Source organism: Triticum urartu, chromosome 2A (genome assembly GCF_056163025.1).
Source record: "Triticum urartu cultivar PI428250 chromosome 2A, HENAU_Tu73, whole genome shotgun sequence".
Classification (NCBI taxonomy): domain Eukaryota; kingdom Viridiplantae; phylum Streptophyta; class Magnoliopsida; order Poales; family Poaceae; genus Triticum; species Triticum urartu.
The window spans coordinates 767,332,600-767,475,067 of record NC_141874.1 but is presented as its reverse complement, the minus strand read 5'-3'; the positions used below and the strand labels follow the sequence as shown (position 1 = coordinate 767,475,067).

General features: G+C 43.6%; 9 protein-coding genes, 1 long non-coding RNA gene and 2 pseudogenes across 13 annotated transcripts in view; 7 read left to right on the top strand and 5 right to left on the bottom strand.

Moving 5' to 3' along the window:
* Window positions 1-8,388: 8,388 nt before the first annotated feature.
* On the top strand, window positions 8,389-15,883 carry LOC125540521 (SNF2 domain-containing protein ENL1). Its single transcript, XM_048704140.2, has 19 exons — window positions 8,389-9,973; window positions 10,514-10,644; window positions 10,737-10,791; window positions 10,971-11,258; window positions 11,358-11,413; window positions 11,493-11,583; window positions 12,104-12,241; window positions 12,327-12,404; window positions 12,667-12,876; window positions 13,002-13,073; window positions 13,607-13,687; window positions 13,783-13,901; window positions 14,004-14,115; window positions 14,224-14,292; window positions 14,404-14,498; window positions 14,896-15,021; window positions 15,146-15,217; window positions 15,297-15,423; window positions 15,510-15,883. The coding sequence occupies exons 1-19, from the start codon at window positions 8,516-8,518 to the stop codon at window positions 15,669-15,671; spliced, it is 3,540 nt and encodes a 1,179-aa protein (XP_048560097.2). The 5' UTR covers window positions 8,389-8,515; the 3' UTR covers window positions 15,672-15,883.
* A 13,600-nt stretch (window positions 15,884-29,483) lies between these two features.
* On the top strand, window positions 29,484-34,532 carry LOC147988115 (uncharacterized). Its single transcript, XM_087542612.1, has 5 exons — window positions 29,484-31,952; window positions 32,052-32,205; window positions 32,330-32,349; window positions 32,460-32,543; window positions 34,272-34,532. Exons 1-5 carry the CDS (start codon window positions 29,484-29,486, stop codon window positions 34,530-34,532), a joined length of 2,988 nt encoding a protein of 995 aa, XP_087398738.1.
* Window positions 34,533-47,519: 12,987 nt separating this feature from the next.
* Window positions 47,520-49,973, bottom strand: LOC125526941 (GATA transcription factor 26-like). The gene is made up of 5 exons (XM_087540523.1): window positions 49,627-49,973; window positions 49,101-49,358; window positions 48,244-48,664; window positions 47,984-48,117; window positions 47,520-47,873 (listed from the first exon to the last, which is right to left on the bottom strand). Exons 1-5 carry the CDS (start codon window positions 49,667-49,669, stop codon window positions 47,698-47,700), a joined length of 1,032 nt encoding a protein of 343 aa, XP_087396649.1. The 5' UTR covers window positions 49,670-49,973; the 3' UTR covers window positions 47,520-47,697.
* A 2,933-nt stretch (window positions 49,974-52,906) lies between these two features.
* Window positions 52,907-56,480, bottom strand: LOC125540522 (GATA transcription factor 26). 2 transcript variants are annotated; one of them, XM_048704142.2, is made up of 6 exons: window positions 56,138-56,480; window positions 54,684-55,025; window positions 54,069-54,498; window positions 53,852-53,924; window positions 53,652-53,742; window positions 52,907-53,493 (listed from the first exon to the last, which is right to left on the bottom strand). In XM_048704142.2, the coding sequence occupies exons 1-6, from the start codon at window positions 56,178-56,180 to the stop codon at window positions 53,132-53,134; spliced, it is 1,341 nt and encodes a 446-aa protein (XP_048560099.2). In that variant the 5' UTR covers window positions 56,181-56,480; the 3' UTR covers window positions 52,907-53,131. The 2 variants fall into 2 exon arrangements, with proteins under 2 accessions (XP_048560099.2, XP_048560098.2); XM_048704141.2 differs by having other exon boundaries at window positions 52,907-53,499; window positions 56,138-56,479.
* Window positions 56,481-67,507: 11,027 nt separating this feature from the next.
* Window positions 67,508-68,900, top strand: LOC147988114 (GATA transcription factor 27-like). Its single transcript, XM_087540521.1, has 3 exons — window positions 67,508-67,728; window positions 67,960-68,202; window positions 68,405-68,900. Exons 1-3 carry the CDS (start codon window positions 67,686-67,688, stop codon window positions 68,683-68,685), a joined length of 567 nt encoding a protein of 188 aa, XP_087396647.1. The 5' UTR covers window positions 67,508-67,685; the 3' UTR covers window positions 68,686-68,900.
* Window positions 68,901-69,587: 687 nt separating this feature from the next.
* LOC125538595 (putative disease resistance protein RGA1) lies at window positions 69,588-74,525 on the bottom strand. Its single transcript, XM_087542611.1, has 5 exons — window positions 72,983-74,525; window positions 72,616-72,681; window positions 72,518-72,565; window positions 71,111-72,484; window positions 69,588-69,688 (listed from the first exon to the last, which is right to left on the bottom strand). The coding sequence occupies exons 1-5, from the start codon at window positions 74,523-74,525 to the stop codon at window positions 69,588-69,590; spliced, it is 3,132 nt and encodes a 1,043-aa protein (XP_087398737.1).
* Window positions 74,526-79,249: 4,724 nt separating this feature from the next.
* On the top strand, window positions 79,250-82,230 carry LOC147988113 (uncharacterized; annotated as a pseudogene).
* LOC125540484 (putative disease resistance protein RGA1) lies at window positions 82,217-87,618 on the bottom strand. The gene is made up of 3 exons (XM_087545633.1): window positions 87,392-87,618; window positions 82,953-86,546; window positions 82,217-82,654 (listed from the first exon to the last, which is right to left on the bottom strand). Exons 2-3 carry the CDS (start codon window positions 86,326-86,328, stop codon window positions 82,650-82,652), a joined length of 3,381 nt encoding a protein of 1,126 aa, XP_087401759.1. The 5' UTR covers window positions 86,329-86,546; window positions 87,392-87,618; the 3' UTR covers window positions 82,217-82,649.
* A 2,219-nt stretch (window positions 87,619-89,837) lies between these two features.
* LOC125534659 (PI-PLC X domain-containing protein At5g67130-like) lies at window positions 89,838-103,532 on the top strand. Its single transcript, XM_087542609.1, has 6 exons — window positions 89,838-89,876; window positions 101,602-101,724; window positions 101,813-101,911; window positions 102,001-102,304; window positions 102,403-102,626; window positions 102,719-103,532. Exons 1-6 carry the CDS (start codon window positions 89,838-89,840, stop codon window positions 102,896-102,898), a joined length of 969 nt encoding a protein of 322 aa, XP_087398735.1. The 3' UTR covers window positions 102,899-103,532.
* A 1,205-nt stretch (window positions 103,533-104,737) lies between these two features.
* On the top strand, window positions 104,738-125,999 carry LOC147988112 (uncharacterized). Its single transcript, XM_087542608.1, has 6 exons — window positions 104,738-104,859; window positions 107,397-108,774; window positions 109,073-109,135; window positions 109,436-109,600; window positions 110,470-111,079; window positions 125,701-125,999. Exons 1-6 carry the CDS (start codon window positions 104,738-104,740, stop codon window positions 125,997-125,999), a joined length of 2,637 nt encoding a protein of 878 aa, XP_087398734.1.
* A 2,929-nt stretch (window positions 126,000-128,928) lies between these two features.
* On the top strand, window positions 128,929-133,088 carry LOC125534660 (putative disease resistance protein RGA4; annotated as a pseudogene). The gene is made up of 2 exons (XR_015617804.1): window positions 128,929-129,053; window positions 129,526-133,088. The product of XR_015617804.1 is annotated as a putative disease resistance protein RGA4 (transcript).
* Window positions 133,089-139,909: 6,821 nt separating this feature from the next.
* LOC147988111 (uncharacterized) overlaps window positions 139,910-142,468 on the bottom strand; it is a 3,508-nt gene continuing 949 nt past the window's right edge. Inside the window, exons 3-4 of one of the 2 annotated variants that reach the window (XR_015615355.1) lie at window positions 141,201-141,258; window positions 139,910-140,239 (exon numbers count right to left, since the gene is read on the bottom strand). This is a non-coding gene — a long non-coding RNA (uncharacterized LOC147988111). The remainder of the gene's footprint in view (window positions 140,240-141,200; window positions 141,259-142,468) is intronic. The other variant, XR_015615354.1, reaches the window with a different exon arrangement.

Sequence of the window (142,468 nt, the reverse complement as noted above, 5' to 3'; positions counted from 1 at the left end):
TTTTTGCTTTGGCGGGATTTAGAGCGGCGCCGCTGACGCCGGCGCTTGGGCTGTTTCTTAGAGGTATCGTCCCCTGCTGTTCCATCGCCATCTCCATCCTTTGGAGTGTCCACCATATATATGTCATATGACGAGGTGGCCTTCCAGCGCCCTACAGGTGCTGGTTCTTGCTCGTCTCCTGCATCGTCGTCCATGCCGTTGATGTATTCGGAGTCGAAGTCAAGCATGTCGGTTAAGTCGTCGACAGTGGCTACGAAGTGGGTGGTGGGTGGGTTTTGAATTTCCTCATCATCCGTATCCCAACCTTGCTGACCATAGTCCGGTCAGGGCTCTCCTGATAAAGAGAGAGACTTTAGAGAATTCAGGATGTCGCCGAAGGGCGAGTGCTGAAAGTTGTCCACGGCAGTGAACTCCATTATTGGCGCCCAATCGGATTCGATCGGCGGGGGCGCGGGGGGCTCGGAGTTCGGAGAGGAATCCGGCTCCTCAGAGTCACGGGCCATGCGGAGTGCGGGGCTGGAGTTCGGCTCGATCGCCTCTGGGATCGCAGCCCCTGAGGCAGCGTCCAACCGCTGATCCTCGATCAGCGCAGTAGGCTCCGAATCAATGGTCGGAACCGATGCGTGTGCGGCCTCCAAGGCGCTGTTCGGCGGCAGAGCTATATCATGCCCATCGAGACAGTGCGGCGCGCTTGGCTGTGGCTCGAATCCGTCAAAGATCAAGTCCCCGGGGATGTCAGCCGTGTAGTTTAGGCTTCCAAACCTGACCTGATGGCCAGGGGCGTAGCTTTCGATCTGCTCAAGGTGGCGAAGTGAATTGGCCCGCAGTGCGAAGCCGCCGAAGACGAAGATCTGTCCAGGGGGAAAAGTCTCACCCTAGACTGCATCGTTGTTGATGATCGAAGGAGCCATCGGGCCTAAAAGCGACGACACAGAGGAACTCTCAATGAAAGCACCAATGTCGGTGTCAAAACCGACGGATCTCGGGTAGGGGTCCCGAACTGTGCGTCTAGGCCGGATGGTAACAGGAGGCAAGGAACACGATGTTTTACCCAGGTTCGGGCCCTCTTGATGGAGGTAAAACCCTACGTCCTGCTTGATTAATATTGATGATATGGGTAGTACAAGAGTAGATCTACCATGAGATCAAGGAGGCTAAACCCTAGAAGTTAGCCTACGGTATGATTGTTGTATGATGAAGTTGTCCTACGGACTAAAAACCCTCCGGTTTATATAGACACCGGAGAGGGTTAGGGTTACACAAAGTCGGTTACAATGGTAGGAGATCTTGAATATCTGCATCGCCAAGCTTGCCTTCCACGCCAAGGAAAGTCCCATCGGGACACGGGATGAAGTCTTCAATCTTGTATCTTCATAGTCCTGGAGTCCGGCTGAAGGTATAGTCCGGCTACCCGAACACCCCCTAATCCAGGACTCCCTCAGTAGGGGCATGGTTAGGGCATGTGGAGCCCATGAGACTCTTCTATGTGTCCTATTTCATATTAGAGTTTGTATTAGTACCTAATTCATTACCTAATACTTGATGATACCCCGTGCCTTACGGTGAGAATTTCTTCCTTTCATGATCAGACCAGATGAAAAACATACATTGGATGAATGGGAAGGAAATATGGCTTGAAGTGTTGAACAGATACGTACATTGACATTTGAAATGTTGATGTTAGGGATCGATGGAATATTGATATTTACATTTGAAATGTTGGAACAAATACATTATTGAACAAACATACAGAGATTTAGCTCTAACGTGCATTTATTCCTCTACTTGGTAGTTAGGTTTGCTTGTAAGAGCACTGAAATAACCTTAGTACACTTGTTAGCCAATAGTGTATTGACATGACCATATGTTCACCTCCACACAAATGTTCAAATTCGTGTAGCCAAGTATTAATCACTGGAAACAATAATACATACATAAGAATTAACCGTGGCCATAAGATAGTAATGGTAAAGCACATTGAAACCTAGTCGTTGTGTCATCAAGCATGACATAAGCATCCTACTGTGATACATGTTCACACATCCAAAGGCATCATGAATAGCATACAACCATATAGCTCTTGAAAATTGGTTAGAAATATGTACTGTACACAGATAGAACTAAAAGAGATAAAATATTATTATAGCACGATTACCATTTATGAAAGGATTGTAACTTTAATTAGGTTGTACTTTGTCTAGAAGACCTCCTACTCAAATACTCCTGTATTTATATTCCTAGAAAATATATCTTGTTCGATTGGAACATGAATATTTGGCTTTATCATATGGAACATGTGAGTTGAACATCGTGATTACCATTTATGAAAGGATTGTAACTTTAATTAGGTTGTACTTTGTCTAGAAGACCTCCTACTTAAATACTCTTGTATTTATATTCCTAGAAAATATATCTTGTTCGATTGGAACATGAATATTTGGCTTTATCATATGGAACATGTGAGTTGAACATCGTACATAGCTCATAAACATATTCTTCAAGGCTCTACAGCTAGGCAATCCATCGTACCTAGCTCATACACTTGTCGAGTGAACATCGATGATGGCTTGTTTGGCATTTTTGGGCAGGGATATAAACCTGACTCTCTTGAGCTTTACCATCAGATTTTGAGTAGGCTTGTATGATAACCTTCAATCTTGCATGTGATTCTGCGGAAACAACATTCCTTGATAGACGAAGGTATCCAATAGATCCTTTATGCATTTATTTACCACCACAATCAAGCAACACAACTTCCCTGGAAGTGGAACCTATAGCATCTACAACACCAAAGCAAGCAGCTCGGCATCCATGTCTAAAAGGCCATCTCCCTTCAACAACACGAACACCAACGATGGTGGCGTAGACCGTTGTTGAAAGTTGATGAAGTCTTAACACCGTTGTGCACCGATAGTTGTCAAACCTGAGAGAGGTATCATCTATACCGTCATAACACTTGGTAAGACTAATCAAATCACTATCTTGGGACTTGCTCCCTCTTTTATTGTGAGCTCAACTTCAAAGTCAAAAGGGTCGAGAGTTACGATCGCACGGGACGGACCAGTCAAGCGTAAGAAAGGCTCCTGCAGCAAGCATCATCGTATGGTTAGACTTGATCGCAATGGTTTTCCTCCTAAATAAAAGTACCTTATCGCAAGGGACTAAGAAAAATGATGAGAAATCTGAAAACACGCACACAATGCCTACCCTTTTAGTGAGTTCTTGGTAGTAAGGCCTTGACCTATAGAAGAGAATGTTGTGGTTGCGTTCCGCGGTATCTCAAACAACGACCACTCCATACACTTTGAGTGGCTAGCTCAGATTTCCATTTAGTGCAAGGATTGCGATGGAGTAGATCTGTAAGGCGCTCCCGGCGACAACAGAAGCGGGTGAGATGGTATCAGGTGTGTAGTGTGCGAAGTGCGAAGTGCGTAGCTGCTCCTTTCGGATAGAGATGCATGTGGTGAGGGAGGCAAGCAGGTCTATGCGGTCCTTCTGCAGGGACATGATCTGCTCCATCACCGTAGGACGGAGCACTCGGCCCGCCGTTTCTCCATGACATGTGTGTGTGTTTCGGACTGCCACCGGTGGCCATGGCTCTCTCTAGCTTTATTCTGGTCGAGAGCTTGCCATCACCTTGCCGCCTCCTTGTGTATACTAACCCGCCTCAGATGGCCCAGTAGATTCCACCTTGGGCCGGTCCAGAGTTTGAATCCACAACTCCAGATTTATGCACCGGGCCCTCTATTTTAGGATTGTTTTTTTTTCGATGTTGAAACCTCGTCATTTTTTAGGAATTTTAGTAATATTTAGCTAGAAATTTTCAAAGAAGACAAATGTTGTGTAGATTTTTTTTTAGTCTACACACCATTTTTCTTCTTTGAAACTGTTAGATGTTAAAGTGAGCTGTCCGCCGGCAATTTTTTCATCAAAACCTTCATTTATTTGTGGTATGTGTGAAAAATAAAAAGGAAATGGGAAGTCAGGGTACCAAATTAATATACTTTTGAAAAAAAGGTGTTTCAGTTTTTTTGCACACCCTACAAATGAATGGTGATTTTCATGACATCAGGGATCTGGCATTTAATTTCACTTTTCAACATGTGATATGTTTTTGGTTTTTGGGATGATCACCATCATTTTTATACTACTTTTTAAAAAATGGAGCATGTGCTCCAAGCACCCTTGATGGTTTTCGGACAAGAGCCTAGCTATTTTTCTCTGTGACCCATTAAAAAGGAGTTTTTTTTCTCTCTCAGCTAAAAAGAACTGGTTTCTCTCACTTTTTTCAAAATGGAAGTAGAAAAGATTTGACTCGTCCATTAATTAGGAAGAAGAGAGTTGCCCACTCAATCAATCAAAAACCGGGAGAAAACCCGCTGAGTGACAAACACAAGATACGCCCCCCACCACACACACACACCACTACAAAGAAAGCCTCATCAAGGTTGCACATTGGCGTCATTGTCATCACTTTTCTCGTGCAAGTGACGTCGCCACAGACAACCATCGACCCAGCCCAACTCGCAGAGAGCCATGTAAAGCCACATTATGAAGCATGTCAACCACCCAGTCGCCCACCACAGGGGCAACACAGCTTCGGTTCTAACGGTGATCTATGAAGGAGAATCACACAAACTGATATCGCAAAAGATCACCGAATAGATCACATGTCGCTCATCATCGTTGCCACCTAGCCCCGCATATCCTGCACCACATAATTATCTCCCGAGTTGTTCCTTTGTCTAGTCGCTCCTAGAATGCTGAAAGGTGGGTTCTGTCTTCTTCTCTTAGACTTGCGCCTGGACCTGGACGGACGACGCGGCCTTGACGGCCATGTAATCCTTCCCAGCGACCCTTCAAAGTTCTCTTTCCTCTTCTTGTCGTCACTTCCAGACGAAAACCCTGGGGGTGAGGGAGACGATCGGGTCCCTGTGCTGCCTCTCTAAGAACATGGTCTCCTCCATCAAGGCGGAGTATTTGGGCCGCCGCTTCTCCATGACTCGTGTTTCTAAATGGCCTTGCCCCATGTGGACGTGTGGTATACTCGCCGCCCTAGTGGCCAGGGACGAAGCTAGAGAAAAAAATTTGATGGGGTCATGTCTATAACAGTGGGGTCATCTTCTTTAAATGAACAGCGATTACTACTAAATTAGAGAAGGCTTTTCTAATTTCATTGGGGTCAGTTGACCCCAATGCATACAAGGCAGCTTCATCCATGCCGGTGGCTGTGTCTCTCAGGTGTAGCCATGTCTCGCTTCGTGCGAGATAGTAGACCACGCTGCCCTGCAGGGAGCTGGTAGGTGGCCGACCTAGTAACCACGTGGTCACATCATCCTAATGCCGGGCGCGTTTCTTTCTTTTGTTTATATTTTGAAAAATACTAAATACATATATTATGAAAAAAATAGTTTACTTAAATTTTAAAACTGTCCATCGCACATCTGAAAAATGTAAATGCAGTTAAAATAAATTTGCTCGACTTTTAGAAAATGTTTGTACCATTAAAAAATGTAGGTGATATTTCGATACTTTTCAACAATTCAAAAAAACGCAAGTGGCATTCTTTTAAAAAACACTATACAATATCAAGCAAATGTCTGTGTACCTAAAAAAATCACACCATTCAAAAAGAAATGTATGTTACATTTAGAAAAATGTTCACCTGTCTCAAACAAAATGTTTGTGACATTTTAAAAAATAATTTAATTTGAATAAAATGTTAACTTAGTTTAAAAAATTTGTATCATTCAAAAAGTATTTGTATGTTTATTTGAATTTTTTAATATATATTCGAAGAAATGTTCAAAACAAGTATTTGAAAAAATGTTAATAATGTATTTTAGAAATGTAAAACTTATATAAAAATGTTTTATCTGTAAATGAAAATGTACAATGTGTATGAAAAAAATATAAAAGTATACATCAAATTATTATTTTAAATATGTTAATGATGTATTTGAAAAATGTGAAACGTGTATAAAAAATGTTCCTGGTGTATACAAAAAATGTGCAATGTGTGTAAAAATTAGATATGTGTTAGAGAACTAACTAACAATAGAAATGAACCAAAAAAACCTAGTGAAAATCAAAGAAAGATACAAAGAAAACTATAAAAAGGAAAATCAAAAACCGAAGAAAACCAGAGAAAAATAAAAAATATATATCCCAATTTTGAAATGAGAACATTTTTAAATTCCTGAACATTTTTTAAAATTGGGAGCAAATTTTGAAAACAGAAACGTGTTATAAAATTCTGAATAAATATTTGAAAATTTCAAAATAAGAAACATGAAAAAGGAAAATAAAAGAGCAAAGAAAAGAAAAGAAAACAGAAAAACAAAAGAAAAATTTAAAACGAAAAATAAAAAGAAACAGAAAAAGAAACAAAAAGGATAAAAAGTAAATTAAAAAAAACCTGTTCAGGAACCTCCTAGAAGGTTCCCAGAACCAGAAAAACCGACCGGGAACCACCTAGAAGATTCCCAAAACTGGAATCGCTCAAACATTTGAACGGGCCGGCCCATCTAAACCCTGGTTGATCTGGCTACTTGCTGCAGCAAGCGGCAAATAGGAATTTCCGGCATATGACTCGCTCCCTGTTAGTTCGCGCATTGTAGGTTTTCTTCGTCTTTTTTCTGTTTTTTCGTTTTCTTTTGTTTTTTATTTTTCACCGGTTTTCTTCGGGATTTTTTTTGTTTTCTTTGAACTAACTTTAGCTTTCTTTTGTTTGTACAGATTTTTTGTTTTCTTCCTTTTCTCTTCGTTTTTCTCGGGTTTTCTTGTTTCCTTTTTGTCTCTGGTTTCTTACATTTCTTTATTTGGTTTTCTTTTGTTTTTTTCCTTTACTTTTTTAACACATGTGTACAGTTTTGTTAGACATTGTATATTTTTTGTACATGTCAAAAACAGTTTTTTAATATGTGTTTAACATTTTTCAAAAACATGATTATAATTCTTTTCAAATAAATGTTTTGATGTCATTGTATATTTTTTGTTTTCATATTTTTTACATATTTTGTATACATCTAAAACTGTTTTTAATATGAGTTTAACAATTTTCATATATATGAGTAAGATTTTTTTTTCTAAATATATGTTTTGATGTCTATTTTTTGTACACAACATATATTTTTCTTATACATCTGGTACATAAGTTTAATAGTTTTCTAAGGCATAATTAACATTTTTTCTAAACATATATTTTTGGATGTCTACTTTTTCCATACACATTATAACTTTTTTTTTGCATAGAGCAGGAACAGTTTTTATATGCACGTTTAACATATTGCCAATACATGATTAGCATTTTCTAAAAACTTGTATTTTTTTATGCCTACTTTTTCATTCACATTGTAAATTTTTCATTTTTCAAATTCATGATTAATATTTTGTATATATTTTTCATATACATCAGAAACACTGGATTAGTTTGACATAAGATAGAGAAACTTGTTTACACGGTGGTTCTCACGCCCCTAAACTTGGAGGAATGGGGTATGCATACCGAACTTGTAATGGTAAGTTGGAAACACCTCTACAGGGTTAAAAAATCCTGAAAGCCATGTCTGCGGTTACATGCGACTCTGAAATTTATAATGCCAGACGTAGACAAGTCCAACTAATAAACAAGACTTGCTCGACCGTGTGCGTCCATTACTACCTCCTATTGTGAGTATGCAAGCAAGAAGAGGACACAGTTGGGTTATGAATGAGTGTAGGCAAGTGTTCAGAATCATTTATTGACCAACTAGTTTGCGCCCCCGTTTACATTGCTTAGTTGCTTCTGCAACCTTTCAACTTAACCATATACTACCCATAATTGTTGTTAGTCTTAGTACCTTTGGTAATGTACTTGCCGAGTTCATGTAACGCCCAGACACACTCGCCATTGGCCGTTACTCCTGGCGAGATCTAGACTGGCCTCACAGATCAATACTAGTTTCATCCTAACGCAGTGCTTTTCATTGTTATGACATGTCCCATGGCTTTTGATTCATATACGATTGATCATGACACAATATTCCATCCTAACGCAGTGATTTTTCATGTCTACAGTTTCGATTGGATGTTGTGACAGACTGAATGAGATCACATAACAAATAATACATATGAAAATGCGAGGGAAAAGTCTTTGAATGGTCCTTTTGAATCATAGTTATTCCGGAAGGAGTGTGGTCCTTTATCGAATTTCGGTTGGGCGCACCACAACACATATAATCCCATCGAAATGATCTGAGTGGATGCGATTTTGCAGGAGGAAACTGCACCGCGAAGGGAGAAAACCATAAGCATTACTACTTTTTATTTATTGTTCCGTAAAATAAAATTTATAACAATAAATAAAAAGTAGTAATGCTTATGGTTTTCTCCCTCCCCTCGGGTGAGCGTGTTCCCCATCCCCTCTCCTCTCCTCTCCCCACATCTACTTCTACTCCCGTTGAAATTTGAATCCCGCCTCCTCTTCTTCTTCTTCCCATTCCAATCCAATCCACACTCCAATCAAGTCGAATCCATGGCGTCTCCCCCGTCCTTCGACTTCTTCTCCGACGCCCTCTCAGACGACGCCGACGACTCCTCCGCCCACCGCCAAAACCCTAACCCCGACCCCCACCGCGCCCCGCCGCCCACCCCCAACGGCCTCAACGACCGCCTGCTCCGCTTCACCCAGACCCGACCCCAAAACCCTAACCCCTCCCCGCCGCCGCAATCCGACGCGCCCCTGCCCCACGACCGCAAGGTCAAGCTCGCCGGCCGCCGCCGCCTCTGCAAGCTCTCCTCCTCCCCCGACCCCGACGCCGACCACAAGGACGAGGACAGCATCCGCGACATCCTCGACGACCTCACCACCCGCCTCGACTCCCTCTCCGTCGACAGGCCCAAGGCCCGCCCCCGCCCCGCGCAGGCCCGGGCCCCGCTCCCCTGCGCCGTCACCGCCGAGGACGACGCCGGCTTCTACGACGCCGCCTCTTCCTCCTCCTCCTCCCCGCCGCCTCCCAAATCTGGTGAGGACGACGACGGCTTCTACGACGCCGCCGACAGCTCCTCCTCCTCCTCTCCGCTGCCTCCCAAGGGGCCGGAATCGGGTGAGGGCCATGTCTCCACCTCCGACGAGTCTGAGGATGAGGCGCCGCTGGTGCTCCGCAGGCAAGTCAAGGTGGACAAACCGCCGCAACTCCCAGATCCATCCTTCGCCTCCTCTGCCTTTACCGATCTGGCTATTCAGGAGGAGGAGGAGGAGGAGTCCGTCGACAAGGGGAACAGCAAACCCACGCCAGTGGTCAGCAAGGAAATCCAGTTGGAGAAACCACAAGTCCCGCATTCATCATTCACCTCCTCTGCCTTCGCCCATCTTACTGCTCAGGAGGAGTCTGTGGAGAAGGGGAACAGCAAAGCCACGGCGGCGGCGGTCAGGAAGGAAATCAAGCAGGAGAAACCACAAGTCCCAGATTCACCATTCGACTTCTCTGATCTTGGTGCTGAGGAGGAGACCAGTGCCAAGTGGAACAGCAAACCCACAGTGGTGGTCAAGAGGGAAGTCAAGGTGGAGAAACCCGACCCAGATTTATCATTCGCCTCTGCTTTCACCGACCGTCGTGTTCTGGATGATGCCAATGACAAGGGGAAGAAAACCGCGTCAAGTGCTTATGGCGGCGCCAAGTCAGGCAAGAGGGCAGCATCAAAGCCCTCATCCTTTGCAGATTTTGATGAAGACGAAGACGGTGTCAGTGAGGAGAAGGAGAACCGTGCCGCTGATGATGCGGGGAAGGATGTTGGCTGGGAGAAAACAGAGGACTTCAAGATGGAGCCCACCGGGTGCGGCAAAATGGTCAAGCCGTACAAGCTCCCAGGAAGCATTTTCAAGATGCTGTACCCCCACCAGCGCGAGGGCCTCAAGTGGCTCTGGGTTCTGCATTGCCGGGGAACTGGAGGGATCCTTGGGGATGACATGGGTCTCGGCAAGACCATGCAGGTCTGTCTGTTTAACACCTTACTTCATTCTGTTTCCAGTTTCAGTGATTCATATCCTGTTAGTTATTGTTTGGTTAGAGCAAGGATCAAATGAGTATCTAGTGCTACAATTGATGGATTTTAGGTATTGTGATGACCTTAAGTATCTCAGTTCTCAGAATTATAACTATTGATTGGAGCTGTGTGTACCTTATGTATTATGGCGTTATAATGCTGCGAGGATTTGCTGTCTATACCTTCATGTTTTTCTTTTCTTGCAGCAAACGCATTCATGTTTATTCTTGGTAGTAGTGGTACATAATTTGTTTGAGCACCTGCATCCTTTGTGCCCTTTAGTTTCTGCATTTGTGGAACTGGAAGAAATCATCATCAGACAGAAGAGTAGATTGTATGTTCATATATAGTTCTTTCCTAGCTAGCTCTCTGCCACAAAGTTCATCTGCACTTGTTTCCTTCAGCCACAGTATAGTATGAATATGAAGTGGTCTAATGTGACTGCAATTTGCTGACGAATACTTGCATCCTTACTTCTATCTTGCAGGTTTCTGCCTTCCTGGCTGGATTATTCCATTGCCGCTTAATCAAGAGAGTGTTGGTGGTTGCGCCTAAGACACTTCTCACTCATTGGACGAAGGAACTTTCAGTTGTCGGCCTTAAACATAAGATTAGGGAGTAAGATCTGCTCTTACATATTATTGTTCCTGAACTTGCTTGATGTCAAATCCTGTCAATTAGCACTAATTTGTTCCTTCTTGTTTCAACAGTTACTCTGGTGCCAGTGTAAATGTTCGCAACTCTGAGCTTCAATATGCATTCAAGGTCTGCTTTCCTACTCTTAACATAACCATTCTTACCTTGGCTTCTTCTGTTTTGAAATTTGCAATATCTGGGAATTGGCAGATATTCATTTTCGCATTAGCTATTTTGAAGAATATCTTATCACTAAACATATTTTAATGAATCATGGCAGCTATTTTAACTCCTTATCTCTTCTACAGGAGGGTGGTATCCTACTGACAACATACGACATCGTCCGTAACAATTACAAGTTGATCAGAGGTGACTTCTACAATGGCAATGTGGAAGGGAAGTATGACAAGCTGATCAGAGGTGACTCATATAATGATGCTGATGAAGACGAGGATGGCAAGTTATGGAACTATGTTATTCTTGATGAGGGACATATTATCAAGAACCCGAGTACTCAAAGGGCCAAAAGCTTACTCGAAATACCTTGTGTCCACCGCATCGTCATAAGTGGAACTCCTATTCAAAACAATTTAAAGGTACCGCCTATCTGAAGTTCTTAATACTTCTTGCCCTAGATGCTCCCATATGCTCTGCACTCTTATTACCAATGCAAATAAACACGTGTTTTCTTACAGGAAATGTGGGCTCTCTTCTATTTCTGTTGCCCGGAGGTCTTGGGTGATAAGGACGAGTAAGTACTCTCCTCCTACATAACATTGTCCCATTGTTTTGCACCATCTACTGTTATTTATATGTCGAGAACATGGCAGGTTCAAATCAAGATATGAATCGGCTATCATTCGAGGAAATGACAAGAATGCCACCAATCGAGAGAAGCACACAGGCTCAACTGTTGCAAAGGTAATACTTTTTTTGTATCCAAAAGATGGGTGACACCAAGCCCTGTTCCTCTTATTGTGGTCAGACAACATGTTAGTGTTTCTGCATGGTTTTTGACTTTTTTGGTGTTTATATTAATTTGGATATGAGATGTTCCTCTATGTTATGGTGTTTGATATATACCTGAATTGGAAGCATTAGTTTTTGTTCTTGCAATTTTGCTGATAAATTACAAGTTGGGCATCAACTGTGTTTTATGTTACACGAACTGTATCCAATATATTAGCAAAGTGGTAAATTCATCTCTGATTTAACCTGTGGAAGCAATGTGTATAAGCTGCATTCAAATTCCAGACCAATTAGTGTCCACTTTTAGTTTAAGCCATGAGATGATGACAAGCCATTTAGATCAATCCATCTCAGTTTGCTGCATTTTGTTGTTGAAATGTCACTCATCCTTCCAGATTATCACTCTAAGTCTGTCGTACTAAACTTGTTATAATATGTGTTTTCTTGTTTGGTACTTGAATACTCTTTGTAGGCATTAAGGGAGCGTATAAAGCCATACTTCTTGCGTCGTATGAAAAGTGAAGTGTTCCTTGATACTGGTTCGGCAGATGATAAAAAACTTTCCAAGAAGAACGAGCTAATTGTTTGGCTGAGGTTAACAGCTTGCCAGGTACAAATTCTGGTGTAAATTGAATGTAAAAATGGTTGAATAATTGGCCAATGATAATCTTGACCTGTCTTTCTTTTGGGTGCAGAGGCAACTATATGAAGCTTTTCTGAACAGCGATCTTGTTCATTCATCAATGCAAGGATCACCATTGGCTGCAATCACGGTAAGCATCAGTGTCAAGGCCTTTTCTTTGCACCGATCTTGTCCACCTTTATCTGTCCTCTTATTGCTTTCATGTACTCCTTCAGTTCTTGTTCATGTTATGCTCATCATATACCCACTCAAATTCAAAATATGGCTTTTGTTTTTGCGATCCTCTGTCAAAGTATAAGGCATGTATATAGAATTGAGGACATTTTTATTCTTTTGCCCTTATTTATCTTGTCAGTCTCTTCATCATTCATTGTTTTCTTGTTCTTCAACAGGTATTGAAGAAAATATGCGACCATCCATTGATATTGACCAAGAGAGCTGCTGAGGGCATCTTGGAAGGCATGGAAGGCATGTTGGATAACAAGGATATGGGTATGGTAGAGAAAATGGCCATGAACCTTGCAGACATGGCTCATGATGACCAAGCGCTGCAAGTCGGCGAGGAGGTCTCATGCAAATTAATTTTCATCATGTCCTTGTTGGTAAGTGTTTTTTTATGAATGCATGTAGTAGCTGGTAGAAATGTACTCTCTTCAGTTCCCTAAAAGTTGTAAACCAGATGGAGTATTTGTTACGTAAACTAAGTGGTTCGTATCTTATGTTGCAGCGGAAACTTCTTGAAGAGGGACACCATGTCCTTATCTTTTCCCAGACACGCAAAATGCTAAACCTTATTCAGGTCTGTTCTTGTTTGCTTTTCAGTGCATGTCGTTTTCTTTTGATATTGTATTCAAAGCATAGTTATTGACTTCCATCCTTTATTGCTTTTGTATTTCCACATACGGACATACATGATGAACTCTGTAAGTAGAGTAAAAGACCGTGTTTTTCGTAGACATAATGAATTAAAATGTATGCACATTCAGCTTAGAGTCACTTTCTGATAACACGATAATTCAAGTCCTCCTGTCCAAGTCCTGTTCAATAAGAGCCAGATCATTCAAGTAATAATAGTACAACTGCTTGAGTTCAAATGTTCTGATAAAATGATCTTTAGCATGACTACTTGCTTTTGACATTTTTATCTACTGCTGGGATCAAATTGTGTCTAACAGCATCTATTCTTTGCCCTATCTGCACCCAAATTCTGTTGATTTTGTCCATCATCATCATGTTTGAAATGTGGAAGTTACATTATTGGAAGGCTACAAGTTTGGCCTATCTTACCTACTTTGACCTGTTTACTTTTGACATATTTGACTATTGCAACAGGAAGCTATATTACTGGAGAGCTACAAGTTTTTACGCATTGATGGTACTACCAAGATTGCTGAGAGGGAACGGATAGTGAAGGTTAATATTCACGCATCTCTTTTCTTGTGCTGTGTTCTACCATGGACTTAACTTCATCTTTTATGTTGCTTACTTATTATGATTTGTATCTCCAGGATTTCCAAGAGGGTCCTGGAGCACAAATATTTTTGCTGACCACACAAGTTGGTGGGCTGGGACTTACACTCACCAAGGCAGCTCGTGTCATCGTAGTTGATCCTGCTTGGAATCCAAGGTACCTGGACAGTGCACTTCTTGATCAATTGATTGTCCTTTGGTTTTATGTAATGCTTCATACATCAACTATTTTTTTCCTTAACCAATCTTCCTTTTACAGTACGGACAATCAGAGTGTGGATCGTGCTTATCGAATTGGTCAGACCAAAGATGTGATAGTATACCGCTTGATGACGTCTGGAACCATTGAAGAAAAGATATATAAATTGCAGGTTCAAATATGATCTAGAATCTTTTACTCCAATGTTTTTCAGACAACACCTCTAGCTTTAAGTTTTATACCTCCCCTTCCTTGAATCGCATGGTCCCTTTTTTCCCAGGTTTTCAAGGGAGCCTTGTTTAGAACAGCCACAGAGCAGAAAGAACAAACACGCTACTTCAGCAAGAGGGTGATGATCCTGAGACCCTTACTTTCCATTTCCTTGACGAAATCTGTTAATTGTCGATGCTTTCTGGATGTCCTACTGGATAATATGGCTAATTTCTTCGCATATCTTCAGGACATTCAAGAGCTCTTTAGTCTGCCAGAACAAGGCTTTGATGTTTCCCTTACACAAAAGCAATTGCAAGAAGAGCATGGACAGCAACTTGTCATGTAAGATATATTTTTTGTTCTATTAGTTATGGCAGAGTTACTTTGACCTTGATAAGTTGACCAAGTGATACTTTGAAAAGTTTGTTTGCCGTGTGGCCTTTAAATGCTCTGTATGGATAGTTGATGCCGGCACTTCATTTACACAATGTGGGTTTTGTACATTTTATCATAGACTTGAAATACAAGTAACTGCTTTTGATTATTATGTGGTATTAATATGTCAGAACATGTACAAAATGTCGAGGTTCCTCTATGAGTTATGTAGAAATGTTGATATACTGAAGGCTTTAGTTAAAGTTATGATAACAGTGAATTTAGTTCCCTGATAGCAAATGTTAGTGATCATTCTTGCTCTCTTTTGAGATGTTTGTTCACCTACCTGTACTGAAATTTTCAGGGATGAGTCACTGAGGGAGCACATAGAGTTTCTGGAGCGACAAGGGATAGCGGGTGTAAGCCATCACAGCCTCCTATTTTCCAAAACAGCAGTCTTGCCTTCGTTGGAGCCTGAAGCTATGGAGAGGTTAGTGTTGCAGCCTTTCAACACATGGCAATGTTGCTGCTTCTGGTTGCTCATTTTTATTTAGCTAGCACTAGCAGTCATGTTCCAAGCCTTGTCTAACCTTAATTGATGTTCTTGTGTGCAGCAAGCACCCAACCATGCCGATGATGGCCAGGCAGTACAACAAGGCATCCTCGATGGACTATGTCGCCAACGGGTAAGCCTTGTCAATCTTTCTAGTATTCACTATCGAGTGAGTGGAACCGGCACTTCAACCTGACTCTATTTTCTCGCAGCGCTGCCCATGCTTTCAAGCCAAAGGACTTCACTCCAAGAGCATACTCTGCAAGCACTACAAGTTCAGAAAGCCCCGAGGAAATCAAGGCAAAAATTAACCGTCTGTCGCAAACCCTTTCGAACACGGTATGTTGTCTTGCAAATATGGGAGGGAGCAGTGTGTTTGTTTGTCTATCACATAGTTTGCTGAGAAGAATCAACAACTTGTGCAGACGCTGGTTTCTAGGCTGCCTGACCGTGGGGAGAAGCTGAAGAAGCAGATACACGATCTGGACGAGAAGCTGACGGTGATCGAGTCCTCTCCAGAGTCGTCGTCGATGATGTCCAGAGGGAGGGCGCCTGAAGTGATCTGCTTGGATGATCAGAGCCTATAACTCTGAGATTGAAGCAACTGCTGCTGCACTGGACTAGTCATTTGTTAGTAGTCGGTCACTGAGGTGTGACTGAACTGCCACCCTCGTATTGTTATAGGCTCGTAATGTTTTGGCCGTGGAATGGTCCGGCGTTGTAAATAGTAACCTGATGGATGATTCGTGGCTACGACTAGGAGGCAGGGAGGAAGGGAAGTTATCTTGGGTGTGACTCACTTTTCTTTTCTCTGCTTCACCTAGTTTCAGTATTCTTTTGGCCGTCTGGCCGCCAGGAACTACTTGTTGCAGAAATGTATAAAAAATGGACGTATCTACAACTAAAATGCATCTACATACATCCATTTTAGCAAAACTCGACACCAATGGTAGCACGGCAAAATGCAGGTTGTAGCAAAATTGGACGCCGGTTGCAGCTCATGGTCGTAGGTTGCAGCTATCTGCTGTCGCCGGCCACAAGTTTGTCGTCGTTGGTTGCAACACGTCAGTCCAATAGTTGTATCTTTTTTTGTTGCCGGTCGTACCTTTTCGCGGCGTGGGTTGCAACTTTTCTGATCTCCCAGTTGCAGTTGTTTGTCGTCATCGGCCAAACTACACCGCCGAAAGATTGTAGCAAATAGAGACGCCGGATGTAGCAAAAAAATGATATAGTCGTAGCAAAAACCAGCTGTGTTTCCAACTCGCTTATCGGTTGCAGCAAAAAACAGCTGTGGTTCCAGCTCTGGATTTCGCCGGTTGAAGCAAAACAAAATGATGGCTCCAGCATCGTTGTCCGCTCGTTGGCGACGCAACCTTCACCGTGGTCATCCATGGAGGCTCATCGACATGGCTCGGCATGGTGCCCCCGGCCAGCAAAATAAAATGTCGCTCGTAGCTCATGTATGCACCGGTTGTAGCATTTTTCCCCAGTTCCAGCATTCCCCACACCGGATGCAGCATTTTCGACCACCATGTCCCAGCCATAGCGCAACCAACAGTGGCCGCTGAAGGAAATATGCCCTAAAGGCAATAATAATGTTATTATTTTATTTCCTTATATCATGATAAATGTTTATTATTCATGCTAGAATTGTATTATCCGGAAACATAATACTTGTGTGAATACATAGACAAACTAAACGTCACTAGTATGCCTCTACTTGACTAGCTCGTTAATCAAAGATGGTTATGTTTCCTAACAATAGACATGTGTTGTCATTTGATTAACGGGATCACATTATTAGGAGAATTATGTGATTGACATGACCCATTCCATTAGCTTAGCACCCGATCGTTTAGTGTGTTGCTATTGCTTTCTTCATGACTTATACATGTTCCTATGACTATGAGATTATGCAACTCCCGTTTGCCGGAGGAACACTTTGTGTGCTACCAAATGTCACAACGTAACTGGGTGATTATAAAGGAGCTCTACAGGTGTCTCCAAAGATAAATGTTGGGTTGGCGTATTTCGAGATTAGGATTTGTCACTCCGATTGTCGGAGAGGTATCTCTGGGCCCTCTCGGTAATGCACATCACATAAGCCTTGCAGGCATTGCAACTAATGAGTTAGTTGCGAGATGATGTATTACGGAACGAGTAAAGAGACTTGCCGGCAACGAGATTGAACTAGGTATTGAGATACCGACGATCGAATCTCGGGCAAGTAACATACCGATGACAAAGGGAACAACGTGTGTTGTTATTGCGGTCTGACCGATAAAGATCTTTGTAGAATATGTAGGAGCCAATATGAGCATCCAGGTTCCGCTATTGGTTATTGACCGGAGACGTGTCTCGGTCATGTCTACATTGTTCTCGAACCCATAGGGTCCACACGCTTAAGGTTTTGATGACAGTTATATTATGAGTTTATGAGTTTTGATGTACCGAAGGAGTTCGGAGTCCCGGATGAGATTGGGGACATGACGAGGAGTCTCGAAATGGTCGAGACGTAAAGATCGATATATTGGACGACTATATTCGGACATCAGAAAGGTTCCGAGTGGTTCGGGTATTTTTCGGAGTACCGGGGAGTTACGGGAATACGGGAGAAGAAGTATATGGGCCTTATTGGGCTTTAGGGAAGAGGGAGAGGCAGGCCGCGCGCCCCCCCAAGGCCTAGTCCGAATTGGACTAGGGGGAGGGGCTGCGCCCCCTCCTTCCTTCTCTTCCCTCCCCCCCTTCCTTGTCTCCTACTCCTACTACATGGAAGGACTCCTAGTTGGACTAGGAAAGGGGGAATCCTACTCCTGGTGGGAGTAGGACTCCCCTAGGGCGCGCCATAGAGAGGGCCGGCCCTCCCCTCCTCCACTCCTTTATATACGGGGGCAGGGGGCACCCCATAGACACACAAGTTGATCCACGTGATCATATTCTTAGCCGTGTGCGGTGCCCCCTTCCACTATAATCCTCGATAATATTGTAGTGGTGCTTAGGCAAAGCCCTGCGACGGTAGTACATCAAGATCGTCACCACGCCGTCGTGCTGACGGAACTCTTCCCCGACACTTTGCTGGATCGGAGTCCAGGGATCGTCATCGAGTTGAACGTGTGCTAGAACTCAGAGGTGCCATAGTTTCGGTGCTTGGTCGGTCGGGCCGTGAAGACGTACGACTACATCAACCGCGTTGTCATAACGCTTCCGCTGTCGGTCTACAAGGGTACGTAGATCACACTCTTCCCTCGTTGCTATGCATCACCATGATCTTGCGTGTGCGTAGGAAATTTTTGAAATTACTACGTTCCCCAACAGCCGCCGGCTGGCAGCAGTCAGGCAGTCCCCCTGGCTTGGCGAAGCACACAGGCGACAGCGGCTGCCAGCCGGCAGCAGCGGGGGAAAATGAAGAAGAAATACGGTCGGGGAAGGGATGTGTCTAGAGGTAGGAGATGAAGGCAGTTGTTGGGGAAAAGATAAGGGAGGAGGGGTGGTCCACGTGGGGCCCAACAGAAACAGGCATCTCACGCGGGGCGCGGTTTGGGCGGGCGCGGGGCGCCAGCGTGGCTCGTGACCGGCCGAAGGTTCGGCCGGCGCCCCAGTGCGAAACGTTTTCCTTTTTATATTAGTTATAATCAGCGATTTGTTTAGACTAGCAAACCTACCCGTGCGTTGAAACAGGAGATTTTTTTACACGCTAGCCAAATAAGTATGGCTCAATACCGTGACATATGAGCGCCATCTGTTTTAACACGATGACTCACCATATTGTCAATTATCTTTCTTCTCACTCTCGTTGATGATGGACGTGATATCCACGTGATCGCAATGCATTCGACGTGGTAAACAATCAGCTTGTCAGTGCACGACACACTTGTCATGGTCTCGCGCAAGGAAATATTTAAAACTTTAAAAACAAATCTCATCGACCACGAACTACTCCCACGTCTAGACATATAAAGACTTCCCAAAAACTAATCAAATCCTAGACATAAAATACTTCTGAATCGGAATAATTTTTTGAATCGACATTTTTAAAAAAAAATCAGACATTTTAAAAAATTCACGAACATTTGTTTTTCAGACGAATATTTCTTGAAATGCATGAGCAATTTTGTATTCATGAACATTTTTTGACTCAGAAAACGTTTTTTCATCAATGAACTTTTAAAAATTGGGTAACAAATTTTGAATTTCACAAAAAAATATTTAATTTTTTGAATATTTTCTAAAATTTCATCATTTTTTTCAGATTTACAAATATGTTTTGAATACACGATCATTTTATCAAAATCATGAAAATGATTTTATTTCACGACATTTCTTTCCAAATTGTGATTTTTTATAATTTGCAAGCATTTTTGTAAAATCAATAGCATTTTTTGAAACTGCGAAAATTTTATAATTTCCTGAACATTTTTTGAATTTACACACATTTTATAATTTCTCAAACATCTTTTTCAAACTGGCAACTTTTTAAAATTTGAGAATCTCAAATTAATTTAAAGAAGGAAAAAACAAAAACAGAAATGAGAAAAGAGAAGGCCCCCAAGAAAGCAGGTGTTAAGCCCGCTGCCGGCCCACGCAGGCCTAAGTGCGGGGGGTGGGAGGGGGGGGGGGGCTGAGTGCGTGAGAAAAAGGTGGAGAAAAATTGATAGAAGCTGGGGTTTGAACCCTGGCCTCAAAAGTGGAAGAAAGAGGATATGAGCACTTGGGATGACGACGATTTTGGAAAGAAAAACTGAATTTTTTTTTTCACTTACGGATGGCATATCGGATAATTTATATCAACTTCGGGGGCAATTTTAATGACGTACGGGCAGAAACAATAGGTGCTTATTAGGTAGAGATTGGAGAGAGAAAGAGTCCGTGTCTAATTTTCTTGTTATTTTGCTTTTGAAACCAACTTAGTAATCGAGTCAGACTTGGTCACGTACGTTGCTGCGAGCACTATTTTAAAGGCCGTGTACGAGGGTTGGTTTTTTTAGGCTATTTTTCATCGATGGATAGATCGGCAACTCGGGGTATCTCCAAGCCGCCGCAGAATATTTGTTGATAGCTTTTGAGGCTTTGTGATTTTGGTTTGACATTGATTCTAGTTTCAATCTTTACCTAATAATAATAATAAAGCAAATAGAGATTCTGGTCGTCCGTAAAAAAATACCCTCAAAGTTGCTATAAATTACCCGCCATGCCACTCATAAGTCAAGAAAACGATTCTTTTTTTCAAAGTCATCGTCGCGGACGGTCGTTTATAAATCAAATACCCCAAATAAGAAACGGATGCACCAGCAGTTCAGTGGTTGAAGCCTCTCTGCTGCGCAGCGCAGAACCGTGTTCGATCCGCAGGTCGTCCCATTTTCCTCTACCTTTTTCACACGCACCTTCTCCCTCCCACATACGCGTACATGGGCCGGCCCGTGGGGCGTGACGCCCCTATTTTTTTTCCATTTCGTTTTTCCTTTTCTTTTCATATTTCTGTTTTTCTTTTTCCTTCTTTAAATTAATTTGAGATTTTCAATTACAAAAGGTTGCGAGTTTTGAGAAAAATATTCAAGAAATCATAGAATGTTTATGAATTCAGAAAATGTGCGAGAAATCATAAATTTTCCGCAGTTTTATTTTTTTTGGTGATTTACAAAACTGTTCGCAAATTATAAAAAAATCACAATTTTTCAAAATTTGTTCCCCAATTATAAAAAAAATTCTTGATACAAAAAAGGTTTGCTAACTCAAAAACTCTTCATGAATTTAAAAACTATGCATGCATTTCAAAAAATGTTCGTCTGAACAAAACAAATGTTCGTGAAATCGAAAACTATTCATGCATTTAAAAAATGTTCGTCTGGAGAAAACAAATGTTCATGCATTTAAAAAATGCCCAAAAATTTAAAACAAATGTTTGTGGATTAGAAAAAATGTTCATCGATTCAAAAGTTTTTCATGTCTAGGATTTGGGTAGTTTTTGGAAAGTCTTTTTATGTCTAGGCGCTAGGAGTAGTTTGTGGTCCATGAAATTTGTTTTTAAAGTTTTAAACATTCTCTTGCGCGGCACAATGACAAGTATGCCATGCAGTGGCAAGAGCTCATTGGCTTGGGATTTACCACGTTGAATGCATTGCGATTACATGGACATCGCGTACATCATCAACGAGGGTGGGAAGAAAGATAAGTGGAAACATGGTGAGCCACCGTGTGAAAATAGGGAACGCTCATAATTTGAGGTATTGAGTCATACTTATTTGGCTGGCGTGTAACTTTTTTTGTCTCCCGTTGCAACGCACGGGCATGTTTGCTAGTTTCTACTGATGTGCTGAAGATCGTCCACGTACTTCCTCTCTCCGGTGTGCGTGTTGTTTACGTGGTGGTTACATCTACAAGATCGCAAGCGCCACGCCGTTTCAGGTGACACCGTACCGTGAAAGATTGGACAAATTATTCGCGCCATTGTTTTTCTGTCGACTGTCGCATCAGAGAGGGGGCAACGGAGAAGGTGTAGGGGTGACTGCGTTGGGGGAGAAGGGTCAGAAAGATCCGTTAGGTGGAGGAGGCGTCGGAGTGGCCCATGACTACGATCCATTTTGTCACCACTTAATGGGCTGTCAACCAAAACATGGAGTCTGGCAGGACCCGTCGGTCTCTCATCTCAATACTATTGACTACCCATCCCTTGGTTAAAATCACCTCCCCAATGTCATTCTATTTTATATGTTCAGATGAACTTACTCCTACTCCCCTCTCGAGCAAAGCCTAGAGCAGCCCAAAATTTGAGCGATCTAATGCAAATGAACAAGCAAATCCTCCAACCCGATTTTGCGCATCGGGCATTGGCCATTAATTGGAGTATGGCAACAAGCTAGCACGCCGTAACATGGAAGTACTCCACGTAGTACCTTCCATATAAAATGTTTGACTTTACTAGGGACTTACGCCACGTATCCTTCTAAATTTCATTTACTTGAATACTTCCGCCACCATCAGTAAGTAGTTCGTTGACCATATTGGTGATCAAACTCCATATGATATGAAGATCTCACTGAGAAATATCCTAACCTTGTGTGGTTCCATGCAACAAAGTCCTCTACAATATCAACCCAGGGAGGGATTCACAGAATCATATTAACAGTTAAAAATAGAACATATGAGTTCCTCGTCCCATTGACCCGTATGTGGGTTGATCGATTCCTCCATCTTTGTTAGTAATTCTTTTCGCCTTGGTGTGATCATCTTCCTTGAAACACTAGATGGAATCCAAGGATCTTGCCAGATATTTATCTTTGAGCCGTTACCAACTCCCCACAAACATCCCCTCTTAAAAGTTTGGATCCCCAAGACTATACTTTTCCAAGTATATATATGAAGAGCCTTTTTTGGGGCCAGCCAACAACATATTTCAATCAGGATAATATTTTGCACTTAATACCGGTGCACACAATAAATTAGGGTTCTGGATTAGCCAACACTGCTTTGTGAACATGGCAAGATTAAAGTTGTGCAAGTCGCTAAATCCCATGCCCCCTTTATTCTTTGGGATGCACATCTTCCACCATGCATACTAATGCATCTTTTTCTTATCTTCACTATCTCCCCACCAAAATCTTGACATCTGATCAGTTATCGATTAGCAAATTCCTTTGGGAAATTTAAATACTAACATGGCATATGAGGGAATAGCTTGTGCAACTGACATCAACAAAATTTCTTTGCCTTGCATGGATTCCATTTTTTTCTTCCATCCTTTCAACCTCTGGCACACTCTATCAATGAGGTCATAGAAACATGCACTACAGTTCACCGCAACCATGGTGGGTAGACCTAGGTATTTGCATGGATACCACTTTTTTCTTCCATCCTTTCAACCTCTGGCATACTCTATCAATGAGGTGTTCGAAACAGTCACTACGGTTAACCCCAACCATGGTGGGTAGACCCAGGTATTTGTCTGATAAAGCTTCTGTAAAGAAGTTCAATTCTCTACAAACATCCTCTCTAACTATAACACTGATACTAGGGGTGAAAATATCATACCTTAATATACGTTTTTGTTAGTGCCAGTTTGTGTTACTAAAAAATTAATTAACTTTTTAATAACTGGGTTTTCGGGAAGGGATTAAACACGCACAGTCCGGACAATAGTAAAAAAATAGTCTTGCATAGGTTTGTTAGATTAATGTGTTACTGTGCATTCTGTAATGTAATTTCTGTATCACCAAAATTTGTTCTTTGGTGGACGGGTGCATTGGCGGACTCTTGAAAAATACATATTTCCACAACGCAAAAAATCGACAAAATTGCACATATAACACGTTCAAGAAAAATTTCATAACAATATACTTCCATACGTGATGTTGAAAAAAAACATGCACAGTCCGGACTGTCGGGGATATACCCCGCGATATGACCTGGCCTAAAGTATGACCCGACAGGAATTTGGCGCTTCGTTGGTAACCCGGCCGGACGTGGCGGCTCATTAGTGACCCGGCAGGCAGGTCAGACAAATGACAAGACCCAAAGGCCCAGAAGGCGGCTCATGGGAAGGTCGGCTCATATTATTGTATCTGGGGGGCCGGCTTGGGAGGAAAGACATAATGAATATATTTTTCCTTATAAGAGAAGCAAGATCTAGACTAGGATTCCACTTGTAATAGAAAATAGACTAGTCCTAATCCTACTAGAACTCTACATGTAAGTCGCCCCTTCAACTTATATAAGGAGGGACAGGGCACCCCAAGAGGGACAAGTTTTAGATAGACAAAAAGTCTTAGACAAGATCAAAGTAGATGCTCTCAATTAGAGGTAGCGAAACACCGCCCTTGTAATCGAGATCGTCATCATCATCAATATCAAGCAAGCAAGATATAGGCTTTACCTCCACCGCGAGGGGCCGAACCTGGGTAAAACTCGCGTCACTCGATTCCGACCAACCCGGTTCAAGTTACTACCTAGTTGCGATGATGTCACGACTAAGTCCTCACACTAGGACATCTACCGTCACAAAACCACGACACGGACTATAGTAAAAAATTAGTCTTGCACATGCTTGTTAGATTAATGTATTACTGTGCCTTCTGTAATATAATTTTTGTATCACCAAAATTTGTTCTTTGGTGGACAGGTGCGTTAGTGGACTCTTGAAAAACACATATTTCCACAACGCAAAAAAAAATCGACAAAATTGCACATATAACATGTTCAAGAATTTTTTTTTCATAACAATATATGTCCATACGTGATGTTGAGAAAAAATAAATACATAAATGAAAATGGGTCAATTTTATTAATCGTTGGGCCAGAGTTTTGTTTCATTGTACAACTTGCAAATCATAATATTTTTGACCAAATTTCATAGATCCGTCCTCAGTATGAATAAGTTTTCATAGTTTTCTTTTCTTGAATTTTATAAAACTTGAAATTATGTTTTTGAATATTTATCAACTATTTTTACGGTCATAAATCATCTTAAACTTTATAACCGGCACTAATATTTTTTGTTACTTAGATTACATGTGTTTCTACCCCCTAATTATATTATTAATTAGGTTCGATCAGTTTTTCAGACTAATGATTCCTTAAATGCAGCAATTAAAAGATTCATAATTTGGCAGATGATAGTCCCTTTTTGGTCACGTCTCGACATGCTAAAAGTTGCCGTTGTCTAGCCCATCACCCATCAAAGCAATTTATCATGTCAAGTCGCTGCACCGCATGTAAGTGTTCTAAATTCATTGCCAACCAACTGCTCCTTCCACCAAGTCACATTCACTAGCTCGTTATGTTCGCACGTACAAGTCCACACAATGAAACATTTGTTCCATTCCTGTACTCCTACTGCATCTAATGGCTACTGCTATAAATAACAGGGGGGGACAAGCGACACACAAGCTAAAATAAAAAAAATGATTGGATGACTCGGATAAGGTCCACCAAATTCGCCGTCCACCATATGTCCGCTCCCTTGTTCCACCCTCTTAATATAACACATGACTCAATCTCTTATTTTAATTTTGCAGCGTTATAATCCAGACAACTTATCGATTTGAATAATTCGAAGATTTTTGTCATTCTGAAACATCGTTAAATTTAAACTGCAGACATAATTTTTCTCTACTCTAGTAATTTATTGAACACACCAACCTACCGAAACACACATTTTTATACCAAACATTTTTAGCTGTATATGATTTATTGGATCAACATGAGATATTATATTTTTTACTATATTTAAGACAATCAACAATAATGCAACATTGATGTTAAAAATTTAAGATGCAATGTTCTTTGTTATAACTCAAATATCTATATTTGCAAATGCACATGTGCTCAACTGAAATAGATTTTTGGAACAAAATGTATGTTTGTTGTTTTTCTTAGAATTTTGTTTGAGATAGTAACAAGAGAAACCTTGGTTGAATTTAAAATTCTCTTTGATCTAAAAACATAATAATGACGAAATAACAGATATCCTTGTAGAAAGCTCAAGAAGGCATGTCTCTAACAGATATCTTCACATAGATTTCTAGTGTGCATTATTGTTTACCTTAACAACAAATAAACAAAATTGTAGGGTGTACTCTTTATTATTAGGACATTGAACCGGGTGTCTTGTGCCTTTTTGGTCATCAAATCATGTAACCTGCTCATCCTTGTCCATCCGACCGCTAACTGGCCCGATGTCCTGGAGGGAAGCTATCAGAGCGCTATGTCTTGCATTAAGCGAGACGGTAGTGGCTCTCGCATCGAGGGCTACACTATTGGGCCGGCCCACTAGAGCATTTTTTCCAGAAAAAGCAGAGTGAAAAATGTGTGCGTGCGAGCCACTACGCCACCATAGAATTCGTTTCTACTCCCTCCGTTCCTAAATATTTGTCTTTCTAGAGATTTCAACAAGTGACTACATTCGAAGCAAAATTAGTGAATCTACACTCTAAAGTATGTCTATATATATCCGTATGTGGTAGTCCATTTGAAATCTCTAAAAAGACAAATATTGAGGAATGGAGGGAGTACTACATAGGGTGCGATCTACTAGAAGTAGACAACGCTGACTTTTATACTGGTTGGTTTTCTTTTCCTGTTTTTACTTTTATTTCATTTTTATTGGGTTTTCTCTGGATTTTTTCTTTTCTCCCTTTTCTTTTGTTTTTGTTTCATTTTCTTATTTTTCTTCTTTCTTTTTCTTCTTTGTTTCTTTCATTGTTTTTATTGGTTTTCCTTTTCTTACTTATTATTATTATTTTATACTTTTTTGTTTTCTTTTTTCTTCCCTGGTTTTTTGTTTTGTTTTCATTCTCTCTGCATTTCTTTCCTGGGTTTTATTTTTCATTTATTTTTTCTTTTGTATATTTCATTTTCTCTTTGGTTTTCTTTGTTTCTTTTGGTTTTCATTCTAAGTTTTTTTTGCATTTATTTCAAAAACATTTTTCTAATACACGTTAGCATTTTTTCAATACAAATTTAACGTTTTTAATACAAGGCCAACATATTCTCTGTACACATTTTAAAATCTTTTCACATGCTTGATTAACATTTTTCAAATACAAGATTAACATTTTTGGATTACATGGTCAACATTTTTCTTATATACACTTCTAAATTTTTCATATGTTTGAGTAACCTTTTCAAATACGTTATCATTTTTTTAACATGGTCAACGTTTCTTGTATGCACATTTAAAATGTTTTCAAATGGTTGATTAATATTTTCTAAATGCAATATTAATATTTTTTTAACACATGGTCAACATTTTTTCTATACATATTCAACCTTTACCAAATGCTTGATTACATTTTTCAATACTTGTTAAACATTTTTTTTCAAATGCTTGATTAACATTTTTTTATATACATGATAAAAAAATCATCTTTTTTTAATACATGGTCAACATTTTTTCTATACACATTTAATTTTTTTCAAATGATTGATCAATATTTTTCAAATACTTGTTCCACATTTTTCAAATGCTTGATTAACATTTTTATGTACAAGATCAAGAAGTTTCATCATTTTTTATTACATGGTCAACATTTTTTCTATACACATTTAACACTTTTCAAATGCTTTGTCTAACATTTTTAAATATTTGTTCAATATTTTTTTAATGCTTTGATTATTATTTTTAAAGATTTCACCATTTTTAATACATGGTCAACTTTTTTGTATACATATTCAACATTCTTCAAATGCATGATTAACAATTTTCAAAATATTATGTAAATTATATCTTTGTAATATATATGTTTAGAATATTTGAAAGGGTAAACAAAAGTAAAAAGTGGAATCTAAAAACGAAATAAAAACATGAAAAAACAGAAAAGAAACAAAGTAGTGTACTACCGCGAACTGGGTCTGCCCATATGCTTGTGTGCGCGAGACATAGGCGCTCCCGAAGAGCAACTAATGGAGTTGCGCTTGTTCGGGAGCCCCTGCAAGGGTCACCCGGGGTGGGCATAGAGTGCGCCACTTGGCGCTCTCTCAGCCGGTGCCACGTGCCGCACTCTAGACGCTCCTTTCGATTTTTTATTTTTCCGACGTGTTTTTAGCTTTTTAGATGTTTTTTCGGCATTTTGGTTTTGCACAAGTCTTTCTTAGCTTTTGGAGAATTGTTTTCAAAAAAGATTTTTTTTTTGCGCGAAAAAACACGTTTTTTCCTCTTCCGCGAGAGGTATGGATTTGCTTCCGCGAGGGGCACGAGTTTACTTCTCGTGGAGGCACAGATTTGCTTCCGGAAGAGGCACGAGTTTACTTCTCGTGAAAGCACAGATTTTCTTCCAGGAGAGGCATAGTCGTGCCTCTTTCGGAAAGGAAAAAAGACATGCTCCCGGTTTGATTTTTTTATTGAAAAAAGTTCTTGAAAACCTATCAACATGGGATGTAATTTTGAAGATCTCGACGCGAGGAATCCAATGATGAAAACGATTTGAGATTTGGACACACAGTTTAAGAGATAAAACATTTCGAATAAACGGATCTACAAAAAAGAGAAAACTCCCAGGTTGCGACAAGTGACGCACATGCAATGTGACATTTGTCGTAACCTGGGATGGTGGGAGTGATCTTTGCAATGAGTGCTCCTTAACTAGTGATTTCAAAACTATTCCCATTGAAAAATCACATATTCTGGTTTATCAGGCCTGGCCCCCAAATGAAGTCCATGTGGCGTTCTTTTGAGTGATTCCGTGGGTGGGAAGTGTGCAACAAGGACGGAAGTTTTTTCCGATAAAGAACATTTCATTCAGTTGATATATCAAGATGATACAACCGCATTGAAGGATGACCAACCTCTTTAAATTGAGTATCCGTTTCCCTCTTTTTCCCGCTAGGATCGAAAATCCTGTAGTTCTGCTTCCCCTCTTTTTTTAAGAATACCGAGTCGGGTCCCAGTTCAAATCTGGGTGTCGCCTGATCAATAAAATACTTAGGCATGGCACAATGCATACATCCAACAAGTCCAACAAGCCTAAAAATAAATATTGTTTTGCAGTCAAAGTAAATCAGTCTAGCCTAGGGTGGGGAAATCCTATCCAGAGATTACATCGCGATCCATATTGGGAGAAAACCAAGTGGACTAACTTGCATGCAAATATTTCGGTTGTTGCACCCGTAGAGAAGATTAGTCTTGTTTACATGGAATGCTGAATGCAGCCATAGAGCCGTCCGAGGCAGCGAATGCCTCATCTGCGCCAAGATACGGATCGTCGTGATTGCATTTTCCCTTGCAGCTGCTAGCGGTCCTATCCAGTGATTAATCCCTAATCAAACTCGCCGCCAGCTCGGCTTCTAGTGCACTTGCACATCTCGGTAGGGAACGGTAGGCCGAAAAAATGACCACCCCCTCCATGGCGATCTTGCAAGAGATCATCCTCCAGCACCATCAGCTTCACGCCATGCTCCATAACAAGCTGTCCTCGATGGACAATGGGTAAGCCTTGTCGATCTTTCTAGTATTCACTACTGAGTGAGTGCAACCGGCAACTTTACCCTGATTCGCCTAGAGGAAATCAAGGCGAAAATCAACCGTCTGTCACAAACCCTTTCGAACACGGTAATTAATGCTCTTGCAAATATGGGAGGGAGCAGTGCGATTCTTTGTCTGTCTATGATATGGTTTGCTGATAAGAAGAATGAAAAACTGGTGCAAACGCTGGTTTCTAGGCTGCCTGACCGTGGGGAGAAGCTGAAGAAGCAGATACACGATCTGGACGAGAAGCTGACGGTGATCGAGTCCTCTCCAGAGTCGTCGTCGATGATGTCCAGAGGGAGGGCGCCTGAAGTGATCTGCTTGGATGATCAGAGCCTATAACTCTGAACCTGAAGTAGAGGGAGGGCGCCTCAAGGCTCCAGGACCCGATGGCTTCCTGGCACGTTTCTTCCAAAGAAATTGGACTGAGATCAAAGATGATATAATGCGAGGTGTCCTTGACTTCTTTGAAAAGGGTATCCTCCCGGAGGGGATCAACGATACGGTGACCGTGCTTATTCCTAAAGGGAAAGATCCTCAGACACTAAAGGACTACAGGCCCATCAGTTTGTGTAACGTCATATATAAGGTGGTGCCGAAGTGTTTGGTCAACCGCCTACGCCCGATATTGGATGAAATCATTTCCGAGACACAGAGCGCCTTTATATCCGGAAGAATGATCACAAATAACGCTATCATCGCGTTCGAATGCTTCCACAAGATTCAACATAGTAGAAGTGAGAGAGATAATTATTGTGCTTACAAGTTGGATTTGGCCAAAGCATATGACAGGGTGGATTGGAACTTCTTGGAGGGCGTGCTTCTGAAAGTTGGTTTCTGTAGAAAGTGGACCGGTTGGGTAATGCAGTGCGTACGGTCGGTGAAATATTCGGTGAGGTGCAATGGATCTTTGCTGGAGCCGTTTAGTCCATCTCGAGGCCTTCGACAAGGGGACCCCCTCAGCCCATACCTTTTCCTTTTTGTTGCGGATGGTTTGGTGCATCTACTAAAGAAGGAGATGGCAGAGAATAACTTGACTCCTATCAAGATTGCGAGAAATAGTCCGGGTATTTCAAACCTTCTATTTGCTGATGATAGTTTGCTTTTCTTTAAGGCCACTTTGGAGCAAGCCAAATGCATCAAGAGAGTCTTGGATACTTTCCAAAAGTGCACGGGGGAGCTCCTAAGCACAAGCAAATGCTCTCTCCTGTTTAGTGAAAAGTGTCCGGCTGGAATAAGAGAAGGAATTAAAAGTGTCCTGGGTGTACAGTCTGACACGTTTGAGAGTAAGTACCTAGGACTGCCAACCCCTGAAAGGAGAATGAAAGATGGCCAGTTCCAACCAATCATGGATAGATTTGGAAAGAGGTGTAATGACTGGTCGGAGAAATTCATGTCTTATGCGGCAAAAGAGGTCCATGTAAAATCCGTGGTACAAGCACTACCAACCTTCACCATGAGTGTTTTCATGCTGTTTAAAGGGTTCTGTGACAAATATGAGAGATTTATTAGAGAGTTCTGGTGGGGAGAGGAGGAGGGACATAGGAAGGTACATTGGATGTCTTGGGAAAGGTTGACGAAGCCAAAGAGGGCAGGAGGCATTGGATTTAGGGACATGCACCTCTTTAATCAGGCCCTCCTAGCTAAACAAGGATGGAGACTCATCCAAAATCCAGATAGCTTGTGTGCGAGAGTGCTCAAATCAAAGTATTATCCCCATGGCAATATCTTGGACACCGTGTTTGCATCGGATGCCTCACCGGTCTGGAGGGCGATTGAGTTCGGGTTGCAGCTTCTAAAGAAGGGCCTAATCTGGCGAGTGGGCGATGGAAAAAACATTCAAATCCAACGTGACCAATGGCTTCCAAGAAAGGAGGGTCTCATGACTGCAACATTCATTAAGAGGTCTCGCCTACGATGGGTTAACCAACTTATGCTTCCGGACAGGAAGGAGTGGAATGAAGAGCTAATTAGACAAAAAATTTACCCATTTGACGCTGACGAGATTTGTAAGATCACTATTCCAGCTTCGGATGCAGAGGATCAAATTGCTTGGCACTATGAAAATAATGGAATATTCTATGTAAGAAGCGCTTACAAGTTAGCCGCTGCTGGTGCAGGGCAGGCAAACAACAACCCTTCCAGCTCCTCCAGGGACGCAAATGACCGTAGTATTTGGGACCTCATCTGGAAAGCTAAGGTCCCAGGTAAGGTCAGAATTTTTGGATGGAGGGTGGCAACTAATACGTTAGCGACAAAAGAAAATAAACGGAGAAGAACACTTGAGACAGACGCCACATGCAGTATTTGTGGAAATGGCAAGGAGGATGAGTATCATGCGGTTATCTCTTGTACCAAAAGTAAAGGTCTCAGATTCGCCATGAGGGAAATCTGGGAATTACCTGCAGAAAATAAGTTTTGGTACACGGGTGAGGACTGGCTTCAAGTGCTACTGGACTCTGAAAATGAGGATATGCGCGCCAAAATTCTGTTACTCCTTTGGCGCTGTTGGCACTTGAGAGAGGATTGCATTCGCAAGGAGGGAAAGGAGACAATCAGAGGATCGGCTAAGTTTCTGAAGAAATACGCTGAGGATTTAAACAACACTGTGTCTTCTGTAGAACTGACAGAGGGGAAAGGGACAACAGTTTTGCCTGAATCAATATCCAGGAGACCTGCTGCGCTTGACGTGCAGTGGTCGCCTCCGGTGCCAGGTACTGTCAAGCTAAACACTGATGCTGCGTTCGAGATAGGTACAGGAGCGGGTGCTGCCGGTGTGGTTGCTCGGGATCATCGTGGCCTAGTGCTCCTGTCGGCATGCAAAAAACTGCGAGACAGTAACAGTGTGGAGGAAGCCGAGGCCAGAGCGGCATTGTTTGGTCTGAAGGAACTAGCCGGGCTGGTTAATGGGCAGGTAGTCCTTGAAATGGACAGCCAAATCATTGTGAGTGAGGTGTGTGCTCAGATGCCCTCACGGTCTGCATGTTATGGGCTAATCATGGATATTAAACAGGCCATGACTGCTTTCTCTGCATGTGAGGTCCGACATGTGAAGAGAGGGGAAAATACTTTGGCACATGGACTTGCGGCGCTGAACAGAAGCACTGGAGACCAATTGCTGATCGCTGAAGTGCCTCCTAGTTTACGATCTTTGATGATCTCTGAATGTACTAGTTCCCCTTGAGTAGGCCAGCCTACTCTAGTTCTCAAAAAAAAGTAGAACTGCTGCTGCACTCTTTTGTTGGTCGGTCACTGAGGTGTGACTGAACTGCCACCCTCGCATTGTTTTAGCCGCGCAGTTCTCCGGCATTGTAAATAGTAACTTGATGGATGATTTGTGGGTACGACTAGGAGGGAGAGATGTTGGGTGAGTTTAGTATGTATTCACACCAGCATTTATCAATTGGCAAAAATTACTCAGATCTTGTTAAGCATGCGAAGCAGCACGAGCAAATCCTCCTATTCTGGTTCTGTTTGGTTTCAGTCACCTGAAGAAGAAAACATGGTCAGTAAAGCAAATTTGACAAAAGAGAAAAAAAAACCCTGAGTTTCGACTAAAAGCACGCAATGAGGTGTAGTACTTGTGAGTACAAAGTTTTTCCAAAATGCCATCTATATGAAATTACTGTAAACATCACAAACTTCTTACAGAAATATTAACACGCCAACATTCTGCACAGACTAAGCACTTGAATTACACCCCCTAAATACAAGGACGGCTCAGATTAGCTCATACTTATTCATAAGAAAGGGCATGATGGTCATATTTAAGAAACTATTGGCCTCCCGTATCCGTATACGCAGTAAGCCCGCGAGCTGGGCCGGCCCATCTATCTTTTTTTTCTGATTTTAAATCACCAAAAAAATTGTGAGAGTGACAGATTTCGAACCAGCAACTTCTTGGTTCACAGGTTGACGTGATTACATACCTCTTTATCATTACTAGCACATATGCCCGTGCGTTGCAACGAAAAAAATTAATCTCTTGTGCAAGCAGAATGTCCCACAACACTGGATTCACTATGAAGAACATACCGCAACGCAACATCGTTCTACAAAATGAACATAAAAAAATATGATGCAATTTATCTCTGTTCATATTTTCTTTGTCGGGCATAATCTCCCATTGATTTCATTTAAGTATAATCCTTCCTTTAATTACCATGACATCCTCACCCGTTTTAGTCGGGAATCAAATCCTCCCTTTTCTAATTTAGCAGCCCCAACACATTGAAGCCTACAAATCCTTCCTTTTAATTATCTGAGCTTTTACCTCAAGTCCTTCCTTTAATTAGCCTCATCTATTTGAATATTCTATTTATTAAGACCACAATCTTTCTTTTAATTATTCCATCGATTTACCCGTAATCCTTTCTTTAATTAGCCACACCTGTTTAAATATTTTATTTAAGCCCACAATCCTTCCTTTAATTAGCTCATTCACTTAATTAGCTTGCTCTAAATATGAGGACTGCCACTCGTATATTTAGAGTGAGTTGGGATTAGTAATGTGAATGCTGCATAGGTTGTTGGTTGTTACATGGAAGATACAGACAGGAGGTTCGGTGTTCAATTCCCACAAAGTTTATTTATTTTGACCCAATTATTTTTCGTGATCTCTATGAAAGCCCATAAAAGGCCCATCAACATACAAGTACCTGGCCCAGATCGCTTAGCCCGTGTACGAGCCAACAACACGGAATTTTAACATGCACTTAAACCAAACGAAAAGAACTAAACCAAACCAAGAATACCTATTCCCTTTAATAGTAGGTATAGATATAGATTTTCTTCTTTCCTCCTTTCCTTTTTTGTTTTTTGTTTTTCCCTTTCTCCCTTTTTACTTTTTTCTGGTTCCTTTTTTTCTCTAGTTTATTTTCCTTTTCCTTTTCTTTTTTCTCTTCCTATTTTGCTTCCTTTTTCTTTTGCAATTTCTCTTTATTTAAAAATCAAAGATTTTTTTAAAAAATTGTGAACATTTTTCAAATGGGTTATTTATCCTTTTGCCCTTAGTGGTGTCCATGTGCTTAGTTTTGCCCTCAGATGCGAATTGTGCTCGGTTTTGCCCCCAGTCCATGCACAACAACTATGACGAGGCCAAACGGCCATATTTGAGTCCATTCCGTCTGCCGGCGTTAGTGGTTGTGGGTCCGGAGCTTACACGTGGGACCGCGTGGACGTGGGTCCGGAGCTGACATGTAGGCCCGTGCAACTAAATCCCCAAATCATTCAGCTCACTCCGCCCATCCGCCGGCCGGCTGTCCTGCGCTGCCGCCGCCGCCTGCGCCGCGGCCAGCACCTGCCCTGCCACCAGCTGCACGGCCTGCTCCGCCGCTACCGTCCTGCGCCTACACTCCACGGCTACATGCGACGCCCACCACCTTCCTGCGACGCCACAGGTGGGGCGCCCGCCACCTGCTCGACCCGCGGCGCGGCCTCCTTCCGTGCACCCGGACAGAGCGCTCAAAGGTGGGGGGCTGCTGGAGCTATTTGAACTAGGAGGAAGAACGCTAGGGAGAAATGGCGAGCAGCGGCGACCCCAGAGTATTTGGCGAGGCAGGCATCGGGCCGGAGATCCGCCGCGTCCACGACTGGGTTCCCGAGGGGTAAGTCTCGCCTCTTGTTTAGAATGAGCTTAGTTGTGCATTTGAACACTCGATTCGAGTAGGTTTGCCCAATTAGTGTGCTGATTGTGTCTCTGTTTTTCGCCGGTTAGGATGGAGTTGCGGTTTGCTTTCATGGTGCACATTAGAAGGGACCGGTACATGTTCGATGCAAAGGATAAGAAGAAATACCAAGGAGGTTTTGATTATCGGTTGCCAATGGCTAGTAATTGGAGTTTCAGACAATTTGGGGAGGTAATTTGTAGCCAGTATCCTTGGGGTTTGCTTGATGAAGTGGTATACAAATACTATGATGGGGAAAAGAATTGGGTGACAGTTAGTAATGATGAAGAGCTAGCTACCATGTTTGTTAGGCATAAAGAGAAAGATAATTTTCATGTGAGGCTGCAAGTTGATGTGCTTGAGCAGGCATTTGGACCTAGGATGACGGGTGCAACATCTTAGGGAGAACCAAGTCATCGTAATGGCATCTCTAGCCAGAACAATTCAGTTGGTGCACGGCGACGTGGTGGCTCGACAAGTGTGGGCAACAGCAGTAGGGTCCCCCTTGAAGTGGAGCCTGAGGACTACAATTCTGGGGTTGATGAAGAGAAGCTATATTCTGATGTTATTCGGAATTTACGACGGGCACCTTGGACTGAAAACCAAGATGAGGCTCACAATGCAGTCCGTGTGGATGATGACGCGGTGGGTGAGGACGAAGACCTTGCAGCTGTTGAATGGGACCCTTTGAACCCTCATATGGAAGAAGGTACTGTTTTTGCATCCATGAATGAGTGTAGAAATGCACTTGTGACATACTGCATCAAGGTAGAACGTACTTTCAAAGTTGACAAGAGCGATCAAGTACGTTACAGAGTGCACTGTCCGACAGAGGGTTGTCCATGGAGGCTACTCGCATCTAAAATGCGGAATATCACTAATGTTCAGGTCAAAGTGAACTAAGCACACATGTCAGGAATCAACCCTTAGGAAGGATACAATCAGTAGAGCCAAGTCAAGATGGGTGGCAGAAGAAGTAAAGAAGTGGATGAAAGAAAACCAGCAAGTGGGTCCAAAGGAATTGCAGAAGAACATCAAAGATAAGTTCAAGATAGATTTACCATACACGAGGTTGTTCAATGGTAAACAACATGCTATGGATTCTATTTATGATAACTAGCAGGAAAGTTTTCAATTGTTGTATTCATTCAAAGGTGAAGTGGAGAGGACAAGCCCAGGTAGTATTTAGATATTGATCACCACACCGTGGAGTACACATTCAGGGGAGTGACAAAGACCAAGGAATGCTTTAGGAGGGTTTTTGTCTGCTTTGAGGCTTGTCGCCGGGGTTTTTTGGCAGGCTGCAGGCCTTATTTGGCTATTGATGCCACTTTTCTCACAGGGAGGTTTAAAGGACAGTTAGTAGCAGCTTGTGCAGTTGATGCACACAGTTTTTTGGCAGGCTGCAGGCCTTATTTGGCTATTGATGCCACTTTTCTCACAGGGAGGTTTAAAGGACAGTTAGTAGCAGCTTGTGCAGTCGATGCACACAGTTTTGTATTTCCAGTTGCCTACGGTGTGCTGGAGACAGAGTCTGAGGAGAGCTGGACTTGGTTTTTGCATAATCTGCGCCAGGCTATTGCACATCCCAATGGGTTGGTCATTCATACAGATGCCTGCAAAGGTTTAGAAGTGGCCGTGGACAATGTGTTCCCTGGAGTAGAGCATAGGGAATGCATGTGTCACCTTGCTGCAAATTTCATGAAGAAATTCAAAGGAAAGGTGTATGCCGACAATTTATGGCCAGCATCTTTGACTTGCAGTGTGAAGAAGCACAACTACCACTTGAGGCAGTTATACATGAATACCAAAGTGAAAGAATACTTGGAAACACACCACTCCAAGTTATGAGCCAGAAGCCAATTCAGTGAAGTGAGCAAAGTTGACTATGTGCACAATAATCTAGCAGAGTCTTTCAACTCAACGATCCGGAAACTAAAATGTCATTATGTTGTGGATTTGCTTGACAGGATAAGGATAGAATACATGCAGAAATTTCATTATCGTGCAGGAATAGCCAAGGCAAAATTCATGGGCCACATTATCATCCCTGCCATGATGAATGAACTGAAGCAGAAGACAACAGGCTTGGAAATGAACATGACTCTTTGCTCGGGTACCACAGCAGAGATATCATATTTGGATAAAGAGAAGAGGGAATGGAGATATCCAGTGGATTTAGAAGCTAGAACTTGCAGTTGTAGGCAATGGCAGATAACTGGGTTGCCATGCATTCATGCCTTGTTTTTCATCACTTCTCTCCCAGGTCCAGCAGGGAACATACAGCAGTATGTGCATGATTACTACTCTGTTGCAAGGTTCAAAGCCACATATGCTTATGCCTTGCCTACTATGGAGGGAAAACAACAATGGGACATGGTGGACCCTGGATTCAAGCTTTGCGCTCCAGTTCTGAAGAGAGCAGCAGGTAGACCAAGGAAGAGTCGAATCAGACCTCGCAGCGAAGGAGCTGGACTTGGAGCGAGGAAGCGTAAGTGCACAAGGTGTGGTGGGTCTGGTCATTTTGGTAACTATTGTGATAACACAGTAGATCCAGCGTTCGGAGAGAGTTTCGATGAAGGCTTCGATGAAAATGTTGGTCAGCAGCCGGTTGCCTCAACAGATGATGAAAATGATGGTCAATAGCCGGTTGCATCAGATGAGGATTTTGACGAGGTTCCAAATGATGATGGTCCAAAATATCCTCCAAATAATGATTCAAGTGAGGCTCCAAATAGTGATCATGGTGATCCAAGTGAGGCTCCAAATAGTGATCATGGTGATCCAAGTGAGGCTCCAAATGGTGATCATGGTGATCCAAGTGAGGCTTCAAATGATGATCCAAGTGAGGCTCCAAATGATGACCAACCTTCTGTTGTTGTGAGTTCTGCTAGGTATGTAAATCTTGCAAGAGTCAAATACTACTGTACATTTATCACTTGACATGATCTCATTACCGTTTATGTTTTGCACAGCTCTATGATAGGTTTGAAGAAGACGTGCAAGGTACCGACAACCAAGAGGAGAAGAGAAGAAGCAATGAGCACAAGGTGCACGAGGAGCAAAGTGATGGCAAGAAGCTCAAGGAATAGACAGAAGCCCCAACGCTATATGTGAATAATTATGAAACATTATGAATAAGGGATGATGTTGTATTATGAAACATTTATCACTTGACATGTTGTATTTCTGTTGGATGATGTTGGACCTATGTTAGAAGTATGTTTGACATGATGTTTAAATATCTGTTGGATGATGTTTGAATGAGCACATGGTTTTTCCTTTTTTTGATTTTTTTGAATTTTGTTTTGCTCATTTAAATTCTGGTCAAACCTAACTTTGACCAAGATTTAAACAAGTCTAAAACATGAAAATGAAAAACTAAGCCTGGATCCTTCTTAGTCAATCCAAAATGTAGCTGTGGTGAGGTTTTTGAAATTTTCATGAAAAATGTGCTAAAAAGAGACCTCATTTGTAAGCAAGGTTTTTTTCGACCTTGTCTAAATCAGCCAAATAACTTTCCTACACATATATTCTATATATACAGACTATGTGCACTGGTTTTTCCATTTTTTGATTTTTTTAATTTGTTTTGCTCATTTGAATTCTGGTCAAACTTAACTTTGAACAAGATTTAAACAAAGTGTAAAACATCAAATAAAAAACTAAGCCTGGATCCTTCTTAGTCACTCCAAAATGAAGCTGTGGTGAGTTTTTTGAAATTTTCATGTTCATTTCCCCAAAACACTTCTCTTCACTTCATACAAGAGAGTTTGAGATACTCGAGATATCACACAATACACATGAACTTATCGTTTAAATGTATGTAAACCTTGTTTATCAACTTAAATCGTTAGTATATGACATAAGAAGACTATGTGCGCAGGTTTTTTATTTTCTCTTTTTTATTTAATTTATTATGCTCATTTGAAATCTGGTCAAACATAGCTTTGACTGCTCCAAACCCCTCCCAAACCCCGCTAACCCTAGCGCTGAACAAGGGCCGTTCATCTAACCCTAGCGGCGATCAAGGGCCGTCGATCTAACCCTTCTAGAAGGAATCTGCGGGGAGGAGGGGGTGATCCGCGAGATGCAATCTGATTGGCTGGGAGATTGTTTTTTTAAACAAATACCGGGCGCGCTGGATGGACCGTTGGGCCGTCTCATTGTCTGGGCCTGAGACCGCAGTAAATAGCCCGTCTCAGCCTTTCCAGGCCTTGCATGCATGGGAGGCGGCGACGTGGATTTGCATGCGTGGGAGGCGGCGACGTGCATGCATGCGAGCGAGGCGAGCGAGGCGCGCTGGGCGAGCTAGGCTAGCGAGGCGAGCTAGGTGGTTCAGGGTAGTGGTTCAGGGTAGCGATTCAGATGCACCGCCCGGTCAAAGAGCTATGCAGTGATTCAGATGCACGCACGCGCCCCATGCATCGTTTTCGTGCAAAAATTTAAGAGTGCAAAACGTAACGGATACACACACACGTCCGGATACACACACGCGTCCGGATTCACACAAGCACCGTTCTCATCCTTTCTCTCTTCCTCTCCCACCCACAGGCCTATAAATGGGGTGCCTCTCTTCCTCTCCCACCCACAAGCCAGATCTGATCCATTCTCTCCAACTTCAAACACCCAAGCGACCGAGCCCTCCCCAAGCGAGACCAAGTGAAGATGTAGTTCAACAGGCCGACCTTCAACCGTCCGCCTGTCGTGCCGGAGCTGTGCTACCCACCGGGCGTGCTCGTGGAGAGGGAGCTCCGTGTTTGGGCTATTTCAAGGTGGAGGGGTTCCGTCGAACTCACCTGCGCCTTCCTCGGAGCCGGCTATGCCCACCTCCCACGGGGCTCGCCGAGGATGTTCACCCTCAACGAGGTTCGTGACCGCAGCGGCATCCTCCTACTGCTCACGGTCACCTTCACCAACCCATTTGACGCGCGCGTGCTCCTCGGCCAAGTCTTTTGGTGCAGCTGCGAGGCCATCTTCTTCACCGTCTACAACATCTACACCAACTACGAGCGCATCTTCCCCGCTCCAGGCCAGATGCACTCCCTTCCCTATGACGAGGAGGAGGAGGTGTGAAGATGAAGACGGTGTTGAAGGGGCGCGCGCGGCCAAGGTGGAAGAAGGAGGTCAAGATGAAGATGTTCAAGCCCGGAGTCAAGCTCGTCATGTTTCGTTTTTTATTTTGTTGCTTTTCTATGTCGTGTCGTGTCGTGTCATGTTTCGTCATGTGTCCGTGAACTGTCCGTGAACTTACTATTGTAATGGTACGGTGTGTTCCATCTTATCTAAGTTATTAGGGTTTATTATGTGTGTTAAAAAATGTCCGTGCCCAAACATATCATTTCTTCCCTAAACAAGTCATGAAGTTCGAGAACTTGTGGTTTTCATTAATGAAAATCGGAGGGGGTGAGAAGCCCTCTGTTTCATTCAAAAAAAATCATGAACTAACATGCAAATTTATTCCCTTTAAATCCTAAACCAAGTGCCACTCTAACCCTAAACCAAGTGCCACTCTGACCAAAATCATGTGGTAGTGCAACATACATTTTCAACCTTCCAACCCTCCAAAATTTAAGTGCAAAACAAAGGAAAACCACTCTCACGCGTGTGCAAACATTCACGGTCTCACTATTTTTTTAAACAAAATCACAGTCTCACTATGTATACTTTCCTTCCCTACCAATGCCAAAGTCGTGCCATCTGTCCTAGCGGTTACCAGCGCAGCCCTAAACACCACAAACCCACGCAGTCCTGGGTTCGAGTCCCCGGCCGCACCAAATTTTTGTGCATTTTCCACCCTTCATTTTTTAGACAAATTATGTTTTTCTCAATGTAATGCCCTTAAAAAATGTTCATTTATTTTGGCACCAGGTGTAAACCTCTACCAGAGCTGAGGCACATTTTCCATGACATTTTGGTCTTTGATTTAAATCACGGTGTATTTGAATTGGATTAATTAACAGCTCCAAAAAATTTCTAACCTTAATTATTTGGCTCCGGAATAATTCAATTAGCTTCCACAAAAAGTTTCAGCATTATTTCTATGATTTACTGCCTAAATTAAATCAGAATAGAAAACAGAAAAATACGCAAGAGAACCCCCGAATGGGCCTAATTGGATGCGGTTGGCCCATTAGTCTAGCCTGCACTTGGCTCTACGCTCTGAATTTGGCCCAAGAGCAACTTTTTTTTGGACATAAAGGCAGAGCAGAGAGCTGCATTTCATTGATCAAAAGTTTCTGAATTCCTCATTTCTTCTCTTTTTTTCAACATATTTAAATGTTTGTCACTTCTTCTCTTTTTGTTTCAACATTTAAACAACTTCAACCAACATTTAAACTAGGTGAATTTCTCATATAATTTCAAGATTACAACCAGTGCGATTACCATACCTACAAATGCCCAAAAGTATTTGCAAATGGGTATTGGTAGTGCTTGATCTTCAAGCTTCCTAACCTTCTTCTTCAACATCCTAAGCTCAACAGCTAGCTCGTGACAGGGCTGCACTCCGATTGCTCTAACTTTTGCATACGAACTCGGATTTGGACAATTTTCATATCAAAATCGATCGTTTCGACGAGACGAAGACAACCCGTGTAGATCATTTTTCCATTTAAGGTCGTCTTGGGGGAATAATCAGCCAAACTGTACTCTGAATATAAGATCTTAGTGTTGGAAGTATGCCCTAGAGGCAATAATAAAATGATTATTATATTTCCTTGTTCATGATAATTGTCTATTATTCATGCTATAATTGTATTATCTGGAAATTGTAATACATGTGTGAATACATAGACCACAATGTGTCCCTAGTGAGCCTCTAGTTGACTAGCTCGTTGATCAACAGATAGTCATGGTTTCCTGGCTATGGACATGGGGATGTCATTGATAACGGGATCACATCATTAGGAGAATGATGTGATGGACAGGACCCAATGCTAAGCTTAGCTCAAAGATCGTGTAGTTCGTTTGCTGTAGCTTTTCTGAATGTCAAGTATCATTTCCTTAGACCATGAGATTGTGCAACTCTCGGATACCGTAGGAGTGCTTTGGGTGTACCAAACGTCACAACATAACTGGGTGACTATAAAGGTACATTACAGGTGTTTCCAAAAGTGTCTGTTGGGTTGGCACGAATCGAGACTGGGATTTGTCACTCCGTATGACGGAGAGGTATCTCTGGGCCCACTCGGTAATGCATCATCATAATGAGCTCAATGTGATCAAGTGGTTGATCACGGGATCATGCATTACGGTACGAGTAAAGTGACTTGCTGGTAACAAGACTGAACAAGGTATTGGGATACCGATGATCGAGTCTCGGTTAAGTAACGCACCGATTGACAAAGGGAATTGTATACGGGGTTGCTTGAATCCTCGACGTCGTGGTTCATCCGATGAGATCATCGAGGAGCATGTGGGAGCCAACATGGGTATCCAGATCCCGCTGTTGGTTATTGGCCGGAGAGCCGTCTCGGTCATGTCTACGTGTCTCCCGAACCCGTAGGGTCTACACACTTAAGGTTCGGTGACGCTAGGGTTGTAGAGATATGAGTATGCAGTAATCCGAAAGTTGTTCGGAGTCCCGGATGAGATCCTGGACATCACGAGGAGTTCCGGAATGGTCCGGAGGTGAAGAATTATATATAGGAAGTGTAGTTTCGGCCATCGGGAAAGATTCGGGGTCACCGGTATTGTACCGGGACCACCGGATGGGTCCCGGGGGTCCACCGGGTGGGGCCACCCATCCCGGAGGGCCCCATGGGCTGAAGTGGGGAGGGGAACCATCCCATAGTGGGCTGGTGCGCCCCCCCCCCTTGGGCCCCCCTGCGCCTAGGGTTGGAAACCCTAGGGTGGGGGGCGCCTCCACTTGCCTTGGGGGATACTCCACCCCCCTTGGCCGCCGCCCCCTTGGGAGATCCCATCTCCAGGGCCGGCGCCCCCCCAGGGGACCTATATAAAGGGGGGGGGGAGGGAGGGCAGCCGCACCTCAAGTCTTGGCGCCTCCCTCTCCCCTGCTACACCTCTCCCTCTCGCAGAAGCTCGGCGAAGCCCTGCTGCGATCATTGCTGCATCCACCACCACGCCGTCGTGCTGCTAGATCTTCATCAGCCTCTCCTTCCCCCTTGCTGGATCAAGAAGGAGGAGACGTCATCCGCTCCGTACGTGTGTTGAACGCGGAGGTGCCGTCCGTTCGGCACTTGGTCATCGGTGATTTGGATCACGGCGAGTACGACTCCATCATCTCCGTTCTCTTGAAGGCTTCCGCTCGCGATCTACAAGGGTATGTAGATGCACTCTCCTCTCGTTGCTAGTTGACTCCATAGATTGATCTTGGTGAAACGTAGGAATTTTTTTTGTTTTCTGCAATGTTCCCCAACAGTGGCATCATGAGCTAGGTCTATGCGTAGTTACTATGCACGAGTAGAACACAAAGTAGTTGTGGGCGTCGATATTGTCAATTTGCTTGCCGTTACTAGTCTTATCTTGATTCGGCAGCATCGTGGGATGAAGCGGCCCGGACCAACCTTACACGTACGCTTACGTGAGACCAGTTCCACCGACTGACATGCACTAGTTGCATAAGGTGGCTGGTGGGTGTCTGTCTCTCCCACTTTAGTCGGATCGGATTCGATGAACAGGGTCCTTATGAAGGGTAAATAGAAATTGGCAATTCACGTTGTGGTTTTGGCGTAGGTAAGAAACGTTCTTGCTAGAAACCTATAGCAGCCACGTAAAAACTTGCAACAACAATTACATGACTTCTAACTTGTTTTTGCAGCAAGTGTCATGTGATGTGATATGGCCAAAGTTGTGATGAATGATGAATGATATATATGTGATATATGAGATCATGTTCTTGTAATAGGAATCACGACTTGCATGTCGATGAGTATGACAACCGGCAGGAGCCATAGGAGTTGTCTTTATTTTTGTATGACCTGCGTGTCATTGAGAAATGCCATGTGAATTACTTTACTTTATTGCTAAACGTGTTAGCCATAGTAGTAGAAGTAATAGTTGGCGAGCAACTTCATGGAGACACGATGATGGAGATCATGATGATGGAGATCATGGTGTCATGCCGGTGACAAGATGATCATGGAGCCCCAAGATGGAGATCAAAGGAGCTATATGATATTGGCCATATCATGTCACTATTATTTGATTGCATGTGATGTTTATCATGTTTTTGCATCTTGTTTACTTAGAACGACGGTAGTAAATAAGATGATCCCTCATAATAATTTCAAGAAAGTGTTCCCCCTAACTGTGCACCGTTGCGACAGTTCGTTGTTTCGAAGCACCACATGATGATCGGGTGTGATAGATTCCAACGTTCACATACAACGGGTGTAAGACAGATTTACACATGCAAACACTTAGGTTGACTTGACGAGCCTAGCATGTACAGACATGGCCTCGGAACACAGAAGACCGAAAGGTCGAGCATGAGTCGTATAGAAGATACGATCAACATGAAGATGTTCACCGATGTTGACTAGTCCGTCTCACGTGATGATCGGACACGGCCTAGTTAACTCAGATCATGTTATACTTAGATGACTGGAGGGATGTCTATCTGAGTGGGAGTTCATTGAATAATTTGATTAGATGAACTTAATTATCATGAACTTAGTCTAAAATCTTTACAATATGTCTTGTAGATCAAATGGCCAACGTTGTCCTCAACTTCAACGCGTTCCTAGAGAAAACCAAGCTGAAAGACGATGGCAGCAATTATATGGACTGGGTCCGGAACCTGAGGATCATCCTCATAGCTGCCAAGAAAGATTATGTCCTAGAAGCACCGCTAGGTGACGCACCCGTCCCACAGAACCAAGACGTTATGAACGCTTGGCAGACACGTGCTGATGATTACTCCCTCGTTTAGTGTGGCATGCTTTACAGCTTAGAACCGGGGCTCCAAAAGCGTTTTGAGAGACACGGAGCATATGAGATGTTCGAAGAGCTGAAAATGGTTTTTCAAGCTCATGCCCGGGTCGAGAGATATGAAGTCTCCGACAAGTTCTTCAGCTGTAAGATGGAGGAAAATAGTTCTGTCAGCGAGCACATACTCAAAATGTCTGGGTTGCATAACCGCTTGACTCATCTGGGAGTTAATCTCCCAGATGACGCGGTCATTGACAGAATCCTTCAGTCGCTTCCACCGAGCTACAAGAGCTTTGTGATGAACTTCAATATGTAGGGGATGGAAAAGACCATTCCTGAAGTATTTGCAATGATGAAATCAGCAGAGGTAGAAGTCAAAAAGGAACATCAAGTGTTGATGGTGAATAAAACCACTAAGTTCAAGAAAGGCAAGGGTAAGAAGAACTTCAAGAAGGACGGCAAGGGAGTTGCCGCGCCCGGTAAGCAAGCTGCCGGGAAGAAGCCAAAGAATGGACCCAAGCCCGAGACTGAGTGTTTTTATTGCAAGGGAAGTGGTCACTGGAAGCGGAACTGCCCCAAATACTTAGCGGACAAGAAGGCCGGCATCACGAAAGGTATATGTGATATACATGTAATTGATGTGTACCTTACCAGTACTCGTAGTAGCTCCTGGGTATTTGATACCGGTGCGGTTGCTCACATTTGTAACTCAAAGCAGGAGCTGCGGAATAAGCGGAGACTGGCGAAGGACGAGGTGACGATGCGCGTCAGGAATGGTTCCAAGGTCGATGTGATCGCCGTCGGCACGCTACCTCTACATTTACCTACGGGATTAGTTTTAAACCTCAATAATTGTTATTTAGTGCCAGCTTTGAGCATGAACATTGTATCAGGATCTCGTTTAATTCGAGATGGCTACTCATTTAAATCCGAGAATAATTGTTGTTCTATTTATATGAGAGATATGTTTTATGGTCATGCTCCGATGGTGAATGGTTTATTCTTAATGAATCTCGAGCGTAATGCTACACATATTCATAGTGTGAATACCAAAAGATGTAAGGTTGATAATGATAGTCCCACATACTTGTGGCACTGCCGCCTTGGTCACATAGGTGTCAAACGCATGAAGAAGCTCCATGCAGATGGACTTTTAGAGTCTCTTGATTACGAATCATTTGACACGTGCGAACCATGCCTCATGGGTAAAATGACCAAGACTCCGTTATCAGGAACAACGGAGCGAGCAACCAACTTATTGGAAATCATACATACTGATTTGTGCGGTCCAATGAGTGTTGAGGCTCGCGGTGGCTATCGTTATGTTCTCATCCTCACTGATGACTTGAGTAGATATGGGTATGTCTACTTAATGAAACACAAGTCTGAGACCTTTGAAAAGTTCAAGGAATTTTAGAGTGAGGTTGAGAATCAACGTGACAGGAAAATCAAGTTCTTGAGATCAGATCGTGGGGGAGAATACTTGAGTCATGAATTTGGCACACTTAAGAAAATGTGGAATAGTTTCACAACTAACGCCGCCTGGAACACCTCAGCGTAATGGTGTGTCCGAACGTCGTAATCGCACTCTATTAGATATGGTGCGATCTATGATGTCTCTTACCGATTTACCGCTATCATTTTGGGGCTATGCTTTAGAGACTGCCGCATTCACTTTAAATAGGGCTCCGTCGAAATCCGTTGAGACGACACCATATGAATTATGGTTTGGAAAGAAACCTAAGCTGTCGTTTCTAAAAGTTAGGGGATGCGATGCTTATGTCAAGAAACTTCAACCTGAAAAGCTTGAACCCAAGTCGGAAAAATGCTTCTTCATAGGATACCCTAAGGAAACCATTGGGTATACCTTCTACCTCAGATCCGAAGGCAAGATCTTCGTTGCCAAGAATGGATCCTTTCTAGATAAGGAGTTTCTCTCGAAAGAAGTAAGTGGGAGGAAAGTAGAGCTTGATGAAGTACTGCCTCTTGAAGCAGAGAGTAGCGCAGCTCAGGAAAATGTTCCTGTGGTGCCTGCACCGATTAGAGAGGAAGTTAATGATGATTATTAAGATACTTCGGATCAAGATCCTACTAAACTTCGTAGGTCCACAAGGACATGTTCCGCACCAGAGTGGTACGGCAACCCTGTCTTGGAAATCATGTTGTTAGACAACGGTGACCCTTCGAACTATGAAGAAGCGATGGCGGGCCCAGATTCCGACAAATGGCTGGAAGCCATGAAATCCGAGATAGGATCCATGTATGAAAACGAAGTATGGACTTTGACTGACTTGCCCGTTGATCGGCAAGCCATAGAAAATAAATGGATCTTTAAGAAGAAGACAGACGCGGATGGTAATGTGACCATATATAAAGCTTGGCTTGTCGCTAAGGGTTATCGACAAGTTCAAGGGGTTGAGTACGATGAGACTTTCTCACCAGTAGCGAAGCTGAAGTCCGTCCGAATCATGTTAGCAATTGCCGCATTCTATGATTATGAGATGTGGAAAATGGACATCAAAACGGCATTCCTTAATGGTTTCCTTAAGGAAGAATTGTATATGATGCAGCCGGAAGGTTTTGTCGATCCTAAGAATTCTGACAAGGTGTGCAAGCTCCAACGCTCGATTTATGGGCTGGTGCAAGCATCTCGGAGTTGGAACATTCGCTTTGATGAGATGATCAAAGCGTTTGGGTTTATGCAGACTTATGGAGAAGCCTGCGTTTACAAGAAAGTGAGTGGGAGCTCTGTAGCATTTCTCATATTATATGTGGATGACATACTGTTGATGGGAAATGATATAGAATTCTTGGAAAGCATAAAGGCCTATTTGAACAAATGTTTTTCAATGAAGGACCTTGGAGAAGCTGCTTATATATTAGGCATCAAGATCTATAGAGATAGATCGAGACGCCTCATCGGTCTTTCACAAAGTACGTACCTTGACAAGATATTGAAGAAGTTCAATATGGATCAGTCCAAGAAGGGGTTCTTGCCTGTATTGCAAGGTGTGTGATTGATCACGGCTCAATGCCCGACCACGGCAGAAGATATAGAAGAGATAAGTGTCATCCCCTATGCCTCAGCCATAGGATCTATTATGTATGCCATGTTGTGTACCAGACCTGATGTAAACCTTGCCATAAGTTTGGTAGGTAGGTACCAAAGTAATCCCGACAAGGAACACTGGACATTCTCAATCTCAATCTCAACGGAGAAGAAGCTATGGCCCCAGATTTGGAAGAAGCCTTGTCCATGGTTCCTCCTCTCACTTCTGCATATTCACAAACAGAACAAAATCATAAGACATCAGAGACTGAAACAAAAGTGATATCTAGAAAATAAAAATGCAGGTGCAGAAGCACAGGAACCAAGATTGCTGACCTGTGAAGTTTTGAGGCTGGCTTTCATAAAGTCTTTTGAGAGACTTCATAGTGGACTTGGTAAGGCCTCTCAAAGCGCCACCGGCGTTTCCCCTTCCTCCTACTTTCTTGCTCTCCGAATAATGAAGTTCATGCCTGCAAAAAGACCAAAAAACTAAAGCTAATGAAATTCTCCGGGACATTACCAACCAAAACAAAACATCTTTTCTGTGATTAGTATTTAATGTAGGACTGCAACCAATGCTAAAGGGTGTAAAATACCTCCTAGCACTCTCATGTGACCACATTAGCTTCTCAGATGCGGCATTTGAGTTGCTCGCTCCATTGCTTCCCCAATGCGGAGTAAGTGAGGCAGGCCCCGAATTGGACTGACTTGTCACATATGACTTGCTATGTGCAGGAACAGAATTTGCTTCTGATACTGAGTTTGGATGTGTAAGAAGCATGCTTCCATACCCAATCTCAAAGCAGCTAGCGGGAGTCTCTCTATGATAAATCAGTAGGTCTTCGTCCGAGGATCCTGGAATGGTACGAACCGCTGAACCAGAACATAACTGCTCTTGATGCATTATGGAGTTGAGATCCTCTGCAAGCGCTTCCACCGTTGACGGCTTACGACGACCGATGCAACTCTTTTTTCTTGATGGTACCAGTGGCTCCCGGGCATGTGATTGCGCTGAACCTGAATTTTAATGATACAAAAAAAACCACCTACTTAACAGCAGTGAAGGAATGTGTATATGTCGAGTGATGTTTGTGATGTGGTAAAGTGATAACAGTATCACTTCAGTGAAGGAATGTGTATATATCAAGTGATGATAATAACACTGTAATGAAGAAATGGGTTACTTAAAAGTGGCTCCTGACAACTACAAAACTACCTAAACATGTTTTATACAGAAGAAAAAAACAGAATGTTTAGACAAAAGTACCTGAATACGATCAACATACCTAACAACAGTTGCCAATACAAATTGATGTTTATGATATCACTTGAGCGATATATGTCAAGTGATAATAGTAACACTGTAATGAAGGGTAGTGCTACAAAACTACCTGAAGAAAACATGTTTATACAGAAGAAGAAGAAGAAAAGTAGAATGTTTACAGAAAACTACCTGAATAGGATAGTGCTGATCCAAAACCAGATGGATTATTGCTAAAAGTGTCAGCAGCATCCCCTGTCTTCCCCAAGTTGTGATGAGAAGATGGTTGTTTCTTCACTATTCTGCAGCCGGGCTCTTTCTTGGGTTGTTTCCTCTGCACTTGTGGTGCTGGTGTGTAGTTGTCCAGTGTAGCCTTTTTCCTCCATCTCGTCCCACACGCATTGCAGAGCACGGGCTTCTCCGGTGGCCCGTGTCGCCAGAGAGGACTGCCTGTATCAGCAGCAGCATTAGTTGGCATGAGCAACAACAAGTAGAGGCATAGAGGTGACAGATATGACAGGGAGACTCTGTGTTATTCAGAGTTTGTGTTTGTTTGTTCAGAGATATGTTCCCGAGGGGTTTCATCCGCTTCCTTGGAAAGCAGATGCAGAGAAAAACAAAAGGGGAAAGAAAGTCGAAACTCGAAGAAGAGATTTGTTTGTTCAAGAAGAAGAAGAAGAAGAAGAAGAAGAAGAAGAAGAAACGGACAGATGCTTACTCATGACTCGGCAATGGCAGCAGGGTCCCTGTTTCTTCACCATGCCGTCCCCTCTCTTCTCCCACCGCTCACAACCACCAACAAAACACACAGCGGAAGCGAGAAATTTCTTCTTTTCGAGCAAACAAAGAGGGGACGCGAGATTCAGCAACCAATCTAGTACTACTAGTAGTATGTTTCAGATCCACAAGTGAAAAATTCTCTTCTCGGTCCGTGTTCTTCTACTCGCTCTGCTCTTCCGTTTCTCTCCGGTCGGTGTTTAGAGAGAGAGAGAGAGAGAGGGGTGAGGGCAGAGGGCAGAGGAGAGAGAGAGGAGGAGGAGGAGGAAAGTAATGGAGGAAGGAGGAGAAGATGGTAGATTTAGAAAACACAAGTTGCCGTTTTTCTCTCACTAATAAGACAGATAATAGAAGCAATGAGAGAAATTGGGCAACATTGCATAAAGTAGGAAAAGAGGAGGAGATGCTCTTTTCAATTTCACCCTCGGGGCCCTTTCCTTTTGTAATTATCTGCAACCATCATTAAATTCAATTTCTTTTTCACCATTATACATGCTATTCTTTGACTCCATAGCATGTTTCGATTTCGATTTTGGGGACAACCATGGAGCCTCGGAGGCCGCTGGCGGAGAGAGAGGTCGCCGATGAGCTACAACGGATCAGAGCGACAAGGAATAAAGCGACAGGAATTGAAAAGAGGCCACACGCGGGAATGTTTAAACCTATACATTTTAAATGCGTCATCAATACAAAAGCGACTTGAAACATCACAAAGAACTAAAGAGCGCGGGAAATTTAAAAGGGGTATGATGATGTTGTCACAATCAAGTCTATGTGACATGGCATGATTTACCCTAAAAAGGAGTCGGCAAAGCGGAGTTACTCACATGAGCGCTCCTGCAACTGCCTCTCCCCCTCCTCCACCTACCACCCTCCATGTTGTGATCTCATCGGAGACCACACCACTCCCTTCCCCGACATTCCACCCCGCGCTCGTAGCGTTTCCCCTTCCCCGTTATCAGCCCCTATCTCGGGCCCGCGAAAGGCCCGCGAAAATTGGAGTTCGGCTAGTCCTCGATTTCGGTCTGGGGAACAACCATGGAATCTCGGAGTCCGCTGACGGAGAGGGAGGTTGCCGACGAGCTACTACAGATGAGAGTGCCAAGGGATAACGCGACCGCTGGGGCCGCCCAAGGAGAGGCGCAAGCTCGCGGTGCCGACCTGTGTGAAGACAAACGTGGAGGAGAGGATTCGGATGATTCTGAACGGAATGCAATGATAGAAGAGGTGATATTGTGATATTGCTTGGGCAATAACAAGGGCATCCTCAACAGATCTGGTGCAATGAGCTTGCTGGGGAGGAGGGAAGGAGGTAGAGATAAGCGTCTTTTCAATTTCAGCCTGCTTGTAGTTTCTTTTTGTTATGTGTTACTACTGCAGTATTTTATTAATTTCACCATTACATATATACACATACATATACAAGTTAATTTGCTTAACTTCAAAGCCTTGCAATTCTAAATCCATTGAAAGGATATTTTCCGTCTATTCTGCCCCCTTGAGAGGGGGGGGGGGGGTCAAGAAAGATCATGTTAGTGGTACATGCGTAAAACATTTTTTATTGATGATGCAAGGGATGCACTCCGTTGATTTCATTAACAAAGAGAAGAAACATACAATTTTTCTAATGATGCAAGGAAGACTATATGTTTAGAATATAGTAATTTCACATAATTTTTAGAGCCACTTGCCAATGAATTAGGTTTTCCCCCCATTGTTTCAATATAAGACTTTGCATGTATCATAACTAGCTACCGGTTTAAAACTAGCCATTTATTGAATTAAAGTTGTGATACGCGCGAAAAATGCAAGAGAAATGTGTGGCCTTTAAGAAGCGCGAAAGTTTAAACATTTACATTTGAAAGGCATCATCAATTAATACGAAGCGACTTGAAATGCCACACAGAACTAAGAGCGCAAGGAAAATTTACATAAGTATGTTATAAACACAACATAAGTAAATGCGAGTTGACTTCAAGCGCCACACGGAGCAATAGCAGGAGGCCGCTAAGAATAGGATGGCTCAGTGTGGGAGAGTTCAAACATGTACAGAGAGACTTGATGCGTCGCACCGGATAATAAAAGCGATCAGCATCCGCAACATATCAATTAGTTACAAACCGCTTGCCAGACTAGTTATATGTCTTCTTTAATTGGTGTCTATGCTTGTGTTTCAACATGGTTTAATAACCATTTTAAAAAAACACGCCTTTGCATAAAATTCTTATACCGATGTAGAAGTGGGTAACATATATACAGAATTCAGTTTTTTAGGAATGCAATTATAATATATATAATAATTAAGGGTGTTCTAGAGAAAGGAAGATACTGGAAACAGGGATCCAACAACTGCTTACGTATTTAGTTATCCAGGTGCAAAGGTCAGCACAAGCGGTTAGCTATCTTACAAACAAGAAACTAAGAAACAAAAATAGTTATTATGCATGGACAAAATAGTAGTAAAAGAAGAGTTCCTTGCTGGTCGTAATACTGTTTTGTCTTTAACAATAAATGTTTGTTTCCTTCAACGGCTTAGCATATCGCTTTTAAACCCATCCTACACATCTCACAACAAATTTAATTGTTTGTATATGCAAATTTAATTGTTTGTACAAGATGGTAAATACTCCATATAGATGTTGACATATGTTTGTTTGCCAAGACATCCAGCGGTGTTGCTTTTGAATTGTTTCTACGGTTTAGGAATGTCTTCAAACTCTTACAATTGATAGTCATTAAATAAGTATATTTTTATATACAAAAGAATTTTACTTCCATACACCCCTTTAAAATATCAGAATAGACTACAAATCGTTTTTTCTAGGGTTTGAGAGCAGGAGGTGGTTGCACTTCCCGTTGAACCGCTGGCACTGCCGCTGGTTTCCCTGCCGGTACAGCTGTGGGAGGGTGAGGGAACCCCGGATCTATGTGTCGGGTTTGTGTCCCGTAGGTGTTTCGAGTTCTTTGTCGCCGGTGAAGTTGGGGCAGCGAAGGGGATGAGAATAATGGTTCCTCGACTTCTCCATGAGTCGGAGGATGGCGAACACACCACCTACAACACGCGAGGGTGCTGCTCCGATAATCGCGGGCCTCTCGCAGCCAGATCTCCTTGGGGCCAAGCGCCACCACGAGAGGCCCCGCCGCCGCCCTCACCGCACGGGCTGCCGCCCTCACCGCACGGGCTTTGTCTGATAGTGCTGACCTGTAGTGCCTTCAAGCAATGCACTGTAAACTTTTGTTTTTTCGATTTCCATCTTTCCCAGTAAGATTCTATCCATTCCCCATACATACAGCAGATATACAAGTTACAATTTCTCCAGCCATATATATATGCTACATGAAACAAAAGAAAACAAGCCCAGACAAATTCAGCATGTGCACATCAGGACAATCATCGGTGAGCGGTATCGTATGATGATGATCCAGGAACCAAAATGTAAAGAAAACTACCACTGATGCCTGTTCCTGAGCTGATCGCTAACGGAACCGGGACTATGGTTGCTCGGGGGAGAGGCTGCGGTTACGGTCACAGAGCTGAGCTGAGATGGTGGGGGGCAGCAGAGAAGAAGCTCTGCTTCAGGGTGCCGCGCGTTGCGAGGGACCTCCAGCAGCAGCGAGTCTTGGTCAGAATCCTTGTCCGAGGGGTTCAGCATAGATGATAATTTATCTGGGGCTAACATGAACAGGTTGAGTGATGCTCCGGTGGCATTGCCAGATTTTGGCAAAAATGCGCGTCTTGTCAACTGACAAGAAGCAGCCATAGCCCTGGATCTCGAAGAAGCTATTCTCATGGCTCCTCCTCTCACTTCTGCATCTTCACAAACAGAACAAAACCACAAAACATCTCCATGTTACTTGCAAATAAGCCAAGCGCAGAAATTGCAAAAACTATACGAAATCCAGTAGATGTGCAGAATCTACAAAATGTATGTGCAGTGCAGAAGCAGAGGAACCAAGGCTGCTGACCTGTGAAGCTTTGCGACTGGCTTTCATAAGGTCTTTCGAGAGACCTCATGCTGGACTTGGTAAGGCCTCCAACTTCCTTGCTGCAATTGTCCTAAACAAAGAGATAGACCTTATGTAAGGGAAGAGAAAACCACCCAAAGGCAGATGTAAACCATGTAGCGAGGTGAACTCAAAAGGCATTCGTAGGCCGGATAGGATACCTCTAAAGCTACTGAAACTAAAGCTGAATCTGCGCTCTCCAGGATATGCTGGTTCGAACAATGAAGCTCATCCCTGCAAAAATATAAAAAAATCAATTACATTGATTCACACCATAATAGCTTCTCTGAATTAGTATCAAAAAATGTGGGACCGTGCACACAGGGCAGCAACCAATGCTCAGTACAAACATTTTAGGCTAACAAGAGCGTAAAATACCTTCTAGCACTGTCATGTGTCTGCATTGGTGACCACTTTAACTTCTCAGATGCAGCATTTGAGTTGCTCGCTCCCTTGATTTCACTATGTACAATGAATGATGCAGAACCTGAATAGGATTCACTCGTAATGTATGACTTGCTATCTGCAGGAACAGAGTTTGCTTCTGACTCTTCCTCTGCTGATTTCGAGTTCGGATGCCTAAGAAGCACACTTCCATAACCGATCTCAAAGGAGCCAACGGGAGTTTCAGTATGATAAAGCAGGTCTTCCTCTGTGGATCCTGCTGAAAGGCAATATAACTGCTCTTCATGCATTATGGAGTTGAGATCGTCAACAAGCGCTTCCAGCGCTGAAGGCTTAGGACGACTGACACAACTCCTTTTTCTTGATGGTACCAGTGACTCCCAAGCATGTGACTGCGCTGAACCTGAAGTTTAATGATACCAGAAAACCGACCATTAATATACCAAACAATGGTTGTGAAAAGAACTCATCCAAAAGGATTATGCTATGCATAGGGACTTAGAGGGTCAACTAATGATTATGATTGGTACCAAGGACATAAAAGTTTTGACTTAACAGCAACACGGCAAGAAATTAGAGAGAACTCACCGGCTATTTCACTTGCATCAATAGAACCATACGGGGCACAGCTCTCTGAATATGATACCGCTGATCCAGAACCAGATCGATTGCTTGTGTCCGCATTCCCCATCTTCCAGAAGTTCTGATCAGACCATGGTTCATCCTTCACTATGTTGCGGTTTGGTCGTTTCTTGGGCTGTTTCTGTCCCTTGAGCTTCAGCTTGTCAGGTCTAGCTTCACTAGCGCCAGTATCTTCCCGGCGATGCGCCGGTGTGTAATTCACCAACGTACCCCTTATCCTCCATCTCGACCCACATGCATTGCAGAGAACTGGCTTGTCCGGTGGCCCATTTCGCCAGAGAGGAGTACCTGTATCAGCAGCATTTGCCATGAGCAATAAGAAATAGAGTACAAAACTGGTACCCGAGAATCTGTGTAAAATGCAGGTACAGAGTTCATCGGTAGCGGGTCCATCAATCATGGGCTTCCTTGCATAATAGATTTATTACCAGAATTATGCGTGGCAGTGATACTACAAGAGATGCTGGCCGGGTCACAAAGAAAAAGAGAGATGGTGGCGCTAATCGAGGAAGCGAACATAAAACAACAGTCAGGAACAATACATTTTCAAGGCAATAAAAAAATAGTCTCTCATAGATACATAGTCTGTCATACTTCATATTCCAGGTACTGTTTTCAATGGTTAGTTCATACAAGCCTGTAATGCTCCATGTGCTGTCCAACAGAATAAAGCCTAGCAAATGCAGATAGTCTGAAAATGAAACCAATCTGTGCAGATGACACATAGCAGCAGAAAATCAACTCTACCCCTGACATGAAGCATTTTCTGTAACTGCAGCAAGTATATATTGAACTCTGAATCTGAATATAATGAGATGAGCATATACATAGTCAAACTGCATATTTCTTTCAGGTGTTGCTTGTTTTCAATGGTTAGTACAGACAAGCCAGATGTAAATTTCCATGTGCTGCCCTACAAGCATGTAACTAATCTGTGCAGATGACACAGAGCAGCGAGCAGAGAATCAACTCTGACATTAAGCATTTTTCTGAAACTGCAGCAAGTATGCAGGGAACTCTGAATATCTGAAAAACTGCAGCAAGTAGTATTAAGTATGAGCAGACAGTTCTTTTCTTGTAAACCAAGAGTGTGAGCTGCATCTAATTGCTGACTGTCAGCAGCACAGACCTCTCATCTAACAAGCAGCAAGCAGAGTCAAAACACAAGTCTGAATGAGATACAGATTTTGTTCAGAGTTTCACATCCAGAGAAAGAAAGGCATCTCAGACTAGATCTCAACCATATCCACGGAGGGGATTCGGCCGGCGAATTTCAGCATCCAAAGGAAGAAGCGAGATTGGGAATCCACCTCCCAGATGCGGAACCACCACAGCTCGCGGTCGCGGAGGAACAAAGGGGAGGGGAAAATTTTAGCTTTATGGAGAAAGGAGGAGCTCACTTGTGACTCCGCAATGGCCGCAAGGTCCCTCCTTCTTCGCCATGGCGCCCTCCCTCCTTCTTCTCCCCAGGCCCACGCCCACGAACGAACAGGGGAAAAGAGAAAGATTGGAAATTTTTGAGCAAAAAAAGAGGGGAGTGGAGATTCAACAAGCAACTATTTCCTCCTTTCTTGGTATGAATGAATCTACGGGACCAAAAAAGGGATTAATTCCTTGGAATAATTCCACTGCCCATCTTCATTCACCAAGTCAAAAGCCAAGGCTTGCTTCTTCTTCTTTTTATTCCTTTTTTCTTGCCTTGTTTTGTAGAGGGAGAGGGTAGAGATGGGAGGGGAGGGGAGGGGAAAGGGGGACAAATAATGCAGCCAGCCAGCCAGCCGCAAGCAAGGGCAGATTTGCAAAGCAAGAGTCTTTAAAAGTTGCAAATTTTTTTTACTTACTGATATAAAACAGAGATGAGATTGGGCAAAATTAATTGTTAAAGTATAAAAAGAAGATGGAGAGGCCCAAAGCTTCTTTTCCACTGTAGTAGTAGTAGTAGTAGTATGGATTATCTTTCAGCCTCTCGGTGGTTTTTGTTAAACAAGTACACTGATAGTGAAATGTCTTTTTTTTTACAGAAAGAGTAATTTCACCATTCAATAGGGAGAGTAATTTCACCATTCAATAGGGGATGTTGCTTGATGCAATTTAGTGGTCAATTTTGTCAGGCCCTTTGCATCTTCATTCCCCCTTAGCAATGTAGTCATTTTACATTCAAAGTCAACACAAAACAACTAGTACTGTTCTTTAGATAATAATTAATATGATCCTGTGAGTAGAAGACAAAATATAACTCCCTCTTGAAGAAAAAGAAACACTATAAGTTTTCCTATTTTGTGCTTTAGTACTTCACATGTTAGAACATATTGACTCCACATAAATTTTACAAGAACTGGCTAAAGAATAGTATAAGGCATTGCATGTATTCATTGAATTAAAAGTGCAATGCACGCGCCATGTGCGGGGAAATACGTGGGCGCTAAAAAGCGCGGGAAAGTTTAAACATGTATATTTTGTATTTATCTCCAATAAATACCAAGTAATGTCAAATGTCATAGAGAACAAACGCAATAGGCATCCGACAGATACAAGGACGCTTAAAAAGCGAAGAATTTTTTTAAGCAAGTGTATTGTAAACGCCACATCAATAAATGCAATGTGACTTCAAACACCATAGACCGCAATAGCCAATAGGCATCCGACGGATACAAGGCCTTTAAAAAGTGTGGGGAAGTTTAATGGGCATATGTAGGTCAATAAAATTAAAGTGACTTTGAACGACATAGAAAACAAGTGCAATGGCATCCCACGGATATAAGGCCTCTTAAAAAGCATGAAAAAGTTTAAACGGGTATACGTAAATGCAAAGTCAATAAAATCAAAGTGACTTCAAACGACATAGAAAACAAGGGCAATAGGCCTCCCACGGATACAAGGCCTCTTATGTGAAGTGTCCGCTCTCGCTCCCCCTTCCCCCCCTCTCTCATTCATAAATGGTGTCGCCTAGCTCGTCACTTTCTCACCTCCACTCATCTTTTCTCGGACGCCGCCACCCAAAGGAGCTTGCTGAGAGGACCCTCCATGCCGCCCTGTCCGGTACTGTTCTCACTGCAATTGCTCGACGTCGCCTAAGGTGGCACGTCATTCCTCCAACCATGAAGGAGGACAGGAATGATGTCAATTCCCCATGTCGGTGCAGTTGGGAAAAGCGACACAACTACTCCCTTCCGCTACATGCCAGCTGCTTGGCACCGGCAAGCAAGCAGCAACAATGGTTCTGGCTCGACGGCGCCAAGAAGATACTCCTCTAACCCATCTTCCTCTATGTTCCTCCCTCCTGGGAAGGAAGGCGGCCGGTGTAGCCAAGATCGACACTCACGACATGCATGAAGTGAACCGGAAAAGTAAAATAGAGGGGGAAAGTAGGAGGAGGGCTTGTTTGTGGTAGTTTGTTGGAGCAGGTGAAAAAAGTGCACATCATTATGAGCCCTAGAAAGAGCTTTTAGGGGCTATATTTTTGGTGTCTTCGGTGATGTTCTAATATTGTATCTTCTGGGTATGCCTTAGTTGTGGTGCAAGATGTATCTACAATATTACAATTAAATTTGTACTATCTCTTGCCCAAAGAAAAATGTACTGTCTCACTTGGCCATATGTCATCATAAATTGACATAAATGATAAAATATATGTTTACGCCGTAATAGTTTGCATTGAGTCCAACTTACCAATATCAGGATTGCATTCAGGGGGTAGTAGAGAGTATATTTCTCAACATTGAACGATATCAAATCATACGGGTTGCGTCCACACCATTTTCTGTACTTTCCACATTTAACTCATTCACATATCACAAACAACAATAGTACCCACATCATCGTTGAATGTCTTGTAACAAAGTTCTGAGAACCATTGATGATGTACTCGCACTTACTCCCTCCGCCCCGATATACAGGCCGTATAAACCGAGTCAAAAAGTTTGTGCTTTCTAAGTTTGACCAAATGTATATACAAAGATATTAAGAGAAACAGTACCAAACCAATATCAATATATCCATCGTTAGATATATATGTTCATAATATATGCATTCAATATTATATTTGTTGATATTGTCTTCTATATATGTGGTCAAACTTAGACAACATTGACTTTTTGACTAAATATGCACCATGTACTCCCTCCGTTTTTATTTACTCCGCGTATTAGGTTTGGTCAAAGTCAAGCTTTATAAATTTTGACTAAGTTTATAAACAAAAATATTAACATATACAATAACAAATCAATACCAGTAGATTTATTATTGAATGTACTTCCACTTCATATAGATATGTTTTGGTAAATATTTATATTCTTTTCTATAAACTTGGTCAAATTTTAGTAAGTTTGACTTCAGTCAACTCTAATATGCAGAGTAAATAAAAACGGAGGGAGTATTTGGGGATAGAGGGAGTAATTAAATCCGTCAATGATACTGTCGAGACAAATATTGCATAAAAAAGAATAGATAATTATACTCAAAAAATAAGAAGAAAAAGGAAAGGAGGAAAATTGTACAAGATTACGTCTCAAGAAAAATAAATAGGAAATGAAGTTTACCAAACAAAATTTGATGTGAACCAAATGCTGCATTTATAGTAGATCATATACTACTGGATCATTTCAAACAATAGTGTGTGTGTGTGTGTGTGTGTGTGTGTGTGTGTGTGTGTTGACCTATTTTCTTTTCCCTAGAGATGAAGATAGATATGAAGATAGATAGGCTTTGCATAATAGCTTTGTGTTTTGTCGCTGGTGTGGAGGGATAAGAAAGGAGCGGAGAGAGGGGTAGTGGTGCCAACGCACCCACCGTCATCCCACCAAAATTTTCAACTTTGCTTTCCTCGCCTGCGCAGCGCCTTGGCATGACTAATAAACTCCATCCAACCACATTACTTGTCATTCTCTGTCCTCTTTTATTTCATCGAGGCCACTCCAGGAATTATCTTCTGTATCTCTTACTAAATTGGCCAGAGGCACACATTCATTAACCGCCCCGTAATACTTTGATTTTTAAATCTGTTCCAAGTCAAACTATCTCATGCTTTGATTTTTAGTTTGTTCTAAGTCAAACTATCTCATGCTTTGATTTTTAGTTTGCTCTAAGTCAAACTATCTCATGCTTTGAATTTTAGTTCTAAGTCAAACTATCTCATGTTTGGCAAAAAAAAAAGGTGTATTAGGTTCATCATACAATAAATATTTGGAGACATAAATGTCGCTATTTTTCTCTATAAACTAGCATAGTGGCCCGCCACATGTGCGTGACATCTTATGAAATAATTAATAATAGGAATTAATTTAGAATAATAACTTACATATATATACAGTCCATGATATGTTGTTGGTAGCGCCTCAGACTGATATAGTGTTGAAGTTGAACTCTTGAGCTGACCGATCATTTGTACATGGTATTAATTTGATACATATATTTGGTACGTGATATATCATATGCAAGTACACTCAAATGTATTCAGCACAACTGGCGGTTTATAATTTAGTTAGATCGACCCTAAATAAGTCGTATAGATTACTGTGTGAAACAAAAGTTGGATATGTGAGTTAATTTTCTGTTTGAAAGTGACGATATTACACAAAATTACAATTTAAGGGAAATCGATGAAATATGACATGGGTACCACTATGTTCACCTTCTTCTTGGCGTGAGATGTAAGGGCAGCTCCAATGCGGACACTTATTTTTTCCCCATTTTAGACATCCAACACGGGTAGACGTCCGAAATTTCCTAGTCCGGTCCGAAATCGAGAGGTGACGAAGGGAGTCTGGATGTCCACCATGTCAATCCCGACGGCCCACCTCCCACCACATTTTAATCTAACCCCACACCTCACTCTCACTCACCCCACTCCTCTCCCTCCAAAAACCCTAGTCGCCACCCACATCGTTGGGCAAGAAAGAGGGCGTCGGAGGAGGCCATACGGAGACGGATGATGTGGTACCTCGGTAGGTACCACTCTGACATGTCGCTGCTTCGCCGCAATGATGGATATGGCGGCAGCGAGAGCACGAGCTTGATGTGCCGCGGCGCAGAGACACTTCACAGCTGCGTGTCGCCCTGGGGCAATGCGCCTCACCGGGCCCGTCCTCATCCACCACGCCTTTCGTTGTGAAGCGTGAGCCTGCCTGCGCCAACGATGGTGTCGACAGTAGTCACCATCGCCAGAGGCTGCCATGCAGCCCTGATAGCCTCATACCGCCAGAGGAGGTAAAAGAGTAGCTCCTTGCTGGGCTCCGTGCATCCCTCCTTGATGTGTCGACACAACTATTGTCGCCCCCGCCGCAAAATCGCGGCGTCCAGATCAGATGCCTTGTTGGCTGCCAGCTCTCTCCGCCGCCATCAAATAGGACCGGGTTTCATCCATGTCGCCTCCAGGCACCAGCCTCGAGTACCACCATCACTCTGTCCTTGTCAGCGTGTCAGGCGCTAGAAAAATTAGATCTAGCGCTGGTGTTCATGCTAGCTAGTCCACGGCTCAGTAGATCTACAATTAGTCACTCGATTTAACTAGCACTTCCCTCCTCGTCTGGTTGGGGTAGCCAGTGAATAGTCAAGACTACCCGTTTTACTAAAAGAAGAATTTTAATGTTTTAATAGATTTCTAAAATTCTTATATTAAAAAGAACTCATCAAATAGGAAAGTTCATAAATATGTTTGTGAATTAAAAAAAGATTGGTAATATAAAAAATGTTATGAATTGGAAACGATGTTCAAGAAATCGAGAAATGCTCGCACATTCGAAATATATTCATGAATTTTTATCACAAATTTTAAAAACAGTAGATGGATTTATTTCAAAAATCAAGGTTTGAAAAATGTTCATAAATTTTTTAAAAAATCTAAATATATTAAGAAAGGACAGAGAAATCTGAAATAAAAAAGGATACGAAATAAATAAATCAAAAACAAAAAAATGAATAGATATTTTGGATCATTTTAATATATCATGAAGTTTTTTAGCAATAAGTACAATCATAATATTTTTCCCAAAAAATGTGAGAACATTTTGAAATAAACCAAATGAGAGAAGAAATTAGAAGGAAAAAAACACCAAGTGAAGCGTACCTACTACGTTGCTTGTGGGCGATAAAAACAGTATAGTCGTGCTAGCGAGTGACGGTATGCGGCGTGCTTTGTGGGTCGGGCTAAGTATTTGTCACTGTACACTGTACATGACGGCATATGTGAGCTCGGACTAGCTTGGTTGTGGCCCAGTAAGGTCTAGCAGTTCCCTCGCTCACCTCGCTCGGCAGCCAGTAAAAAGCCAACAATTACCGGTATAATAGAAAAGTCAATTTTGCTTTTTGGTAGTTTTAGAAAATTCTTATATTTAAAAAATCACAAAAAATGTTCATGAAATTTTAAGATGTTCCTGAACTATAATATTGTTGGAAAGATGGAAAACTGTTCACAAATTTAATAAAATTTAGGCATTCGAATTAAATGTTCATGGATTCGAAAAATATACTCATGAGATTTAAAAACATACTCATTAGTTTGGAAAAGTGTTCATATATTTGCAAAACTGTACATAGCTAAAACGGAGAACAAGATGGGCCGGCCCAGGACCACAGGAGGCCTAGCCTCCTTTTCTCTGTATTTTTTATGTTTTCTGTTTCTATGTTTTGCTTTTTCAAAAAAGTTAAATGTGTATAGAAAAAATATTGCCCATGTGTTATGTGTTAACAAAATGTTAATCATACATTCAAAAAGTATTGAACTTTCATTAATATATATTGTATATGGAAAAACAATGAAACCCGAGAGAAAACAAAGAAACCCGATGAGAAAACAAGAAATAAAACTGAAGAAAAACAAAGAAAACATAAAGAAAAGAAAATAACTGTGAAACCAAGAACTAAATAAATAAAACCTAAAAACAACAAAAAAGGAAAGAAAAGAAAGAAACAATGAAAATAGAGAGAAACGGAGAATGCCCGATGGAAAATGGAGGAAAAATAAAAACAAAAAATACCCGGAAAACCTAGTGAAAAACAAGCTCGTTTTGACTAAAGTAGGCCGCGCCCAGCTAGCTTAGCACGTTTTGACTAAAGTAAGCTCGTTTTTAAGTCTACACACGCTAAATGTACCGACTCAATACAGTTGTCGCTCCACGCGAGACATCCTACCATCTCGCTTAATGTGAGATAAAGTCGCCACATGCTTCGTGGGGCTGGCACAATATGGGGCGCGTCTGGTTGCTCGCATACATCCTAATTGAGCCCGCGCGAAAAGAAAATGGTATGCTTAGTTTTTTCCATTTAATGTTTGGGTTGCATAGCACATAACTTAATGCACCTCCCAGCCAGGCCAGCCAGGAACGGCCACATCGGTAGTTTCTAGCAATCCAGGCTCGGGTGATGCGGGAGAGCACGCGTGGATGGGTCTAGAAATGCAACCTGATTTGGTTGATGCCTGAGGTTGCACGTGGTCTATTCGTTTAACTCATAATCTCGTCCACTTATTAGTTTATTATTATCTACACAACGGTGTTTCGTTGTGAGGTAAGGTCTACGCGAAAAAGAATTGCATCGATATTACGGTTCAGGCTATCAGTTCGTAGTTTCGCCCATTTTAAATATTCACTTTTTGTATTCATGTTTGGCTCTATTTTGGACGAATCAAATTCGTCGTGCATGTTTGATGATTTGAAATTTACTTTGTGACCAGTAGCTTTATCTCACAGTTCCATCGCCAGATGACATTCATAGAAAATTTGGCAAAAATATAACTCGTGGCTTCAAAATGTTATTTTTATACGCATGTTGGAGCATCAATTTTGTGTTTTTTGCAATGTCTTCCACGAACGTCGTTTCTGGATGAAAATTTGCAACCTATTAAAACATTTTCCAATGTTTCACACAAAAAAGGATTTTTGAACTTTTTTTATATTTTACAGTTCACCCGAGCTCACATGAGCTCGGGATTGGAACATCACTCTCGGTAAAAATCCAACAACTACCGGTCTAATAAAAATCTTTTATTTATTTATTTTATAGATTTACGTAATTATTTTATTTTAAAATGTTTTTGAAAATAACAATTCGTGAAATTTTAAAATATTTGTGAACTCCGAAAAATGTTGACAATTTATGAGAAAACGTCCACAATTTTTTTACGAAAATCACACATTGTAAAAAATATTCATGACTATGAAACATATGCACACATTTGAAATAAGTTCACGTATGTTTAAAAAAATAAAAAAGTAAAAGTTGTTAATGGATTTGATATAATATTCATGAATTTAAAAAATGTTGATGAATTTGAGAAAATGTAAATTTATTTAAAATAGATAGTGAATTAAAATATGGTCATTTAAAAAAATGAATTTAAAAAATAACAGGAAAACCTCAAAAATAGGATATTTAACAATATTTTTATTGTATGGTGAATTATTTTGACAAAAGTATATAATAATATTTCCTAAATAAATATATGTTGTAACATTTAGAATAAATAAAAGGGACAAAAAAGAACAAAGTTAATCGCACTTACTACCCATGGCCCAGTAGGGCTTCGCTCAGCCGCTCGGACGATCTGGTGCTTCCATCTGGCTCAGCAGCCAGGTAAAAGCTGATAACTACCGGTTTAATAAAAAGAATTAGAGGCTTTTAATCCGGTGCTACGCATCAACTCTCTTTGTACATGTTTCAAATCTCCGCACTAAGTCATCCTATTCTCAGCGGCTTCCTGCTATTGCTCCATGTGGCGTTTGAAGTCAACTTTTTTTTTACTTATGTTGTGTTTATAGCGTACCTATTTAAATTTCCTTCCGCTCTTAGTTCTATGTGGCGTTTCAAGTAGCTTCGTATTAATTGACGATGCGTTCGAAATGTACATGTTTAAACTTCCCCGCGTCTCTTAGACGCCACACATTTCTCTTGCATTTTCCGCGAGCATCACAACATTATATTCAATGAATGTCTAGATTAAAATGGTAGCTAGTTGTGATACATGCAAAGTTTTATATTGGAAGGGGAGGGGGGGGGGGGGGGGGGGGGGGAGACCTAATTCATTGGCGAGTTGCTCTACAAACTATGTGAAATTACTATATTCTAAACATATAGTATGCCTTGTATCATTTAAAAGATGTATGTTCTTTTCTCGAGTGCATGCCTTTCATCATCAACAAAAAATATGCTTTAGACATGTGCCGCTAACATGATGGGCAGAATGACAGGAAAATAACCTTTCAATGGATTTAGAATTGGAAGGCTTTGAATTTAAGCAAATTAACTTGAATATGTATATGTATAATGGCGAGATTAATTAAATACTCCACTAGTAACACATAACAAAAAGAAATCACCCGTATGCTGAAATTGAAAAGATGCTTATGTCCGCCTCCTCCCTAGCGAGCTCGTTGCACGGATCTATGGACGATGCATGTCATTACCCAGCAATGCACCAATATCACCTCTTCTATAATTGCACTCAAATTTAGAATCATCTGAATCCTCTCATCGACGTTTGTCTTCACACAGTCTGCACGCCTCTCCTTGGGCGGTCACATCTGGCGCTTTGTCCCTTGGCACTCTCATTGGTCGTAGCTTGTTGGCGACCTCCGTCTTCGTTAGCGGACTCCAAGGTTCCATGGTTGTCCCCCATATAAAAAATGAGGATTAGCCGAACTCTGAGCTTCCCGCTCCTCCTGCCATGCCCGAGATAGGGGCTGATACCGGAGAAGGGGAACCACTAAGAGTGCGTGGTAGAATGCTGGTAAAGGGAGCGGTGTGGTCTTAGATAATGCCACGTCGCGGAGGGTGGTAGGTGGAGGCGGGGGAGAGGTGAGTCACGAGAGTACTCAATGAGTAACTCGGCTCCACTAGCTCCTTTTTTCAGGTAAATTGTGCCACACCACATAGGTTCGACTGTGATAACGTCATCATAACTATTTAAATTTTACAGCGCTCTTAGTTCTCTGTGGTGTTTCAAGTCACTTTGTATTAATTGATGACGTGTTTTTAACTTTCGCGCGCCTCTTAGAGGCCATACGTCTACAGTCGCCGCTTTATACCTTGGCGCTCTCATCTGTAGTAGCTTGTCGGTGACCTCCCTCACCGTCAATGACCTCAGAGGCTCCATAGTTGACCAAGATTGAAATTGAGGATTGGCCAAACTCTGAGCTCCACCCCCCCCCCCTCGCGCCGCCCGAGATAGGGGCCGATGATAGGGAAGGAGAACCACTAAGAGCGGGGTAGAATGCCGGGAAAGGGAGCGGTGTGGGTCACGACGTGGAGGGTGGTAGGTGGACGCGGGGGATAGGCGAGTCACATGAGTGCTCGTGTGAGTACTCCGCTCCTCTATCTCCTTTTTAGGTAAATCTTGATACACCAGATACGCTCGATTATGGTAACGTCATAATACTTGTTTAAATTTTCGCGCACCCTTAGTTCTCTATGATGTTTCAAGTCCCTTTGTATTAATTCATGATGTGTTTTGAAATGTACATGTTTAAACTTACCCGCACTTCTTAGAGGCCACACGACTACAGCCTCCGCCTTATACCTTGTCGCTCTCGTCCATTGTAGCTCGTCGGCGATCTCCCTCACCGTCAGCAGCCTTGGAGGCTCCATGGCTGCCACCTCCCCCCCCTCCCAGATCAAAATTGATGATTAGCCGAACTCCAAGCTTCCCGTCCCTCCTCCCGCCGTGCCTGAGATAGGGGGCGATAACGGGGAAGGAGAACCGCTAAGAGCACGGGGTAGAATGTCGGGAAAGGGAGCGATGTGGTCTTCTGTGAGGTTACATCTTGGAGGGTCATAGGTGGAGGCGGGGGAGGGGTGGGTCGCCGGATGCTCATGTGAGTAACTCCACTCCGCGAGCTCCTTTTTATTGTAAAGCGTCTCACGTCATATAAGCTCGCTTGCGATAACGTCATCATACCTATTAAAATTTTCCCGCGCTATTAGTTCTCTACTATGTTTCACGTCGTATTGTATTAATTGATGACGTGTTTAAATTGTACATGTTTAAACTTTCCCGCGCTTTTTAGTGGCCACACATCCACAACCGCCGCTTTATACCTTGACGCTCTCATCTGTTGTAGCTTGTCGGAGACCTGCCTCTCCATTAGTGGCCTCCGAGGCTTCATAGGTGTCCCCCATATTTGAAATCGAGGATTAGCCAAGCCCGGAGCTCCCCGTCCTGCCCGTCGCTCCTGAGATAGGGGCCGATAACGAGAAAGGGGAACCAATATAATGGTAAGAGCGGTGTGGTCTCCCGTGAGATTACGTCGTGGAGGGTGGCAGGTGGAGGCGGGGGAGAGCTCATGTGAGTAACTCCGGTTCGCCGTGCCACGCCACATAGGCTCGATTGTGATCACGTCATCATACGCGTTTTAAATTTCCCGCGCTCTTAGTTCTCTTTGACGTTTCAAGTCGCTTTTGTATTAATTGATGATGCGTTTAAAATGTATAGGTCTAAACTTTCCCGCGCTTCTTAGAGGCCACATGCTTGTAGCTGCCGCTTTATCCCTTGTCACCCTGATCTGTCGTAGCCCATCGGCGACCTCCCTCTCCGGCGGCGGCCTCCGAGGCTCCATGGCTGTCCCCCAAATTGAAATCGAAATCGAAACATGCTTTGAAGTCAAAGAATACCATGTATAATGGTGACAAAAAATTGAATTTAATGATAGTGGCAGATAATTAGTCTATCCTTATCCTCTTGTCCTACTTTATTAATGTTGCCCAATTTCTCATTGCTTCTATTATCTGTCTTATTATTAGTGAGAAAAACGGCAACTTGTGTTTTGTAAATCTCACATCTTCTCCTTCCTCCTCTCTCTCTCTCCCCCCTCTTCTCTCTCTCTCTCTCTTCTCTCTCTCTCTCTCTTCTCTCTCTCTCTCTCTAAACACCGACCGGAGAGAAACAGAAGAGCAGAGCGAGTAGAAAGACAGGCAGACCAACACCGGCCGAGTAGAAAGACAAGAGAGGGGACAAGAGGCATGGTGAAAAAGGAGGGTCCCTGCTGCCATTGCCGAGTCATAAGTAAGCATCTGCATCTGCATCTTCTTCTTCTTCTTCTTCTTGAACAAACAAATCTCTTGTTCGAGTTTCGAATTTGTTTCCCCTTTTGTTTGTCTCTGCATCTGCATGATGAAACCCCTCGCCCTCGCCCTGCATCTGGGTTCCAAATCAAATCCGCGTCACTGAAACTCATCATCAGTTAACAGATTCAATCTTGCTTCTTGTTGCTCATGCCGACTGCTGCTGATACAGGCAGCCCTATCTGGCGAAACGGGCCACCGGAGAAGCCAGTGCTCTGCAATGCGTGTGGGACAAGATGGAGGAAAAAGGGTACATTGGACAACTACACACCAACGCGTCGTCCCCAAGATGCTGAAGCCGAGAGGAAACAACCCAAGAAACAACCATGTTCTGATCACAACTTGGGGAAGACAGGGGATGCTGCCGACACTTTTAGCAATCCATCTGGTTTTGGATCAGCGGTGTCATATTCAGGTTCTTTTCTGTAAACATTCTATTTCTTCTGTATAAACATGTTTAGGTAGATTTGTAGTAAGTAACCCATTCCTTTGTTACAGTGTTATTATCACTTGATATATATACCCATTCCTTCACTGAACTGATATTACTGTTATCAGTTTACCACATCATATACATCAAATGTTGATGGTGGGTTTTCTTGTATCATTAAATTCAGGTTCAGCCTCGCAATCACATGCTCAGGAGTCACTGGTACCATCAAGAAAAAAGACCTGTGTCACTCGTCGTCGTAAGCCATCATCGCTGGAAACGTTTGTAGAGGATCTCAACTCCATAATGCACCAAGACAAGTTATGTTCTGGTTCAGGGGTTCCTACCATTCCAGGATCCTCAGAGGAAGACCTACTGATTTATCATAGCCAGACTGCAGCTGGATCCTTTGAGACCGGTTACGGAAACATGCTGCTTACACATCCATTCAAGCATGCTTCTTACTGATTTATCAGAGTTTTGTTTTTGGAACTGAACAAGTTGAGAGTTTTGGCTGGTTCAGCTTCTCCCTTTTTATATTGTGGCTGGGTGAATGTTGTTTCTGAGTTTTATTTACCTGGCAGCAATCAATCAAGTAGTAGTTGTTTTGCATTAAGAAAATCTTTCTTTGTGGTGTTGGTTGTTTGCATCTTGTACAGAGCCCATGTCGACCATGCGTTGTTTTTCTGAGTCAGATCAGTTAATTTATGAGTCAAATCATATCGAGATACTTGTTTTTTTTCTTGAAATGTTATAGAGATACCTGTTGGGGATGAATTATTTTTGTCCAGGTTGAATACAAGAATTCCTGACAGGGAGAGAAACTGCACCAAGTTTATGTAGTATAGTTGCCAAACAAAAAAATATTACCTTCTTCCCATATTAACTGTCGTTCAAACGGGTGTATGTGTAGCACTAAAATACGTCTAGATACATCGGTTTCGGTGACAGTAAATATTGGACGGAGGGAGTATGTAGTAGTTGCCGTACATGACAAACTCTACACACATGCATGCAGCCCACGACAAAACAAACCTGTTACTTACTGCTAGTGCACCAAATTGATGGCAAAATTATTAGTATATATGAAAAGACACACATTGGATACAAGAGGACAATCACAAGCTGGTGCACGGCTGCACGGTGAGCGGGGTAGCATACTTGGTGGCAGTCCTTGGAGTCAATCACAGGGCAAATGTTTGAATTAGACAACGGCCAAGTGCAGCAGCTTTCTTTCTACTTAGCAGCCATGCATCCATCCACCCTGAAATTTTTGCAGCAGCAGTTTGAAACAATCTTGCTGCTCTTTCCTCACTTATCAACCCCAAGCACTGTCTTGAAAAATATTCAGCAAGCTCTAGTTCAGACTCTCATGCACTGTCACACCAAGCACCAGCATCAGCACCAACATCAGCAGGCCATGCAATTAGATACGTCTGAAATGCAGCTTTCTGCCAGCCATGTAGCTTACCTGAACAGGGCATTTGGTCTAACAGTTTGCTAGTCAGAACTCAAAAATAAATCATCCAGGGGAGGGCGTCAAAATCTGACCCATGCATGAATTGAAAGGTGCTGCGGCAAACTATATATCTACAGTAATATATTTCTTTACTTCTCAAAACCTGAAACCATCTGCCTGCTTGCTCATTGTTCTGACTAGCTAAGATCGTTTATTTATTTTTCACTCGGGTACGTGTGCCAACGTGTGTGCACCAATTTGTATATTAGGAGAAAGCGTCGAGACAGCAGCGCAGGTATTTTTACAAGCCAAGAACCAGAGAGAAAGGAGAAACCAGCAAATGAAGAGAGAACAAGCAGAGGTAAGTACAGAAAATGCAGAAGTAGGTGGAAAATCATGCATGGCACGTAAACATATTCCAGAGTTAAGATGCAATAAAACACCCAAAATGGACATAGGTGCAACATGTCTTAGAGATTCAAAGTGACTCTGGTAGCTAGACTCCTAACATACTTGGATATGGTAGGGAAAGTTAATTTCTTGTGCCCCAGACCTGGCACGCCAGTGGTACTGTTGACCCACATAATGAACCCTCTGTCGTTTCATAAGTTACAACAAGTTTACTCCGATTGTGCAAACTGCAAACTGATACTGTAGTTAGCAGCAGAAATATGGATTCCAGGTGAAATTATTGATGAATCTTCTTAAAAACATAGAGAGAAGCCATTCCAGATAAATAGACAGAGACAGCGAGACAAACGCATGATGCCTTGCTGTCCTGAGGTCTTCCAACTTCCAAGTAATGCAGATACCGGATATAGTCCTTGAAGAACAAAACATGGTCAGTAAAGCAGATTTGCCAACAAAAGGAGAGTTTCAACTTAACACACACAACATGACAGCATCCATACATGATACATCTACACGTTAGCAAGATGATGCCCCGTGTGTTGCCATCAGAACCGTGTTAAAAGAAATGCATAAAAAGGTGCTTAAAATAACTAAAACTAATGGAAAACCAAATGTAAGAATGAGCGTTTAAATTTTAAAAAAATAAAACCTAGGAAGTACGTGAAAATGATGTATAAAAAGAGGAAAAACTTCTGAATTGAACATAACGCAGCGACAAGCATGAACTATATATTTTTCTGCATGTGTCCACCACATATATGCCATCCATGAGCACAACAAATTTAATGCAAAGAAATAACTTGTGACTAACATCATGCATGACTTGATTAGGTGGCATGATTTTGCATTGAAAAATTAATGCAACAAAGCAACTTAGGATGAAATGCATGACTTCTATCCCACAAAATTTCGATCAGTTGGTTATCGATTATTGAGGTGATGTGTAGATAAATCTAGTAGTGGGAGCTAGATATTCAGATATAGAAGATACCTTAGGCAGCCTCTTCACTATATATTACGCACTTTTTCTCAATTTTGGACAATTGTGTATCACCACCTTCTTTATTTTTGCAATTGCCTTAGCTCCACCAAGTGAAACTAGGTATGGGCAATCCTCAATAACCAATTCATTAACCTTTGCAAGATTACCGTGCCAAATGTCACCGGGAATGGATCTTATACTCAGGCCACCAATGTTCAATGAGACGAGGGACGTGAGGTTCTGTAGGCAGTCAGGAACATGCGGAGATATATCCCCACTTCTTGTAAAGGTGAGCCTCTGGAGAGATGATGGAAACAACAACCCCCTTTGCCAATTGAGATTTGGGCACTCACTAACGATCAGATGTTTCAAATAAGGAAAACTACCAAAATTTTCACCTGGTAGGGACCGTAACTCCTTACAACACAATATTTCAATTTTCACAATAGCAGGTAGATATTCTTGTGTTAGAAAGTCATCAAGGGTTGACAACTTCTGACAACTACAAATTGATAGGACAATAAGAGACGAGAATGCTCTAATGCTGCCAGTGCTGGCAGAAATGGAAAGGTTTGCGGAACCTCGAATAGAAGCAAGAAATTTGCACTCAATATTCAACATCTGTAGAGCTGGAAGAATCCACATTTGTAGTTGGATGGATGTGACAAATTCACATTTTAAATAAAAGTAGGTGAGGGAGCAGCAGTCAATATTGCAAAATAGACCAGAACCACACAAACTGAGCTTCTTAAGGGAAGGCGAAACCAATCTTTGGAGGCGTATGTTTGGACAATGGAGCATGTCCAGTTCCTCAAGGAAATGAAAACCCCCAAACTTTTCAGTTGGTACTGATGCTAAGATGTTGCAGTGTTCAATTCTTATTGTCTTGATGGCTGGTACATAATCTGGACGCAGAAAATGTTCGAGGCTTGATATACTTTCGCACCCATAAAGGGTTACGTCAGTCAAAGACATGAAAATACCAACCACAGATATCTCATGTAAGTTAACACATGCCGCAAAATGAAGTGATTTTATGTTTGGCATGTTTTGTGGTTGAAACCAGCTTGGGAGCGATACACCGGCATAATTCTCGAGGGACAGAGACTTGAGTTTGATAGGAGGCTGCAAAACTTCAAGCACCTCTTTTATCTCAGTGTCGCGGACATTAAAATTATGGAAGCCTAAAGCATCATGTGTATCATGCATATCCCACATATTCAGCTTCAACTTGTCAAGATGTTTCTTATTCTTCAGTTCAGCTTCAGCTGCGTGATGCTTACTTAGAATGCCAATATTATATATCACCAAATGTCCACGGAATTGGTTCAGATTCTTTAGTAACCCAAATCCATGTCTCTGCCCATCTTCTGAATTCAAATGCATGCGTCCCCCGGCACAATATGCTAGTCCATCTGATTCAAATTTCAGCAATCTGATCAACTTACCAAAGTCACAGGGCAAGCTTTCTAGTTTGCATCTCTTGGCATATAAAAATTGTAGATTATATAGCCAACAAAAAGTTGAAGGAATCATCTTCAAAGGACAATCTTCAGAGATTTCAAGGTACCGAAGATGCTTCCAGTTGCCAATACTATCCGGTAACTCAATTGCGAAGGCAAAAGAAATCACACGCATACACAGAAGTTTAGTACACCATTGGTCCATTACAAACCCGTTATTCTTCCTTAAATTCGTCTTGCAAATTAGGGTACGCAGCTTCGTATACTTGCATAGACTCAATAGGCTGGAATTGTCAAAGTCACTATTAGGGAGTATGTAGAGATGACGAACATTCTGAGGAACTTTATCAAGGTCACTCTTATTTCTTAAGATGGTGCAGTCGTGCTCTGAAACTTTCTGTGCCATGTCATGCAACAAGTCATGGATTACATATCCATCATTGCCAACCTTTTGAAAGAAGGACCGTGCTACAAGGTCATCAAAATACTGACAACCAATATCTTGAATTGGAATACCACCATGAGGTTCCACAAAGCCTTCTGCTACCCAAATTTCAGCTAAGTATTCCTTCTGAAAGATGTAATCTTTGGGGTACACAGCACAGAATGCGAAGCATTGCTTCAAATAAAATGGCAAATAAATATAACTCAACCGAAGGGCAGGCAAAATGTCAGTCTCCTTTTGTTTCAACTCCCACAATTCGCTCTCAAGTATAAAATTCCAATGTGATTCTTGCAGGTCCATGCTTAACATGCGTCCTAGTGTTTTGGCGCCCAAAGGAGAACCCTTCAATTTAGGAAGTATTCTTCTACCAATGCGCTCTAACTCAGGGTCATTGTTACAACCCATAGATCCAAACGCACATGACTTGAAGAAATTCCAGAAGACATCGTCCTTTAGACCTTCTAATATGATGGGCTCCATTGTCTGCACCCCCCCAGCGACATTTGGACATCTAGTAGTGACCAGCATTGCACTTCCCTCCTGGGCACTTGTAAAAGCTGCACAAAACATCTCCCACTGCCCATTAACCTTCAAGGCATCATCCCACATGTCATCAAGGACTATCAATAACCTCTTATTATTCAAGTGGTTAGAAAGAGCGCGCTGCAGAGAATCCAAATTATCATTCTTTGCCTCATTTACGGACCATGATTGTATGACCTCTTTAGTTAACCTCTTCACATCAAAGTTATCCGAGACACAAATCCAAATTATCAATTCAAAGTGAGACTTGACTCGTTGATGGCTACAGATATGTTGGGCCAAAGTTGTCTTTCCAACACCACCAATTCCAGTTATCACCAAAACAGGAAGACTCAATATTATCGATTCGCCATTAACATGGTTGCTTGATGATGTGCTTGCTGATGCATTCATCGGACTTGTTGCTCTCTTTCGTTTTGGACATATAGGTACATTAAGAAATCCCAATACCTGATTCAGCTCCTTCTCACGACCATATATCTTTGTTTCCTTAGACAATAAAGAGGTGGTCTCTGGCCTGACTACTTTGTCAAAGCGTTGTGTAACTCCACGAAGCCCCATATTCTCCATCTGACCCGAAAGGTGATTCAAACTTAATTGGATATCATTCAGTTTGTTGAAGTTGCCATGAATGACATCATCAAGGAAGTCAATGAAAGGAGATCGGCTTGCATTGCCCTCCACTTGCACCTTCATCTCGTACCATCTGAACTCATCAATAAGGTCCTCAGCCTCAGACACAGCATCCTTGAGACTCGGAAGGAGCTTGGCCACACGCTCTTCATAACTTCTCCACTCTGCACCATTAATGAGGTCGTACATTGCAGGAAGAGTGTTACAGAGACGTTGTAGGTCACTCTGTAATTGCAACACATGATCCTGGAGACTTTGCTCATGTGAGCTACTCCATCGGGAGCGCAGAGATGAAATGGCAGATTTTGCTGACTGGAACAAATTGACACATTCATTGATGGCACTAATGATCCCAAAGGCAGATAAGCTCATGGTTGCTGGGGTTCGAGTCTGAACATATATTTTCGTCCTGGGAACAAACAGTGAAAACAATTAGCATTATGGAAGTAATTTTTGCAGTCCAAATATCCAACAAGCCAGCTACTGTAGTAAGTATTTTCTCCGGATGAACGTTCCCACCAAAATTCCCATGAAATTAGTCTTAACAAATACTCCTACATCAACAAGGCAACAAACTAGAGAAACATCACAAATGATCTTATGGTGATAACAAAATCATTAAGTTTCATGTGTTTGCAATTATTTACTAACATACTGTACATTGACTATATCTCACTTCAATATGCAGCATATATTTCCATCTTGACGAAATATACGTTGCATATCGAAATATAGCAGTGGAACGCAAAAGAAGAAATTGAGCCGTACTTAGAAGAAAGCAAGGTTGAAGCTGACCTGGATCGGCGCGGCTTGCCGTCGACGAGCGGATCCTTCAAATGCGCAGCAGCAGCAGTATCAGCAGGAGAGAAATGTTGGATGGGTCTGAATGTGAGGAGCCTAATGACAACGTACAGCTTGTGGGCGGAACCACCAACCATGATCGCCTTGTTCGCTTCTCCTTGGCGACAATGGCCAGGTGTGGTGCTACGTCATCATCGTATCCTAGAATTTTGATGTTAGCTGCTCCTTGTTGCATATCTTAATATTTTACCCTAAGTTGGATGTAGTCAATGAATCATATGCGGAAGGAGCCGAATATCGACATCCTCGACCACCAGTATTTTTATTTTCCAAAAGAAGGATGATGCCTCAGGACCATGCATGCAATCATTTATTAATTATTTCATCAAAATCTTACAAAGTAATATATCAATAAGTTTGAAGCCACCACCTTAACAATAATTGTCGCTGCTCTTATCCACTGGATGAATGGGTGCAGATTGTCGGGCCGTATACTCGGACCTCACACCAAAGTCCAACATCAAAAGGCGGAGGCCCCAACCAAGCCGAATTGTAGAGTCTGGTGCACTCTTAGCGGACACCGCATACGCACGCTGCAAAGGCCGTCGCCATCATCTTCCACCAATCCATGTTCAGAGCACGAACCGACGCATCGACCTTGATAGGCCTGCCGTTGACTCCACCACAGCGCCAGATGACGCCACCTCCCTACACACGTCCATCATCACACATCTGTCGCCGAGACCCTGCTGCGCCACGCTGTCGAGACTCCATGTCGATGCGTCATATGAAATGCCGCTCCACTGCTGAAAACATCCGCTGGTCCCTCAAGCCAATGCACATCTCCAAGAGTGACACCCCCAAGGGGGAATGATACAAGAGCGCCACCATCATCCGATCAACTGATTTAGAGTTTCCCTCGGAGGAAGCGATAGAGTTGTAGAGCTTCTCCACGACGATGCCTTCAAAAAGGGGCCGACACAGAAGAGCGGCGCCAGCGCTGGCCTTGACAACTAACAGAGAGCAGTGTTTTCACCGGAATCTACTTGAAGAACCTCCATCCTGCATTGTGTGCACGGGACCGCCACTGATCTCCGCCATCGTGCAGTTAACAGGCCATTCCGGCCAGATCAGGTCTGACCGGAGGGCAGGTCACATCTGCAGCTGGCCCGTCCACCGACCCTCCACGCTACTGCCGCCAATCCGAGGCTAGGTGGCCTGCTGCCGCAAAACAAGCCGACGTAGCCGACCCGAAGCGTTCTTGCAATAGTGCCAGTCGGATCTGACTGAACCACCACTGATCGTGTGCACGGGACCGGAGGCACCTCCTGCAGCAGCGTCGATCATGTGCATGGGACCGTCACGGATCTTCATCGCCGCGTAGCGAGCAGGCAACTCCGACCAGATCAGATCTGACCGGAGGCCAGACCACATCTACAGCCGGTCCATCCACCTACTAGCCCTCCACGCCGCCCCGCTGCCAACCCAGAGCGCTCTTGCAGCAGCGCCGCCTCTGTACGCCATCGCCGAGAGCGAGCCGCTATGCCACGGAGGCCCAGATCTGGGGGCGCACTCCCACTCGCCAGGGTTCCCCGCACCACACCTGTGCCGCGAGGGGGAGATCCTCCGCCATCGCCGTTAGCCGCCCGGGCTTAGCCCGACGGCTTCCTCCAGCGGCTATGGGCTTAGCAGTTAGGGTTGGTGTCCTAAAAGACGGCCATCTCATCATGGCCGCAACCATACAAGTGAGTAATGAACCATTACATAAACGGAACTGTTCATCTGCTGCGGCTCAAAATGCAGAAAAGGAAATACTCCCTCTGTCCCATAATATAAGAGCGTTTTTGACACTAGTGTAGTGTCAAAAATGTTCTTATATTATGGGACGGAGGGAGTAAGTTGCAAACCAAACTGTTCTCTCTTGTTACTGAAACCTCAGCCATGATCTTTTTTACAAGTGCAGTAAGAGTAGAGTAGTGGTGCTCTGCTAGGAAAATACGAAGGAGAACCTGGGTTCCAGCGCACCCTATATGCAAAAAAAATTGGTAATTCATAAAAAGTTCAAAAAATTTCAAAAAAAAACTTGGTATCAAACATGATCAAGTATTGTAGTCATATAAAAAGATTCGTCGGAGAATGACTTTTATTGCATCCTGGGTCAAAGATTTGGCAAAAAACGCTATATACAAGCACTATACACGCTATATTGTCGTCATAAACTTGTCTTTTTTGCCCTGAAGTCAATATAAATTATTTCTTGTCCAAACTTTTTATACGAGTACAATACCTGATCATCTTTGATTCCAAACAAGATTTGGAATTTTTTGAAACTTTTTTGAATTACTATTTTTTTGCGCATATAGGATGCGGGGTACCCGAGAGCACCAAGTTCCCGTCCTGCTCTGCTAGTGCTAGTAAAAGAAGCATATCTTTGATGGACACGTGTATCCATTTGCTAATTCCATTCTGCCAACACCTATTCAACCATCTCTCGTTGCAGCCGCTCTGCAACAACCTAAGCAACCTAAGCATCTTGCATTGTACTCCATTTTGATGACAAGTAATTCCGGACGGAAGGGAGTACAAGGGCATTACGCCACAAGGAATCTGTCATCGCGGAGTGGTGGGTCATACAAGACCATGCTGTCAGCAGGCACGCGGGCAGGAACTGCTCGCAAGTTCCAGTGCGCACCCACCGTCAGCTGGTGACTTCCCTCCGCCCCGGAGCTCCCTGGCCGTCCCTCCAACACTCGCCTGCTCTGCTCCGGCCTCCCCTGGTCCGCCATGCCGTCTGCCGCACCGCAGGAACTGCCCAACTGGTCTGCCGCCTGCAGAATTGGTAATGGACAGATAGGGCAGTGCTAGTGTCCATTTGTGCCATCATCAATTGCATTTCTAATGGCTGACGGGTCAACACCTAGGGCGGTGTCCCCGTCCCCGTCTGGTGCCTCCTACGTCTCTCCTCTATTCCCTCCCGCAGTCACAGCGGGAGTGGCGTGGACGCTAGTGACGACGCAGAGGCTGTTGACTGGAGTTGTTGCTGACGAGTTGCTGTAGACATAGCCATTAATGTCCATGTCGAGGTAGCTGATCACGCTGATGTAGCCGTGGTCGATATAGTAGTTGTCGATGGTGTAGTCGTCGTGGATGATGAAGGGGGAACAAAATGCGTTATGACGAAACTGCAGACATGGACGATCGCGACTGAATTAAAGTCTCGCGCTTCTGTTGTTATTGAATTCATATTCCAGCCAACTCGTTCAAAAGCCCGAACTAATGAAGAGAAGCGGACAATATATTTCAACTCACTTCAGATGAATTTCAACTCACTTCAGATGCTGGCTCTATAGGACATGGTGCGTGGCTTGCCGGTGATCGACCACGTCGACCAGCTCTGCGACAGCTGCCTGGCAGGCAAGCAACCCCGAGCGCAGTTCCCGGACATGGCGAACTACAGGGCAGAGCATGTCCTGGAGCTCGTTCATGGTGATCTGTGCGGGCCCATAACACCGGCGACAACAATGCCCGGCAAACAAAATCCCTTTCCTTACTTGTGAAACCCCAAACAGTGTCCAAAAAAATAGTGCAGTAAGCCCCAGACATTAGACCTAAAAACAACATTTAGTTTCAGTAAGTGGCAGTTTGGGATAATCATCGGAGGCCCCTGCAAGCACCAAACTTACAACATGCCAGCGAACGGATCGAAGGCTAAGACACCTGGGGGCTCTAGATTTTTCTGGACTGGCCCTATGCCGCTCTAGCCTTCTCTCCTCCTCTGCTTTTCCTCCTCCCTCTTTCCACATAATCTTGTTCTTGTTCTCTAATCTCCTACTCTTTCTCCCATCTACTTTTCTGATTACTCCGCTTTCCCTCCTGCTATTTTATTGCCTCTCCCTCGTTTTTCCCTTCGCTAGTTAGATGTGAATATGGACAAATCTTCTACTCGCATGGAAGATCCTGATGCTCTTCCGCAGAAGGCGGATCTGAGAAGAGATGGAGTAAATCAAGTCTCGCAGCTTTCCTCTCGGGTTGTGAGGTCAGATCCCGGGATTGAACTCAACATGCAAGCGTTGTCGATCAATGAGCCGGAGGTAGTTCATATGCAGGCTGAGCAGTACAGGCAAGAAGAGGGTCAGGATGCAGAGTTCAATATTCTGATGAAGCTTGCATCTACAAGAGGTCCTATCAGGGTTCTTTCCCTTCAGGCTGTGCAGCAATCTATGGCTAGAGCATGGAAGGATAACTATTATGGTATATCACAATTATCAAGGTACATCTTTGTGGCTCATTTTCGTTCTTTGGATGTTGTTATGTTTGTCATTACTCGTCAGCCTTGGAGCATGGGTTCAGACAATTTCTTGCTTGAATGGATGGATCCAGAGGAGCAAAATAGGAATATTCAGGACTATAAGTTTGACACTATCTACGTGACTATTCGGATTTATGGTATTCCCATGAGATTTAGAACTCAAGCTCTACTTGCAAACATCTTGCAAAGTGTTGGCCAGATCTCAGAATTTCATCCTATAAATCAGAGTATGATATTTGCTAGGGAGAATTACATTTGGGGTACCATTAAAGCTCAGGTTAGTAAAGCAGTCAGAGATAGAGTTTGGGTTTCTTTTGCCAAGGATTCTGCTGGTTGGGCTTACTTATTCTATGAGAAAATTGGCAGAATCTGCACTTTTTGTGGAGTTATGTTTCATAGTGTTCAGCATTGCAAGATCAGAAATAGTGCTCTCATTTCAAGAAATAGGCTGCAAGTTTCTTTGGAAGAAATCTCACCAAATAGATTTGGGCAGTGGATGACTAATGCAGAGTTGATTCCTACTCTTTCAGGAGGAAATGTTCAGGCAGAAGCAAATTCATTCTCATCTTTCATCAATCCTCAGCTAGCAAGGTTGCAGAAGCAGTTCATAGAGGATCCCAAAGGAAAAGGAAAGATGTCAGAAGAGGATTCTGCTGAAAAAGGAAATCAGAAGGTATTATCTTTAAGGAATATTAATGAACAAAATAAAAGAATGGAAGGAGAGTTCATTCACAGTCAGCAGCAGAGTCAAAGTGGTGATTTAATGGATACAACGGTGTTACCAGATGCAGGTAATAAGAAGACAGATGTTGGGCAAAGCAATTACGTAGAAGGAGGGCAAGTTGAAGCTCTTCAGCATTCAGTACAGCGAAGTGGTGCTCTTGCTGACCCGGAGCAGATAGGGGGTGCAAAACAGTCAGACCCATTATCTCAGCAGTTGCCAGGCTCTCGGTGCACGTCTGCTGAAGAGATGCATATTCAGGGACAGAGATATGAGCCAGATTTGGACCAGCAGACTGCCCAAAATAATCCTCTTCGCCTCGCAGATATTCCTAGTCGGTGCGTTGTCCCTTCATCTCACTTTGTGCAGACTTCCCCTACCTCTGCTATTCAAATGCATTTGGAGGACAAAGTTTCCGGTGCAAATGTCGCTATTTGTCCTTCCCTTCCCCGGGCGCAGCGCTTTTCCCTTCTCCTACCCGCCATCCCATTCCCTCGCCTACTCGATCCAGTCCCAAACGTACATCCGCCTCACTTTTTGGTATCCCCTCTCCTCCGGCGAAGAAGGCTGCCAGTCAATCAAGCTTACTCGGTGCTCCACTAGACACGCAAGTTTTCATTGGACAATCTTATCCAGCTGGTGGTGTGGGAGCCGCCCCTGTTCTTAGTGACGGTGTTGCCAGCACTGTGGTAAAGAGTTCAGTCAGAGGAGTTTTTTTGGGGGGCGCTGAGTTTCCTGGATCCACAACATCTCAGCGGAGCTACCATCGATCTAGGAATAGCAGATGGGACATTCCTCCGAACGGCGAATCTGGAAGTGTGCGTCCTAATTTCCATGGGTTTCTTCGCAATCGTGCTCGTTCTTCCACTTGGAAGCACGACAGCGGATCGGCTCAACTGGACAGTAGCAATAATGTGTGCACAAGCCGATGCAAAAATTTGGGGAGCATGTCTTTTGAAGCTAGCACTGAACATTTATCAGTTATGGCATTTCGTCAGCACGAAGGAGGAAGCTATGATCCCTCGACCCTAAGCACACCTTCGCCGTCTGTCAGTGAGGGTACAGTTGGATCCCGTCAGCTGTGTTTGCAGGATATTCATGCCAATCCTAGATTTGCACCTTCTCAGGTTTCTTTGCAGGTCAAGAATCTTCTAAATGAGGTCTGGAAACAAAAGATGATGATTCCCAGGGTAAAAACTTTTGCTTGGAGGCTTCTTAGAAAAGCTCTTCCCACAGGTTTGAGAGCTGGCCGCTTCTCCGTGCACATATCTCAACTTTGTAGCAGATGCGGTAAGCCTGAGGATGAGATGCATTTATTTTTTCTTTGTGATTTTGCTAGAGCTGCTTGGTTTCTGAATCCTTGGTGCATTAGAATGGATATTTTAGTTCAAAGTAATCCTAATATTCACAATATTTTCCTTGCTCTGATTAATATGAATCATCCTCATGCTTCTCTACCCAACATTCTTAACTTTATGTGGTGTCTTTGGAAAGCTAGGAATGATTATTTATTTAGTAGGAAAAAATCTCTTCCTTATCATATTAATACTGCTGCTATAGCCCTGTGTAATGAACTCGATGATTATATACATATTTCTTCTCAGCTCAAATCCAATGAGATGGTCGGTGTTTTACCTCTTACTAATCAGATTCCTATGCAGGGGAAAACGATTAAGTCTGATCTTCAAGTTACAGGACCAAAAGTATACTCTGATGCAGCATTTAGATGCAAAAAAATTCCAGGCTTGACTCAAGGATCTGTTGCTACTGGAATTGGAATTTACCTCTCTTTACCACAAGACCAATTGGAGGTCAATGTGCAGATCCAAGCTTCTACTGTTATCACAGATACACCTTTACAAGCTGAAGCTTTGGCGCTTCTTTTGGCGGCTAGAGTGGCCAAACAGCTATGCATTTCTCAGCCCACTTTCCTCACTGACAATCTGTCTTTGGCGTCATGGGCGGCTAGCAGAAAGATTAAGGAATCTACTACTCCTTGGACTATAAGGAAAATTCTGGCTGACTTCTTCTGCTACTCCTCAGATCTTCAGTCCTAGGTGTTTCACATCTCTAGAGAGATCAATGGTATTGCACACAACGTAGCTCACCAGGTTCTAACATCAGTGGTAGAACCTGATATATGTTGTTTCGCTTCAGCTCATCGGAATATGACTTGCCCTGTAGTTTCTCTTCTCTCTACTTTTCAATTTCAGGGCTTTGTAATTCATGCTGTACGGTGTTTCTGAGCTGAAATAAGAAAGTTTGGCGCCTAGTGCGCCTTTTGTTGTTCAAAAAAAAAACATGCCTTAAGAGACCCACGGTGACTCTGCATCATTTATTACAAGTTAATTATCAGCGCAAAATAGTACTCCCTCCGTTCTGAATTACTTGTCGAAGAAATGGATGTATCTAGACATATTTTAGTTCTAGATACATCCATTTTCGAGACAAGTAATTTCGAACGGAGGGAGTACGTAGAATCAAAGGGAGAATCAGCTGCAGAGAGATAGGTAGAGACTACGAGATGTAACAAACGACGTCTTGCAGTCCTCAGGTCTCCTGACTTCCAAGTAACTAGTGCTGCACCAAGTCTCGCCATCCCCGGGTTTTCCAACTTCCAAGCAATGCAGCCATGGGTTCGAGCTCGCTTGTCATTTAGTAGCACTCATCCTTCAAGAAAAACAATACATGGTCGGTAAAGCAAATTTGGGGAAAAAAATGTAGTGTTCGACTAAACCCACGCAGCACAGCAACACTCTTACATCTAGCGAGTTTTCTCAAAATGTCACTTATGTTGAATTGGAACTAACAAGCAGAAAAAAGACATACAATACACGAAAGGTGTCATCAACAAGCAACTCCAGCATGATTTAAGTTGGATTTTTACTGCATAATACATACGTTTTTTTCCCAGTATCTCATGAATTTGGAACAAATGCGGAGTAAAAGCTGAGCGGGCAACACGTACCTTTGCTGCACCTTCTCAGGATCCCTGATACTCCCTTTAAATTTGGACACTCACATATCCACACTGAGTTTATTTTCTCAACTGCCTTTGCTCCACCGATTGAAACTAGGTCTGGACAATCCCGAATCTCCAACAACTCAAGTGATGTAAGATCACAGCGCCAAATGTCGCCTGGAATGCATCTTATACCCTGGCATCCCTTCATTGTCAGTGAGACGAGGGACGTTAGATTTGTAAGGCAGCTGGGAACAGATGAAAACATATCCCCACAATAATCTAAGCGGAGCCTTTGCAGAGACGATGGCAACACCAATCTCCTTTGCCAGTTGAGGCTTCTGCAGTTGTCAATCCGCAGATCTTTCAGATAAGGAAAACTCCCAAAGCTTTCACCTGGCAGGGACAGTAACTCCCCACAAAAACAGATTGCAATTTCCTCAATAGCAGGTAGATATTCTTGTGTTAGGAGGTCATCAAGGGTTGACAATTTATCACAATGTGAAATACTTAGGACACTAAGGGATGAGAATGCTCTAATGCTGCCAGTGCCCGTACAAAGGGAAAGGTTAGTGGAGCCTCCAATAGATGTAAGAGAGCGGCACAGAATGTGCAACTCCCGTAGAGCTGGAAGACTCCACATCTGTAGTTGGATGGACATGACAAACTCACTTGATAGATGAAAGTGGGTGAGGGAGCAGCACTCAATGCTGTAAAAGAGAGCAGAACGAGACAGTCTGAGCTTCTTAAGGGATGGCGATACCAATCTTCGGGAGCGGATTTTTGGACAAGAGAAAATGTCCAGTTCTTCAAGAAAATGAAAATCCCCAAATATTTCTGTTGGTATTGATTCTAACCTCTTGCAACCTCCAATTGTTATTTTCTTCACGGCTGGTACGTACTTTGGTAGCAGAAAATGTTCGAGGCTTGATAAATTTCCGCACCCATAAATGGCTACATCTGTCAGGGATAGGAACATACCAACACTATCATTATTGTTGTGAACTAGCACTGCAGGTATCAGATTTAAGCCTATAATCTGTGAGATCATGCACAATGATATGCTCTTGAGTCCGACACAGTCTCTAAAAGTAAGTGATTCTAAGCTTGGTATGTTTTGTGGCCGAAACCAGCTTGGGAGCGAGACACCGGCATAATTCTGGAGGAACAGAGACTTGAGACTGATAGGAGGTTGCAGAGATTGAAGCACTTCTATCTCATTGTCCTGGATGATTTGAGACTGATGAAGCATGTCTATCTCATTGTCCTGCATGTACTGAGACTCGGGATATCCTAAAAACCGCGGCGAAATTGGTAACCCATCTGATTTGAATATCAGTTTCAACTCGTCAAGGTCTTTCTTATTCTTCAGTTTTGATTCTGCTGCATCATCCTTAGTTAGCATGCCAACATGAGTGATCTCCAAGCCATGAAATTGGTTCAGATTCTTCATTAACCTAACTATTCTTTGTCCCTGCCCATCTGCTGCATTAACACGCATGCGGCACCCAGGATAATATGGTAATCCATCCGATTCAAATTTCTGTAAGTTGATCAACTTACCAAAGTCACTAGGCAGACTTTCTAGCTTGCATTTCTTGGCATAGAAAATCTGCAGATTATATAGCCAACGGAAAGTTGAAGGAATCCTCTTCAAAGCACAAGCTCTGGAGATTTCAAGGTACCGAAGATGCTTCAAGTTGCCAATACTACCTGGTAACTCATCTGTGGAGGCACAAGAAATCACACGCATATGCAAAAGTTTAGTACACCAGTGGCCCATCACAAATCCTGCTTCTTTCCCTAAACTCTTCTTGCAAATTAGGGTACGCAACTTTGTGTACCTGCAAAGTCTCAACAAGTTGGAACCATCAAAGTCACTGCTAGGGAGTACGTACAGATGACGAACATCCTGTGGGACTTTATCAAAGCAACTATCATTTCTTAAGATGCAGCAGTCGTGCTCTGAAACTTTTTGTGCCAGGTCATGCAATAGGTCAGGGATTACGTATCCACCAGGAACCATTTGAAAGAAGGACCGTGTTACAAGGTCTTGAAAATACTGACAGCCAATATCTTGAATTGGAACACCCCCTTGAGATTCCACAAAGCCTTCCGCTACCCAAACTTCAGCTATGCGTGCCTTCTGGAATTTGTAATCTTTCGGGTACACAGAACAGAATGCGAAGCATCGCTTCAAATAGAATGGTAAATGCATGTAGCTCAACTGAAGGGCCGGAAAAATGTCGGCCTCCTCTTGTCTCAACTCCCACAGTTCACTCTCAAGTATAGAATTCCAATGGGATGCTTGAAGGTCCATGCTCAACATGCGTCCCAAAGTTTTGGCGGCCAAAGGAGAACCCTTCAATTTAGGAAGTATACTTCTACCGATGCGCTCTAACTCAGGATCAATCTCAGACCTCGCATTTCCAAACACGCACAATTTGAAAAAATTCCAAAAGACATCACCTTTTAGACCATCTAAGATAATGGGCTCCATTGTCCGCACCCCCTCAGTAACCTCCGAACATCTAGTAGTGACCAAAATCATGCTTCCCCCTCGGACATTCCTAAAAGGTGCGCAAAACCTCTTCCAACACTGCCCATTTTCCTTCAAGGCATCATCCCGCATATCATCAAGGAAGACCAATAACCTTTTATTGCTCACATGCTTAGAAAGGTCACGCTGGAGAGAATCCAAATCATCAGTTGTTGTCTCCTCCCCAGTACAGAGTTGTATGGCCTTTTTAGTTAACCTCTTCACATCAAAGCCATCTGAGGCATGAATCCAAATGATCCGAGGCTTCCCCGATTGATTGAACCATATACGTCGGGCCAAAGTAGTCTTTCCAACACCACCAGCTCCTTGTATTACCAAAACAGGAAGGCTCGATATTCTTCTTAATCCGTTAATGAATTGGTTGTTTGCTGATACGCTTGTTGATGCATTGGCCAAACTCGTTGCTCTCTTGCATTTTGAATTTGTGGAAAATCCCATCACCTGTGCTAGCTCCTTGTAATAACAAAACAACAGGCCTTCATATGGCAAAGAGCCGGTCTTCGGCTTGACTAATCTGTCAACGTGTTCTGTAGCTTCAGCAAGCCCCGCGATCTCCAGCTGACTCGAAAGATTACTCAATCTTGATTGGACATGACTCAGCTTGCCGAAGCTGCTGCCTTGGACGACATCATCGATGAACTCAAAGAGAGGAGGAGGAGGAGATTGGGTTGCATTGCCCTCAACTTGCGCCTTCACCTCGTACCATTTGGCCTCATCAAGAAGGTCCTCGACCTCATACACTGTATCCTTGAGTAGTGGAAGGAGCTTTTCCACACGGGTGTCATGGCTTCTCCGCTCTGCTCGGTCAATGAGGTCATACATTGCAGGAAGAGCATCCCTGAGACGTTGTAGGCCACCCTGTAAGCGCGACACATGCTCCTGGAGAATTTCCTACTGTGAGCCACTCAAGCCGGAGTGCAGAGATGGAATGGCAGATCTGGCCCACTGGAACAAGTTGACGCAATCATCGACAGCACTAATTATCCCAGTGGCAGATAGGCTCATGGTGACTGGATGTTTGACATGTGTTGTCGTCCTGCCTGCGAGCAAGCAGCAGTGGACACAATTTAGCATTATTTATATAGATGCAGCCAGCTAGCAATAATTATGTTATGGAAGTAGATTTTGCAGTCTATGTATACAACAAGTCATTAATTGAGCAAACTGTTTTCTGTATTTGCCCAGCTTATATGTTGTTTCCATGGCAGATATGTTGCCGTGGAACCGGATACATCGATCGGCTGCAAAGTTAATTAGAGGAAGACAAGGAATGGGCATCAGGTGCAAAGAAAGCTGTGAAATTTTTTCGAGTATGTCTATGCAATTACTAACAGAGATATGTGTTTTTATTCGAGCACCAAACAAAGATGTTTATGAAATTGAAGCAACTTCGGGGGAAACAGTAACATCCACATCCACATCCAATCCTCCCTGGTTGATGTGAGTGTGAGGTAATCCATACACGTTTTTCTGGTATTATTATTATTATTATTATTATTATTAATATTTGTGTAGTTTTTCCCTTGTGCTATACAGTTAAATTAATTACTGTAGTAGGTAAAACTGCTGCTTCTTTGGTCCATTCTTAGCATCTAGATAAGATAAAAATAAAATAAAGAAGTAACAGTGGGTTGGAACTTGGATTTCAATCCAAAGCGCAAACACCGGTCGCCATCTTTCTTTCTTTCTTTTATATGGAGCGGGGGTAAAAATGGTAAACTAATCGAGAGCTTTGTTTAAAGGCTGTAGAGTCTAGAGAATCTAAAGTAAAGTAAAAATTGTGTCTTGCAAGCGGAAAATCAAGGACGCGGGTGCGGTGAAAGAAAGAAAGAAAGAAATCCAGGCATGGGTGGGTGGAGGGAGGAAGGGAGGGAGGGGCGCTCACCCTGGCCTAGATCTCCGCCGGTACGCGTCTTGCCGCCCACGAGCGCCGCCAGGTCAGGCCAGGTCAGACGCGCAGCCCTGGCCTGGCGGGATGAGAGAGACGGCCGCCGACGAGCGCCGTCAGGGCGGGAGGATCTGTGGATGTGGATGTGGACGTGGATGGGATGGGGGGAACAGTTTCAGTCCCCGTGCTGCTGCTGCTGCATTGCTTGCTGTGTGTCAAGTGATGCTTATTCCTGGGGAAGGAGTGACCATGGTCGTCGCGGGACCCACCAGGCGGCTGAATCCTTTTTCTTCTTTATTTATATAATAATAATGATTATTTTTTAACACGGGACAGACGCAAGCGCTTGTATAAATGCGCATACACTCGCCCCTATAAATGCACACACACCCTATTTATATGAGCATCTCCGAGAGAGAGACTGAACCAACATATCATTTTGAGATTTTACAAAGTCATAGTAAGCGTCTCGTACTTGACGGGAAAGCATATCGCCGGAAATCTTGAAATAAATCCAGAATAAATGCGAGCACCAAGACTTGAACCCTGGTGAGCTAGGATACCATTCTCCACCTAACCATCTCAACCACAGGTTGGTTCGCCTTTTTGGAATATTGGCAGGAGAGCTACCAAATTCATTGATCAGAAAGGGTATTACAAGTAACACCCTAAAGGAGGAATGCACCGCATAAGACGAGTGCTAAAAAAGAAGAAGAAAAAAAAGAGTTGCTCGGTTTATCGAGGAAAACCAGGCAAAAACCTAAAGCAGCGCCAAGCAAAACTAGGCTTAAAGCACCACAATACATACAACACGCCAGAAAGACAAACACCCGACAACACAGCCAGTCGGGCACTCGAGCGCCTTCGCTACTACCAAAGTGCACACCAAAAACTGTCATGTCAATCCAGGCTGCCACAAGCATATCCACGAAACTCGATGACATCGAAGAGGAACGCTATGTCCGAAAGAGTAAACATATGTCGTTTCAATCCCTTGAGATTCGCATAAATAACTCGCCTGCCGCACCTTGCATGTGAAGGGTGTTTCTTCTGCTCTCACAAAGATGTCACATAAGCCGTCGCCAACAACCTCCACGAGCACTTAGTCCCTCTAACCGAGTCTAGCTCCAAGATGATGTCCTCGAGAGGAAACACGACGCCGAGCATAGCCAATGGCGTCGTCATCATCCGACCCGGAAGACCGAATCTAGGGTTTCCCCCGAAGCATGTCGAGCAAGGGAAGGAGAGGACAGCAACATCGATGCCTCCAACAAGGGGACGGAGCCCGTAGGCACCGCCATCAAAGGCTTCGGCCGCAGCCGAAGTGCGGCTTAATTCAATTTGGTATGTGGACTCACCAGCACCTGGTGAACACTAAAATAAAAGTAGTCGAAAATTTTAAAAAACCGAATATGTTTTTTTGGTAAAGCTGCAAATACTATTCCCTCGGTTCCTAAATGTAAGTCCTTTTAGAGATTACATTATAGAGACTACATTCGGATGTATATAGATGCCTTTTAGAGTATAGGTTCACTCCGTGTGTAGTCTATAGTAAAATCTCTAGAAAAATTTATATTTAAGAACGGAGAGGGTACCTCTTTATTACCAAAATAATAAGACTTTTTTGCAGTTAAAGAGGAGTAACTATTTTTGTCCATGCATGCAACCTTTACACATCAACAAATTATGCGTGGCTGTCAAAAATCATCTGGCAAGGGTGGGTGGAGGGAGGGAGGAAGGGAGGGTGGAGGGGCGCTCACCCTGGCCCATATCTCCGCCGGTACGCGTCTTGCTGCCGGCGAGCGCCGTCAGGTCAGGTCAGTTCAGACGCGCAGCCCTGGCGGGAGGAGAGAGACGGCCGGTACTTGTGTTGCCGTGGCCGCCGACGAGTGCCGTCAGGGCAAGGCAGCCCTGGCGGGAGGATCTGTGGATGTGGATAGGAGGGGAGGGGAAGTGAACTGAAGCTTATTCGTGGGGAAGGAGTGACGTCCACAATGGGATGGCAGGGGAAGGTGTGCATTTTTTTCTTTTCTTAGATGTTTTTTAGATGGAGGTGATTATCCCATGTACTAGTATTTCCTTAATAGAAACGTGTGCACAGTTTTCTCTTAAGCAGCGCCACATGATGGCACCCTAACCACTAGTCTACATCAATCGCCGAGTTTTGGTTGCCCAAATCTATCCTCGCAAGAAAACCGCAAACCTGTCCGTCTCCGTGCACAGGGATAGTTTTTTGCCCGTCTTCTAAACTCGTCGGGTTTTCTGAACCCATGGAGAACCCATCCCCGCGAGAGCAGCCAGCGAGAACAACAACTTTTGAAAAAGCTAGGAGCATATTTCAGCAATAGCAGCAGCAAAATTCAACATATTTAAGCAGTAAAACATGAAATAAAATAGTAGACTGGGCCGGTCGTGTAGTCGAGGTGGGCGTTCGCCTGGATCAATGGAGTGGATGGGTGGAAAATCGGTGGATCAGTGGATGGTAGGTATTTTGATCATTAATGGCGGGTTTCGGGTTCGGGTACTGCTGAAATGGGTTCGAACTCAGGAAACATGCCAGGTTTTTTATTTTACCCAAAGACAGCTCCGCGGGTTAGAAAAACGTGAATGACATTTTTTAAGATGACATTTTTATTATTAAGAGTTGTCATTTTTATATTAATAGATTTTTTTATCATTGACATAAGGCATTTTTATTATTAAGAGATGACATTTTTCTTATAAAAGATTGCATTTTTTGTTATTAAGAGATGGCATTTTGTTTTTATGACAATTTTTGTTTATTTAGAGATAGCATGTTTTTTATAGAGTTAAATACATTAGAAGTCTTACAACTTGCGCGCGACGATCAGTTTGGTGCACGAACTTGTAAAATACGTGTTTCTGGTCATTAAACTTGTGCGGGTGTGCAAATACGGTCATATTTCCCGTACGTGGATGTATTTGCTGCCTACGTGGCAATGCCAGTGTAGCAAGGGCCCATTGTCAGTGCCTAGTGCACGTGATGTTTTTTCTACAAAAACACCCTCGTTTTTTTACTTTGTACAAAAGCATTCCAACAATAGTTGTCCGCTGGGTCCCAGCCGTCAGTATTCACTGTAAAAACATTTGGCTGGAAAAAAAGGGACGGAGCGAGTTCGAAACTACAAACTGTTGTAATGGCGCTAACAACCTAACCACCTCAACTGATCGTGCTTGCTGTTTCATTTGGACTACTAAGGTATATCACCTCTTGGATAAAAGTACACATTCTGAATATATTTTCTTTTCTCTACATTTTCCAATTCAAAATGATTCAGATTCAAACAAAATTTCCACTGATTTGTTTGAAATAAAATTACATACATTCCTTCTGCATAACATTTTCTTTTATCTAGATTTTTAATTTAAAATTCGAATTTAAAGAAAAAATTATTTGATTTTTCCGGGAAAAAATTACGTAAATTTCATTCGGACCTGTATTTTCGTTTATCAAGATTTTCCAATTTTAATATATTCGAATTCAGACAAAATATCCAGTGATTTGTTCGAAAGAAATTTGTGTACATTGATTATGAACTGTATTTCTTTTATATAGCTTATTCAAATTCAAACAAAAATTAGATGATTTGTCCGAACAATACTTACATTCATTCTGAGCCACATTCCTTTTCTCTAGATTTTCAAATTTCGAATTATTCGATTTGAAACAAATTTTTTCTGATTTGTCCCCATAAAATGTGTATATTCATTGTGCACTCTATTCACTGTGCACTATATTCACTTTTCCATATTTTTAATTTTTAAATTATTTGAATTCAAACAAAAAATAGTTAATTTCTCCGAAAAATTTATGTACATTATTTTTTACATATAATTTTTTATCTAGATTTTCGAATTTATAATGAGTTCTGTTGATTGTCCGAAAGAAATTGACGTATATTCATTATGAACTATATTTTATTGTAAATAGAAAAAAGAAAGAAGAATACATAAGATAAATTGTGTTTATCTATTTAAATGTCATTGTGGCTGATTTTTTTAACTCATTGTGGCCGGATGGTTGGTGCTCCCACACGCGGCGAGCTTATGTGTTCATAGGTTCTTCTAAAAAATGTGGTCATAGGTTCGAACCGGTGCCTTCCCTTTTTCACGTTTTGGTTTCTATTTTAGCTTGTAGTGTCTTTTTTTAAGGCCGCACAATATTTCTTATATAAAGCTAATTGTGCTCCAAGAGTGTGAACAATATGTAGGTCAATTGGTTATCGAAGCGTGGCGGATCGTAGCAGGTGTTCTGTTTGAATCCCAATGTTCGTTCATCATTTTTCATTTTATTTGAGGATTTTTTTGCATAAATAAAAAAATGCAAGGGTGCTTCCTGAAGAAAAAAATAGTGCACACGGGTTACCCACCGCTGACAATGGACCCCTGCCACGTTGGCACGCCATGTATTGACATGATACAGCTGAATACGGTAGAAAGCACCGTATATAAACGGAGGGACAAGTTAGATGACCAGAAACACGTATTTTACAAGTTTATGCACCAAACTGACCGTCGCATACAAGTTCTATGACTTGCAGTGTATTTACCTCTTTTTTATATTGTGTTCACATGGCAACTCAAATTGTAGGACCACGGCAAGTTTAAATATATGTTTTAACATCCATGGTTAATTTCTGATATCAGAGGACGACATTTTCATAAATTCAGAGCATGAATTTTTTTCAAAAAGTTTAGGTTTTCTATGTGTTTTTATAAGAAAATGGTTTTTTAAGGGTTGATGGCGTTTTTTAATATGAAAAAGCTAACCGCCCTTTTTGGGTCAGTGAGGGCTGCCACCCAGCAGACAATCGAAACAATCATTGGAAGCTGCCCTCCCCCAGCGAATGAATCCTTCGATGTGTGTGTGGGGGGGGGGGGTGCTTCGGGAGCAACTAGTTGGCGAGCGCTCCTTTAGGAGCCTCCCAACGATCATTTGGGGGGTGGGATGAGAGTGCGCCACTTGACGTGCGCTCAGCCGACGCCACGTGTCGCGTTCTAGGCGCTCTCTCCGGATTTGATTTGATTTTATTTTTTTTCGCACGCCTTTTTGGCTTTTTAAATTGTTTTTTCAGTTTTATATGACTTTTTGGTTTTTCACTAGTCTTACTTAGTGAAAGTGCAACTATACCTGGATGGTTTTGGTAATTCCTAACAACATATAGCTCATTGAGCTAACACTATTCCAAGATTAATATTTTAAGAAAAGCTCAATGAATGGCATGGCATGGATGAGGAAAGTGGGTCCCTCAAAATTCTAAGGACAAAAAGTTTGGCTCAAGCTTGATGCTCAAGACTCTACATTTTATATTTTAGTGATCCAAGATCACATTAAGTCTATAGGAAAAGCCAATACTATCAAGGAGGGACGAGGTGTTGCTTGATGAGGTTTTTGCTTCAAAGTGCTTAGTGATATGCTCCAAAACCCTCAACTACCTTCCCACATCCACATATTGTTGGAAATATGCCCTAGAGGCAATAATAAAAGCATTATTATTATATTTCTTTGTTCATGATAATTGTCTTTATTCATGCTATAACTGTATTATCCGGAAATCGTAATACACGTGTGAATACATAGACCATAATATGTCCCTAGTAAGCCTCTAGTTGACTAGCTCGTTGATCAACAAATAGTCATGATTTCCTGGCTATGGACATTGGATGTCATTGATAACGGGATCACATCATTAGGAGAATGATGTGATGGACAAGACCCAATCCTAAGCATAGCACAAAGATCGTGTAGTTCGTTTGCTAGAGCTTTTCCAATGTCAAGTATCTTTTCCTTTGACCATGAGATCGTGTAACTCCCGGATACCGTAGGAGTGCTTTGGGTGTATCAAACGTCACAACGTAACTGGGTGACTATAAAGGTGCATTACAGGTATCTCCGAAAGTGTCTGTTGGGTTGACACGGATCGAGACTGGGATTTGTCACTCTGGATAACGGAGAGGTATCACTGGGCCCACTCGGTAATGCATCATCATTATGAGCTCAAGGTGACCAAGTGGTTGATCACGGGATCATGCATTACGGTACGAGTAAAGTGACTTGCCGGTAACGAGATTGAACAAGGTATTGGGATACCAACGATCGAGTCTCGGGCAAGTAACATACCGATTGACAAAAGGAATTGTATACGGGGTTGATTAATCCTTGACATCGTGGTTCATCCGATGAGATCATCGTGGAGCATGTGGGAGCCATCATGGGTATCCAGATCCCGCTGTTGGTTATTGACCGGAGAGTCGTCTCGGTCATGTCTGCTTGTCTCCCGAACCTGTAGGGTCTACACACTTAAGGTTCGGTGACGCTAGGGTTATGAAGATATGTATATGCAGTAACCCGAATATTGTTCGGAGTCCCGGATGAGATCCCGGACGTCACGAGGAGTTCCGGAATGGTCCGGAGGTAAAGAATTATATATAGGAAGTGCTGTTTCGGCCATCGGGACAAGTTTCGGGGTTATCGGTATTGTACCGGGACCACCGGAGGGGTCCCGGGGGCCCACCGGGTGGGGCCACCTATCCCGGGGGGCCACATGGGCTGGTGGGGGTGCGCCTTGGCCTACATGGGCCAAGGGCACCAGCCCTACTAGGCCCATGCGCCTAGGGTTTCCACCACGGAGGAGTCCAAGTGGTGGAAGGCACCCCGAGGTGCCTTGGGGGGGAGGGAAACCCTCCCCTGGCCGCCGCACCTAGGAGATTGTATCTCCTAGGCTGCGCACCCCCCCTTGGACCTCCTATATATAGTGGGGGAGAGGAGGGATTTCATACCTCAGCCTTTGGTGCTTCCTCTCTCCCCGTTACATCTCTCTCTCTCGTAGTATAGGCGAAGCCCTGCTACTGTGACGCCCTGCATCCACCATCACGCCGTCGTGTTGCTGGATCTTCATCAACCTCTCTTCCCCCCTTGCTGGATCAAGAAAGGAGGAGACGTCATCCGTTCCGTACGTGTGTTGAACGCGGAGGCACCGTCCGTTCGGTGCTAAGATCATCGGTGATTTGAATCACGTCGTGTTCGACTACATCATCCCCGTTCTTTGAACGCTTCCGCTCGCGATCTACAAGGTACGTAGATGCATCTAATCACTCGTTGCTAGATGAACTCCTAGATGGATCTTGGTGAAACCGTAGGAAATTTTTTGTTTTCTGCAACGTTCCCCAACAGTGGCATCATGAGCTAGGTCTATGCGTAGTTCTCTTGCACGAGTAGAACACAAAGTAGTTGTGGGCATTGATTTTGTTCAATATGCTTGCCGTTACTAGTCTTATCTTGATTCGGCGGCATCGTGGGATGAAGCGGCCCGGACCGACCTTACACGTACTCTTACGTGAGACAGGTTCCACCGACTGACATGCACTAGTTGCATAAGGTGGCTAGCGGGTGTCTGTCTCTCCTACTTTAGTCGGATCGGATTCGATGAAAAGGGTCCTTATGAAGGGTAAATAGCAATTGGCATATCACGTTGTGGTCTTTGCGTAGGTAAGAAACGTTCTTGCTAGAAACCCATAGCAGCCACGTAAAACATGCAAACAACAATTAGAGAACGTCTAACTTGTTTTTGCAGGGTATGCTATGTGATGTGATATGGCCAAAGTTGTGATGAATGATGAATGATCTATATGTGATGTATGAGATGTTCATGCTATTGTAATAGGAATCACAACTTACATGTCGATGAGTATGACGGTGACAGGATGATCATGGAGCCCCAAGATGGAGATCAAAGGAGCTATGTGATATTGGCCATATCATGTCACTATTATTATTTGATTGCATGTGATGTTTATCATGTTTTGCATCTTGTTTGCTTAGAACGGCGGTAGTAAATAAGATGACCCCTCATAATAATTTCAAGAAAGTGTTCCCCCTAATTGTGCACCGTTGCTACAGTTCGTCGTTTCGAAGCACCACGTGATGATCGGGTGTGATAGATCCTTACGTTCACATACAACGGATGTAAGACAGATTTACACACGCAATACACTTAGGTTGACTTGACGAGCCTAGCATGTGCATAGACATGGCCTCGGAACACAGAAGACCGAAAGGTCGAGCATGAGTCGTATAGAAGATACGATCAACATGAAGATGTTCACCGACGTTGACTAGTCCGTGTCACGTGATGATCGGACACGGCCTAGCCAACTCGGATCATGTTATACTTAGATGACTAGAAGAGGGATGTCTATCTAAGTGGGAGTTCATTAATAATTTGATTAGATGAACTTAATTATCATGAACTTAGTCTAAAATCTTTACAATATGTCTTGTAGATCAAATGGCCAACGTTGTATTCAATTTCAACGCGTTCCTAGAGAAAACCAAGCTGAAAGACGATGGCAGCAACTATACGGACTGGGTCCGGAACCTGAGGATCATCCTCATAGCTGCCAAGAAAGATTATGTCCTACAAGCACCGCTAGGTGATCCACCCGTCCCACAGAACCAAGACGTTATGAACGCTTGGCAGACACGTGCCGATGACTACTCCCTCGTTCAGTGCGGCATGCTTTACAGCCTAGAGCCGGGGCTCCAAAAGCGTTTTGAGAGACATGGAGCATATGAGATGTTCGAAGAGCTAAAAATGGTTTTCCAAGCTCATGTCCGGGTTGAGAGATATGAAGTCTCTGACAAATTCTTCAGCTGTAAGATGGAGGAAAATAGTTCTGTCAGTGAGCACATACTCACTATGTCTGGGTTATGCAACCGCTTGACTCAGCTGGGAGTTAATCTCCCGGATGATGCGGTCATTGACAGAATCCTCCAGTCGCTTCCACCAAGCTACAAGAGCTTTGTGATGAACTTCAATATGCAGGGGATGGAAAAGACCATTCCTGAAGTATTTGCAATGCTGAAATCAGCAGAGGTAGAAGTCAAGAAGGAACATCAAGTGTTGATGGTCAATAAAACCACTAAGTTCAAGAAGGGCAAGGGTAAAAAGAACTTTGAGAAGGACGGCAAGGAAGCTGCCGTGCCCGGCAAGCAAGCTGCTGGGAAGAAGAAGTCAAAGTATGGACCCAAGCCTGAGACAGAGTGCTTTTATTGCAAAGGGAAGGGTCACTGGAAGAGGAACTGCCCCAAATACTTAGCGGACAAGAAGGCCGGCAAAACAAAAGGTATATGTGATATACATGTAATTGATGTGTACCTTACCAGTACTCGAAGTAACTCCTGGGTATTTGATACCGGTGCCGTTGCTCATATTTGTAACTCACAGCAGGAGCTGCAGAATAAACAGAGACTGGCAAAGGACGAGGTGACGATGCGCGTCGGGAATGGTTCCAAGGTCGATGTGATCACCGTCGGCACGCTACCTCTACATTTACCTACGGGATTAGTTATAAACCTCAATAATTGTTATTTCGTGCCATGTTTGAGCATGAACATTGTATCGGGATCTCGTTTAACACGAGATGGCTACTCATTTAAATCTGAGAATAATGGTTGTTCTATTTATATGAGAGATATGTTTTATGGTCATGCTCCGATGGTCAATGGTTTATTCTTAATGAATCTCGAACGTAATATTACACATATTCATAGTGTGAATACCAAAAGATGTAAAGTTGATAACGATAGTCCCACATACTTGTGGCACTGCCGCCTTGGTCACATAGGTGTCAAACGCATGAAGAAGCTCCATGCAGATGGATTTTTAGAGTCTCTTGATTATGAATCATTTGACACGTGCGAACCATGCCTCATGGGTAAAATGACCAAGACTCCGTTCTCAGGAACAATGGAGCGAGCAACCAACTTATTGGAAATCATACATACTGATGTGTGCGGTCCAATGAGTGTTGAGGCTCGCGGTGGCTATCATTATGTTCTCACCCTCACTGATGACTTAAGTAGATATGGGTATGTCTACTTAATGAAACACAAGTCTGAAACCTTTGAAAAGTTCAAGGAATTTCAGAGTGAAGTTGAGAATCAACGTGACAGGAAAATCAAGTTTCTACGATCAGATCGTGGAGGAGAATAATTGAGTCACGAATTTGGCACACACTTAAGAAAATGTGGAATAGTTTCACAACTCACGCCGCCTGGAACACCTTAGCGTAATGGTGTGTCCGAACGTCGTAATCGCACTTTATTAGATATGGTGCGATCTATGATGTCTCTTACCGATTTACCGCTATCTTTTTGGGGCTATGCTTTAGAGACTGCCGCATTCACTTTAAATAGGGCTCCGTCGAAATCCGTTGAGATGACACCGTTTGAATTATGGTTTGGGAAGAAACCTAAGCTGTCGTTTCTAAAAGTTTGGGGATGCGATGCTTATGTCAGGAAACTTCAACCTGAAAAGCTCGAACCCAAATCGGAAAAATGCGTCTTCATAGGATACCCTAAAGAAACCATTGGGTATATCTTCTACCTCAGATCCGAAGGCAAGATCTTTGTTGCCAAGAATGGATCCTTTCTGGAGAAAGAGTTTCTCTCGAAAGAAGTAAGTGGGAGGAAGGTAGAACTTGATGACGTATTACCTCTTGAACCGGAAAATGGCGCAACTCAAGAAAATGTTCCTGAGGCGCCTGCACCGACTAGAGAGGAAGTTATTGATGATGATCAAGATACTTCTGATCAAGCTCCTACTGAAATTCGAAGGTCCACAAGGACACGTTCCGCACCAGAGTGGTACGGCAACCCTGTCTTGGAAATCATGTTGTTAGACAACAGTGAACCTTCGAACTATGAAGAAGCGATGGCAGGCCCGGATTTCGACAAATGGCTAGAAGCCATGAAATCCGAGATAAGATCCATGTATGAAAACGAAGTATGGACTTTGACTGACTTGCCCGTTGAACGGCGAGCCATAGAAAATAAATGGATCTTCAAGAAGAAGACAGACGCGGATGGTAATGTGACCATCTATAAAGCTCGGCTTGTCGCTAAGGGTTATCGACAAGTTCAAGGAATTGACTACGATGAGACTTTCTCACCGGTAGCGAAGCTAAAGTCCGTCCGAATCATGTTAGCGATTGCCGCATTCTATGATTATGAGATATGGCAAATGGACGTCAAAACGGCATTCCTTAATGGTTTCCTTAAGGAAGAGTTGTATATGATGCAGCCGGAAGGTTTTGTCGATCCTAAGAATGCTGACAAGGTGTGCAAGCTCCAACGCTCGATTTATGGGCTGGTGCAAGCATCTCGGAGTTGGAACATTCGCTTTGATGAGATGATCAAAGCGTTTGGGTTTACGCAGACTTATGGAGAAGCCTGCGTTTACAAGAAAGTGAGTGGGAGCTCTGTAGCATTTCTCATATTATATGTAGATGACATACTTTTGATGGGAAATGATATAGAACTCTTGGACAGCATCAAGGCCTACTTGAATAAGAGTTTTTCAATGAAGGACCTTGGAGAAGCTGCTTATATATTAGGCATCAAGATCTATAGGGATAGATCAAGACGCCTCATAGGTCTTTCACAAAGCACATACCTTGATAAGATTTTGAAGAAGTTCAAAATGGATCAGTCCAAGAAAGGGTTCTTGCCTGTTTTGCAAGGTGTGAGATTGAGCTCAGCTCAATGCCCGACCACGGCAGAAGAGATAGAAGAGATGAGTATCATCCCCTATGCCTCAGCCATAGGTTCTATTATGTATGCCATGCTGTGTACCAGACCTGATGTAAACCTTGCCGTAAGTTTGGTAGGAAGGTACCAAAGTAATCCCGGCAAGGAACACTGGATAGCGGTCAAGAATATCCTGAAGTACCTGAAAAGGACAAAGGACATGTTTCTCGTTTATGGAGGTGACGAAGAGCTCGTCGTAAAGGGTTACGTCGACGCTAGCTTCGACACAGATCTGGATGACTCTAAGTCACAAACCGGATACATGTATATGTTGAATGGTGGAGCAGTGAGCTGGTGCGGCTGCAAACAGAGCGTCGTGGCGGGATCTACATGTGAAGCGGAGTACATGGCAGCCTCGGAGGCAGCACATGAAGCAATATGGGTGAAGGAGTTCATCACCGACCTAGGAGTCATACCCAATGCGTCGGGGCCAATCAAACTCTTTTGTGACAACACTGGAGCTATTGCACTTGCCAAGGAGCCCAGGTTTCACAAGAAGACAAGGCACATCAAGCGTCGCTTCAACTCCATTCGTGAAAATGTTCAAAATGGAGACATAGAGATTTGTAAAGTACATACAGACCTGAATGTAGCAGATCCGTTGACTAAACCTCTCCCTAGGGCAAAACATGATCAACACCAGAATTCCATGGGTGTTCGATTCATCACAATGTAACTAGATTATTGACTCTAGTGCAAGTGGGAGACTGTTGGAAATATGCCCTAGAGGCAATAATAAAAGCATTATTATTATATTTCTTTGTTCATGATAATTGTCTTTATTCATGCTATAACTGTATTATCCGGAAATCGTAATACACGTGTGAATACATAGACCATAATATGTCCCTAGTAAGCCTCTAGTTGACTAGCTCGTCGATCAACAGATAGTCATGATTTCCTGGCTATGGACATTGGATGTCATTGATAACGGGATCACATCATTAGGAGAATGATGTGATGGACAAGACCCAATCCTAAGCATAGCACAAAGATCGTGTAGTTCGTTTGCTAGAGCTTTTTCAATGTCAAGTATCTTTTCCTTTGACCATGAGATCGTGTAACTCCCGGATACCGTAGGAGTGCTTTGGGTGTATCAAACGTCACAACGTAACTGGGTGACTATAAAGGTGCATTACAGGTATCTCCGAAAGTGTCTGTTGGGTTGACACGGATCGAGACTGGGATTTGTCACTCTGGATAACAGAGAGGTATCACTGGGCCCACTCGGTAATGCATCATCATTATGAGCTCAAGGTGACCAAGTGGTTGATCACGGGATCATGCATTACGGTACGAGTAAAGTGACTTGCCGGTAACGAGATTGAACAAGGTATTGGGATACCAACGATCGAGTCTCGGGCAAGTAACATACCGATTGACAAAGGGAATTGTATACGGGGTTGATTAATCCTTGACATCGTGGTTCATCCGATGAGATCATCGTGGAGCATGTGGGAGCCATCATGGGTATCCAGATCCCGCTGTTGGTTATTGACCGGAGAGTCGTCTCGGTCATGTCTGCTTGTCTCCCGAACCCGTAGGGTCTACACACTTAAGGTTCGGTGACGCTAGGGTTATGAAGATATGTATATGCAGTAACCCGAATATTGTTTGGAGTCCCGGATGAGATCCCGGACGTCACGAGGAGTTCCGGAATGGTCCGGAGGTAAAGAATTATATATAGGAAGTGCTGTTTCGGCCATCGGGACAAGTTTCGGGGTTATCGGTATTGTACCGGGACCACCGGAGGGGTCCCGGGGGCCCACCGGGTGGGGCCACCTATCCCGGGGGCCACATGGGCTGGTGGGGGTGCGCCTTGGCCTACATGGGCCAAGGGCACCAGCCCTACTAGGCCCATGCGCCTAGGGTTTCCACCACGGAGGAGTCCAAGTGGTGGAAGGCACCCCGAGGTGCCTTGGGGGGAGGGAAACCCTCCCCTGGCCGCCGCACCTAGGAGATTGGATCTCCTAGGCTGCGCACGCCCCCTTGGACCTCCTATATATAGTGGGGGAGAGGAGGGATTTCATACCTCAGCCTTTGGTGCTTCCTCTCTCCCCGTTACATCTCTCTCTCGTAGTATAGGCGAAGCCCTGCTACTGTGACGCCCTGCATCCACCACCACGCCGTCGTGTTGCTGGATCTTCATCAACCTCTCTTCCCCCCTTGCTGGATCAAGAAAGGAGGAGACGTCATCCGTTCCGTACGTGTGTTGAACGCGGAGGCACCGTCCGTTCGGTGCTAAGATCATCGGTGATTTGAATCACGTCGTGTTCGACTACATCATCCCCGTTCTTTGAACGCTTCCGCTCGCGATCTACAAGGTACGTAGATGCATCTAATCACTCGTTGCTAGATGAACTCCTAGATGGATCTTGGTGAAACCGTAGGAAAATTTTTGTTTTCTGCAACGTTCCCCAACACATATGACCTAAACCAAAAGTCAAACTCGGCCCCACCGATTCTTTCTATCCGGCGCCACCGAGTTTCATATGCCATAGCCACTGCCACAAACCCTAGGCAAATCGGTCTCACCAATAGAAAGAACATAAACTAGCGAGTATTCCTGACAAAGCTAATAATACAAATTCACCAGGACAACTCACTGCCATTCAACAAGTACGCGTTCCTCACGACGCACAACTCATTCTCAATAGTAACAGATATCCCACTCTTCACATTGTACAACCAGGAAGATTCGGTCACCGATCAACTGAATGTAAGAGTCACTCATGCTTGCCAGTTGATTCTAAAATTTTTGCGGTATGATTCTGAATAATGCAACTACACACGGCAATTTTTGGCAGAATGGCGTCAGAGCACTGATGCTGGATGTATACGACTTCCAGGAGGACATATGGTTGTGCCATTCATTCGGAGGAATGTGCTTGGACGCCACCGCCTTTGTGAGTGAGCAGAATTGTTCTCTGAATGGTTGGCCATTAAAATGTTTCAGAATCATATATCCTAATGTGACCAGTAACTATTTATGCAGGAGCCCGCCATAGGTACCATGAGGGAAATAGAGGCATTTCTTGTAATGAACCCGTCAGCGGTCGTGACACTCATCCTCGAGGACCATGTCAAGTCTCACCGTGGCCTCTCCAAGCTGTTCATCAAGACAGGCCTCACCAAGTACTGGTTTCCGGTATCGAGGATGCCACGGAACGGGGAGGACTGGCCCCGTGTCAGCGACATGATCAAGCTGAACCAGCGTCTCCTTGTCTTCACCTCCAACCGATTCAAAGAGTCAAGTGAAGGAATTGCCTACCAATGGAACTATATGGTCGAAAACATGTGTGAGTTTAAGCTTCAGACTTTTATTCTCTTCAGTTAATGTCTCAAGATAAATATGATTTGCTCTAGTAGTTTACACGGTCGCCGTCTCTTATCACAGATGGTGATGTCGGAATGAACTCTCGTGTCTGCCGCAATCGCTCCGAATCGGCTGTCCTAAGCGACAGAAGTAAATCATTGGTTCTTGTGAACTATTTCCGCACGCGGCCAGTCCAAGGGACAGCATGTATGGAGCACTCGCGAGGGCTCGTGGAGGTGCTCAACACATGCCACACTGCTGCCGGCAACCGTTGGGCTAACTTCTTGGCTGTGGATTACTACAAGGTAACGCCAGCAGCTGGAACTCAGTAGGACATGCTAGAATCTTGAAATCCCGAATCGAAATGATGATTCGTTGGTTGGTTGCCCAATTTCAGAGAAGCAATGGTGGGGGCGTCTTCCAAGCTGTGGACATGCTGAATGGGATGCTAATCTGCGGCCACGATGATGTGCATGCTTGCGGCGGGCGGACAAGTCCAGCCTTGTTCTTGTTTCGTTTCCTTCCTGGCTTGTTCTTGAAGCCTGCTGCCTACTTGTGGCGGGCTGTTCTCTTGTAGTAGAAACGAACTCTCAAGGGAGTTGAGGCATGATGCAAACACGAAATGACAAGTCATGCTCTAAATGGAGTTTACAAATGGTGCAGTCAAATTTCTCTACATTATATTGGGGTACTTCACTATTATTAACTGCATTGTTGTACGTATTTGCAATCTAGACACACTGCACGATATTTCAAGAGTCAATTACACCATTGGTTCTAGAACTTGGCATGAATAGTCACTTTAATACTACAACTTGTGGTGTACATTGAAATGGTACAAGAAGTTGGCTTTACGGTGCAAACTTGTTTGTATACGTGAGCAGCGTTGACGAGGTGTGCCAACGTGGCGTGGGGAGTGACTGGATGTTGGCACATCCACATTGTATCTGCAATTCAGGACATATTGCACGGTCCTATCTTATATTTTGTAATTGGTTGCACCACTTGAGACTCCACGTTAATTCTCTTGGATGCACCGTTCGATGCTCCATGTCAATCGTTAGAAACAATGCAAACTATCCGTACAATCTCTGTATTAATATATCCGTAGGAGCCCTTGCCCATTGTCACACGTCCAAGCCTCTGGAGTGAAATCTTTCACGGGATGCCAAAAAAAAAACACCTCTCTAGCAGTTTCCTTCCTCCCCCGATCTTACGCCGCCGACGCACCTAGGGTCATTTACTGACCCAAAGTACAGGTCTTCCCCATGATCCAGCAAAAGCTTCTTCCGGATCTCCTTCCTCTTCACGCAGCAATCTCCCTGTTCGAATAATCCATACAATGCCTAGTAGGTTAATTAGTTTCTACATAAGTTGATTAGTCCGGCTAGGAATCGTTTTTGCATGTTACGGTGACTTAATTATTTGGAAAGTAACAAGTCATGTACACGTAGGAGTTGGTTTCATAGTTTTAGATAGCGCGCTAAGCTTCTTAGCGGCGGAGCTCTTCTAAACGCTAGCGGAGCTATAGCGCGCTATTTAAATTGTTTGTTCATTTGTTTGGACCAATGTAACACTCAGGCACATTTAAAAGTATTCTAACCACTTTTATTTGGATGTTTGGTGCCCTTTCCTTTCTCTTTAAGAATTATTATGCATGCAATTTGTTTTGCATCCGCGGTCATCCAAGAGGCACGTAAAAATGGTTCTATGTATATTATTTTGTGTTACTTAATATATTCTCTGTAAATTTTTTTGCATGTGATTATATAAATATGTGTCTACGCATTCACACAGCAACGCGCGGGGTATCATCTAGTTTAAGATATGAACCCACCCCTCAGTCTCATCTAACATTGCTAGGGTCATTTGGCGACTATGGCACCCCTTTTTTTTGTACTACTGCAGTACAGATGAGGTAACCGGCTTCTGAATTTAGGGAACTGTTTAGTTCCTTTGGCCTTTCAGATCGCAACACAGCTAACAAAGGTCGGCCTTTTAGGTCGCTTTAAGTTTTTCAATGAAACCAGTTTAATTAGTGTGCAGGGCTTGGGCTTAACTCGTATACTATGATGATTGCAACCAATATTATTAACTAATTATTTCCTTGTGAGGCTTAGCCCCGTCCCCCGCGTCCCTCTCCGAGGCGACATGGGGGAACCCTAGCCGCCCCCGCCGCCGGCCTTCCTCCACCCTCCCCTCCCCCTCGCCGCCGCCGAGAGCCACCGCTGAGCAAAGCCCAGGCAGTGCTGGCGGCGGCGGGGCTTCTCCCCTGGTGCGGCTTCCCTTCTTCCTCGCGGCGGCTTAGTCACTCCCCGTGGGCTTGATGGCGCGGCGCTTCGAAGCTCCGACGGCGGCTTGCTTTGCGGCAGGTTGGAGAGTCTGTCTCCGTCTGGTGGTGCCGCCTAGACAGCGGATGCGGCCTAGGGCTCTTGACCACATATTGGATCTGGGTGCTGCTCGGGCCTGGCCGTGGCTGCCTATCAGGCTTGGTGGCGCGGCGCTTCGAAGCTCCGGCGGCGGCTCACTTTGCGGCAGGTTGGAGAGCCTGTCTCCGTCTGGTGGTGTCGCCTAGGGCTCTTGACCCCAGATTGGATCTGGGTGGTGCTCGGGCCTGGCCGTGGCTGCCTGTCAGGCGTGGTGGCGGCGAGTCTCGCGGTCTCGGGGCCTCTACCTACAAATTTCAGGCGAAAGAAATGTGGCCCTATATTCTACGGAACATCAAGTTGGTGTCCTGCTGGGAAAATGCATCTGTGGTTGCAGGCAAGTTGTGATCTAATCTAAGCAATTTGCATAGTATATCCAGGCAACAATCGTCAACTTACCTAGAAGTGGATGTTGAATCTTCTTGCTTGGGTGTGTGCACAAAACCTCGAAAACGTAGCTTTGGCGTCATTTTAGAATTAATTTAGTGAGGCCCTGCAAAAAAAATTGTTAGGCAAGAATATCCATGAAATCATATTTACGAAACTTAAGTGATTTAGGCAAGTACTATTTATATGTAGACAACTGATTCGATTGTAAATAGCAACTTATGTGCAAATTAAATCACTTTGTTGCTAAAAAAATCTCTTGGCAACTCACGCCAACTTCTCTAGCAACTAACTATCATGTGTTGGGCATATTTTTGGCGAAATAAAACCCAACTCTCTTGGGAGCGGATATTTGGGCAACTCATGCCAACATCTCTAGCAACTAACTATCATAAGTTGGGCAAGTTTTGGACACTTTTGGCTCAAATCATCGATGGTTCCAGCCCCCGCATCGCAGGAGCGGTTGGCCAACTCATGCCATCATCTCTGGCAACTCACTATCATGCGGTGGGCAACTTTTTGGATGCTTTCGGCTCAAATAATCAACGATTCCAGCCCCCGCATCCCCAAGTCATAAACCACCGCGCGCTCGAAATCATCGATTTGCGCAAAAAGCCGGGACCCCGCACAACCCTCTTCAACCTCCCTACCTCGCCTCTATCGCATAGAATCATAGATTTGAGTAGAAGAGCACATGCTTAGGGGGGCGATTTCGAGATACTTGCCGATAATTTGCGGCCCATTCCTCGATCATTGGTGACAACACTTTCTCGGCTCTAGCTCCTCCCCGCTAGGTGGTCACAGCACATGGATGGCATTGCCCCCTTGGCTCTTCCTCTTGGTTCGCTTCCTGGTCGCCGACACTCTAACACCTCTCTCCTCCCTCCGCTTGCTAGTTGCCGCAAATCCTATGCCAACAAAATATGAAAAAATATTGTTGGCAACTTTCTGACATTATTAGGCAAGTTAGTGTAGAAATCATTGACTACAAGAAAGCATATTTTTTGGCTAGAACTCAATGCTCAAAAAGGTAATAGATTGTAAATACACACATACATGATGCATGCTCACGGTTTCATGAGCCTACAAATCCATTGGATGGCTAAGAAAAGAAGATATACAAAGAAGAAGACAAAAGAATCACACAGATTCATGAGTGCATCACCACATGACAAGAAATTCCATTGATTTTGTCTTCCTCTCGTACACGTATTTTGTCTCAGAATATAATCAAGGCTGGAATTAGTGTAGCAGCAGCAGCAAATCGAGTGCTAGGCCAAAGAAATGAACATAGCTAAGACTAGTGTGTAACGATCAATCCTTGTTAGAAAAATAAAAGCAGCAATGGTACAATAACTAGAGTAATATGGTACGTCCAGTTCTGCTGTCGTTGAGGTGGCAAAACTTGTGGACAAGTGAACTTTTAGGACTCCCATTCCAATCTTTATCTAATCTGCGTCAACATCTAGGTGTCGCAGCTCATTGTAGGCTGAATTAGCGGAAATTATGAGCAAATTTAGGCGGCAGACCAACAATCAATAACAACAACGAGAAGAACAAAACCTGAAACAATATAATGGGCAGGGAACTAAAGATTTTATGCACTATTGTAATACATACTACCTGAAGTTTAGTCACAGGTTAGAAAATTAGCATCTTCTCTCCAAAGGTAAAATGAGAGGACTGAACTTTATTTGGCTTTTTAGCTTCCACATTTTTTACTGGCAGCAGATATTATGAAATGAACCAACTGAAATATCTGAATCAAGGGCACAGATGTGCAACTAACTTCAGACCATCTTTTACCATGCGTACAGACTGATAAATCCACATAGCACCTACTAGTATGTATGCAAATCTGATTCAGAGGAAAAAAAATCATAGATCAAAAAGGTGCCAACACGTCAAGGTCAGCATCTCTCTAGCAATATGTAAGCAGCAAACTAGAAGCACGCACACACGCATCAAGCAAATGACAGGTAGACCTATTTCACAGTGTTTTTACCCAAAAATATACAGATGCAAGCTGGTGGCCTTCAGTAAGGCAAACACCATGCATTTAACATGCAACTAATAAATAACTATCAGGCAAATGAGAGAGGAAACTACTATTTCACAGTGTTTCCACCCAAAAATGTACACATGCAAGCTGGTGGCCTTCAGATAGGCAAACACCATGCATTTGACAGGCAACTAATAGACACCTATCAGGCAAATGACAAGATAGACCTATTTCACAGTGTTTTCACCCAAAAATTTGAGTGGCCTACAACGAATGAGGGATACTCTTCCTGCAATCTACGACCTCATTAACAAAGCAGAGTGGAGAAGCCATGAACAATGTGTGGCCAAGCTCCTTCCGTGTCTTAAGGATGCTGTGTGTGAGGCCGAAGACCTTCTTGATGAGTTCACATGGTACGAGAAGAAGGTGCAAGTGGAGGGCAATGCAAGCCAATCTCCTTTCATTGACTTCTTTCATACCGTCATCAAAGGCAGCTTCGACAAAGTTAATGATGTCCAATCGAGGTTGGGCCATCTTTCAAGTATGCTGGATAATTTGGGGCTTCATGGAATTGCACAACGCTTTGACAAAGTAGTCAGGCCAGAGACCACATCTTTACCAAATGGAACAAAAATATTTGGTCGTGCCAAGGAGCTGAAGCAGGTATTGGGATTACTCGGTGTACCTACATGCCCAAAACGTAAGAGAACAACTAGTTCAATTGATTCATCAACACGCACATCAACAAAATCAAGAATATCGAGTCTTCCTGTTTTGGTGATAGCTGGAATTGGTGGTGTTGGAAAGACTACTTTGGCCCAACATGTCTGCAACCATCCACGAGTGAGGTCCCACTTTGATCTGATAATTTGGATTTGTGTCTCGGATGACTTTGATGTGAAGAGACTAACTAAAGAGGTCATACAATCATGCACTAAAAAGGAGGGGGCAAATGATAATTTGAATTCTCTTCAACATGCTCTCTCTAACCATGTGAACAATAAAAGGCTATTGATAGTCCTTGATGACATGTGGGATGACTCCTTGAAGGAAAATGGGCAGTGTTGGAAGAGGTTTTGTGCACCTTTTAGAAGTGTCCAGGAGGGAAGTATGATATTGGTCACCACTAGATGTCCAAATGTTACCGAGGGGGTGCGCACAATGGAGCATGTTATAGTTGAAGGTCTCAAGGATGGCGTATTTTGGAATTTCTTCAAATTGTGCGCTTTTGGATCTGAGAGTTCTGACAATGATCCCGAGCTAGAGCATATTGGCCAAAGAATACTTCCTAAATTGAAGGGTTCTCCTTTGGCAGCCAAAACTCTAGGACGCATGCTGAGCATGGACCTTCAAGCATCTCATTGGAATTCTATACTTGAGAGTGAGCTATGGGAGTTGAAACAAAAGGAAACCGATATTTTGCCTGCCCTTCGGTTGAGCTACATGTATTTACCATTCTATTTGAAACAATGCTTTGCATTCTGTGCCGTGTATCCCAAAGATTACAAATTTGAGAAGGCATGCTTAGCTGAAATTTGGGTAGCAGAAGGCTTTGTGGAGCCTCAAGGTGGTGTTCCCATTCAAGATATTTGCTATCAGTATTTTGAAGACCTTGTGGCACGGTCCTTCTTTCAAAAGGTTAATGGTCGGTATGTAATCCATGACTTGCTGCATGACATGGCACAAAAAGTTTCAGAGCACGACTGCTTCATCTTACGAAATAAGAGGGACTTTGATAAAGTTCCCCAAAATGTTCGCCATCTATACGTACTCCCTAGCAGTGAATTTGATGATTCCAACTTGTTGAGACTATGCACATACACAAAGCTGCATACCATAATTTGCAAGAAAAATTTGGGGAAAAAAACAGGCATCGTAATGGACAATTGGTGTACTAAACTTCCTCGTATTCGGCTGATTTCTTGTGTCTCCACAGATGAGTTACCAGATAGTATTGGCAACTGGAAGCATCTTCGGTATCTTGAAATCACCGGAGCCTGTCCTTTGAAGAGGATTCCTTCGACTTTCTGTTGGCTATATAATCTGCAGACTTTATATAAGCTGCAAGTACACGAAGCTGCGCACCCTAATTTGCAAGATTAATTTGGGGAAAAGAACATGCTTTGTAATGGACCACTGGTGCACTAAACTTACACGTATGCGTGTGATGTCTTGTGCCTTCACAAATGAATTACCAGATAGTATCGGTAATTGGAAGCATCTTCGGTACATTGAAATCTCTGGAACTTGTACTTTGAAGAGGATTCCTTCAACTTTCTGTTGGCTATATAATATGCAGATTTTATATGCCAAGAAATGCAAGCTACAAAGCTTACCCGCTGGCTTTGATAAGTTGACCAGTTTACAGAAATTTGAATTAAATGGACTAACTATTGATTCAGCCAACAATGATATAGAAGTACTTGAAGGTCTGCAACCTCCTACCAGCCTCAAGCATCTCTATGTCAGGAAATATGTCGGTGTCTCGCTCCCAAGCTGGTTTCAACCACAAAACTTGCCAAGCTTACAATCTCTTCATTTTAAAGGTTGTGTTGGACTGAAGAGCATAAACTTAAACGAGATACCTGCAATTGGTACTTTCTTGTCCTTGACAAAACTATGTATTGATGGGTGCAAAAATTTATCAAGCCTAGAAGATTTTCTGCAACCAAGTTATGTACCTGGCATCAAGAAAATAGAAATTAAAGATTGCAAGATGTTAGCATCTGTACCAACTGATATTTTTGGGGGTTTTCATTTCCTTGAAGAATTGTGCATAGTTGATTGTCCGAACATCTGCCACCAAATAGAAATTAAAGATTGTCCGAACATCTGTCGACCCTTGATGGCATCCTAACACAAGAATACCTACCTGCTATTGAGAGAATTTACGTCGACTGTTGTGACGAGTTACTGTCCCTGCCAGTTGAAAGGTTTGTGAGTTTCCCTTATCTGAAGTATCTGGGGATTTGGAACTGCCCAAGTCTCAGCTGGCAAAGAGGGCTCGTCTTGCCATCACATATAAACGTTGAGATATCCCGGTGTCCAAAGTTAGAGGAAGTGGATGAGATCAATGGAAGAACGGCCTAAGGTATTTGTGCTATAACGCTCGTTTCCTGTCCAGCTTTTATCTCTCTGTTGCTCGAAATTCCCTATATACTGTAAATATTTTACCCGTGTATTAGGCAGTGATGATCCAACTTAAATCGGTATCACTAGAGTATGCTGGACTTCTCATTGATGACACATACATGCATTATCTGTCTTGTTCGTGCTTGTTAGTTCCAATGTCTAGTTCGTATAGAAATCTGGATCTGTTAATCTTTTCCATAGGGTTTGAGATTGGTTGGCGGAGGCCCGCTCCCACCCCCGAAACCCTCGCCGCCGCCACCTCCCCTGCCCATCTCCGGCGGGATCCGGCCGCCCTCGCCGGCGCGCGGCCCGAATCCGCCCCCCTCCCCCGCCCTTCCTTCCCAGCCCCTCCTTCCGCCCTCGCGCCGCCTCCCCGGGAGGCGGCCGGGGCGGCCCCTGCGTCTCTCCCCTCGGCTTCGCATCCTCTTCCTCTCCCCTGCCGTCGTCGGCGGGCGCCCCCGGCTCCGGCCCGGGGGGTGCCGGCGGCGGCAGGATCTCCTCTCCCCGCGCGCGCGTCCTCCTGGCCCGGGGCAGGGGGGCGGCGGGGTGGCCGGCGGAGGACGTGGTGACGGCACTGCTCCTTGGCGGCGGGGCGGCGTGGTGGTGCAGGGTGGCCGACGTCGCGCCCCCGGCTCAGATCTGGGCCCGGCGGGCCCCATCTGGTTCCTAGCGGGCCGGCCCCCGGCGTGGCCTCGTTGCGGCGCGGTGAGGAGGAGGAGCGGCTTGGATATGGGGCGTTGGCGCCGATGGCGTGCCGGCAGCAGCGCGAAGGCGGGAGCTTTACGGGCCCACGAGGGCTCGGCCGGGCCTGGTGTGCTCTTGCTATTGCGTCCGGACGGCTACCGTCGCTGACGGTGGAGGTGGGGCCCTCCCGCGTGCCGACGGTGCTGATGCCCTAGTCCCGGCTCTGATTCTTCGCCGCGCTGTCCTCACTTCGCGGTGCCGTGGTGAGACGGCGTGGGGGCCTCATGACCGCGTTGGCGCATGGTGGTGGTTGGTTTGGTGGTTGGATCCGAAGCGCCCGAGGTGCGGGTTGGGATCGGGGGAAACCCCTGTCGGCGTGGCCGTCACCGGCGCTGTGGCGCCTGTGGGTGCCACCTGACCTTCCGGGAGGACGTCGGGGGCTACCCTTCCTCTCGCCTCGTCGTGTACCGGGGGAAACCCTTGGCAGCAGCGTCGTCATCGTCGCGATCCTTCTTGGAGGTGTTGATAGGTGCCGGCGCTTTGGAGTCTTGGAGCCTAGTGGAAGATCCCGGTGGGCGCAACGATCACGAGGCTTCTTCGTTTTTGTTGATCCGCCGTTGTCGGCATTTGTTTCTTTTGCTTTTTCTCTGTCGTTTCTTTTGGGCGTGACTGTGCTGCTTCCGCCCCAGCATCTATCTCTGTATGGTTCGGTTGGTTGCTTTGTATACAAAGCGGGGGAAACCCTTTTCCGGCAATCTTTTCCATAAAGAAATTCCAGTATAGGGCGACATTTTAAACAAAACTTGTCCATACGAGTGCTGCCGCGTTAAGTCAAAACTCTTTTTTCTTTTTGGCCAAATTTGCTATACTGATTGTGTTTTGTTGTTCAAGGAACGTATAGCTGCATTACTTGGAAGATGGAAGACCTGAGGACAACAAGATATCACGCCATTGTTTCGCCGTCTCTATCTGTATCGCTGTGGACCCGTGGTTGTTTCTCGTTTTTCTTTTTACAGTTTTATTCCATCAATCATTTCCCATATTTCTTCTGATAACTATGTGGTTTACACAAACCGTAGACTTGCTGTAATAACTTATGAAACGGCAGAGAGTCGCTGTGTAAGGCATGTGGTATCTGTAAGCATTTGTGTGTTATGTTGTATCTTGACTAGTCTGAACAGTGAAGAGGCAAGCAGATGTCGTTTGCTGTTGCAGTTTGCAGGGGACAGATCTGAATGTCTGTGATGATTATTTGAAACCGCAGAGACTTGGACTAAATCAAAATGCCCTGTTCAGGTCTGATGGCTGGGACGGGACAAAGCTGGACTTTCAAAGGGAATAGCAGTTTGCAGCAGACCTACTAAGTGTGCTTGCCTGAACTAGAGATAGAAAGCCTGCTTACTCAACATTTTTCAAGGCACTAGTCTTTTGTGTTTGGTTTGCCCTGTGTTTGTTTCAAACTGCTGCAAATTTTGTTTTTTGAGCGGACTTAGCTTTCAGAGAGGATGTAATGCATTTGGGTCTGAGAGGCAGATGAGCTGTAGTGCATTTGGCCCAGTGCCTTTTTGTCCCTAACTTCACTTATTTATATCCATTTTATTTATTGTTCTTCCATCCGTTGCTTACACAATTATTGGTTGGGACGTTGTACATATATGATATATGAAAGTAATCCATTGAAGAGTTGCAATTGCAAAGCCGATCATCATCAGCAGCAGAGCTCAATGGGCATCTGTGTGGGCGGTTGTTTTTCCGGCTCTCCCTCTCCCCATTCCCCTTCCACCGCCCGGCATCGACGGCCATTCGTTGTCTTTGCCCACCTTGTGCGGCATGCACCCGCTCCCGCTCGCCTCCACTTCTCCTACCGCATCCACATCAACCTCCTCCTCAGGGACGGAGCCATGGCCCCTCCCCAAGGTTGAAACAATGCATAGATATACCCCCCAACCCCTAAAGCTTGGTATCTATGTTCCCAATATCTACATCAATATTCCAAAAGATAATTTACTTCAATTTTTAAAAGCGTTCATCGCGCTTTTAAAAAAATGTTCATGTGTTTCAAAATATATGTTCATGGCATTTAAAAAATATTGGCGTAGTTTCAAAATATGTTTCGTACCATTCAAAAAAAAAATCATGCATTACAAAAATATGTTGCTGAAATTTTAGAAAAAAAATTCTACAATATATAAAATTTTCACGTAATTTAGAGAAATATTTCATACATTTAAAAATGTTTACACGTTTCAAAAATATGTTTCTAAAAATTTCAATAGAAAAATATGTTTCAATAGAAAATTATAATTTTTGAAGAAAATGATCATGTAGTTTTTGTGTAATTCAAAAATCATAAGATTTTATAAACAATGTTCTAACACTTAAACTAATATTTTATATGTTTTGAGAAAATGTTCAATGTGTGTAAAAATGTTTTTTTTTTGCGATGAATGTGTATGTAAAAATGTTCATCGTGTATCCAAATTTCTTTCAATGTGCATTTGACAAAATTTCAATATCTGTTTTAGAAAAATATTCAACATGTATATGAAAAATGTTCAACATTTATATGAAATATTTTAAGCCTGTGTTTGAAATATTCTGTATGTATTTGAAAAATGAAAAAATATAAAATATAAAAACGTAAATAATCGATGAAAAAGATCCAATAAACACACAGAAAAAGCAGAAAAAAAGACAGACAAAAGCTTCTTAAACCAGTTCGAACTACTTTTTAGGGGTAAACATGTTTTACTTTATTCAACAATTAAGTTTACAGGAATCATCATGAGGGTTTATAAGCCACAAATGGGAACAACCAGTTTGAACTGGCGGAAAATGCCAATGGTGGGCGACCTCCATGGATGTCGTTTTTTATGTGAAAATAAAATTGTAATTTGAAGTTTCAAAAGATTCTGAAAAAATCCATACATGTGTACTCTGAAAATGACAAAAAAGACAAAATCGCGATTTTGAAACTGATGACCAGTATTTCATCGTCAGACTTTATGCACATGTGGAATAGATCCATATGAATGTGTAGAATGTTTTTCAAATAATTTTGAAACTCCAAAAGCCGTCGAGATAAGCTTCACAGAATCGTTCACGTGAACCAGAGCCGGCACCGAAGTCGCTCCTCCTCCTCCAAGTAAGAAAGCCAAGGTTCCTGCCTCTCGCCGGCGCCGCCGCAGGTCGTCTCCGGTGGCCCTAAGGCCATGGAGGCACGGTGGATTCTGCCAAGGGCCGGCGGGAGGGCTTCGTTTTTAGTCATCTTTTCCTGTTTTGTTAGGGTTTGTGTCTTGCTCAGAAAGGCGAAGCGGCGGCGGCTCCCTGAAGATAGAATAAGGTCTCCCCGCCTAGCCCCCGTTTCGGTGGTGCGTCTAGCATCGTTGGTGGGCGTGTGGAGGTGTGTCTCCGGCGGATCTATCTTTGATGGATTTGCTCGGATCTCGTTGTTGTTCGTCTACGTTCGTGTGTCTTCCGGTTGAATCCTTCCAAAAGCTAGTATTTTGTGTTTGTATTTTTCCTTTTGGTTGTTTCAAAAAACTGCAAACAATTAAGCTGCGGCATGCATCACAAACCAACTCAGGAATAAGTTGTGGCATGATGAGAGCACTGCATCTGCCTGCCTGTCGACGATCAAGGTTTGTTCGAACAAGGAAGAGAGTACATTACCAATCAAGAATTGAGGGGTGACTCTTACTGCAGTGCACTTCTCTGAAGATATACATACATAATGCAATTCGGGTTTGATGTGGTTTCAGTAACTAAAGAAAATGAATTCTTGTCTAGCTTAAAGTTTGATGTGGGACTGGAGCTTCCGGAGGCTCATATTTTTTACGACTCTGCTCCACAGAGATGAGTGGGCCTAATTTTCAGTTCTGATGGCTGCTATTCCCTCCGTTACGAAATGTATGATGTTTAATTACAATGCATTCATGCATGAGCACTGCATTTGTTGCCTGCCCATGATCTGGAATATATAGTTTGAACAATGAATGAATGGGCAATTGAGCCGTACGTAGGGTGTTGTTGGAATTCACTGATGCAGCAGACTGAATTCCTCACCTGCTCCAAAGAAACAATATTTGTTTTTCATCATCAGACCAAGTTCCACTGTTGCTGCATTTTTCTCAAGATATCCATGTATTTATATAGGTTGGGTTTCGGGGAAGAGGTTTGAGAACTTAACACAACAGCTTGCTTTGCAACTTTGTTCTTTCCTTATAATTATATCCATATCAAACTGCGATTTTTTTTCAAAACTATGACATATTTTATAGCATTTTTGAAAACTATAGCATGATTTGGATAAAAATCAAAAGTAGCAGGCCGTCGGCCACGCGCTGGCCGAAATGGGAGTTTTCGGCCACCTCTAGGCCGAAGTAGCCTTTTCGGCCTTTCCTTGGCCGAAATGGGACTTTTTGGTCAAATGTTGGCCGAAGTAGACTTTTTGGTCAAGTTTAGGCCGAAAAGTCCTTTTTGGTCTCCTGTAGGCCGAAGTTGCATGGCTCATGCATTAGGCTGAAATGTATTTTCCCACCACCCGTTTTCCGTCAATCCCTTCCCGCCATATGTTCCCGCCAACCCATTCCCGCCAACCCTTTCCCGCCATACCGCAGTCATTCTTTCCCGCCATTTTCTCCTCTTTATCTATAAAACCCCCTTCAGGCGGAGGTGGATAAGCATTCCAGTGTAGTGTAGTCGAGATGTCCCATTATCCATTCGATCATAGTTTTCACCTGGGATGAGCAGGACTCTTCTGAGTCTAGTTACCGATTTCAGGATGCACAATAGGATAGTTCCATGGGACGAACTCACCGGTAGTGACACCATAATGAATGAGTTGGCTCACCAATTACGTAGTTCTAGATGGCCTGAAAGGACCTATGAGGAGGTACGTAAAGAACTTCTTAGGTTGCATGAAAGGTGGAAGAAGGTGATGGTGCCGAAGAGTGAAACTTTCAAAAGGATTTCAGCAAATAATCCATCTTTATGGATTGAGGAGAGCGAGGACGAAGATGATATCTTCATGCCGCCGCTTCCGTGTTCTGCATCATCGAAGGGCAAGAGTTCTTCATCGTCCAAGGGCAAGAGTGAAGGAAATATGCCCTAGAGGCAATAATAAAGTTATTATTTATTTCCTTATAATCATGATAAATGTTTATTATTCATGCTAGAATTGTATTAACCGGAAACATAATACATGTGTGAATACATAGACAAACAAAGTGTCACTAGTATGCCTCTACTTGACTAGCTCGTTAATCAAAGATGGTTATGTTTCCTAACCATGAACAATGAGTTGTTATTTGATTAACGAGGTCACATCATTAGTTGAATGATCTAATTGACATGACCCATTCCATTAGCTTAGCACCCGATCGTTTAGTATGTTGCTATTGCTTTCTTCATGACTTATACATGTTCCTATAACTATGAGATTATGCAACTCCCGTTTACCGGAGGAACACTTTGGGTACTACCAAATGTCACAACGTAACTGGGTGATTATAAAGGAGTACTACAGGTGTCTCCAATGGTACATGTTGGGTTGGCGTATTTCGAGATTAGGTTTTGTCACTCCGATTGTCGGAGAGGTATCTCTGGGCCCTCTCGGCAATACACATCACATAAGCCTTGCAAGCATTACAACTAATATGTTAGTTGTGAGATGATGTATTACGGAACGAGTAAAGAGACTTTCCGGTAACGAGATTGAACTAGGTATTGGATACCGACGATCGAATCTCGGGCAAGTAACATACCGATGACAAAGGGAACAGCGTATGTTGTTATGCGGTCTGACCGATAAAGATCTTCGTAGAATATGTAGGAGCCAATATGGGCATCCAGGTCCCGCTATTGGTTATTGACCGGAGACGTGTCTCGGTCATGTCTACATTGTTCTTGAACCCGTAGGGTCCGCACGCTTAAGGTTACGATGACAGTTACATTATGAGTTTATGCATTTTGATGTACCAAAGGTTGTTCGGAGTCCCGGATGTGATCACGGACATGACGAGGAGTCTCGAAATGGTCGAGACGTAAAGATTGATATATTGGAAGCCTATGTTTGGACATCGGAAGTGTTCCGGGTGAAATCGGGATTTTACCGGAGTACCGGGAGGGTTACCGGAACCCCCCGGGAGCTATATGGGCCATAGTGGGCCTTAGTGGAAAAGAGAAGGGGCTGCCCTAGATGGGCTGCGCGCCTCCCCCTTCCCCTAGTCCTATTAGGACTAGGAGAGGTGGCCGGCCCCCTCCTCCTCTTTTCCCCCTCCGCGAATCCTATTCCAACTAGGATTGGGGGGGGGGGAATCCTACTCCCAGAGGGAGTAGGACTCTCCTGGCGCACCAAGCTTGGCCGGCCAGCCTCCCCCCTCTACTCCTTTATATACGGAGGCAGGGGGCACCTCTAGACACACAAGTTGATCCACGTGATCTATTCCTTAGCCGTGTGCGGTGCCCCCTGCCACCATATACCTCGATAATACTGTAGCGGAGTTTAGGCGAAGCCCTGCTGCTGTAGTTCATCAAGATCGTCACCACGCCGTCGTGCTGACGAAACTCTACCCCGACACTTTGCTGGATCGGAGTCCGGGGATCGTCATCGAGCTGAACGTGTGCTCGAACTCGGAGGTGCCGTAGTTTCGGTGCTTGATTGGTTGGATCGTGAAGACGTACGACTACTTCCTCTACGTCGTGTCATCGCTTCCGCAGTCGGTCTGCGTTGGGTACGTAGACAACACTCTCCCCCTCGTTGCTATGCATCACATGATCTTGCGTGTGCGTAGGAATTTTTTTGAAATTACTACGAAACCCAACAGTGGCATCAGAGCCTAGGTTATTTATGTTGATGTTATATGCACGAGTAGAACACAAGTGAGTTGTGGACGATACAAGTCATACTGCCTACCAGCATGTCATATTTTGGTTCGGCGGTATTGTTGGACGAGACGACCCGGACCAACCTTACGCGTACGCTTACGCGAGACCGGTTCCCTCGACGTGCTTTGCACAGAGATGGCTTGCGGGCGACTGTCTCTCCAACTTTAGTTGAACCAAGTATGGCTACGCCCGGTCCTTGCGAAGGTTAAAACGGAGTCTATTTGACAAACTATCGTTGTGGTTTTGATGCGTAGGTGAGATTGGTTCTTACTTAAGCCCGTAGCAGCCACGTAAAACTTGCAACAACAAAGTAGAGGACGTCTAACTTGTTTTTGCAGGGCATATTGTGATGTGATATGGTCAAGGCATGATGCTGAATTTTATTGTATGAGATGATCATGTTTTGTAACCGAGTTATCGGCAACTGGCAGGAGCCATATGGTTGTCGCTTTATTGTATGCAATGCAATCGCGATGTAATGCTTTACTTTATTACTAAACGGTAGTGATAGTCGTGGAAGCATAAGATTGGCGAGACGACAACGATGCTACGATGGAGATCAAGGTGTCGCGCCGGTGACGATGGTGATCATGACGGTGCTTCGGAGATGGAGATCACAAGCACAAGATGATGATGGCCATATCATATCACTTATATTGATTGCATGTGATGTTTATCTTTTTATGCATCTTATCTTGCTTTGATTGACGGTAGCATTATAAGATGATCTCTCACTAAATTATCAAGAAGTGTTCTCCCTGAGTATGCACCGTTGCCAAAGTTCGTCGTGCCCAGACACCATGTGATGATCGGGTGTGATAAGCTCTACGTCCATCTACAACGGGTGCAAGCCAGTTTTGCACACGCAGAATACTCAGGTTAAACTTGACGAGCCTAGCATATGCAGATATGGCCTCGGAACACGGAGACCGAAAGGTCGAGCGTGAATCATATAGTAGATATGATCAACATAAACGATGTTCACCATTGAAAGCTACTCCATCTCACGTGATGATCGGTTATGGTTTAGTTGATTTGGATCACGTAATCACTTAGAAGATTAGAGGGATGTCTATCTAAGTGGGAGTTCTTAAGTAATATGATTAATTGAACTTAAATTTATCATGAACTTAGTACCTGATAGTATCTTGCTTGTTTATGTTGATTGTAGATAGATGGCTCGGGCTGTTGTTCCGTTGAATTTTAATGTGTTCCTTGAGAAAGCAAAGTTGAAAGATGATGGTAGCAATTACACGGACTGGGTCCGTAACTTGAGGATTATCCTCATTGCTGCACAGAAGAATTACGTCCTGGAAGCACCGCTGGGTGCCAGGCCTGCTGCTGGAGCAACACCAGATGTTATGAACGTCTGGCAGAGCAAAGCTGATGACTACTCGATAGTTCAGTGTGCCATGCTTTACGGCTTAGAATCGGGACTTCAACGACGTTTTGAACGTCATGGAGCATATGAGATGTTCCAGGAGTTGAAGTTAATATTTCAAGCAAATGCCCGAATTGAGAGATATGAAGTCTCCAATAAGTTCTATAGCTGCAAGATGGAGGAGAACAGTTCTGTTAGTGAGCATATACTCAAAATGTCTGGGTATAATAATCACTTGATTCAATTGGGAGTTAATCTTCCGGATGATTGCGTCATTGACAGAATTCTCCAATCACTGCCACCAAGCTACAAGAGCTTCGTGATGAACTATAATATGCAAGGGATGAACAAGACTATTCCCGAGCTCTTCGCAATGCTGAAAACTGCGGAGGTAGAAATCAAAAAGGAGCATCAAGTGTTGATGGTTAACAAAACCACTAGTTTCAAGAAAAAGGGCAAAGGGAAGAAGAAGGGAAACTTCAAGAAGAACGGCAAACAAGTTGCTGCTCAGGAGAAGAAACCCAAGTCTGGACCTAAGCCTGAAACTGAGTGCTTCTACCGCAAGCAGACTGGTCACTGGAAGCGGAACTGCCCCAAGTATTTGGCGGATAAGAAGGATGGCAAGGTGAACAAAGGTATATGTGATATACATGTTATTGATGTGTACCTTACTAGAGCTCGCAGTAGCACCTGGGTATTTGATACTGGTTCTGTTGCTAATATTTGCAACTCGAAACAGGGACTACAGAATAAGCGAGCACTGGCAAAGGACGAGGTGACGATGCGCGTGGGAAACGGTTCCAAAGTCGATGTGATCGCGGTCGGCACGCTACCTCTACATCTACCTTCGGGATTAATATTAGACCTAAATAATTGTTATTTGGTGCCAGCGTTGAGCATGAACATTATATCTGGATCTTGTTTAATGCGAGACGGTTATTCATTTAAATCAGAGAATAATGGTTGTTCTATTTATATGAGTAATATCTTTTATGGTCATGCACCCTTGGAGAGTGGTCTATTCTTATTGAATCTCGATAGTAGTAATACACATATTCATAATGTTGAAGCCAAAAGATGCAGAGTTGATAATGAAAGTGCAACTTATTTGTGGCACTGTCGTTTAGGTCATATCGGTATAAAGCGCATGAAGAAACTCCATACTGATGGACTTTTGGAACCACTTGATTATGAATCACTTGGTACTTGCGAACCGTGCCTCATGGGCAAGATGACTAAAACACCATTCTCCGGTACTATGGAGAGAGCAACAGATTTGTTGAAAATCATACATACCGATGTATGTGGTCCGATGAATATTGAGGCTCGTGGCGGATATCGTTATTTTCTCACCTTCACAGATGATTTAAGCAGATATGGGTATATCTACTTAATGAAACATAAGTCTGAAACATTTGAAAAGTTCAAAGAATTTCAGAGTGAAGTTGAAAATCATCGTAACAAGAAAATAAAGTTTCTACGATCTGATCGTGGAGGAGAATATTTGAGTTACGAGTACATTTGAAAAACTGTGGAATAGTTTCGCAACTCACGCCACCCGGAACACCATAGCGTAATGGTGTGTCCGAACGTCGTAATCGTACTTTACTAGATATGGTGCGATCTATGATGTCTCTTACTGATTTACCGCTGTCATTTTGGGGTTATGCTTTAGAGACGGCCGGATTCACGTTAAATAGGGCACCATCAAAATCCGTTGAGACGACGCCTTATGAACTGTGGTTTGGCAAGAAACCAAAGTTGTCGTTTCTTAAAGTTTGGGGCTGTGATGCTTATGTGAAAAAGCTTCAACCTGATAAGCTCGAACCCAAATTGGAGAAATGTGTCTTCATAGGATACCCAAAGGAAACTGTTGGGTACACCTTCTATCACAGATCCGAAGGCAAGACATTCGTTGCAAAGAATGGATACTTTCTAGAGAAGGAGTTTCTCTCGAAAGAAGTGAGTGGGAGGAAAGTAGAACTTGACGAGGTAACTGTACGTGCTCCCTTACTGGAAAGTAGTTCATCACAGAAAACTGTTTCAGTGACACCTACACCAGTTAGTGAGGAAGCCAATGATAATGATCATGAAACTTCAGATCAAGATACTACTGAACCTCGTAGATCAACCAGAGTAAGATCCGCACCAGAGTGGTACGGTAATCCTGTTCTGGAAGTCATGATACTAGATCATGATGAACCTACGAACTATGAAGAAGCGATGGTGAGCCCAGATTCCGCAAAATGGCTTGAAGCCATGAAATCTGAGATGGGATCCATGTATGAGAACAAAGTACGGACTTTGGTTGACTTGCCCGATGATCGGCAAGCAATTGAAAATAAATGGATCTTTAAGAAGAAGACTGCCGCTGATGGTAATGTTACTGTCTACAAAGCTCGACTTGTCGCAAAAGGTTTTCGGCAAGCTCAAGGGATTGACTACGATGAGACCTTCTCACCCGTAGCGATGCTTAAGTCCGTCCGAATCATGTTAGCGATTGCCGCATTTTATGATTATGAAATTTGGCAGATGGATGTCAAAACTGCATTCCTGAATGGATTTCTGGAAGAAGAGTTGTATATGATGCAACCGGAAGGTTTTGTCGATCCAAAGGGAGCTAACAAAGTGTGCAAGCTCCAACGATCCATTTATGGACTGGTGCAAGCCTCTCGGAGTTGGAATAAACGTTTTGATAATGTGATCAAAGCATTTGGTTTTATACAGACTTTCGGAGAAGCCTGTATTTACAAGAAAGTGAGTGGGAGCTCTGTAGCATTTCTGATATTATATGTGGATGACATATTGCTAATTGGAAATGATATAGAATTTCTGGATAGCATAAAGGGATACTTGAATAAAAGTTTTTCAATGAAAGACCTCGGTGAAGCTGCTTACATATTAGGCATTAAGATCTATAGAGATAGATCAAGACGCTTAATTGGACTTTCACAAAGCACATACCTTGACAAAATTTTGAAGAAGTTCAAAATGGATCAAGCAAAGAAAGGGTTCTTGCCTGTGTTACAAGGTGTGAAGTTGAGTAAGACTCAATGCCCGACCACTGCAGAAGGTAGAGAGAATATGAAAGATGTTCCCTATGCATCAGCCATAGGATCTATCATGTATGCAATGCTGTGTACCAGACCTGATGTGTGCCTTGCTATAAGTTTAGCAGGGAGGTACCAAAGTAATCCAGGAGTGGATCACTGGACAGCGGTCAAGAACATCCTGAAATACCTGAAAAGGACTAAGGATATGTTTCTCGTATATGGAGGTGACAAAGAGCTCACCGTAAAAGGTTACGTTGATGCAAGCTTTGACACTGATCCGGACGATTCTAAATCGCAAACCGGATACGTGTTTACATTAAACGGTGGAGCTGTCAGTTGGTGCAGTTCTAAACAAAGCGTCGTAGCGGGATCTACATGTGAAGCGGAGTACATAGCTGCTTCAGAAGCAGCAAACGAAGGAGTTTGGATGAAGGAGTTCATATCCGATCTAGGTGTCATACCTAATGCATCGGGTCCAATGAAAATCTTTTGTGACAATACTGGTGCAATTGCCTTGGCAAAGGAATCTAGATTTCACAAGAGGACCAAACATATCAAGAGACGCTTCAACTCCATCCGGGATCTAGTCCAGGTGGGAGACATAGAGATTTGCAAGATACATACGGATCTGAATGTTGCAGACCCGTTGACTAAGCCTCTTCCACGAGCAAAACATGATCAGCACCAAAGCTCCATGGGTGTTAGAATCATTACAGTGTAATCTAGATTATTGACTCTAGTGCAAGTGGGAGACTGAAGGAAATATGCCCTAGAGGCAATAATAAAGTTATTATTTATTTCCTTATAATCATGATAAATGTTTATTATTCATGCTAGAATTGTATTAACCGGAAACATAATACATGTGTGAATACATAGACAAACAAAGTGTCACTAGTATGCCTCTACTTGACTAGCTCGTTAATCAAAGATGGTTATGTTTCCTAACCATGAACAATGAGTTGTTATTTGATTAACGAGGTCACATCATTAGTTGAATGATCTGATTGACATGACCCATTCCATTAGCTTAGCACCCGATCGTTTAGTATGTTGCTATTGCTTTCTTCATGACTTATACATGTTCCTATAACTATGAGATTATGCAACTCCCGTTTACCGGAGGAACACTTTGGGTACTACCAAACGTCACAACGTAACTGGGTGATTATAAAGGAGTACTACAGGTGTCTCCAATGGTACATGTTGGGTTGGCGTATTTCGAGATTAGGTTTTGTCACTCCGATTGTCGGAGAGGTATCTCTGGGCCCTCTCGGTAATACACATCACATAAGCCTTGCAAGCATTACAACTAATATGTTAGTTGTGAGATGATGTATTACGGAACGAGTAAAGAGACTTGCCGGTAACGAGATTGAACTAGGTATTGGATACCGACGATCGAATCTCGGGCAAGTAACATACCGATGACAAAGGGAACAACGTATGTTGTTATGCGGTCTGACCGATAAAGATCTTCATAGAATATGTAGGAGCCAATATGGGCATCCAGGTCCCGCTATTGGTTATTGACCGGAGACGTGTCTCGGTCATGTCTACATTGTTCTCGAACCCGTAGGGTCCGCACGCTTAAGGTTACGATGACAGTTACATTATGAGTTTATGCATTTTGATGTACCGAAGGTTGTTCGGAGTCCCGGATGTGATCACGGACATGACGAGGAGTCTCGAAATGGTCGAGACGTAAAGATTGATATATTGGAAGCCTATGTTTGGACATCGGAAGTGTTCCGGGTGAAATCGGGATTTTACCGGAGTACCGGGAGGGTTACCGGAACCCCCCGGGAGCTATATGGGCCATAGTGGGCCTTGGTGGAAAAGAGAAGGGGCTGCCCTAGATGGGCTGCGCGCCTTCCCCTTCCCCTAGTCCTATTAGGACTAGGAGAGGTGGCCGGCCCCCTCCTCCTCTTTTCCCCCTCCGCGAATCCTATTCCAACTAGGATTGGGGGGGGGGGGGGAATCCTACTCCCAGAGGGAGTAGGACTCTCCTGGCGCACCAAGCTTGGCCGGCCAGCCTCCCCCCTCTACTCCTTTATATACGAAGGCAGGGGGCACCTCTAGACACACAAGTTGATCCACGTGATCTATTCCTTAGCCGTGTGCGGTGCCCCCTGCCACCATATACCTCGATAATACTGTAGCGGAGTTTAGGCGAAGCCCTGCTGCTGTAGTTCATCAAGATCGTCACCACGCCGTCGTGCTGACGAAACTCTACCCCGACACTTTGCTGGATCGGAGTCCGGGGATCGTCATCGAGCTGAACGTGTGCTCGAACTCGGAGGTGCCGTAGTTTCGGTGCTTGATTGGTTGGATCGTGAAGACGTACGACTACTTCCTCTACGTCGTGTCATCGCTTCCGCAGTTGGTCTGCGTTGGGTACGTAGACAACACTCTCCCCCTCGTTGCTATGCATCACATGATCTTGCGTGTGCGTAGGAAATTTTTTGAAATTACTACGAAACCCAACAAAGAGTTCTGCATCCCCAAAGGGCAATAGTTCTGCATCGACGGATGGCAAGAGGACCGCATCGTCGAAGGGCAAGCGGGCTGCATCAACGGAGGATGACGATGATGACTTCATGTAGTATGTAAGATGTATTCCAGTTGTACCGTTTCATTCATATGTACTTGCATTATTAGTTTGTATTGTATTATTGTAGGGCATTATGTTCTATCTGAATTTCATTTTATAGTATGTAAGATGTATTGCACAAATTAAGCCACACCGTTTAATTCAGATGTACTTGTATCTTAATTATCGGTTGTAGTCTCTTTGGAAATGTAACTGGAATAAGAATGCGAATTAATACTAATATGTCTCTCGCATACATAAAACAATATATGTCTCCTGATCAGATAGAAGCAAGTGCGATAGTAACACATGCATCAAGCACATCTCATACATAAATAGTGACTCACAGCTGCGAATAGTCTGAAACTAACATAGATAATGACTCATACATAGATAGATAAGCATATCACTGCGGGGGACGACGACGAGTCTGGGTCTTCCTCGAGCGAGGACCGGAAGGCGATAAGCGCTGAGGCGGTGGACGAGGCTCGCGATAACCACGACCATAGTTAACCTCGTCTCTCACGGTCTGTGTCTCCTGTGTCGGTGGTGGTGGTGGAGTATGAAACACTGTCTGCGAGAAGTAAAAAATGTTTGTAGCTTGGTCACCACCCTCGCGGTCGCCCTCAAAGTACGAAGCTCCACCACTAACCATCGGTGACTGCACTGAATGCATGCACGGTTGCGACTGGTTGGCGCCTGCGGTAAAGTAAAACATGTAAAATCGATACAAATGCATGAACGAAGCACCACCACTAAGTATCAGTGACTGCTGAGAATGCATGAACGATTAGTACACTGTTGAAAAGAATGTAGTGAGTAGTGTTACCTAGTTCCATCTGCTGATGCCAGTAAGCGCTCCCTAGCTGTGAAGGATGCGGCTGATGCCAGTAAGAGCTCCCTGGCTGTGAAGGAGGTGGATCATGCCAGGAAGAGCTCCCTGGCTGTGAAGGAGGTGGCTCATGCCAGGAAGAGCTCCCTGGCTGTGAAGGATGAGGTTCTGCACGGTGCACAGAGGGTCGTGGTTCTGAACGGTGCACAGAGGGTCGTGGTTCTGAATGCTGTACAGAGGGACGTGTCGGACGATGTGCTGGAGGAGGAAGTGCAACATGCGAAGACCGTCTACACGTAACAACTGCGTAAATCCCGCGTAGCTTGTCATCAAGACGCCTCAACCATGAGACGCCCTCTCGCGGTGGGATAGTTTCTCCCCTCTGAAAGCGCTGCATTAAAGCGGAAACCTTCTCTCACGCATGTACTGTCAAGTCACCCTGTATATTTATGTTTTTCCTTTTCTTTCAAGCTACCATAATAACTGCCAGAAAAAAAAGAGTCGGAATGCATAATAGTTGTCAATAGTAAAAGCATAATTTGGTTATTTACCCAAAAGTTGACAAGTTTTCAGAGGAATCTGTTAGATGGGCGGCTCGAGATCACCAAGAGACGAATGAAATGGAACATCTTCAACGTCCTCGCATCACTTCTCCTATGATTGTGATTGGATCAGATCCGGGTATGTAAGTATGTATTGAGAAATATTTGAGAGATAGGGAAAGCGATGCATTGCATTACATTGCTTGTAAGCAAGCAAAAAGGAAGGACCAATCTTTCATTCTTTTGCTCTGTCTGGTCACTCCTTGACAAGAGAGATACTCTAGACAAGATCATGTTGTTCAGATGTACAAATATCCATAATATTACTTGCCACTAATAAGTGTGCTTAAATATCCATAATTTCTTTAAGGTCTCATTAAGCAATTTGGGACTAAGTTTAGGGGATCGACTGGAGTTGCTCTTAGGGTTTCCAGAAGCCATTGACCATTCCCGGTCATGCTGCTACCCCCTGAGCCTCCTCCCGCCCTTCCCCACTTCTTGGCATCGAGCCGGAGCTTGTGGTCACCGTTGCCATGCATTTCTCCGCCTCCCTTTCGGCTACCGCGACGTCCATAAGTAAGGAATTAAGTTAAGATAGGCGGTATAAGGAGTTAAATTTAGGAAAGAGCTAGAAATCATCAAGTTTATAAAGAACAGAGATGCTCCAAAATCCCCCTATCCCTCCCGGGCCGCTCGCGCGGGCGGCTCCGGAGGCGAACCCTAGCCCCCGAGCGCACCCCCTTCTCTGTGCCCCCCTGGCCGCCGCCGGCGCCGGCGCCGGCGGTGGTGGCGGCGCCCGGCCGTCAAAGGCGGCGGGCGAGTTCCGCAAGCCCTGACGGGCCTTCTTCGCGCGGAGAAGGGCGTCTCGCGGGCGGCGAGGTGGCGGTTGGATTCCGGTGAGGTGACACACGGCGGGGAGCGCAGTGGAGAGGCGGAGCGCGGTCGCAAGGCGGTGCGGGCGGCTGTCTTCTTCGGGTGACGTGTTGGGAGCCGGAGGTTGCGGTGCAGGGTCCTGGTGGAGGTGGATCTCGGCCAGGTGCGGCGGCCGGGATTCGCGGCGGTGGCCGGGACGCGCGGCGCGCCTCCTGCTTTCGGCGGGCGTGGCTCAAGGAAGGCGCCCTCTTTTGGGGTGTTGGGGGCGGCGTGGTTTGGATCTTGCTGGAGGCCGGAGCGGGGTCTCGTGCAGGGCAACTCCAGTGGGCACGCGCGGTCGCGGCGGGCGGCTACTCCTTCCCTGCTGGGCCCTGAGCTGCAGTAGCGGCATGGATGGCGGCCAGGTGATGGTGTGGCCAGCCCATGCCTATGGGTGCAATGGATCTGGGCGGCGCTGGAGGTCTGAAGCTGGAGAAGTGTTCCTTCGACCGTGCAGGTGCTAGTTGGTGGTACGCGTGCTCTCGGCCGTGTGAGGGGTCGGTGTTCCGCGGCGGTTTGATCAAGTTGGCGAGGTGTTGCGGCAGCGGCGGTGTGACCCCAACAGTTGGGCCTAATCTGTTGACAGAGGGTGGAGGTGCGCGACGGTTCGGATGAAAATCCTGCTCGTCTTCGGTCGGAGCTGGCGGCGACGGCGCCCGTGGGTGTCGTTTCCCTCCTTGGAGGCGTCGCCGTGGTGTGTCGGCATCTCTCTTTCTTGATCGGGTTGTGGTCTTTGGGCGAAAGCCTTTGGTCCGTTGCAGGACCAACGATGGCGGCGGTGTGGCGTCGTTCCTCTGTTGAGAGCATCGCAGGTGAAGACTTGGCTTGGGTACTGTTTGTGGTTCTCTGGTGCTTGCCGCTGTTCGAGCTGATCTTCATGGGCGCTATGCACGTAGCTGCCGGCATATCCAAGACGATGGCTTTCACGGATCCGACCGAGTCCTGCTATCCACTCGCCGTCTCCTCTTAGGCATCCAAGGGTGGGTAGTGCGTTGGCAAGGAGTTTCCGGTTAGAGCTGTTGCTTCGAGGAGGCCGGCATTTGTTGTGACGCAGCTAGATGATTGGTCTAGGACAGGCATTTTGTGTTGTGTTTGTATTTGTTGCGATGGAGTGTAGAGTTCGAGCTACACTTATTATTCGCAACAAGTTGTAGTTTCTTGTACAATATTTCTGCCTTCTATAAAAATATGGTACGCCTAGGCGTACTCTTGAAAAAAAAGAACAGAGATTTCCCTCCAAAATAAATAAAATAAAATAAGGAACAGAGACAGAGTCGGTCAAAGGCAGAGGTCAGTGGCTTCTGGACCGTCGATCTCAAATCCGACCACGCAGATTGTCCCGCCCCTCCCTCTGGCAGCCTCCCGCCGGATATGCCAGGCAGCATCCTCCGCCGCCTGAAGCTTCCCCGACCGCGTCGCCTTCGCCGCTGTGTTCCCCGCGCCTTTGCACCGTGGCTCGTCGTCTTTCCCGGCGGCATCCGGAGGCCGCCACGCACCTCTCCCTCGCCGGCCACCGCGCGCGCCAGCGTGGAGGCTGGCTCTCTCCCGCGACGGCATCCACCACGAGGGCAGGTTCCACTCCGTCACCTGCTTCCTCACTTCTGCATTCAAATTATTAAATTCAGAGCTGCAACAAAACTAAACAATTTCCACCATGCTGACAAGCTTAATGCCGATCGTGCCGCCGACAGGCTGCACTTGTCAACGTGCATCCTCCGTCGAGGGGTCCTTCCGCCAAGTTTCCAACTTGTCAAAGCTCCATAGCAAACTGAGCCCGACAAATTTGGGGAACTGCTCCCATCCAGATCCAGCCATTTCTCTCCTCCTTGCTGGGTGCTTAACAGTGCTCGTCGTCGGCAAGACAAGGCCGAAAGCAGCGCCGCCATCGCACCGATATAGGGTGAGCAGTCCCCCTTGAAACCACCTTGCTTTGATTTCTTTTACCACATCTGAAACTGCACCATTAGTTTCTTCTTCGGTTCACATGCTAGTAGTTTTGATGGCAACTGTATTTCACATGCAAGGGCCAAATTTCCTTTTATCAAGAGGCTTGATTAAAGCCCTGGGTGGAGTATATACTGTACTTAGTTACTAACTCTCTTTTAGTTTTGGTGGCAACTGTATGTATTTCACGTGCTAACTCTTTTATCAAGAGGCTTGATTAAAGCCCTGGGTAAATTTTCGTTTTCGGCAGTTGAAAGTAATTTAATTTCATGGGAAAACTTTTGGTGAAAAACTATCTGGATCCGGAGCAAACAGTTGCTACAATTGCCGGCTTCTTGTATACTCTGACTGCAGAATTTACTTCATAATAATGCTAGCTGTGTCTTGTCTATAATTAATGCTAAACGACGAACACTCTCTGCTTGCAGGACGAAAATTAGATGTCCAAACTCCAGCCACCATGAGCTTATCTGCTGCCATTGGGGCCATCAGTGGCTTCAATGAGTGTGCCACTTTCTGGCAGTGGGCCAAATCTGCCATTTCATCCCTGCACCCCAGATGGAGTGGCTCACAGCAGCAAGATCTCCAGGGTCGTGTATTGCAGTTGGAGAGTGACCTACAACGTCTCAGGGATACTCTTCCTGCAATGCATGACCTCATCAATCGAGCAGAATGGAGGAGCCACGACGATGTTGTGGCCAATCTCCTTCCCAATCTAAAGGATGCAGTGTTTGATGCCGAGGACCTTATTGATGAGTTCAGATGGTATGAGAAGAAGGTGCAAGCGGAGGGCAATGCAAGCCAGTCTCCTTTCATTGACTTCTTTGACACCGTCATCCAAGGAAGCTTCAACAAACTGAGTGTTATCCAATCAAGGTTGAATCATCTTTCGATTCAGCTGGAGAAAATGGAGCTCCGTGGAGTCGCACAATGCTTTGACACATTAGTCATGCCAGAGACCAGCTCCTCTTTGTCACGAAAGGAAAAATATATATTCTTTGGTCGTGACAAGGAACTGAAGCAGGTCTTGGGATTTCTCAATGTACTTAAACGCAAGAGAACAACTAGTTCAATGAATGCATCAACAAGCACGTCAGCAAGCAACAATGTTAATAGTGAACTAAGTCTTCCTGTTTTCGGGATAAGTGGAATTGGTGGTGTTGGAAAGACTAAATTGGCCCAGCATATCTTCAGCCATCAACAGGTGGAGTCTCAATTTGAGAAAATAATTTGGATTTGTGTCTCAGATAACTTTGATGTGAAGAGGTTAACCAAAGAGGTCATACAATCCTTTACTGGAATGGAGGCAACGACTGAGAGTAGCTTGGAATCTCTTCATAATGCTCTGAAGAAGCATGTGAACAATAAAAGGTTATTGATTGTCCTTGATGATGTGTGGGATGATGCCTTGAAGGATAATGGGCAGTGTTGGGAGAAGTTTTGTGCACCTTTTAGCAGTGTCCAAGAGGGAAGTGCGATGTTGGTCACCACTAGATGTCCAAATGTTACCAAGGAGGTGTGCACAACTGGGTCTATTATATTAGATGGTCTAAAGGATGATGCCTTTATAGAATTCTTCAAATTATGCCTGTTTGGATCCGAGGATTCTAGAAATTATCCTGACTTGGAGTGCATTGGTGAAAGTATTCTTCCTAAATTGAAGGGTTCTCCTTTGGCCGCCATTACTCTGGGACGCATGTTGAAAGCAATCCCTGAAGTATCACATTGGAAGTCTATACTTGAGAGTGAACTGTGGGAGTTGGAACAAAAGGAGACTGACATTTTACCTGCCCTTCGGTTGAGCTACATATATTTACCATTCTATTTGAAGCAATGCTTCGCATTCTGTGCTTTGTACCCCAAAGATTACAAATTTGAGAAGGCAAACTTAGCTGAAATTTGGGTATCAGAAGGCTTTGTGAAACCTCAAGGTCGTGTTCCAATTCAAGATATTGGATGTCAATATTTTGAAGACCTTGTCGCACGGTCCTTCTTTCAAAAGGTTAGTGGTAGATACGTGATCCATGACTTGTTGCATGACATGGCACAAAAAGTTTCTGAGCACGACTGCTTCATCTTAAGAAATAAGAGTGACTTTGATAAAGTTCCCCGGAATGTTCGTCATTTGTACGTACTCAATAACAGTGAGTTTGACCATTTCAACTTGCAGAGCCTACGCAACTACACGAAGCTGCGTACCCTAATTTGCCAGAAAAGTTTAGGAAGAAAAGCAGGTGTTCTAATGAATCTCTGGTGTACTGGACTTCTCCGTATGCGTGTGATGTCTTGTGCCTCCAAAAATAAGATACCAGATAATATTGGCAACTGGAAGCATCTTCGATACCTTGAAATATCCAAAGCTTGTTCTTTGAAGAAGATTCCTTCAACTTTCTGTTGGCTATATAATATGCAGATTTTATATGCCAAGAGATGCAAGCTTTGGTAAGTTGATCCTGACTTTGGTAAGTTGATCGGTTTACAGAAATTCGAAACACATACATTAACTCTTGATTCAGACAGTCAAGAGGGACCAGGAATAAGGTTATTGCATAATCTAAACCAATTTCGTGGACGCTTGGAGATAGCTAATGTTGGCATAAGTAAGGATAATGCAGCAGAAGCTGAACTGAAGAATATGAAATATGTTGAGGAGTTGAAACTGAATATGCATTTGCCAGTTTTAGAGGGGTCTCCCACCATCCAGAACAGAGAAGTACTTGAAGTTCTACAACCTCCTATCAGCCTCAAGTCTTTGTTCCTCCAGAATTATGGCGGTTCCTCACTCCCAAGCTGGTTTCAGCCACAAAACTTGCCAAGTTTAGAATCACTCACTTTTGAAAGTTGTGATGGAGTCAAGAGCATAAACTTAAATGAGATACCTGTGGTTGGTATTTTCATGTCCTTGACAGTTGTAACAATCAAAGGGTGTGGAAATATATCAAGCCTCGAAGATTTACTGCATCCACATTATGTACCAGCCATCAAGAAAATAATAATTGCCAATTGCAAGATGTTAGCATCAATACCAACAGAAAAGTTTGCGGGGTTTGCTTTCCTTCAGGAACTGTCCGTGTCGCATTGTCCAAACATCCGTCTCCAAAAATTGGTTTCGCAGTCCCTTAAGAAGCTCAATCTATGGAATTCTGGTTGCTTTTGCAATATCAACTCCTGCTCCCTCACCAACTTTCGTTTAAACTGTGATTTTCTCGCGTCCATCCAACCACAAATGTGGAGTCTTCCAGCTCTGCGAGAGCTGTGCATTCTGTGTAAATCTCTTGCATCTATTGGAAACTCCGGTTATAGTTCCATTTCTGCGGGCACTGGCAGCAATAGAGCATTCTCGTCCCTTAAATTCATAACAATTCATGACTGTGGTAAATTGTCAACCCTTGACGACCTCCTAACACAAGAATATCTACCTGCTATTGAGGAAATTGTAATCAGTTATTGTTGCGAGTTAAAGTCCCTGCCAATTGAAAAGTTTGGGAGTTTTCTTCATCTGAAACATCTGAAGATTACAATGTGCCAAAGTCTGAAGTGGCAAACAGGTTTGGTGCTGCCAAAATACCTACAAAGGCTCACCTTAAAGGAATGTGGGGATATCTCTCCATGTGTTTCCAGCTACCTACAAAACCTCACATCTCTCGTCTCACTTGAAATTGATGGATGCAATGGTATAACATCCATTCCAGGCAACATTTGGTGCACTAATCTTGCATCACTCAACAAATTGGTGATTAAGAATTGTCCAGACCTAGTTTCAATTGGTGGAGCAGAGGCAGTTGCAAATATAGATGTGGAGATATGCGGGTGTCCAAACTTAGAGGAAGCAGAGCAGATCAATACAAGACCCCGCCCAAGGTATTTGTGCTAACACTTGTTTTCTGCTTGTTCGGACTACCTTGTATACTGGAAATAACTCATGCGTTGTGTAGTAAAAATCCAACTTGTATCGTTATCACAGAAGTACGCTGAACTTGCTGATTTCTGCTTGTTAGTTCCCATGCTTAATTAGGCCGTATAGAATCCTGATGTTTTGAGTAATTCCATACATGTGACCATGTTTTGAAAAATGTTGCTAACCTGTAGATGTACTAGTGAGATGCGGTGCTGTGTGTGGGTTAAGTACAATTCTCCCTTTTTACTTGCCAAATTTGCTTTGTTTATTTGGGGAGCCAAATTTTCTTTTCTGACCATGTTTTCTTCATCAAGTACAAGGAGGACTAGATAACAGGCGATCGAGCTGGAACCAATAGCACTGAGGACAACGGGACATCGTGTATTTCCCCGTAGCACAAAACTCTCCCAGCTACGGTTCTATTCCTTCTGCATTCCATATTCGCGCTCCTCACGGTTCCATTCCATCAATCTGCAATCCGTATTTGTGCTGATAACTATCAGTTCCCAGTTTGCACAATCGTAGCAAAGTTGTTGTAACTTCTGAAACAGAGTTTGTCCCTGAGAAGGATTTAATATGGTGGGGTTTTTGTCCCGGAGAAGGTTTCCCCACCATATCCAAGTCCGTTTAGACTCCAAGTTGTGCACCTACCAGAGTCGTTGTGCGTCTCTAAGACATGTTGTATCTGTATGCATTTTGTGTGTTTTGGCACATCTTAACTCTGGAATATGTTTACGTGCCATGCATGACCACAACATCTTCATGTGCCTGTTTGTGATTTTGCCCCTTTGTTCTGTAGTTTCTGTTCATAGCTCTAGGATTTCTAAGAGCCTTTTTTGTGATTTTGCCCCTTTGGTGCTCTTAGCACATGAAGGGGCAAAATCGCAATCACGCATGAACCTTTGTGATTTTTCCCATTTGGTGCTCTCTTTCTTTGCTGGTTTCCCCTTTCTCTCTGGTTCTTGGCTTGTAAAAATACCTATGATGAGAGCACTGCATCTGCCTGTTGATGGTCAAGGGTTGGTTTGCAATTTAATCTTTTCATTTCGAGCTGCACCAAATTAACACTGCAGTTCATGGAAAAGCTACTGATGTTGGTGCTTTACGTCCCTGCGGCTGCAAACTCTTTGATCTGTGTGGTCGACAGGAGAAACTCTAGACAAGGCGTGTTCTTCAGACCAACATAGTACATTATTAGGAACCAAATCGTCGGTGTCGTTCGTTTTCGCATTTGCTAAGCAATCATTTGATCCCCTTGATCATTGGAAGGAAGGAATCAAGCATGGCTATTTTGCACATTTTTGTTCCTACTGGAGTAGCAAAGCATACTCTGCTTCTTTTACCAGCAGCAGCAGTCCATCACTCTCACGGTAACTAAAGGAACAGTTTGGCAACTAATTTCCTTGTCTACATCTTGAGCTGCAACTAACTTCCTGTTCTGCATCTTGAGAAGTATGAAATTCAGGACGTATTACTGTGATTCTGCTGCTGACCAACCTCTAGTAGTCCTCCCTTTCAGAAGGAACTGTGATTCTGCTGCTGACCAATCTCTATTGAGCCCAAAACAGAGTGTTAAAACACAGAAACAGAGCAGGTAGAAATGATCTGCAGAGGGTGCTAAACTGAACCCAACCAGAATAGGAATGTTCGCCAGTTGATGCTGGTATTCACTAGCCGTCAAGTTACTATTACCAACGCCGGTCGACCAAAATAATACTGGAACCGCGGTTGCAGAGCAGAGAGGAACAGAGTCAGTCACACCCCAATGACAGTTCACATCCTAACAAAACAGAAGAGTCTAGTGCAGCAGCTGCCTGAAGTTCAGAGTTATAGGATCCCTCTGATTGTCCAAGTAGATCACATCCCAGCGTCCCTTTGGATGACAACCATCAGCTTCTCGTCCAGATCGTGTATCTGCTTCTTTATCCTTTCCCCGCGGACAGGCAGCCTAACACCAGTGTCTGCAACAGTTTGTTTTCACCAACATAGACAGGCAAAGCTCTTCACATACATTTCAAGTGAAATTGCCGCGTTCGAAAAGGTTTGTGACAGACAGCCGGTAGATTTTTTCCTTGATTTCCTCGAGGCTCTCTGAATTTGTGCTGATACATTGCCTTGATTTCAAGTGAATCCATCCTTTGGCTTGAAAGCCCTACATGAAAAACACATTCAAGTTAAAGTTACTGGTTGCAACCTAGTACTAAGCTCAATCCGAGCACTACTAGAAAGATTGACAAGGCTTACCCATTGGCTACATAGTCCAAGAGCATCACGCTCACTAAACGTAGGCAAGACTGCTATTTTGGAACATAGGAGGCTATGATGGCTCACTCCCGCGCGCTATTCCTTGTTGCTCCAGAAACTCCAAGTGCTCCCTCCAAGATGCAGTACATGTGGACAAACTTCTAAAAAGGGAGCATACAATTATCACCAAGTCTTGCTATCAGTATATGCGTGTCCTGCTGATGTTGATGCCGGTGCTTGACTGACTTGACATTGTTTAAGCAGTGGGTGTTAAGAAGTAAAGTAACAGTTTTGCCTTTTATTAAGATTAATTCAAACTTCCCTAAAAAAGATTAATTCACACTGCAACCAAGTTTGTTGGTCCTTCTAGGAAGGTGGACAGTTTCATGTTTCAGAAGTACCAGCTAGTTCAGTGTAGCACTTTTGCAGGGCTCATATTTGGATGGCTCCGATGGCTATCAAAGAAAAAGGGTTTCCCCCCGCTTTATATATAAAGCAACATCGCAGTACATCCGAGAGAACGATACAAACACACACCAACCAACACCGAACACAACACACACCCAAGGCGAGATACAAGGGTACCGGGCACCAACACACCACTTCAAACGACTAGAAAGCACACTAAGGATGAGCAAAGGAGCACCGCCTTGAGCCGACACAGATCACCAAGAGCGAACTACCTAGGAGACTTGAGATGGCGAACGGCGGAGCGGGGACTCTAAAACGGTGCCTCCAAGAAGGGCACGACCATAGCTGCCACCGTCCGATCATGTAGATCAAGTTTTCACTCGAAGTATCCCCGAAGGGAATGGGAGCACCACGACGGAGCCTGCAAGGAGGAAACTGTTGGGGAACATAGCATGCAATTTCAAAAAAATTCCTACGCTCACGCAAGATCTATCTAGGAGATGCATAGCAACGAGAGGGGGAGAATGTGTCCACGTACCCTCGTAGACCAAAAGTGGAAGCATTTGACAACGCGGTTGATGTAGTCGAACTTCTTCACGTTTCAACCGATCAAGCACCGAACATACGACACCTCCGAGTTCTGCACACGTTCAGCTCGATGACGTCCCTCGAACTCTTGATCCAGCAAAGTGTCGAGGGAGAGTTCCGTCAGCACGACGGCGTGGTGACGGTGATGGTGAAGTAATCTGCGCAGGGCTTCGCCTAAGCACTACATGAATATGACCGGAGGCGTAAACTGTGGAGAGGGGCGCCGCACACGGCTAACAATGTTTGTTGTGTGTTCTAGCGGTGCCCCCCCCCCTCATATATATAGGTTGGAGGGGAGGAGAGGCAGCCAAGCGGGCGCCCCAAGTAGGAGGAACCCTACTTGGGCGCCTTCCAATTCGGCCTCCCCCTTTCCTATTCCTATTCGGAGTAGGAAGGGAAAAGGGGAAGGGGGAATCCTATTCCCTTTTTTCCTTTCCTCCTTCCCCTTTTCTACTCCAATTTGGCCAGCCCATATGGGGGGGGGGGGGGGGTGCACCAGCCCCTTTGTGGCTGGTGTGTTTCCCCTCTTGGCCCATAAGGCCCGTATCTTTTGCCGGGGGTGCCCGAAACACCTTTCGGTGACCCGATAAGTACCCGGTGCATCCCGAAACACTTCCGGTGTCTGAATGCCATCGTCCTATATATCAATCTTTACCTCTCGACCATTTTGAGACTCCTCGTCATGTCCGTGATCTCAACTCGGACTCCGAACAACATTAGGTCACCAAATCGCATAACTCATATAATACAAAATCGTCATCAAACGTTAAGCGTGCAGACCCTACGGGTTGCAGAACTATGTAGACATGACCGTGACACCTCTCCGGTCAATAGCCAATAGCGGAACCTGGATGCTCATATTGGTTCACACATATTCTACGAAGATCTTTATCGGTAGTACTGTAATGACAACATACGTTATTCCCTTTGTCATCGGTATGTTACTTGCCCGAGATTCGATCGTCGGTATCTTCATACCTAGTTCAATCTCGTTACCGGAAAGTCTCTTTACTCGTTCTGTAATACATCATCCCGTAACTAACTCATTAGTCACATTGCTTGCAAGGCTTATTATGATGTGCATTACCGAGAGGGCCCAGAGATACTTCTTGGAAACTCGGAGTGACAAATCCTAATGTTGATCTATGCCAACCCAACAAAAACCTTCGGAGATACCTGTAGAGCATATTTATAACCACCCAGTTACGTTGTGACGTTTGGTAGCACACAAGGTATTCCTCCGGTATCCGGGAGTTGCATAATGTCATAGTTGAAGGAATATGTATTTGACATGAAGAAAGCAATAGCAATAAAACTGAACGATCAATATGCTAGGCTAACTGATGGGTCTTGTCCATCACATCATTCTGCTAATGATGTGATCCTGTTCATCAATTGACAACACATGTCTATGGTTAGGAAACTTAACGATCTTTGATTAACGAGCTAGTCTAGTAGAGGCTTACTAGGGACACGGTGTTTTGTCTATGTATCCACACATGTATCAAGTTTTCGGTTAATAAAATTCTAGCATGAATAATAAACATTTATCATGATATAAGGAAATATAAAATAAAACTTTATTATTGCCTCTAGGGCATATTTCCTTCAGTCTCCCACTTGCACTAGAGTCAATAATCGAGTTCACATCGTCATCTGATTTAACACCAATAGTTCACATCTTTATGTGATTAACACCTATATAGTTCAGATCGCCATGTGACCAACACCCAAAGGGTTTACTAGAGTCAATAATCTAGTTCACATCGCTACGTGATTAACACCCAAAGAGTACTAAGGTTTATCATGTTTTGCTTGTGAGAGAAGTTTAGTCAACGGGTATGTCACATTCAGATCCATATGTATTTTGCAAATTTCTATGTCTACAATGCTCTGCATGGAGCTACTCTAGCTAATTACTCCCACTTTCAATACGTATCTAGATCGGTGTAAAAGCTTGCATCGACGTAACCCTTTACGATGAACTCTTTATCACCTCCATAATCGAGAAACATTTCCTTAGTCCTCTTTAGGTACCTAAGGATAATTTTGACCGCTTGTCCAGTGATCTACTCCTAGATCACTATTGTACCCCCTTGCCAAACTCATGACAAGGTATACAATAGGTCTGGCACACAACATGGCATACTTTATAGAACCTATGGCTGAGGCATAGGGAATGACTTTCATTCTCTCTCTATCTTCTGCCGTGGTCGGGTTTTGAGTCTTTACTCAACTTCACACCTTAGAATACAGACTAGAATTCCTTCTTTGATTGATCCATTTTGAACTCCTTCAAAATCTTGTCAAGGTGTGTGCTTTGTGAAAGTCCTATTAAGCGTCTCGATCTATCTCCATAGATCTTGATGCCCAACACATACGTAGCTTTACCGAGGTCTTTTATTGAAAAATTCTTATTCAAGTATCCTTTTATGCTATCCAAAAATTCTATATCATTTCCAATCAACAATATGTCATCCACATATAATATCAGAAATTCTACAGAGCTCCCACTCACTTTCTTGTAAATACAGGCTTCACCATAAGTCTATATAAAATCATATGCTTTGATCACCTCATCAAAGCGTATATTCCAACTCCGAGATGTTTGCACCAGCCCATAGATGGATCGCTAGAGCTTGCACACTTTGTTAGCACCTTTAGGATCAACAAAACCTTCTGGTTGCATCATATACAATTCTTCTTTAAGAAATCCATTAAGGAATGCAGTTTTGACATCCGTTTGCCAGATTTCATAAAATGTGGCAACGCTAACATGATTAAGACAGATTTAAGCACCGCTACGAGTGAGAAAATCTCATCATAGTCAACACCTTGAACTTGTCGAAAACCTTTTGCGACAAGTCGAGCTTTGTAGATAGTAACACTACCATCAGCTTCTGTCTTCCTCTTGAAGATCCATTTATTCTCTAGGACTTGCAGATCATCGGGCAAGTCAACCAAAGTCCATACTTTGTTCTCATACATGGATCCTGTCATTACGGAAACGGGAGATTTGCCGTCAGTACTGTTCTTTGCCGTCAGCATTTCGTCGGGCCAGACGGCAAAGACTAATTTTGCCGACAGCGGCTGACGGCAAAAACAACTGATGGAAAATCCATGCTTTGCCGTCTTTAGAAAAATCACAGACGGCAAAGATCTTTGCCGTCTGTAAAAGAAATCACAGACGGCAAAGATTTTTTGCCGTCTGCAATTTTTTTTACAGACGGCAAAAAGTCTTCGCCGTCTGTGATTTTTTTACAGACGGCAAAGAAAGCTCTTTGCCGTCTATAAAAAAAATCGCAGACGGCAAAGACACTACACCACAACACTGATGTAAGGACAGAAAAACTGCCGGAAGAAGGCACTTTAGACGGCAGATAAACTGCCGGGATAGTGTTTCTCCCGGCAGATAGAACTGCCACGAGAACGGCTGCCGGGGATTACTTCTCCCGGCAGATAATTTTTTCCGGCAGTTTTTTTGCCCTTGGCCATCCATTTGCCGGCAGTCTATTTTCTCCCGGCAGATTGGTCAAGGCACATGAAACATCAATTACCGGCAGTTCAGCTGCCTGCACAAGCATGTTTACCCGACAATTATTTCACTAGCAAACGATTGTAGGCATCCCTACTGTAATATCCATTCATTATGTTGAGGCAATCATGACATATCACACAATTTGCACATACACTTCATCCATCAAAGTAACAAAAACCTTAAACTTAATACAATAAACATAACGACCATATATACAGAGGTTGTGCCACAAAGGAGAGGTACATACATGTTTCTAGAGGTGCCACAACCAAAATGAAATAGTGCTACAAAAGGAGTACATATATTTCTAAATGTGCCACACAACCAAAATGCGCAGAGAAAGACTCCAGGTGCAACAGATAAGGCATGTGACATTATCATTCCAACTTAATTGTAGGTCTTCCAAATCTTCAACAGCTTGAAGATCTTCAAACCTCCGTCAACTTGTGTACCTTTAGGAAACCTGCAACATATCGGAAACTCAAAATGGAGCTCTTGTTTCAGATTTTAAATCAACACATGAAAGGTTTTTGACGTGTTGCACTTCAACTCATAAATAAAACTCTTCTAGATGTGCTGCACTTCATCATCACAGCAAGTAATATTACATAATTAGATCAATCAGGAATCTGCACATACAAAAATCATCCATGGTCAAATATGGCAAACCAGGAATCTGCACACAATTGATTTGCACCGAACATACCGAGAGCTTACTTCTAAGTAGACAAAGTAATACCTAGTGAATATAGGCAAGATTCCAAGGAAAAAACAGTATGATTATCTTTGTGTAATATAAACTGACTGAATGTCAGGTTACAACTTACTAGTGAAAGCTTTTTTTTATCAGTGGCATGTAAGTGCACATAGTATTTAAATAAAAAATTCGCATGGCTTCGGCTGCTCACACTGATGGCAAGGCATGGCTGCTCACACTGAGATGTATGTGCCTTTTTAATTTGCAAACGTATGCTAAATGTGAGGCTTTTGTTCTCTGTATGCTCTCTGTACATAGTTAAATAGGAGTTGAGGATGTCGTGGCTGTGGTGGGTTACCGAACAGGCCCTAAGTAAGCAGATTATGCACTAGTTATAAATGAGGGACACATAAAATGGTATCTTATTAGTGGACAAGCGCCCAGATTTACAAATCCATTTAAATACTACGAACAATTGGTTGAATAAACAGCTTTTTTATTGGTTCGCTTTCCTGCATATCGCACGACAAGTTGAATTAGCCTAGAAAATGAAACCAAGGCTTTGTACAAATTGATTTGCTATTGTGGTGAGTGTGTGAAATGTGATTGCGAATAGTAAAAAGAAACATCATTGGAGAACATAGAACAGTAGATGCAAAAAGAGACATCAATCAAGAAAAAGAATGACCCACTTAGACCTCATAGCCAAGAGAAACATGAGTATTACCTCCTCAGCTTGCGTGTGGTCGTATTCCAGCTTTTGCCATGGACTTGTCCACTTCCAACTGCACACATAAAAGCAAAGTTTTTTATGCAATCAACGCAATATTAGTGGCCTTGCTCTGCTCCATCTTTTAAACGATAACAATGAATCTTCATTTATATTTGAAAATTTATGGCACATTGTAGTTGGCACATTCGATGTCAAGTAGATAAGCATGTAAATGAAAAATGGAAGGAAAAGCACACACTTTGGTTTCTGAATTGTAGGAACGAGTGTTCCATCTATATCTGTCCTACTAAGAGGTATATTTCTATCGCCAACACTGAGATCTACATTAGCCTCTCAGTAGGGTGCTAAAAATTGTACTCCGGCTTTGAGAAACCTAATGCCATAGTTATGACAATTCAACACGTGTTTTTACTACAGCTATATTTTAAGTTAACTCTGTCTAATCGTACCAGTGTGTATAGCCAATATGAATCCATGTAATCCTTATATTTATTTGTTTTGAGAAAATCGCTGTAAACTGTGTAGTCTACAATCAAGCACTCTACAGTCTTACAAGCAAGCACTCTACAATATGGGAAAGTAAAACTCAGACAAAATAGCACTTGTTTGCCCCTGATGAAACAGAAGGCTAAATACAAAAGTTATAGAAACTTCAGAAAATTAACTAACTTATCAGTATACTTGATCAAGTGAGGACTGAACATTTATCCAAAAAAAAGTGAGGGCTGAACACGATGCAAGATTACAGAGGCGGCTCGATCATCAAGGCATGGTTCATAGGAAATGTACAGATTATTTAGGCTACAACTAAGAAAATCAGCCCCCCCCCCCCCCCCCCCCCCTTCACAATCAAACCATCGCCGTGTCGGCCCTGCAAGGGCTTCCATTATCGGGTCCAGTGGACCTGCACTATGCAAAAAGCCCAATTTAGTGCAGTGTGATAGCCTGATGGCAGTGCCAACCACATATGGCATTCCTTTCTACAATTATTTTCTACCCAGTGTAATGTTTCATGCAGGTTGAGATTCAGATAGGGCACCCCTGAACTGCTATGAAACAATTCGGTAGACGATAAATCAGGAAAGGAAAAGTAGTTAGTTTTGTAGAGCAATTTTCACTATTAAATCAGCACTCTAGAGTTGTATACAGTCTGCCATTAGTGAGTAAACGCTCTCAAGTGGTGTAATACTTGTCTTCAGTTGTGCAATGTCTGAATCTGAATAAAAAAAGACCCATATACATGTCGCTAAAATTGGGTGGAT

Coding starts and splice junctions, on each gene's coding strand:
- LOC125540521 (XM_048704140.2), top strand. CDS start 8,516: ATGGCGTCTCCCCCGTCCTTCGACTTCTTCTCCGACGCCCTCTCAGAC. Junction 11,259..11,357: donor CTATTCAAAACAATTTAAAG/GTACCGCCTATC, acceptor GTTTTCTTACAG/GAAATGTGGGCTCTCTTCTA. Junction 15,424..15,509: donor CGCAAACCCTTTCGAACACG/GTATGTTGTCTT, acceptor CAACTTGTGCAG/ACGCTGGTTTCTAGGCTGCC.
- LOC147988115 (XM_087542612.1), top strand. CDS start 29,484: ATGCGAGGTGTCCTTGACTTCTTTGAAAAGGGTATCCTCCCGGAGGGG. Junction 31,953..32,051: donor CCGGGCTGGTTAATGGGCAG/GTAGTCCTTGAA, acceptor GATATTAAACAG/GCCATGACTGCTTTCTCTGC. Junction 32,206..32,329: donor ATCTTTGATGATCTCTGAAT/GTACTAGTTCCC, acceptor GCATTGTTTTAG/CCGCGCAGTTCTCCGGCATT.
- LOC125526941 (XM_087540523.1), bottom strand. CDS start 49,669: ATGGTGAAGAAACAGGGACCCTGCTGCCATTGCCGAGTCATGA. Junction 49,359..49,626: donor CTGCCATTGCCGAGTCATGA/GTAAGCATCTGT, acceptor CTGCTGATACAG/GCAGTCCTCTCTGGCGACAC. Junction 48,665..49,100: donor ATCAGCACTATCCTATTCAG/GTAGTTTTCTGT, acceptor ATTAAAATTCAG/GTTCAGCGCAATCACATGCC.
- LOC125540522 (XM_048704141.2), bottom strand. CDS start 56,180: ATGGCGAAGAAGGAGGGACCTTGCGGCCATTGCGGAGTCACAA. Junction 55,026..56,137: donor CGGCCATTGCGGAGTCACAA/GTGAGCTCCTCC, acceptor CTGCTGATACAG/GTACTCCTCTCTGGCGAAAT. Junction 53,500..53,651: donor CCAGTCGCAAAGCTTCACAG/GTCAGCAGCCTT, acceptor CTGTTTGTGAAG/ATGCAGAAGTGAGAGGAGGA.
- LOC147988114 (XM_087540521.1), top strand. CDS start 67,686: ATGGTGAAAAAGGAGGGTCCCTGCTGCCATTGCCGAGTCATAA. Junction 67,729..67,959: donor CTGCCATTGCCGAGTCATAA/GTAAGCATCTGC, acceptor CTGCTGATACAG/GCAGCCCTATCTGGCGAAAC. Junction 68,203..68,404: donor ATCAGCGGTGTCATATTCAG/GTTCTTTTCTGT, acceptor CATTAAATTCAG/GTTCAGCCTCGCAATCACAT.
- LOC125538595 (XM_087542611.1), bottom strand. CDS start 74,525: ATGAGCTTATCTGCCTTTGGGATCATTAGTGCCATCAATGAATGTGTC. Junction 72,682..72,982: donor AGCACGGTCCTTCTTTCAAA/AGGTTGGCAATG, acceptor TTTTGCCTTCGC/AATTGAGTTACCGGATAGTA. Junction 69,689..71,110: donor TTGTCCAAAATTGAGAAAAA/GTGCGTAATATA, acceptor TGCCCTGTTCAG/GTAAGCTACATGGCTGGCAG.
- LOC125540484 (XM_087545633.1), bottom strand. CDS start 86,328: ATGTATGACCTCATTGACCGAGCAGAGCGGAGAAGCCATGACACCCGT.
- LOC125534659 (XM_087542609.1), top strand. CDS start 89,838: ATGGAGTGGATGGGTGGAAAATCGGTGGATCAGTGGATG. Junction 101,725..101,812: donor CGGTCACCGATCAACTGAAT/GTAAGAGTCACT, acceptor AATTTTTGGCAG/AATGGCGTCAGAGCACTGAT. Junction 102,305..102,402: donor CTATATGGTCGAAAACATGT/GTGAGTTTAAGC, acceptor CTCTTATCACAG/ATGGTGATGTCGGAATGAAC.
- LOC147988112 (XM_087542608.1), top strand. CDS start 104,738: ATGCGGCCTAGGGCTCTTGACCACATATTGGATCTGGGTGCTGCTCGG. Junction 104,860..107,396: donor GGCGGCTCACTTTGCGGCAG/GTTGGAGAGCCT, acceptor CAAAAATTTGAG/TGGCCTACAACGAATGAGGG. Junction 108,775..109,072: donor CACGGTCCTTCTTTCAAAAG/GTTAATGGTCGG, acceptor GTGTCTCCACAG/ATGAGTTACCAGATAGTATT.